Raw genomic sequence first — 121896 nt, 5'->3', positions numbered from 1 at the left:
TTTTAGTGTTTTCTATATACATGATCATGCCATCTGCAGCAGGAAAAATTTAACTTCTTCCTTTCCTATATGGATGCCTTTTCTTTCTGTATTTTTTTCTGATTGTTCTAGACACATTTTCTTTCTTTTTTGATTCTTCAGGCTAGGACTTTGAGTACAACATTGAACAGTAATGGTGAGAGTGGGCATACTTATTTTGTTTCTGATTCTAGAAAATATGCTTTCAACTTTTTACCTTTGAATATAATGTTAGCTATGGGCTTTATTGTGCCAAGGTACATTCATTGTATACTTAATATGTTGAGAGTTTTTATCATGAAAGGATATGCATTTTATCATGTTTTTTCTTCATCTATTGAAATTATCATATAGTTTTGTTCTTTGTTCAATTAATTTGGTAGATCACATTTATTCATTTGTGTATGTGAACCATCCTTGTATCCCTACGATAAATCACACTTGATCATGGTGAATGATCCTTTTAATTTGTTGTTGATCTTGGTTTGTTAGTATTTTGCTGAGGACTTTTGTGTCAACGTTTGTTACGGATACTGGCCTGTAACTTTTTCTTGTAAAGTCTTCATTCTGGCTTCGATATCAGAGTAATGCTGGCCTAATAAGTTTGGAAGTATTATTTCTTCTTAATATTTTTGGAAGAGTGTGACAATGATTTGTATTAGTTACTTAAATGTTTGGTTGAATTCAGCAGTGAAGCCATCAGATTTTTTTCTGGGATTTTTTTTTTTTTTTTTTTTTTTGATGGGAGACTTTTTATTACCAACCCAATGTATTTACTCATTACTGATCTGTGCAGATTTTCTATTTCCTCATGATTCAGTCTTGGTAGGTTGTTTGAATTTAGAAATTTATTAGTTTTTTCCAGGTTATCCAATTTGTTGATATACAGTTGCTTGTAGTGGTCTCATGATCAATTGTATTTCCGTGGTATCAATGATAATTTCTTCTATTACATTCTTTCTGACTTTGTCTTCTCACTTTTTATCTTAGTCAAGCTAACGTTTCGTGGATTTTTCTTACCTTTTCAAAAAAACAAGTCCTACTTACATTGTTCTTTTCTATTGTTTTTCTAGTCTCTATTTCATTTAATCTGCTATGATCTTTATTATTTATTTCCTGTAAGGAACTTTGGGCTTAGTTTGCATTTGTTTTTCTAGTTTCTTGAGATTTAATAGATTTTTTTCTTTGAGACAGAGTTTCAATCTTGTTGCCCAGGCTGGAGTGCAATGGTGCGATCTTGGCTCACCTCAACCTCTGCCTCCCAGGTTTAAGCAATTCTCTTGCCTCAGCCTCCCAATTAGCTGGGATTACAGGCATGCACCACCACATCTGGCTAATTTTGTATTTTTGGTAGAGATGGGGTTTCTCCATGTTGATCAGGCTGGTCTCAAATTCCTGACCTCAGGTGATCTGCCCATCTCAGCCTCCCAAAGTGTTGGGGTTACAGGTGTGAACCACCATGCCTGGCCTTTTTTTTTTTAATATAGACATTTATTGGTACAGACTTGCCCCTTAGAACTACTTTTGCTGTATTCCATAAATTTTGGTACATCATGTGTTCATTTTCATTTGTTTCCAGATATTCTTATATTTCTCTTTTAATTTCTACTTTGGTCTATTAGTTGTTTAGGAAACATATTGTTTAATTTTCATATATTTGTGAATTTTATGAAATTACTTATTATTGATTTCTATTTTCATACCATTGTGGTTGGAGAAGATACATAATATGACTTGATCTTAAATTTGTTAATTGTTTGTGGCCTATCACATGACATATCCTGGAGAATGTTTGGTTTGCACCTGAGAAGTATGTGTATTCTGCTGCTGGATGAAATGTCCTGTATATGCTTGTTAGATTCACTTGGTCTATAGTTTCATTTAAGTCTTATGCCTCCCTATTGATTTTCTGTTTGTATGATCTTTTCATTGTTGAAAATGCAGTATTGAAATCACCTACTATTATTGTATTACAGCTGATCTCTCTCTTCAGATCTATTAATATTTGCTTTATAATTTTAGCTGCTCTGATGTTTGGTACAGACATATTTAAAATTATTATATCCTTTTGATGAATTGTTCCCTTTATCATTACATAACCAGCTTCATCTCATTTTACATTTTGTTTATATATAGTTTATATATGTATATATATGTATTTTTGTTTATATATAAAATATATATTATATGTATTTTATATATATATATATATATATATATATATATATTTGTTGTTGTTATATATAGTGGATAAATAAACAAAATGTTGTGGCAATCCAAAGGAGAAAAAAAGTTATGACTGAAAGCAGAAAAAGAATCCAGAAAACTAAACTAAACAGTTCTGGTGGCATTTGATCCATAGCTTCAGAAATCAGGAGTTAAAATGGCTGGTTGTAGAATAAAGGATTCTAGGCAGACATGTCAGCAACCTCTGAAGTGAAGAAAGTGAAGCATATGTTCATGAATTACTAATGTGGCTGGTACACAAAACTATACAGGGAAAAGTGAACCTGTAAAAGGAAAACAAGCCTAAATAAGTATCAAACTAAGTAATTTAGGTTTTATTCAGAAACTTTATTAAAGCAATGGGTTAGTAAAAAGTTTAGTCATTCTCCTTAGTTAATACCACCATGTCCTGCAGTGTATGCACTGGAACAGAGTCAATTTTAGAGTCAATACATCCAAAGTCTTTTGGGACAAGTAAATGCCAAGACCAGAGGTCATTGTATTATAGCATCCCTGGAGCCATAAAATTGAAATTGGAGACACACTGAAAGACTTTGACTTAAAAAGAAAACCATCATAATTAAAGCAAGTATTAAAGAGAGTAACTAATGGAACATTTGCCAGCTTTGAGTTAATTAAATTCAGCCTTACTTTTTAAAAGTGCTGCTTACAGCAAAATGAAACCATCCTTTTCTAATACAGTGAGACAGTAATGTGATCCCAGTATGATTCATTTCAAATTTGAGCTTTTCTCCACTTTATTCAGTTGGTTAAGAATAAAGTGATAGTTGCAACTAACATCACTAGCAGGAAGACTGCCACCTGGCTCAGTGTAGTCAAATGAAAAACATTGTTCCCATTTTTACCTGCCCTCTATGTCTCAGCTTTAGTATTAAAAAGATTTGAGGTTAATCAATCCTGGAATCAGGAAATTAAACAATACATTATGAAAATCCAACAAACAGTTTTTTATTTCAAGATTTTCCTTCATGCTTGTGCATCTATTTGAATGTGTGGGCATGCATAGGAATGCCTGCTTTTAGTGAAATGGGTGGGTATAAGATGTATTGATTGGATTCTTCCTGCCATTGACTATGTAACTAACCTGTCACTTCTCCAAGTAGTGACTCATGTTGACAGAGTGCATTGTATCTTATAGCTTTCTTTTCTTTTTCTCTTTTTCCTTTATCCAGAGCATTTGTAACTGAAGCACACTTGCCTTTTGCAACTAAGCTCTACTGAATTCCAAAGCCATAGAAATATCCATCTTAACCTGGAAAGTCAGTTTCTTTGCTAGCTCAGAAAGTTTTTTAACATGAACAAGATCCTCTCAAGCACTCTTCGCTTTGGACTCCTAACTTTGTTATCTGTGTTGATCTTTTTACAATCTGTGCATGGACAGCCATATCTTACCCAAGGTACGTACACATCAATTTAAAATCTTACAGGTGGGTAAGTCTTATATTTCTATTTGAATAACTTTGATTTTTCTGCCATTGTTGAAATAATGTTTTAAGAAATAAGTATTAGTTAATGGCCGAATTTCCCTTAAGTAGTTGCTGATCAGAATTAAATATCATCTTCAATACTGTTCCTCTCAAGTAGACTAAATTTACCCAAAATTTTACCCAAATTAATTTTACCCAATATTGCACTAAATTAATTTCAACTATACTTTTTTAAAAATATTGGGGCACTTGTTTCTCACTTGTAGTCCATGACCAAAGATTGGGAATGTGTAAATAGTAATACATTCTTCATATTTCAAAAGTGTATCTTGGGGAAAGGAAAGATTTTCATAAGTTATTTATGAAAAGAGAATACAACAAAGAAAAACAAATCAAGATAGAAACTTGTATTTGCAGAGATTTGAGGAAAATAAAGCATTGGGGGAAATCGTAGCAGTTTCAGGAGGATGATGCCAGCACCTACATTACACATTATTTATCAAGTTTCCAACATACTTAGGATACTTATGTTAAATGAAACAATTCCATCTATGACATCTACAAAATATACACCATGATAAAATTAGTGACAACAAGTTTCTGCTTTTATAATATTGCAATTTATGTAATTGTTCTTTAAAATTTTTGGTGTGTCTATAGAAAAAGTAGCTCTTAAACTGAGACTCAGTAGAGCTAGATTTAGTGATAGTTTATTAGGTAAATAACTTAGGCTTTAACACATCTCTTTATGTTTCCAAAATAGTGACTTAAAGTAATGCTCTCTAATATCTTTTTCAGCTTAAAATTATTGCTGTTTCTTTCATCAAACTTGCTTCCTAGTCAGGAAGAGGGAGATAACCTTTTATTCTCAGCTTACTTAGGGAGAACCAAGACAGAATGTAATAAATTTTGTTTACATGGCACTAGATTGAGAAAAGGGATCAAGTTTCCCATTTCTGATTCTAATTCATTTTTACTAGACCTCGTCACTTCAGTCAATAAAAATTAGAGTAGTTCTGTTGGCAGTGGAAATAAAATTGCATAATTTCTAATTGTTTATTATGAGGATTTTTTCCCATTGAAAAACAAGTAGTCTTGGAGACCTAAATACAAGCCTGGGAATCAAAAATTCTGGATTTTATCCATAACACTCACATTTTGACTTTGGCCAGCCACAATCATTGCATTTGGCAGGTCTCCATCGCTCTTTCTATGAAATAATGAGATTTCCAATGTTTCTAACATAATGTAAATATGAGAGGAAATACGTAATTATTTTTGAAGACTTTGCAAAATTAACATTAGGTAACTGTAGCTTTTAATTTCATGTGTATTTGAAATAGAGAAAAATCTGCCTCTAAAGCATTTGCTAGATTGCATTTAAATAACACCTCTGACCTCAGAATGCCACACAGAGATAATGCATGTATCATTGACAGCATAGTGGAATTATTTCTCTCAGAGACCTCTTTGATGTCAGTTTTATTATATGTAAATAAGAAAGATTATATTATTAGGAAGTTCATTTTCTATCTAAATAGTCCAAAATTACAGTGAGGTCTTCTCTATGTATATATATTTTAAATCATCTATGTTACTTCTTTTAGTCTTTTAATATAATTTTAAAATAAACATTTATCTGCTGACACAGACTGCAAATTTGGGGTTATCAGCTTTTTTCTATGTGTCAGAACTATCCAAGACAAATGACACAATCCTCCTAGCTTACATTTGGTAGGGACCATATAAAAGTGTGCCTCAGGGACTAGGCCTGAAATTGGGCAAACTGCCTAATACAAAGGAGGAAGAAAGAATATCATGACAAAGAAGATTATGAAAAATTTATTTTGCAGAATATTATCGTTGTGGGAGTTTCCAGATTTCTTTTTCGTAAAATTTCTAGTCTCTATGCAGTAAAAACCTTCCCATGTAAATGGAAGGCAAAGAGACAACTGAACATTTTAAGATTGAGTATCTCAAATAGTAATGAATCAGTATTTTCTGTGTAATATTTGCAAAAACACTCTCTCATGTCGAAGAAGCTTTGCCATCTTTTGTGCCAAATGCGCATCTACACTCAGATATTTTGTATTCAAATATTTCCTTTTAATATTAACTCTGCTCAAAGATAGAAACATTAAGGGTATATATATATATATATATATATATATATATATATATATATATGTATATATACAATATATATTCTTTTAAAGCTATATCTGTTTTAAAACTAAGTATGAAAACAAGAAATGACTGATTTTCTATTTTTTTTAGCCAATATTTCACTTAACTTTGGAAGTCAACTTTCTAAAATTTCTTGAGAAAACTTTTTTTTTTTTTTTTTCAGAGACTCCTGTAAAAGAGTTTTTTTTTTAAGAGATAGTGATAAGGAATTTCTGAAGACAAGTAGTTACGGAGGTATAATTACTGGAAGCAAGACTAATATAGAAAGGCAAAATATATCAGTTTTGTTTTTTGAAAAATGTTTCACTTTATGCAAAGGAATGGACTATGAATTAAGGGGAAAAAACCTTTATATTCATTCTCTTCTAGTTAGATTACTCTCAGTCATATACATTTTTTAAGTTGAAGGTAATGATTGTTTCTCTTATAATTGTCTTTCTGAAACAAGTAGTTATTATTATGTCTCTAAAATATCCCTTCTTTTTTTCAATGAAAATATTTTAAAGACTATAATTTAACATTTTTAACGAGTGATTAAAATAAAAATTACATTATTTCATAATAATATATTTCTTTTAAACTAAACTCTCTCTGAGGGTCTTTGTATAATTGATGCTGAGCAAAATTTGATATTCTGTTGGTATTTTAAATACTCAAAAGAGAATTTTACAGATAATATTTATGTTTATGAAGCAAAGAAAATTGAAGAATTGAACAACAATTAAGTACCTTTGGTTAAGGTAGAAAGCTGTGATCTTGTCACCTTCCCCAAACTATTCATTTTCTTCTTTTAATTAGCCATTTAATTGTTTGAATTTATCAACTAATATTTTGTAGACACAGGAAAGACAGATGATTTTAAGAAATATTCTAATGAACTTATAAGCCATTTCTCCAGCTGAAATCACAGTACTCACTCCTAAATGTAAACCTCATTAATATTGCTTCTACTCACACTCTATCAGTCAGTACAAGGAGATTGGGAGAAGAAAAAACTATTTTACAGAAATTATGTGATAAAGGTTTGACTTTTCAGACTATCTCACAAAAGTTCATTGTAATATACTAATTAGTATTTCAACTGAATTATTTGTTAATGGATATTTTGTTGAATCTTCATGTTTTATAGCTTGTTAGAAATCTGTTGTCTCAATTTCTACTCCAGAGTAAAGATAATTATAGTACTGAGACAGGCACCTGAGGAATGAATGGCTGTGATGTAAATTGACAAAGATGAAAAGCTGTCAATATGAAAGAGGTAGACACCATCCTAGCTCTGCCACAGTCTTTTTTGGATGCTATAAAGGAAATACTTGGAACACAAACTGGCTTATATATAAATGTGTATATTAGATAAAAATCACAAAATAGAATGTTATTTTTTCTTTTGAAAACTACTTTTAGTTTATACTTATGTTAAATAAAATAGTAGAAAATTCCAGAAACACTGATTAAAGGAAAGTTAAACTCCAGTTGTACTACTCAGAAGCAATCACAGGTAAAACTTTAGGGTACAACCCTCCAGGTATACACATATATTCTCTCCCTCTCTGTTTCTGTCTCTATTTGACTGTTCATACACATTCAATATATATTTAGCAATTTTTTAAATGACCCATCCCTTTGGATTACACACTCTCTCTACATTTCTTTAGTTGGTAAATATACAAATTGATAGTTTCCTGTAAGACCAATTTAATTGGAAATATTTTCAGTTATGCAGATTGAAAATCATGATTTTTGATCATTACACAAAATGAAATATTTCCAGATAAAAATATACAAATCGTGAGGAACTATTGCTGGCTCTACAGAATAAAAATTTTGATCTTCAAAGACCTTTCAACACTGGTGAGTTAAGAATAAAGCCAAGCTCAATTTATTAAAAAATAACAGAATCTATTTTGTCTTGGGACTTGCTTTTTCTAAATGTTCATTTACATTAAATGAAATAATTACTCTTTTATATACTACACTAAATATTTAAGTTTTTTTGTTTTATATTTATGTTAAATCCATGGAGTTATTAACAAATATTAAAAGGCTATTTTGGTCAATTTGAAGGTCCTAACCATGTTTTAACAAATGTTTCAAAAGTATCATATTTATAGGTTTCTTTCTAGAAACTTCAAAAATTAACTGAAGTTTTTTGTAGTTATTTTAACATTATTTTTAATCAAATTCTTTCAATTTTAGGAATGGTTGGAGTACAGATGATGAATAAAAAATTTAGGCTATACCAATTGAGATTATTTTTATTTGAAGAACAGGAGAATCTGACTTACAAATATCCCTCAGTTTGCCCTCCAAGAAATGATTGAGATTTTGTCAGAAATTTAGAAGTCTAGTCTATAGAGAAAATGTGACAATATGATACTGTGGTACTCTTCCATACAACATCTATTCTAAAATGTCTGTATTTATAGAACTCTCTTTTTTCTTCCTTTGCTTTCATTCCCTTCCTTTTTCTTTCTTTCTTTCTTCCTTTCTTCTTTTCTTTCTTCCTTCCTTTCTTTCTTCCATTTTTTCTCTTTTATTTCTTTCTTTTATCCTTCTTCAACAAAGAAAAGCACGGTTTTTAAAGAAGACAAATTACTTATCATTTTACAATTTTAACAGCTGGAAAAGCTAAAAGAAGAGCTAATGGAGGTGATGGATTCTGAGACATCCTATGCTGTAGATGGTCTATTCTCTTCTTATCCCAGCAAGCGAGGCAAGCTTTTGTTTCAGGGTTTTAAGACTGACTTCCAAAAGATTATTTTTGCAGTTATTTCTGAGAGGAAGAAGATTGAGCTGGCATTTCTTAATCTTGTGGTGGTGATCAATATAAAGGCTCACAGTTTTAAAAATGTATTCCAATAAAAGTGTTATCATATAAACATATTTGAGCTTTCTGGTATTTACAACAGGGGGTGGCAAGGGCACACTTCTCAGATTTAAATAACATAGGTCCTTATTGTTTCATATAAACTCTGGTTTACCCTTGCTATTTTGGTTTAAACACTGAAGCCGCAAAGAGCACAAACAGAAATAATCAATTTTAAGTTTCACAGAATCTATTCTGACATAAGGAGAAAATTCACTGGTATAACACTTGTACCTTGGAAACTTGTTCCAAGGTTTGATTCATAGTATTTAATTTTAGAAAGCTTACTTTTCTGGATTACGCTTTTGGATAATTTTTTTTTAAGAAATTCTTGTTTCTTACTTTGTTTTTATTTTTGAAAAAAAATTGTATTACTGTTTCTTTGTTCATGTAATGATGAGAGTTTTCCTAAGGCTTATTTATTTTTACTTGTCCCTATCCCAGATTTGTCTTTAACTTCTGTGAAATCATACTTTAACAATATTACTTGTGGGGAACACTCCCGTGTGAGACCCCTAAAAGGCGTGAGTCTCACTATACGGTGAGTTTGATCCCAAACACAGTTTCCTACTGGAGGCAGTCGAGCTATCCGGAAATATAGGAAGAAAGATGAATGATCAGTTTCTAATATCAACCACAATATCATTTGGGCCTAAAACTATGCGTTGCTGCTAGACCTAGTGACCCCCTACCGGCAACCAGTTCCTGCTTTTAACCTTTTTATGACTTTAAAAATAATCCTTAAACCTTACTTACCAGACTGCCTTGTACCCTAGATAATGGTTTAACTGTCAATATTTGCAAAGCAAAATGCCACCATAAGGGATGGCTTTGATTCCTGACTCAGAGATTCCTGAATGGGGAAATTGAGTTAAGTTGAGTCAGGAGTAGACAAAGGAGAATCCGGTTAAGAGATATTCTGATGAGCAAAACCAGAAAACCTTTTCACGTCTCAGTTCTAAAACAAGATCAAACCGGAGATACCTGCAGCCAGGAGGAATAATGTCTGGATGCAAACAAGCTTTGTGATTACAGGAAATTCTGTTACTTTTTACAACCACTGATTGTATATCTGACTTCTCTATCGTATAGGCCATGTGAGGCATACATTTACATTCCTCTTACTATGACGTAAACCAGAGCCAAGAAAGTGTATTTATTCCTGGCCTTTGAAAAATAAAATTTGCTGTTTAGGCACAGCCTATCAGCCCTCCAGACGCCTCGCTTTCTCTCTCTCTGTCTTTATTATTTTCCCAGGCGCACTCCCTCTTCCAGGTATTGGGACCCTCTTGCAGGTCGAGAGACCCCCGGGCAGACGTGCCTACCCATCCCGGACGGTCCACGACAATTACTGAGAAAAGAAGATGAACCAGTGTTAGGTCCTGGGCATATACCAGACATTTTACATTTTAATGTCTCGAAATATAGTTATTAAGTATTCAGATGCTAGAACTAGACTGCCTGGATTCAAGTTTTTAACTTTGACTACCTACGCAACCTTGGAGAGTTATCTAATATCCTCTGCCTCATTTTCTTTGCCTAAAAATGCAGATAATGGTAATAATCTTTGTGGGATTGTTGGGAGGAGTAAACGAGTTAATTTAATTTAAAATAATTCCTGGTATGTGGTAAGTACTATGTAAACTTAAAAATCATTTTCATCATTATTACAATAATTATTTTATTTTATACACAAATGCCATAAAATAGCTATTAATATGACATTTTTTATAGATAAGAAAACTGCATCTCAGAAGGGTTAAATTACATGCTGAAAATAATCCAACTGCTAAGTGACTTAGCTGGTAAGGCTGAAGGAGAGTGGCAGAAGATGAAGTAGAGGGTAGGAGGGAGGGAATTTAGTGGCTTTTTCTTCTTTTTGAGGCAGAGTTTGGCTGCCCAGGCTGGAATGCAAAGGTGCAATCTCAGCTCACTGCAACCTCTGCCTCCTGGGTTCAGGCAATTCTGCCTCAGCCTCCCAAGTAGCTGGGATTACAGGCATGCACCATCATGCCCTGCTAATTTTTGTATTTTTAGTAGAGACAGGTCTCACCATGTTCGTCAGGCTGGTCTGATTCCGGACATATTTCGAATAAAAGTCAACAAAATTTGCTGTAGAATTACACATGAAGTGTAAAAAATAGGCAGGTGTCAAAAACTACCCCAAGATTTTTGTTTTAAACAACTATGAACAAAGGACATTTTCTGTCTTTTGAGCAAAGAATAACTAAAGGAGAAGAAAATTTACAAGAGAAAGGTTGAAGAGAGATTTGGTGGTCCTTTTCTGAATCAGTATAGCTTAGGCTATCATGTGTAAACAGTTATAATTGAAATCTCAGAGGCTTGGTGTAATAAAGTCGGGAATCAAGTCCAGTGCATGCAGCACAGCCCCACTCTATTCGGTAGCTCTATCATCTAGAATGTGGATACAGTTTAACTGCCTCCAACATTGCCAAAACAGAAGAGAATAGAGGATACATTCCAGCTTTCAAGTGCCTCAGTTCAGAAGGGACAAGCAGCATTTCTACGGAAGTCCATTGGCCAGGAGTAGTCACTCAGACTACCATCAACATATGGCAAGGCAGGTTGGTAAATGTAAGGAAGTGTCTATAGTACTTGGGCACTGCCTCTCTCATAGTCAATCCTTCGATCTCTTCTTAAAAACATAGGCTATACTCATTCCCATTAGAGACAACCCCGAATCTCTTCTGACAGCATGCAACACAAAGAATTGGCTTTCCAGGATACATTTACTAGTCTTCATAAGATATAATGTGGCTACTCTTTTTTTTTGAGACAGAGTCTCACTCAGTCGCCCAGGCTGGAGTGCAGTGGCTCCATCTCAGCTCCCTGCAATCTCCACCTACCGGGTTCCAGCTATTCTTCTGCCTCAGCCTCCCAGGTAGTTATGACTACAGGCATGCACCACCATGCCCAGTGTAAAATTTGGTACATCAGCTAGAATGATTTGAAATACACATTTTTTTTTGTATTTCTTATTTCAATTTTTTTTTTTTTTGGATTTTTAGTAGAGATGGGGTTTCACCATGTTAGCCAGGCTGGTTTTGAACTCCTGACCTCGTGATCTGCCCACCTTGGCTTCCTAAAGTGCTGGGATTACAGGTGTAAACCACCATGCTCACACACCCCCCACCTGTTTTGTGAGACCGGAGTTTTGCTTTTGCTGCCCAGACTGGAGTGCAATGGCATGTGACCTAAGCTCATTGCAACCTTTGCCTCCCAGGTTCAAGTGATTCTCCTGCCTCAGCCTCCTGAGTAGCTGGGATTATAGTCTCCTGTCTTTTATTTTTAGTAGAGATGGGGTTTCACCATGTTGGCCAGGCTGGTCTCAAAAGTCCTCACCCCAAGTGATCCAACTGCTTTGGCCTCCCAAAGTGCTGGGATTACAGGCATGAGCCACCATGTCAAGCCAAGCTACTCTTCATTCACAGACCTATTCACTAAAAAAATGAGTTATTCACCCAAAACAAATCCAATAATTAGCAGAGGAACAGGGAAAGGATAATCACAATCAACAGCAACCTGAGCATATTGTCTGCCAATTTACTATTTTCCAATCTTTCTTCTAGGAGCTCTAGGCACATAGTCTGAATCCTCAGCTGTTGCAGATGCCACTTTTACCACTTTATTTTGCCATTTAATAAAATGGCTCTTAATTTTTCCAACCTATGATATCAGTGTCCTTGTCTGCCATTAATGAGTTGCTGATACTGGCACATTTTAGGTACATTTTAGAGCAGCGCCCTCACTTCACATTATCAAAGTGTATACTGGGATATGCTAGGCAAGCTAACAAACAACCTTTAAATCTCAGTGATGCAACTTTCTGTAACTGTGCTCTTGAGTTTACATGAAGTCTTATGTATGTTGATCATTTTCCTTCACTGCATGCCTACACTGTGTGGAACACACAGTCTCCAGCGTACCTACAGTAGGATGGGACACAGATGAAGCAGGTAAATATGCTTTTCACTGCCAGAGCTACGCATATGGTCCCAATTTAAGTTAATGAGGATGTGGGATCCTTAGGAAATATAGAGAAGTCTTAGGAATAGTTGAAGAGTTGTATTCATACCACATATTTTGGGTTTGTTATGCTATGTATAATGAAGATAAAATGTATGAATTTCAAGTTGGAGAATATTAATTTATATCCCCAATCAGCCCAAATTAGAGTATACATTTGACAGTTACCAGCATATACATATTGTTTGGTATTGGGATGAGACTGAGAGGGGAGAACCCCTCCCCATCTCCCTCCTCGCAGGCCTCCACTTCCTCCCTTCCGATGATAAGGAGGGTAAAGAAAGATAAAATACCAAAGAACTGGAATCCGTGGTCATGCAACTTGCTGACGCCACTGACCAGGCCATAATGAGGACCAAGGACTGGGAAGATAACTCCCTTTTCGGTTCCCAGCATTTATGCTATCTATAAACCTTGAAGTGCTGCAAAGAATGTTATCCCTACCGGACAGAGCCCAGCACGGGTCACAGCCTCCACATTTACATGACCAAGACCCCCGTCTGAAAATACCTTTACTGCATTTGTCTCGTCTCCGTCTCCGTAAGCCCCCTCTCCTGCCTATTCCCGCACGTGCTGCATATGAATTAGCAAATCAATGAAAGTCAAAGACTGTGAGGTCAGCTGCTCAGCCAATGGGCAATAACACAGTTTCACCTCTGCTCCCCGTTTATAGAGTTTTAAGTCCTTAAAAAGGGAAAGAAGCTGCTTCTCAGAGAGCTCACTCCTGAAGGCATTAGCCTGCTGAAGCTCCCAACCGAATAAAAAGCCACTTCCTTTCTCAGTTCAGTGTTGGAGAGGTTTTGTCAGCCGCCAGTCCTCGTACAGGACCATCTAGGGAGTGACTCCAAATATAAAGAAAAGATATCTAAAGACTGAGGCCAGGTCATTCCAAGGGTGGAAACTGAGCAGATGAGACAGTGTCAACCAAAGAGTAGGTACCAAGGAAAGAGGCAACAAAGCGACAATCAGAAGTCAAGTCAAGGAAAAAAAACTGTTTCCAGGACAAAGGAGTTCAACTCTATCCAAAGTTATTGTTAACGAAATACCAGGGATTCGGTCTAGGTTCTGCGCTCACTACGCAGAAAGCTGATCAGTGAGACAAGTATTGCCAAGGAAGAAGGCTTTAATCAGGGGCTGTAGCTGAGGAGATGGGAGCTCAGTCTCAAATCCATCTCTCTAATCCACTAAAACTATGGTTTAGGGCTAATATAGCAGAGGAAAAATATAATTATGTGTAAGAAAGGCAAGCATGCAATCATGATGAACAGAGAGGTCCAATATCTCATTGTCTCCATGTGGTGATTTCGTAAGTTTCAGTTCTTTGATACTTTTTTTTGAGAGGCCTAAAGGTCATTTCCTGAGGAAGAAACTCAGCTAAAACAAGAAACTCAGCTAAAAACAAATACAAGCTTTAAGCTTTAACAGCAGAAGGATCTATTTCTGATTATTCAAAAACAACTGTCTATGGGATTATTGGGCCAGTTTGACTGTGATAGATCCGGTAAAATGAGGACTGAGAACTCCAGTTGAATTCAGCAGTGGAAGGGTCATTAATGGCCTTGCCAAGGATTGTTTGGTGAACTTTTTGTTAAAGAAAACATGACTGTAGAACTGGAGCCACTGACAACCACTTTAAGAAATTTCTCTTGAAGAATTTTGTGCTAAGGAATAGAGAAAAATTTGGTACTTCAGCTAGAATGATTTAAAAGTATTAAGAAAAAAACTTTTTTGTTTATTTTTAAGCAAGCATATATTACAACATGTTTATAGGCTGGGTACAGTGGCTCACACCTGCAATCCCACTACTTTGGGAGGCCAAGGCAGAAGAATTGTGCCCAAGTGTTTGAGACCAGCCTGGCCCACATAGGGAGGCTGTGTCTCTACAAAAAAATCTAAAAAATTAGCCTGGTGTGGTGACCCACGCTGGTAGTCCCAGGTGCTCATGAGATTGAGACTGGAGGGTCCCTTAAATGCAGGAGTTCAAGGTTGCAGTGAGCTATGGTTGTGCCACTGTACTCCAGCCTGGGTGACAAAGCTGAACGTAACCCATATTTTGTATGAAGTGTAGTGCTGTTGCCGTAACTAGAGACTAGCCACTATTAATAACAATATATGAAGATGGAATAGACCCAGAAATCCAGTTTAAGACAGTAAAAACTTATGCTTGGGCCGGGTGTGGTGGCTCAAGCCTGTAATCCCAGCACTTTGGGAGGTCGAGAGATCGAGACCATCCTGGTCAACATGGTGAAACCCCGTCTCTACTAAAAAACACAAAAAGTTAGCTGGGTATGGTGGCGCGTGCCTGCAGTCCCAGCTACTCAGGAGGCTGAGGCAGGAGAATTGCCTGAACCCAGGAGGCGGAGGTTGCTGTGAGCTGAGATCGTGCCATTGCACTCCAGCCTGGGTAACAAGAGCGAAACTCCATCTCAAAAACAAAAACAAAAACAAAAACAAAACTTATGCTTACTGTGAAATATTGTACCTTTCTCTAATCTTTTAATATTTTGTTGATAGACATCTGCTACAAATGTAATTGTCCAACTCCTAGTAGCATGTTAAAAATAGAGAATACAGCAGTTAACAAGATAGCCATTAAGTGACACCAGAAAGCTGGCTGGGATTCTACTTTACGTAAATGATAAATGGTGCACACTCTAAACATTGGGGAGTTGGCTCTTCTGGCACTATGACTCATGACAGTTCCCTTTGACCACGTCCAAAAAGTTCTCCAAGCTATATTCCATTGTATATTTAATTGAGCTTTTCATGTGGTACAAGTCTTGGCTAACTGTATGTTTATATTCTTCTGCCAGACACAGATATTCAAAGACATCTGAAAGGACAGAGAGGTCAGTGATGATAACTTTCCAGAGCATGCTATAAAAAGAAGATTGACCAGGCATGGTGGCATTCACCTGTAGTCCCAGCTACTCAGGAGGCTGAAGTTAAAGAATCACTTGAGGCTATAGCGCTCTATGATCATGCCTATGAATAGCCACTGTACTCCAGGCTGAGGAATATAGTGAGAAGCCTTATCTCAAAAAAAAAAAAAAAAAAAAAAAACAAAAAAAAAAAAAAATAAAACACCTGAAAAAAAAAAAAAAAAGAAGAGGGTTAGATTAGTGGGTGAAGCTCCTCAGTTCAATGTCTGAAAATAGACTTCAGCTTTCACAGGGTTTGAATGTGGCTTCTAAGGAAAACTGTGGCTCTTGAAAAAATGAAAAATAGGCTCTGACTGATATCATAACACTCTGTTTATGTGTGATGATAAACATAGGAGCTACAGTGTATTTGGGGAGGAAAGCCTGGGCAAGCAGATGGAATTTTATCATTCATTTCAATGAGGGATTATATGTTCTTCAACTCTTTTTCATTGTAAATACCACTGACCAAAAATGAATCAAAGATCCTTCTCCCAAGGGACTTAGTTTGTGGGGTTTTTGGTTGTTTGTTTTTTGAGATGGAGTCTCACTCTGTTGCCCAGGCTAGAGTGCAGTAGCGCCATCTTGGCTTATGCAACCTCTGCCTCCATGGTTCATGTGATTTCCCTGCCTCAGCTTCCTGAGTAGCTGGGACTGCAAGGTGCCTGCCACCATGCCTAGCTAAATTTTTGTATTTTTAATAGAGACAGGGTTTCACTGTGTTAGCGAGGATGGTCTCAATCTCCTGAACTTGTGATTTGCCCGCTTCAGCAGGACTTAGTTTTTTTATTTTTTTATTTTTTTATGTTTTAGTTTTGTCCTGTTGTGACTATGCTGTTGAACTATGAATTAAAACATTTTGAAAAGCATCTTGGAAAGTTAAAATAAATTATATACTCTTGAGTTACATGGAATATATGTATTATTGTTCTAATTTTAATGATTGCATTGGCCACCTCTCTTTTCCATTAACTTGAACAATGGTCATTAAGACTACCCCAACAAATGAGTACATTACAAAAACAGAAACAGATTTATTAAACTCTGGGGGAAAAGCACGATATGTCTCAAAGATGAAATGTTAAGAAAACTTTCTTAAAATAATGATTTGCCTTTGGTTTTCTCAGTTTCTCACATCTGCCTCCTCCACAACATGAGAAACTATTTGAGACTCTTAGTATGCTTGTAAGAGTTTAGGCACAGTGTGGTGAAAAAAACCCCAAAACTCATTGGCTTTCACTTGCTTGATTAGCTTTTCTTGTCTTTTCTTTCTTTCTTTCTTTTTTTTTTCTTTGAGACAGAGTCTCATTCTGTTGCCATGCACCAGGCTGGAGTACAGTGGTGTGATCTCAGCTCACTGCAACCTCCACCTCCTGGGTCCAAGCAATTCTCCTGCCTCAGCCTCCCTGGTAGCTGGGACTACAGGCGCACGCCACCACGCCCAGCTATTTTTTTTGTATTTTTAGTAGAGATGGGGTTTCACCATGTTGGCCAGGATGGTCTCGATCTCTTGATCTCATGATCCACCCACTTGGGCCTCCCAAAGTGCTGGGATTACAGGCTTGAGCCACTGTGCCCGGCCTGATTAGTTTTTCTTTCACATCTATACAACATACTCCCCTTGCTTACATCTAAACAAATTTATTTAGTCAATTCAATGTTGGAAGTTCAACCTCAATTTTGTTTACAATCTGTGCTGGCACAGATATATTGTCAAAGTAACCTTACAATGAAAGAATATTAATGGCTAGCTTACCCTGTGATAGTTAACCAGATCAATCTACATACCACCCTTTACAATATGGGGAGGAGAAGATAAAGTTTAATCTACATAATATTGAATGGTGCTCCAGATAAAGCTATCTTATAAGATAAAATGAACAATATTGCAATATCTATTAAAAAAAAAAATTAAAGCCCAGGCCCAGTACTCACACCTGTAATATTACCACTTTGGAAGGCCGAGGTTGGGGGTGATTCAGGGTTGAGCCCAGGAGTTTGACACCAGCTTGGGCAACATGGTGTAAACCCATCCCTACAAAAAAAAAAAAAAAAAAAAAAAAAAAAAAGAATAGCCGGGAGTAGTGGCGTGTGTTTGGAGTTCCAGCTACCTGGGAGGCTGAGGTGGGAAGATTGCTTGAGCCAGGGAAATCAGGGCTTCAGTTAGCTGTGACTGCACCACTGCACTCCACCCTGTCACAGAAAAACAATAAACAAAAAAACCCAAATCCCCCAAAACGGAAACAAAACTAAACAAGCAAAGTATTAAGAAAAATTTTAGGCCTGATGTGGTGGCTCACACCTGTAATCCCAGCACTGTGGGAGGCCGAGGTGGGAGGATCACGAGGTCAGGAGTTTGAGACCAGCCTGACCAACAGATGAAACCCCAACTCTACTAAAAATACAAAAATTAGCCAGGGATGGTGGTGGCGCGCCTGTAATCCCAGCTACTCTGGAGGCTGAGGCAGGAGAATCGTTTGAACCCGGGAGGCAGATGTCGTGGTGAGCGGAGACAGCACCACTGCACTCCAGCCTAGGTGACAGAGCGAGACTCCATCTCAAAAAATAAAAAATAAAAAATAAACCTACACAAAACAGACCAAGTTGAGCTATATTTCTGCAACACTAAGCTTGCTAAGGAGTAACTCAAATGTATATAAGTAAATATTAGTTACATGGTAATGTCTGAAGATGTTTCCATGTATTTACAACAGTTATGAACACAAATGTGTTATCATAAAGATTAAAACTCCTGCTTTCATCATCTCATGTTTATTAACTTTGAAAAAGTTATTCAAGCATCTGAGCCTTTAAGCATAGGGGTAATATCATTCAGAAAGCTTTGTATACTTTTTCCTTTTAGAAGATTCCATTGTTATTTTTTCATAATTTGGTTTAAGAAATTAATTCCCTAAAGCTATGCACAAATTAAAGGTATAACTTGATAGACATGTTGTAGTGTGAGTAAATTTTAAGACAACACAGCCAGGAACTAACATTCTCTTATGAAATTTGGTTATGTAATTGACACTAGAGCCCAGAACTCCATATACATATATTCATTAGCCCTAAAAAGCTTCACACAGAAACAAAGAAAAAAAGTAATGCATTATTATGAAACTAAACAAAAAAATCATCCCTTTAAGTTTAAATATGGTTGGATTAGTAATACCTAATGCATTGGATAAATGAATGAGATGACTTGTCATATTCTTAACAGAAATTATGTCTTAATTTACTGCTATATTAAAAGAATAGCCCTATTATTTAATATATTGCTGACTTATTTTCTACTCTGAATGAAGTAATGGTGAAAATTATTATGTGAAATAAAATAGAGTTATAAGTGGAGAAAATATTTTCTTTCCTTAATGGAAATTGTGTATCTATTAGGAGAAAACACATTACACATTAAACTATAGCATAAATCAATATCTTGTGACTTCTTATTTTAACTAAGTTGAATGCTATAGTGTAATTTTGAATTAAAAAAATAAAGAATGCAGGAAATCAATTTGTTTAATCCAACTTCAAATATTTACCATGAGAAAGTTTTAGGCTAACGTAGGTTTTAATACCTTTTGTCAAAGCATGAAGCAGAACGCAGTTGGATTAGAAGCTTACAAATATCCAAATATGAATACAAGGAAAGAAAGCGCTTCTAAGCAACAAGAAACATTTTTATAGTTTGTCACAACGTTGGGGAAAGGAAGACAAAAGATGTCACAACTTCTTAATTAATTATTTCAAACCACGAGGCCTCCAGGATACTTCCCTATGTATTATTGCTAGCTTTCTAACACAAATTTATGAAAAAGAGAATTGGTTAGCTTTCCCAAAATTCACTTCTCTTTGCTACAGCCCTCTATTACAATTTTAAAAAATCCATTTGTTTACGATTTTTTCCTAAATTAATTTTGAAGACTTTCAGTTGGAAAAATGTCCAGAAAAACTAAGAAGTTACATACAAAACCAATATATATTCTAAGTACACATGTTCATTTCTTTCACCTCTTTTTGGCTCTTTTAAACTTTGCCTTTAAAAAGCACATTGGGTAACTGAAAAATTAGTCCTTATAAAGGTCAATTTCTTCGTTTAACTTTTTTTCTAATGTATTTTCATTATGTTTCCTTGAGTTTATTTTATTCTTTGGATCATACAAGTCCATTAAGTTTTAGTTAAGATCAGCAATTGCCCATTTTTCTCTTTGTTTTAATACGAAAACAACTTCTCACAACACTCTCTTTTTATGCTAAAATAAGACTTTGCTCTACTAGCCAAATTCTTTTTCCTCCCACGTATCAGACAGTGATTTTTAGTTTACAGAGGAAGTGTTTTTCAGATGCTTTATAAACTTCTGCTAAGTACGTTATGATGAATCTCTGTTCCACAGAATGTTTTTTGTGTGTTTTGAAAGTATACTCAATGCACAATGGCCTATGCATCCAAGCCACAGTAACATCATAGTTATTGCTGAGATCTAAGCTTTCTAGAATACCAAAATGTATGTTGTAATAAGTCATTGAAAAATAATCTGAATCATTTTAAAGAAATCATTCTCAAAATCATTATGATCTTCAATTGGCTTATTAAGGGTAGTAAGACAATTGAAACCAAATAAGCCAATATATGAAACAGAGTAAACAGTTTCCTAGATGATTCCACAGTATCAAAAAGATCACCTTGTACTATGCTGAAATGTACTGAGCTAAAATGATGTGTACTTCACTGGCCCTAACTTGTTTTAGTGGCTTACTACTTGGTGGTAATTCTTCGACTTCCTTCCTACTTTCATCTTTACTTCTGCATGTACTTATTCCCCTCCTAATGAGCCGCTGCTGCTCTTAACTATCAGTTAAAATTTAGAAAAATGGACAATTTTTAGGGGACAAGGGATATCCAACTTTAACAAATGAGTAATGTCCTTCACTTTCTTAATTCTAAGACAATATGCTCACTAGGGCTGTGTTTTATTTTGCTGAACATGATTGAAACGAATATGATAAGAGAAGCCTAACTTCATAATTATTACCAGTCTCTTGGAAAAAGGGAATATAGAGACGTGAAAGTACATAAGAGAAAATACACAGCATTGCCTTTCCTTATTCTCTAATAATGATGAACAAACAAATCATACCTAAATTTTACAGAAGCAAATCTGTCTTTTGTTATTATTTTTTGACTACAAACGTGACTGGCTAAATGCATATAAAAGGCACTTCACTGTATTGTGTTTTTAAATTATTATTTTGAAAAGTAAGGTTTGAGGAGAAGTTAACCATTCCTGAAAAATGTATATAATTTTAAAATATATGTGCATCAAAATGATTTACACAATTTAATTGAAGCTGTAACAATGCTGTAATGTGATGGACTGAAGTTCAAGCTTTAGAAAAAATTTGCAGAAGGTCAGTTCCCTAAAAGTTTGCTCATTAAGAAGCATGAAGAAGTTTACTGAAGCATCTTCCATATTTCTGTGGCATTTCACCCAAGGAAGTCGCATTCTGCAAAAGTGAAAGTTGAGATTGTTAAAGCTAAAGAGTACTCTGTAGATCAGGTGCAAGTCCCCCAACTTCACTTGAGAAGAATTAAATCTTTAATTACATACTGTTTCGTTACAGTTTTTATTTACATGGCAAATTTTTATTTTGAAGACAACAATTCAAAATGACAATTTCAGTTCAAAATGCATTAAAAAGAATATTTTAAACATATAACCTAAGTGCTTATGCTCAAGTTTTTTTTGTTTTTTTTTTTTTGTTTTTTTTTTTTTGAGACGGAGTTTTGCTCTTGTTACCCAGGCTGGAGTGCAATGGCGCGATCTCGGCTCACCGCAACCTCCGCCTCCTGGTCTCAGGCAATTCTCCTGCCTCAGCCTCCTCAGTAGCTGGGATTACAGGCAAGCGCCACCATGCCCAGCTAGTTTTATTGTATTTTTAGTAGAGACGGTTTCACCATGTTGACCAGGATGGTCTCGATCTCTCGACCTTGTGATCCACCCGCCTCGGCCTCCCAAAGTGCTGGGATTACAGGCTTGAGCCACCGCGCCCGGCGCTCAAGTTTTAATACAAATTATAAAAGGGCTTTTTCACAACTCCTTTCTTCAAGTACCAACTATATTCTATTTTGCTTGAGTTTTTAATCTCTGTTCAAAGGATATTGCCACGACAAACAAAAGAAGGATAAATAAACCTGAATACTACTTTCTGTGTTATTATGATAACACATTGAAAATTGTACATTTTGCACATTCTACCAAAAATCCAAACATATACTGCCATTTTAACAAGATTTCTGTTGTATTTGAGAGTTATGTTAACTTATTTGAATGATGGTGTGTCAATATATGTCAATATTAATCTAAAATAAAAATTTTCAGTATAATTCAGCAACATGTGTTTCACATTATTGGAAGAAAAGTCTTAATGGATGTGGCAGCAAGTGGTAGCAGAAATTAATGGTCACATTTCTTTTCCTTTTTTTTTTTTTAAGATGTAGTTTGCCCAGGCTGGAGTGCACTGGCATGAATGCAGCTCACTGAAATATCCACCTCCTGGGTTCAAGTGATTCTACTGTCTCAGTCTCCTGAGTAGCTGGGATTACAGTCATGCACTACCACGCCAGGCTAATTTTTTGTATTTTGTAGAGATGGGGTTTCTCCCTGTTCTCCAGGCTGGTCTCAAATCCCTGACCTCAGGCGATCAGCGGCCTCAGCCTCTCAAAGTGCTGGGATTGCAGGTGTGAGCCACGGTGCCTGGCCAATGGTCACATTTCTAATTTTATCAGGCTGACATTCTGATTTCAATGGCACAGACCTAGAACTTGCTAATTTCATCTAGAAAAGCTAGGAAAACTTAGACAAAATACTTCTTTGAATTTGAGTTGCTTAGAGCTAAAGCTTACTAAAAACTCAAAGCTTTGGTGTGATATATTAATGATTTGAGAAAGCCATTGCATAAGTAGCAAATTATCATCCTTTTCATAATATGTATCAGAGAAGAAATTAGTGTTTGGCCTGGGAACTAGTGACAAAATTCAAAATGTTTTACCCAAAATATACTTCTTTGACATATTCTGAAGTGGCTCCACAAAGCTGTCTTTTGTGGGTGGATATTTGTGTCTGTGAAGAATTTGCATGAATGCAGCCAGCCCTCCTCTTGTCTAGATCTAGGGAAGATTAACTGAGATTCTAATGCTTTTAGAGGTCTGAAAATAAACATTTGCCATCTATTCTCTCTGAAGACTACGTAACAAGACTGCCTTTGCTAGCCAAGCCTCTTTCCTTTCTTCCATAATCTCTCGTTTAAAAAATAAAAAAAGTTTTAGTCCACTTAAAAACAATTTCCAAAAACAGGATCCCTTCTTTTCTTAAAAATTGTTCTCCCAGGCTGGGCACCGTGGCTCATGCCTATAAATCCCAGCACTTCGGCATGCCAATGTCGGTGGATCACCTGAGGTCAGGAGTTGGAGATCAGCCTGACCAACTTAGTGTAACTCTGTCTTTAATAAATGCAACAGATTAGCCAGGTGTGATGATGCATGCCTGTAATTCTAGCTACTTGAGAGGCTGAGGCAGGAGAATCTCTTGAAACTGGGAGGGAGAGGTTGCAGTGAGCTGAGATTGCACCATCCTTGAGCCGGGGCAACAAGAGTGAAACTCCGTCTCCAGAAAAAAAAAAGATTGTTCTCCTATTTACTTTTACTTCTCCTTCCTTCCTCTTTGTCATTTTTGGTACCACAGGAAAAGATCTAGAGAAGACTTCTAACAACTCACACTCCTTAAGGAACTCAGAAGAAGGTTACTCTGAGTACTCTCACTCCTTCCTGGGAGTCTCCTATCCTTGCAGTTTCAAGGATCATAGGCAACCTCCTCTCAAGTCTAAAACTCTGCTCTCTTTTGTGTTGTGTTACCTGATCTCTTTGGCTTTTGACCAGAAATTGTTTGGTATTGTTAGAGAACCTGACCTTGGTGTACGAAATGGCTAGGCAAGAGTAACAGTGTTAGAGGTGGCCAACTACAGCTGTTCCCAATAAATGGTGGTTACTGCAGGGAGCTACTCGTTGATTTGCACATTAGATAAGAAATGGTGCCGTTTAAACATTGAGAAAAATGTCTTTGCAGTAAAGTGCCCTGTGAAAGTGTTGTGTGGCCAGGACTCCATGGAGTTTTCCTGTTTTGGGAAGACCTGGGGATTCAGTGAAATCCTTGATTGTTTGTTTTATTTTGAGTTCTGGGATACGCATGCAGAATGTGCAAGCTTGTTACATAGGTATGCATGTGCCATGGTTGTTTGCTGCACCCATCAACCCATCATCTAGGTTTTATGCCTGGAATGCATTAGGTATTTCTCCTAATGCTCTCCCTCCCCTTTCCCTCCATGCCACAACAGGCCCGGGTGTGGGATATGCCCCTCCCTATGTCCATGTGTTCTCATCGTTCAACTCTCAGAAACCCTTGATTTTTAAACATCTAAATGCTTTGCCTTTTAACTACACCCACTTTTCACATATTTAAATTATTAGGCCCTATAAACTAAAAATACTTAGTTAGGCTTGTTCCTTAATGAGTTCTGCTCCGAGCTCAGTGGTCCACTTGAAAAACACCGACTGAATCAAAGGCTACCTATCTGAATGAGATTGCTCTCCTTATGCAATCTTATGGTTAATTCCTATGGAATCTTGGCATTCATTTTAAATCTTCCTTTGCCATACACAAGCTTCCTGAAAAATCAAAATTTCTCTGTGCTTTGAGATAGAAATTTGCTACCTGTTTTCTCTGAAACTCAGAAGGGCTTCTCCAGATAAACTTTAAATTTTTCCATTTACAAAGGCATAGTTTAGATCGAACTGTTTTTTGTTTAGTCTAGTGAGTTTTACCTGTCTTATGGCTAAAATTCTAAAATCAAAACAATAAACTCTCAGTGTACAGATGTGTGTACTATACTTTGTGTCTCTCTATACATACATACCTGTATGCGTATAAATGTATTTATAGCTATATGTGTTTAATATTGTCTACACATGGTACCTCATTAATTTAAAAATAAATGAGTAGTCATAAATTAAGAAAGGCCAGATGCTTTTCAAGCTCATGTGATTTTAGCAATCTTTGAGAAATAAAGATAGTTTTAAAATTATTGGTGAAATAAGATTGAAATGTCTTTGGAATTTTAATTTAGACATTTTTTTGTCTGAGTCTATTGATCAGGCAGGTTTATGGCCACAAATACGTTGCTTGATATTTTTGATACTTGATTAACTTGTTTCCAAGTCTGTATATTTTGATTTGAGTTTTTCGATTCAGAGGTCTAGATAAATGCCCATGATAAGGCTGGGGGATAACACCTGGTCCATCTCTCCTATCCCATTGTGCCTCCCCTGCTGGGAGATGCTGAGAGAGATTAGATTCTCCAGGCATTGTCTTTTTTCCTGGGCTCTGCATCTGACATGTAATTAAAATTACCTACTTCTTTGTTTTTTTACTAAAATAAGAGTTACTAATTGTTAGCATTGTAATAAGTATATATAGTCAAAACTACTAGATATAAGGAAAAAATATGCAAAGTGTGTAAGGAAAGTAAAGTATGTTTTTGGTAAGAAAGATTATAAAAAACCATGTCTGTGTGTGTGTGTGTGTGTGTGTGTGTGTGTGTGTCTGTTTGCTAACCCAACATCAAGCAGAACAAGATTTAATTACATTGGCCAAAAGTAATAGAAAACTGCAATCATTTTAATGACTTTTTTGTTTGAAACATTGCTGTTTATTTGTTTTTTTTTTTTTTTTTCAGAGTTAAAACACTTTTTTTTAGCTACTTATATCTTACAACAGATTGGGTAACATATACTTTTGTGAACAAAATTTGAAGCATATTTCTTTCTATCTGCCTTCTTCAGAATTTAGAAACTATTTGTGAGCATTTTTAGTTTATAGGATTAGTATTTTGCATAAGTTCAGCAAGAATATGTTTTCTTTTTTAACAGTACACAGTTGCAGACACTGGTTATTTCATCAAGGCTTTGACTGGAATGGTATATTTTCAGAAATGTCCAGACTACTTTGAGTAACTGAGAGAGCCAGTATAAAGCCTCTTAGAAAGACTTGCCTCATATCTCGCCTATGTCATTTCTTTACGAAGTTCCTGACCTGTGGTAAGTAAAGCACCATTCTCATCCTCCTGGTTGCAGAGCAGTACATGTCTGTGGCCTGTTAGGAACTGGGCCACACAGCAGGAAGTGAGCAGCGGGCATTACCACCTGAGTTCCACCTTCTGTCAGATCAGCAGTGGCATTAGATTCTCACAAGAGCACAAATCCTATTGTTAACTGTTCATGCAAGGGATCTAGGTTGTGTGTTCCTTATGAGAATCTAACTAATGCCTGCCTGAGTTGAAACAGCTTCATCCCAAAACCATCTCCTCTCCTGCCCCCTGGTCCTTGGAAAAATTCTCTTCCATGAAACTGGTTCCTGGTGCCAAAAATGTTGGGGACTGATGAAAGAATGCTACTTTCCAACAGACCCAGGAATCTCAAGTTATTTTGAGATCCTGAGAAGAGAGAAATTCACCCAATTCCTACAGGTATTTACAAGCACAGATCAATCTTTGATTCGTTTAAGCTCAAGAAACTTTTGAAAGTCTAACCTGAGATTCCTTATAAGGAAAATCTCAGTATAGCCACTTAAAAAAGACCCTATATGGCCAATCACATACTTCATGCAAATAATCAAACCAAGTATAATATAACTAAAACTTATTTCACAAATAAATTGGTTCTACTATGATTTGTCTTTGGTAGAAACGGGGAATTGGAGAGATGAAAATTAGGTGTCAAAAGAAAACTATGCAGACACCTGTTATTAGATTCTAGCCTTATTCATTGCTTTTGAGTTTTTCTTATTTGCTTATAGTTTGGACTGAATCTTGAATTCTTTCTTGGCTACAAGTCTCCAAACTAAGGTTTTTTTCTTCCATTTTTTTCTGACCTGAAATCTTTAGAAATTAAAACTGTGCTTTTTATAAAGCCCTGCAGATTGAAGTTAGACAACTTAAACTTTGAGAGAAATAATAGCCGCTTAATATGTAAGCAACCTGCGTGCCTGCTGATGTGGACTTCTCAGAAAGTTCACCTGAACCCCTATTTTGTAACACAATTCAGAATAATCTGTGAGCTTGCCATTGCATTCTGAAGATGCCTCAGAGACTCTAGAAAAACTAGTCTATAAACTGCTCTAGACAGTTTTTAACCTTTGTTTAATCGTTTCTTTTTTCTGTTTCCTTAGAAATACTTCTTATTAAAGATCTGTTTGTATCACGTATGGAGGCCACTTGCAATGTCACTTTCTGGAATGGGACACAGCTATTTAACGGAACCAATCTATTCTCAAGACTAACAGACTGACTAAACAAGACATGAGATAATATATTTAAATTTACTTTTTTCTGTTTATCCCAATTTATCTATCTTTTGTCTATTTCTAACAACCTCTAATCCAAATCTCTCCAAAGCCATTAGTTTGGCTTTTAAAATGTAAAATGCTTTTAAAGTTTTAAAGTGGGGATTGAAGTAAACAGAAAATATTTTACTCCAAAATATATTTCTTTAACATATTCTGAAGTGATCTTGAAAATCCGTCTTTTGCGGGGGAAATTTGCATCTGTAGATCTGTAAAGGACTTGCATTCATGCAGCCAGCCCTTTCCTTGTCCAGATCTAGGAAAGATTAGCTGAGCGTTTGATACCTTTAAAGTACTGAAAATAAACATTCAGCATCTAAATTATCTTAGGGCTGTACCAATGAGGTTTCATCTACATAATAAGTCCACCTTGCTAGCCAAGCGTCTTCCATTTTCTCTCCCATAACCTGTCTTAGAACTATTAATAAAACCTGGTTGTGGCCATGCTCTGAGTCTGCATTCTTTCCGTAACCTTAAATGTTATATAAGCATTTATACCCCAATGGGGAGTTGAGTCTTTATTCTGAAGGCTCCCATGCATAAATGTTAAATAAATTTGTATGACTTTTCTCTTATTTATCAATCTATCTTATGTCAGTGATTGTTAGCAAAACCTCAGGGGGCATTTGGTCCCTAAACTGGGTATCATAGAGCAGCTGTATCTAGACTTGACCTCAAATCAAGCAGAACTTCCATAATTAGGTACCAGTTTTACTTTTAATGTGAAGTGTTGAAGTGAAACCCAGAAAGTGAAAACCCACAAAGAAATCTGCTCCAAAAGTAAATCCATCAACCTGCACAGAAGTGAGACAAATATTTTTGTAAAGTCTGAGATACTATTTCTGTTTTTCTTAGAAATGTATAACCAGTGAATTGAGCATTCAACAATGAAAACTCAGCACCAAGAAGACCTTTTGGGTCATGAAGAGAATGTTGGCCTTTAAGTCCAAAGACCTGGGCACCAGATTTTACTCTGCCCAAGAATCTATAAAACTTGGAACACATTAATTTCCTCTCACAACTCCATTTTCTTGAATTGTTTTTAAAAATGGGGTTGGATTCAAGGAAACTTTTGGTTTTTTAATGTCTTAGCTGTTTGACTGTGTGAACAGTATTTAATGACGTCTAAGTTGTTATCTATTAAATGATACACATAGTACAGCCCCTGTTTAATTCAAAGGAATATTGTGACAGTAGATAAAAATATCAAAAAAGCTTTGAAAATTTGATTGGATATTAGAACTATATTATGATTCCATGTCTTTTGCTATTCATAAACTACATAACATGAGACTTAATATCAGGAAGTAAAAAAGTGAGAGAAATCTTGGTGACAGTGAAGAGAAATACATAGAGACATAATGGTTGAGCAGGTGAACCTACAATAATTGATGAACAGAAAAGAGAAAATATATGATAAGTTCTTTTCTAAATCTATTCTTTTGTGATATTATCACCTTGAGATTTTAATGTAAGGACAGTGATTGTCAAGATGGTATGCCCTTCCTTCTCTTAGCAAACTTTGTTAAATTTTATTCTCTTAGCAAACTTTGTTAAGCAAACTGATCAATTAACAAAGTTTGCTAAGAGAAGGAAGGACACAACATGCATACTTGGATTTCAGCCAACAGTGATTCAGGAAGCACTGTATTAATTAAACTTTCTTTATAGTTTACCAGCTAGCTGAAATTTCTATGGTCCCAGTCTTCATACAAAAATTCATACAAAAATGAGATCTCTGTATAATTTGTTTATCATAACTGTGGTTGAACTCAACAATGTTGAAAAGGCGGATAATGAAGGGTGGTAAAGGTATATGTGGAAACCAATCACAATCACACTTAATTAATTTAATCTCAGCATCATAATGTTCTGAAAACATCAAGAAACTGGAGAACTGCAATCTTGATTCAAAGAATTACTTGGTTTTTAAATAGCAATTAGCTAGTTTCTATTCAAATATAATGTGGCAATTTTGAACAACCTTGAAGAGGGACCATACTTGGCATGTTTCTAGATAGGAAGAAATAACGTCCAATCTGTTTTGGAGATGATGCTGATTAAAAGGCAGTGTTCTTGGCAGTGTTCAATAAGTTCTCTTATATCTATAGGCATTCATTAACTTCAGAAGTTCATTAAACAACTCCATAATAATGAAATTTATTTTGAATGAGTGATTTTTGAGAATGAGGGAGTTGAGATGAAATATTGACTACTTATTGTGGTTTTAAAGCATGAGGAAAAGGAAAAAATGGGGTGATTTAAATTAAGAGAAGATCAGGACTATCACAATAGTTTTGGGGCTTCTAAATTATTGGTCTAAGGATCATCTTGAGAGAAGCAGAAGGCGGAATTCCCTCTTCTCTAGCCTCAAATTATTAAAGCAGTTCTAATTTGTCTTATTTCTTTGGTAGTGGGTATGTACCTTCTATAAGCCCTATTGGAAGAAAACATACTGCTAAGATTTCACATTCAAAAAAACACTTATTTAGTGTTTAAAGGATTTGTATGATTAAATGCTGTGTTTAACATCTCTACTCAAGATGTAATCTTTCTGAATTTTAATTCTCTGTGTACCATTTACGCTCTAGGTGGCAGTTTAAATCAATATTTCTAATCCTTCCATTTATTTGTATAATAATAATAATGTTAACTAATAATTATTAAGAAGTTAATATTTCAGGTACTCTTCTAAGTACTTAATATGTATCTATTTAATACTCAGGACAATGCTATATGGTAGAAATTATCATTATAATTTAATGAAGGAGTCTTTCAGAATTTAAATAAACTCCCCTAGCTAAGAATATTAATAGATGACCTGAGATTTGAATCCACAAAGCCTGATCCCTCTAGCAGGCACACCTTTAACCCTTATATATCACTGCTTCACAAGATATTGGAGAGAGTGATAGTATTGCTTTATGAAATAAAATCATTAAGTGAAGCAATGCACATAAAGTGCTAAGTATAAGGCCTGGAACAGAGTAAATTTTCAGAACTGTAATATAAACTATCACTTGCATGTATTGTGTATCCAGTATATTGTAGGCCTACTACAAACAACTAATTTAATCTTCATGCTACCACTACCTTATTATTTAAATGTACAAGCTGTAGAAAAATAAAGTATCTTAACAGAAACAAGATAATGAATGAATGGAAGAATCAGGACTTTGATAAGGTGTTTTGATTCTTTCTGCTGTGACATTTTCTCTCCTATATTCCTTGTTATAATTCTAGTAACGTACTTATTGAAAGCAAAATAATGTGCATCAGTTGAATGTGTCTTCTTCATAATACAAAGATTGTTATATATTTATGAAGGTGATTTAATATGTTGACTAGAATTTTAACCCTTATCTGCATATTAGTATTCATTCGTTAATTACAGAAGTCTGGAAACAACTAAATCATTAATTTCGGAGAGTGAAGCAGAACTAGGAAATTCTTTTGCTTTTAAAATATCACTTAAGTAATTTAACATTAATAAACTATACTAATTCAACACATAAATGATTGAAAAAGTAAATGGATAAGCTAAGAAATCAAAAGGGGGATTTATAAGTAAGAATGGATTGATTAGTCCATTGTGAAATGTTAATCAAATGCCTGCACACATTGTTACTTACTCAAATTGTACTCACATTTGGAATCAATTAGCCTCTGGAGTTTGAAAGCCGGTTTCTACCAATCCGATCCATGGGGATACCTAATCGCCTTTTTGGATGATCGACTGCTTTTCTGAAACAAACCAAGGAGGATATTTTTAAGCTAAAGTGCAAGTTAATGATTATTATTTTTGTTCTTTTATTTTATGCAGATATGGAGGATTTCCTTGGGAGTTGTAAAAAACGTGATAGTTCCCACTCGCCAGTACCCACTACGTGCCAGACACTAGCTCATATTTTCCACATCTGTGGAAGCAGATACTATTGGAAATTATTATCTCCATTTTACATATGAGGAAACTGAGGCTTAGAGAAGTTAACTTATCCAAATTCAAAAAGACAAAACCAAAAGCCAGTTCTTATCAGCATGCTAATCTGCCAATTTAGTGCTTTAGTTTGGGAAAATCCTTTCCCCCATCAAATTTTATTTTTCTGGGCCAGGCATCGTGGCTCATGCTTGTAATCTCAGCACTTTGGTGGGCCAATCTAGTCACCAGAGTCTATAGAAGTAGCCAATGACTGATGAAGAGTGAGTCTGAGAACAGTAATCTGAGAACTTAACCATTATGGCTGGCTTTGAATGGAGCCATGAATCAAGGCTTGGATGATGAATCAAGGAAAGCTGTGGCTCTAGGTGGCTATTTTTTATTTTTTTTAGACAGGGTCTTGTTCTGTTGCCCAGGCTTACTGCAACTGCAACCTCTGCCTCCTGGGCTCAAGCGATTCTGCTGCTTCAGCCTCCTGAGCAGCTGGGATCACTGAGTGGCTGGGATTACAGGTGCCCACCATCACTAACAATTTTTGTATTTTTAGTAGAGACGGGGTTTCACTATGTTGGGCAGGCTGGTCTCAAACTCCTGACCTCAAGCAATCCACCCGCCTCAGCCTCCCAAAGTGCCGGGATTACCAGCATGAGCCACCACCACCGGCCTACTAGTTCTTGAAAGCAAATGGGGATCTTGGTCCTGCCGTTGTAAGGAACTGAATTCTGCCAACAATGTGAATGAAGGGAAGTGAAAAACCAACCCTTCCAGGTGTTTGCAGGACTTGTGAAAAAGGGAAGGAAATAGCAGCTGGGGAAAGCAGTCACATGATACCTGCACTGAGTCTTCAAAGCCCCTTCAGAAATAGATGTCAGGAAAACAAAATCCTTCCCCTTTTTAAAAGATAAGTACGATTAAAACAGAACATTCACTGGGCCTTTCTTACCAAAATTTGTTTTCTCAAAAATGGAAGTAAATAAATGAAAATGCGTTCTTCTTTTTTGCTTTTACTACAGTTGATCTTTCCCTGCTCGAGCAAATAAGCAGCAGCTGCAGTATCGTGGCGAGCAAAATAAATTCTGCTTTTCTGTCCTTTCCTTCCCTTTTTCCCATTCTCTCCTCGCCTTCTTTCCCCCAGACTTGATCCAAAATGTATTAGAAACCAGGAAACGGAGGATTTGGGTTCTACTTGATTCTTTTACTTATTGATAGCATGACCATCTGCAAGTCTTTTATTCTAAGCTACTCTTTCCTTTTGATAAAATTGAGATAATACTTGCTATGCCCATCTTCTGGAGCCGTTTATTCACTTAACATACTTATTTGTTAAGTAATACTTGATCGTTTCATCCATAGCCATGTGTTATCCGGACTTAACCAAGTGTTATGTGTTGTTCTCTGCACTGGGGATACAGTGGTGAATAAGACCTAGGTTACTGCTCAGTATTCACATTTTACATTGAAAAGAACTAATGAGGTAATACATGGAAAAACACTTCATGTATTTCAACTGGTACTAGTTTTTCCTACCAGTCTAGTCCAGTGGTTTTTTTTTTTTTTTCCTTTCTTTCTTTTCTTTTCTTTTCTTTTTTTTTTTTTTTTTTTTTTTTTTTGAGACAGAGTGCAGTGGCGCGATCTCTGCTCACTGCAACCTCCACCTCCCGGGTTCAAGCAATTCTCCTGCCTCGGCCTCCCGAGTAGCTGGGACTACAGGCATGCACCACCACACCCAGTTAATTTTTGTATTTTTAGTAGAGACGGGGTTTCACCATGTTGGCCAAGATGGTCTCGATCTCTTGACCTCATGATCCGCCAGCCTCGGCCTCCCAAAGTGCTGGGATTACAGGCGTGAGCCACCACGCCCGGCCAGGCCAGGGGTTTTTCAAACAATTTGTAGCTATTTTTTTTATAAACAAAAGCTTTATAAAAGAGAGCAATATCTGAAAAGTTCAGAATTATCCCAGTAAAAATGTATCCCTCCAACTCCATAGACTGCGGCCCCAGACAGACTTTCCAGAAACACACCAGGTTCCTCATAGCAGAGTTTAAGTGAAAAGTATTGGTCAAGTGGATAAAATAGTAACTCATGATTTTACTCTAGCAATAAATTCATAATTACTTTGATTCATCTTATGAAATTGAAGATTGGTTGCAAATGCTTACAGATATCTGGAAATCAAAGAAGAAAAATAAAACAAATATATATTTATATAAATCAATTCAATATTTTAAATTTTTACTACAAATACAAAATCAAAAGAATTTTCATAAAGCACATAATCAGAAACCATAGTAGCTCAGTTAAATACTTTCTATACAATCTATATCTATTCAGAAGTGAAACAGCAAGCTAGCAATTGTTTTAACATGTTTTTGAATATGAAATATATATACATATATATAATGGTACTACATTCTAAAACACCTGCACTGACATGAATATATTGTATACAAATGAATGTTGGATAGAAAATAGAATCTTAAAATTAAAAGGCAAAGCTGTATTTTTTGACTTTCTAGTCCCTCTTGTGACACAATAATGGTATGACATGGTTTATATTATATTGTATTTACATGGAAAATAAGCCACCATTTCCATTCCATAAGTAGTTTAAGGATATAGAATATCTATCAAACTAACATAATGACAATGATTAGATTGTTTATCTATCAAACTAATATAATGACAATGATTAGATTGTTTATTTTAAATGCAATTTTAATTTAACACTAAAATCTAAACTTCCTATGTGAAACAGGATTTTCTTGAACATTTATAATCTTGGATAATTCCATTTCTAAAGGCTTTTACATTAAAAAAAAAAAAGCAGTTAGAAAAAATGTATTTGGCCGGATTCGGTGGCTCATGCCTGTAATCCCAGCACTTTGGGAGGCCAAGGTGGGTAGATCTTGAGGTCAGGAGATCAAGACCATCCTGGCCGACATGGTGAAACTCCATCTCTACTAAAATTCAAAAATTAGATGGGCATGGTGGTGTGCACCTTAAACCCCAACAATTCAGGAGGCTGAGACAGGAGAATCCCCTGAACCCAGGAGGCAGAGGTTGCAGTGAGCCGAGATTGCACCACTGTACTCCAGCCTGACAACACACAAAGAGTCAATCTCAAAAAAAAGAAAAAAAAGTTATAAATTTCAAATATCTTCTCCCATCTGTGATTCAACTTCTTTATTGTGTTTTTATAAAAATCTTTGATGTTTTAAAACATCGATATTTTTGCATCTCATGAATAAATCATCTCTACCCTAATATTATGATGATATTTTCCTATGTCATAAAATATTTTTATAGTTTTGCCTTTCACATTTCAGTTTTTAATACGTTGGAATTAATTTTTGCAAGGCACAGTGGCTCGCATCTGTACTCTAGCTACTTGGGAGATTGAGGAGGGAATATCCTTTGAATCCAGGAGTTCAGACCAGACTGTGAAATACAGTGAGACCTCATCTCAAAACAAAATAAACAAGAAAAAAATTTAATTTTTATTTATGGGGTGAGTAAAAAATCATGTTTCTTTTTAAAAATCTACATTTATGCCTAATCATTTAGAAATTTTAGATTCAGCTTATCAAATTCTGTAGAAAGTCCTATTGCAATTCTCACTAGAATAGTGTTGAATCTCGGCAGAATTCAATTAGGAGAGAATTGAAATCTTTATAATATTGAGTCTTACTAACCAAGATCATTTATTTAGGTTATTTTTAACCTCTTTAAATAAATTGTAAAATTTTTCTCCATAAAGACCTTTTCGTTGTTGTAAGCGGCATCATTTAAGAATATGTGTTGCAAGCAGTTTTTTTTTTTTTTTTTTTGAGATGGAGTTTCACACTTGTTGCCCAGGCTGGAGTGCAATGGCGCGATCTTGGCTTACTGCAACCTCCACCTCCTGGGTTCAGCAATTCTCCTGCCTCAGCCTCCTGAATAGATGGGATTACAGACTTGCACCACCACGCCTGGCTAATTTTGTATTTTTAGTAGAGACGGAGTTTCACCACGTTGGTCAGGCTGGTCTCAAACTCCAGACCTCAAGTGATTTGCCCACCTTGGCCTCCCAAAGTGCTGGGATTACAGGTGTAAGCCACTTTGCCTGGCTGCAGGCATTTTTAACAGTGTTCCTTACTTGGTTAACAAACGTTTTCTTCTATTAACAATTTACTAGTGATTTCAAAGATGGGGGTTTAGCTTTATTGAATGCTTTTGTTGCATCTATAGAGATGATATGATTTATCCTCAATTTGTTAACTCATTTAATTGATTTTCAAAGTAAATTAAGCTTATATTATATATTTGTGTTAAACAACATGATAATGGTATTTTTAAAATACGTTGCTGGATTTGTTTTGCTCATTTTTTTTTTTTTGGTAGGAATTTTTTATCTGTAGTCCTGAAGTTTTCTTTTCTTGTTTTCTCCATATGTGATTTTGATGTTTAAATAATGTTATTCTCACTAAATGAGTTGAGAATTGTATCTTCTTCTTCTTCTTTTTTTTTAAATAAAGATGGGGTTTCACCACGATGGCCAGGCTGGTCTTGAACTCCTGACCTCAGGTGATCCACCCACCTCGGCCTCCCAAAGTGCTGGGATTACAGGCGTGAGCCACCACACCTGGCCGAGAATTGTACCTTCTTTTTGGTTATTCCTTGTTATTTATCTAATCACACTGTAGGTTGAGAACATGTTTTGTATGATAACTCTACCTTTAAAATTCGTAAGGCTTATTTTACAGGCTAGCACTTTATTTAAAAATTGCTTAACAGGTGTTTCAGGTGTCATTAAAACTTCCAATCCTTCCATTTGTTGGATATGACAATTTTTACTGATCCTGATTATGGTCTTGAGTTCTAAAGAAAGAAACTTAGAATCAGAGTATGGAAAATGTTCCTTAAAATTAATAGTCTGATTTTACTGCTACATCTTAAAGAGGCACTAAAATGCTAGGCCTCCTTTAAGGAAGACACAGAATTCCACCAACACTGAGCAGGATCCAAAATGGGAGAAAACAGTCATAGCTAAAAAAGAATGTTCTTTCAAATAGTTAAGTAATTTAGTAAAACAGGGAAATTATTTATGATAGTATAAAGCTTACATAAGTGTACTAGCCAGGCTCCAAGATAGCCCCCAATAATTCTATCATTGTGTAATCTCCTTCCACATTGAATAGGGCTGACTTCTCCAATCAATAGGCTATTGTGGAAATGACCACTATTGGAAGCAACGAAGGTTATTGCAGCTTCTGCCTCACTTTGTTGGATCACTCAAATCTGGGGGAAGCCGGCTGCATGCTAACAGCCCGGCAGAGAGGTTTACATGGCAAAGAGCTAAGGCCTCTTGCCAACAGCCCGTGAGGAACTGAGACTTCTTGCCTTTAGCCAAGTGAGTGGGCCATTTTGGAAGTGAATACTCCAGCCTCAGTATAACTTTCAGATGACTGAAACCCTGGCCAACATTTCACTGTAACCTTGGGAGAGACCCTGAGCCAGAAAAAAAACCAGTCAAGCTTTTCCTGGATTTCCAATGCACAGAAACTGCGAAAACAAAAAATGTTTACTGCTGTCAATTTTAGGTAATTTGTTGCATAGCAATCGATGTCTAATACCATGAGATTCACAGTGCTCTGAGATTCCATGAGAGAAGAAACCACACCAAATTTGAGGGTTCTAGGGAAAACTTTAAAAACTTAGGAAAAACTTAAGGAGCATGTAGAAAAAAATAATACAAACGATCATCCATAAATCTTGCAATCTTGGCTACTGCAATTTAAAATTAAAATGCAAAACTAAGAAATGTTTACACTAGGATAGACATCACTATGAACAACCTTGGAAGGACTGACACATGAGAACAGACCAAGATGAAGGACTTGGCAAGAAGCTGTGAAGGATGAGAAGGAAGTGCACAGGGCCATGTTAATAGTTAAAGTGATTTGCCTTTTAAATTCAAATTCTGAAATGACAGGATGAAGGAACACATTAAATCTGAATGGTGATATGGTTTTAAGGAACCAAAACATAATGCCTCTTTTTCTCAAGTTCACATTCAGAAACAGTAGAGAAATAAACTATGACTGATCAATGCATAGTAAACAAAATGTCATTTTTATTACTGATCAAGCTGAATATAAAATGCGGCTTTATATCTGCACTTCATAGGGCTCCCTGTTGTTTTCTCTCTGTATTAGACAGACCTCTATTACTAGTCATTGCTTTCCAATAAAAAGAGGAAGGAAGCACATAAGCTCAACATGCTCAACTACTCCTCCCAAACTGACCAATCGGAGAAGTGGCCATTCCTCCCCCTGGGGAGGACTGAATAAATGACAGGTGAAAGCCAGTTGATTTCCTAACAAGAGTCTCATCATGTTGAGGATAGGAACAATTGGTTCCCACCTAGTAAATAGGGTACTTTCCAATAACAAAAGAAACTGTTAATTCACTTAGCAGAAAGTTTACTTTTGACTTCTGGAATTCTGTCTCAAAAGTAATAATTCACTATTATGATGATGGTGCTGACTAGGCATAATGTCAGCTTCTGATGTATTCTTTCAAGGAATCGGCCACATGGACAGGCATTCAGACTGAAGCCATGAGTACTGGAATCACATAATTTTAAATGACTGTATTGGCATGCTTAATTTGGAAACGGCTGTAGATGAGGCAGGACAATAAGAGTCTGCAGGCAAGGAACCTAAGGCCAATTCACACTTCTGCTGTGACAGAAAATATCCTCTCCGTAGGGTGTGCCCAGTAAATGACTTTGTATCTTTACTTCATCCCTTCATTTACATAGGGCATACAGCAAGTAACTGAAGGAATCCTTTAGAGGGCATTTAACCCCCCCTCCCAAATTCTATAATGGGACCCTTGAGCGCCTGTGCTTAGACTTGCTTCCACACTGTGGAGTGTACTTTCATTTTCAATACATTTCTGTTTTTGTTGCTTCATTCTTTCCTTGCTTTGTTTGTGGGTTTTGTTTAATTCTTTGTTGAAGATGCCAAGAACCTGGACACCTCCACCAGTAACACAGAGTTATCATATAAGGCAGAGAGGGTCTCTGTTTGCTTGGCTCATGAACCTTGAGGAGCTATGAAACTTATAAACTTCTATTCAGCAAAAGACTTAAACAAAAATATCCTGTAGAGTGTTCTTTTAGGGGTTAGGGTGTGTAATGTACATTGCAAAGCCTATCTATGGAATTGAGTATTATCCCTTTTCGGAGAAAGTTTTAAAGCTTCATACGTAAACTGGGTTGGGAGAAAAGGTAAAAGGACTGTCTGTGGTATTAAGCTGAGCTGAGAAGAGGCATGGCTGACCACAGTCACTGGCAAGAATGGCCCAAGATCATTCTGGTCAAAGGCATTTCCATTGTCTAAGAAGGCGGTGCGTAAAACGGCGGCACAGTCTTGTGAAAGAACACAGAATCTCCTCAAACTCACTTAGGCCACAAGGGAAAAGTTAAGTCCGGGAACTGGGTCAATACTACTGCCTTCCTTTGGTTTCTAAACTGACAGCTCTAATTCCACAACCCCTTATCGCAGCCTCATTTCCTCTACTCCCTCTCTTCACATGTTTACTTTACTTATGTAAAATGTAGATTTACGGAGCCTGAGAGAATGCACAACTGACTTTTCCTTCTACTTCCTCTTTTCATATGTAAAATGTAGATTTACTGAGGCTAATCAGAGCCTCACAGAGTGGAGGCATCTGCCTTACTGCCTGCCCTCCCTGACTTCCCCCAACCCCCGCATGCTCTTTCCAGTTTGGAAAAAGCACAGGTCACAGGTACTCCTGGGACTTGGATTTTTTTCCGGGTCAGTATCTTCAGCTTTGGCCAAATCTACCTCTATTGATTGAGAAATGCCTCAGTCACATTTTGGTTAACACTGAATCCCTTTTCTGTGTTTCTCACACCTGAAATGAAGCCCATTTTCAACTACTTCCTCTGGAGATGACCAAATGAGAGCTAAAAAGAAAAGCATAAACCTTGAGATGCCTCGATTGGCCTAGTTCTATGGCATTTCTTCACAACAAATTAGAAAGAAAATAAAATGTTAGAATTTTTAATCTTAATCTTCGGGATTTTTGTCAAGAAGAGCAATCATATCTGACAAATTGAATTGGGCACTGCTATTCTCAACTTTAGCCTGAACCTGTTGTTACAGTGCATAGCTGTACTGGGGGTATGAATAAGACCAGGGCAAAAGAGGGCCCCCACACCCCACCAGGAAAGTCAGGTGACCATCAAGCTATGGTCAGGCATTTGTCACACTGCCTCTCTAAAATAATAATTGGTCACAGCTAGCACCAGGAAAAGGCAGTTTATAGATAGGAAATATCTGAAACTGATGATCAGCAACTTCCTGATAAGATCTCAGGAGTTAGGGGAGTGGGCTTAAGTATACACATTAAGAGGTAAAATGGTGGCGTTTAACTGGTACATGACCTTCTAGGGGCATTCCATTGAAAAAGGGATGTAAGATGCCAGAAGTGGGCCAGCATATAAAACCCTAAGTCCAAGAACAAACAAGGCACATGACCTCCAGTATGCCCACTTGGCTTTCTTCCAAGTGTACTTGACTTTTCATTCCTGCTCTAAAGCTTTTTGTTTGTTTGTTTTTTTGAGATGGAGTCTCACTCTATAGCCCAGGCTGGAGTGCAGTGGTGCGATCTTGGCTCACTGCAACCTCTGCCTCCCAGGTTCAATCGATTCTCCTGCCTCAGCCTCCAGTAGCTGGGACTACAGACACGTGCCAAAACGCTGGGCTAATTTTTGTATTTCTAGTAGAGACAGGTTTTCACTGTGTTGGTCAGGCTGATCTACTGACCTTGTGATCCACCCGCCTCGGCCTTCCAAAGTGTTGGGATTACAGGCTTGAGCCACTGTGCTCAGCTGCTCTAAAGTTTTTAAATAAACTTCCACTCCTGCTCTAAAACCTGACGAGGTCTCTTCTGCTTTATGACCCTCGATGGAAGTCTTTCTTCTGAGGAGGCAAGAAGTGAGGTTGCTGCAGACTCCTTAGGATAAAAATCCACATATGATGGATACAATAATTCTTTTTTTTTTTTTTTTTTTTTTTTTTTTTTTAAATTGAGACCAAGTCTCACTCTGTTGCCAGGCTGGAGTGCAGTGTTGCAATCTCAGTTCATCGTAACCTCCACCTTCTGGGTTCAAGGGATTCTCTTGCCTCAGCCTCCCTAGTAGCTGGGACTACAGGCATGCAACACCAAGCCTGGCTAATTTTTTGTATTTTAGTACAGACGGGGTTTCACCATGTTGGCCAGGATGGTTTCAATCTCCTGACCTTGTGATCTGCCCGCCTGGGCCTCCCAAAGTGCTGGGATTACAGGTGTGAGCCATTGCACCCGGCCGGTTGCAAGAATTCTAAAAGTATTCATTTAATGCATATATATTCTACGTGAATCTCACTGTTCCTGGCCTTTGACAAATATCTTATTCACACAGAGCTTTAATTTATTTGTCGAATGTAGCTTAAGACAAATTGACTTTTCCCTCTACTTCCTCATTTCACATGTAAAAGGTAGATTTACTTAGGCTAACCAGAGCCTCACTGCCTGCCCTCCCTGCCATTTTTCCCCTCCTGCCCGCTCTAGTAGCTTTGTAGAAAGCTAATTTTTACAAAGAAATTAAGTATAAAGTCATAGCCTTGGAGTTAAACAATCCGGCACAGAATTTATAACTACATAATCTCAGGGAAATCATTTTATCTCTCTGAAAACATAATAAAATGTGGATCATAATGTCAGATGCATTTGAACCAGTGACTCCACCTTGAATAGGGGCTGGGTAAAACGAGGCTAAGACTTGCTGGACTGCATTTCCAGAAGGTTAGGCATTTTAGTCAGAGGATGTTGACAGTTAAGAAAACAAGTTAATAATGTTTATGGCACAGACCCAGCACTTAGCAAGCCCAGGAAATTTCCTGATGTTGAAGGACTGTGTTAACTTCTCTTACCGGGTCCACAAGGGACGTGGTTTCTAAGGCAAGAACTTCCCAGCGCCACCTCCCCATCCAGGAACCTAACGGTCTGGTGGGCTAGGTAAAATTCCAGGTAAGCTTCCTTTGCTCAGAAAGCCCGCCAAAAGCCCTGGAAGGAGGGGTTCTGTTGTGGGCCCAAGCAACCAATGTGGAATCAGAATCGAAGATCAATCACTCCAGAGGAAGTCTGAAAGAACTCCTCTCATTGGACAAAAACATGAATGGGGCGGGAATAACTTCAAAGCCGTCTCTGCCTCTCTGCCTTTGCGGCTTTCCCACTCTGGGATGCCCTCCCACAACAGGGCATCCTCTGGGAGCTCTCTCTGCTTCTCTCTCTTTCTCTGCCTAATAAATTCTGTCTGCAAGACGCTTTGGGTCCCATATTTACTTGTCCGTAAGCTCACCTCTCTGCCAGGGCCTCTTTCCCGTTCCTGGGGCCAGGGAGCCCAGGACCCTCAGGCACATCAGCTGGGTGGGGGTGCTGAGCTCCGTCCTGCGACCCGGTTACAACATCACTACATCTTAAAAACAAAAACATTCTTAGTTTAAAAATAAGTTTCACTTTGAAGATAATAATATAAACTATTGAGTAAGACAATAGTTACACAAAGATTAACAATCCTTTGTCACAAGCCCTTGTAGTATTGCACATCTCCCCAAGGATATATATATATTTTTTGCTTTATTATCTTATATATAAACAAGCATTATACCTAAAGAGGACGCATTCCTCCTCTTGCTTTTGAGCCTTACTCTGTCTATGGAGTAGCCATTTTTTTGTTCCTTTTCTTCTCTAATAAACTTGCTTTCACTACCCTGTGGACTCCCCCCAAATTCATTCTTGTGTGAGATCCAAGAACTCTCTCTTGGCGTCTGGTTCGGGACCCCTTTCTGGTAACAATAATACCTCCTTCTTAGCGTGTGATAGAGATAGAGATTTTTTTTAAAAAATGTACCAGAATGTTAAAATGGGATTCTTTATATCTCAGTTTTTGGCCGTGGCTTAAAAAGAGTAACTATGTGGGTAGTATTTCCTTTTGCATTCCAAAGTGAGGTGCTAGACTTATGTAGTATTTCCAAAGGAAGTGGCTACAAGCTGATTTTTTCCAACTTCAATCCAATAAAAGGATTCATACTTAATAGTTCAGGAAGGGAGAATTTCTTGGGAGCAAGTTATTAAAAACAATAGCATTTCCCCTCTTTCTTCATATAGGGAAAGGGCTTTGAGGAAAACACAGAGTTTCAAATTCACCCATGGTGAACCTAATAAAATAGTGTCTATGAGATCTAAAGGGCAAGAAGCTGTGAGAATTGGCTTGATATCAGAGTGAAGAGATGACTGCACCAAGAACAGCTTCATTTTCAGTTATCAGACTCAAGGATGTGGGTTTTCTGAGGGCAGATGTAGAGCATGTGAATAGAGTCAGCTTGGGTCAGTTACAAACGGGACATTGCCCCCAGGGCTTTCCGCCAGGGCTAATGGGTGAAGCAAACTCAGCAGGATGCTGACGGTGGTATCCAATGCAGACTAGAGAGCAGGATGAGGATGAAGGACTTAACCAACCTGCCAGAAGAGGTAAGGACGTCTGAGAGTTGTGTGACTCCCAAAAACATTCCATGATGAGTCAGCTTTGAGCATTCACCAAAGCCAGAGGGCACTAAGACAGATCATGATATTATCAGTCAAGTAAGACTTTGTTTTACTTCTCTGCATGCAACTCCATCCCCAGTTCTGAAGGAAACACAAGGCAGCCTACTGTGGTGGGGGAAAATGTGAATATGAACTAGCCACAGGCTGCTTTCCACGGTAGCGTTCCAGCTGGAATCGGGTCCAAGCTAAAGAAAAGAGAAGCTTTGCCGGGCACAGTGGCTCACGCCTGTAATCTTAGCACTTTGGGAGGCCAAGGCAAGCGGATCACGAAGTCAAAAGTTTGAGACCAGCCCAATCGACATGGTGAAACCCCATTCCTACTAAAAATACAAAAATTTGCTGGGCATGGTGGCATGAACCTGTAATCATGGCTACTCAGGAGGCTGAGGCGGGAGAATCACTTAAACCTGGGAGGCAGAGGTTGCAGTGAGCTGAGATTGTGCCACTGCACTCCATCCTGGGCAGCAGAGCCAGACTCCGTCTCAAAAAAAAAAAAAAAAAAAAAAAAAAAAGAGAAGCTTTATTAATATTCATGGTTTAGGGTCACATATAAGAACGATTATTTGAATTACTGTTATATAGTTATTTTTCTAATAAAAGTTACCAGAGGGATGCTTATTATTTCCATTCGACCAGTAGAGCCATTATCACCTGCCTTTGGGTTTATTCAAGGGATGGGGAACAACAACTCCTACTGAGTGGGTTGGAATGCCTGGGGATAGGAGGAAAAGCTGTTTTTTCTGATTATGTCCTATGGAGTTTTTCTCTTTCAATTAGGTGTTATAATAACAATATTCTGAAGCAAAGTGTCTCTTGATCTAAACTGAGAGGATGTATATAATTTTGCTGGCTGTCTTCCCTCTGCTCTCGGATTTATGCTGCCTTTTCTTACCCGACTTTCAGCCCTAGGAGACTGATCTTTTTGGAACACATAAATGTTCCTGTGCTCTCTGGCTTTGGTATGAATTAAGCAGTAGATGATTTGGAGAAGAGAGAATAGAGGAAGAGCAGGAGAGAGGTCAGGATAATCTTTCTCCTGGCTACTCCTTGCAAGACCTCTTCCAGTGAGGTATGCAAAATAGAAATTTTCTAATTTTATCATTTTTTTTTCATTTTTTAGCCGAAATAATTTTATGAAGAGAAATTTCTACCTCATTTACTAACTCTACAATTTCTTGATTGTTTTAGATGCAAACATTCTATAAAGAGAAAATTCTGCCTCCTCTACTATTAGTGGTGAAGGTCACATAAGAAAGATAGGTCTAATGTTCTCTTCATTTATACATTTTCAAGAACAATGAACTGATAACTATCATTTTCTAAAGATTTTTAAGTCATAGATTTAAACAGACTTAATGCAGTGTAGTTAATGATTTTACTGATGCTCAGATCATCATACTTTAGTTATTCCAAATGTCCTCAGATTGGCTCTTGAGTTCTTTTGACCTGAAATTAAAAATAGCAAGCTTCCTTGCTATCAGGTATGACAAGATATTCGAGCTCACTTTGTGCATTTTCTGCTCCAAGTCTTTGTCTGAGGAGGCTTTCTAGATCCTTTAACTGAAAAGTGGTATTGAAAGATGACCATCTGGGCATTAGAGTTGCTAATTTCTTTTGGATTAGTGATTGTTTTTAGGAATTTTAGTGCACAGACTGAATCATAAGTACATGCTGATATTAATTCAGAAATATAAATTTATATTAATATGAGTGTTTTGTGGACGTTTTGAAATCACGCCTTATCAGTTGTTGTGATTTTATTTAAGATGTTCAACTAATAACTTTATTTCATTTTTTCCATGACGTGAATCCTAGTTCTTATTTGCATCGAGAATGACAGAATTGGATTATCAAATAAATACATATTTGCTTTATTTCACAGTACAAACTCAACAACCTCAGAATAGCAATACCCATATTATCACCAGTAATATGATTTTTCAAAATAGTTTCAGGTTTTTTTTTTTCAGGCTTCATCTCATATATTTCACTAGGGATATACATTCAAATGATTTTATTTTGTCACTTGGTATAAATCTTTTTTGTGCAATAATGCTATTAACTGGAATACATTTTTATGCTAATTTGTTTCAACTCATGTAATGTCTATTGATATTTTAAAGTATTTAGGTACCACATATTAATATTTATTTTTGTTATCACATTATCTAATATACACATATCTAATGTACTTAAATGGCTCCAAAGTTAAAGCATGGTACAGCAGGCGTTCAAATAATACTGTTTCATTCAACTTCATTTAGCTATAATGTTGTTGTATAAAAAATGTGATTCCTAGTAGGGCTACCGTCTATGTGGAGTTAGCAACTTCTTCTCATCTCTGTGGGTTTTCTCTAGGTACCATGGTTTCTTCCCACATCCTAAAGACATGCATGTTTGATATGTGTGTTCATTTCTGTGGCCTGTCTAAATTGTCCCAATATGAGTGAATGTAGGTGTATATGCCAGTGTGCCCTGAGATAAAATATGTACTGTCCGGGATTGGTTCCCACCTTGGTCTCTGAGCTGCTGAGATAGACTCTGGCCACCTGTGATCCTGAACTGGAATAAGCAGGCTGGAAAATGAATAAATGAATGAAAACAAATTAGTGTTAAATAAAAATTTGTAAAGTATAGGATAAACGTACAAATGCACAACGGTACATGACACAGTATGAACGTGCTCAGTGGCCTACTGTGTTTGTTAACACTTGTTTTGGAATTATGAGTGATCAGAGGTGACTTTTACAATTTTCACTCTGCAAACATTTATTTCTTGATTTAATCCACTACCACTGTGACTGCTGTCACTCGCTGATTCACCAAGTATTTGGATAATGATCTTACTTATTTTTATTAGTTTTTTTTTTTTTTTTTTTTTTTTTTTTTTGAGATGGAGTCTTACTCTGTCTCCCTGGGCTGGAGTGCAGTGGCACAATCTCGACTCACTGCAACCTCCACCTCCCAGGTTCAGTGATTCTCCTGCCTCAGCCTCTCGAGTAGCTGGGATTACAGGTGGCCGCCACTATACCCAGCTAGTTTTTTGTATTTTTAGTAGAGGCAGGGTTTCACCATGTTGGCCAGGTTGGTCTCAGACTCCTGACCTCGTGATTCACCTGCCTTGGCCTCCCAAAGTGCTGGGATTACAGGCGTGAGCCACAGCACCTGGCCAAGTCTTTCTTAAGCGTATGTACAGCTTATATTTATTTACAAGTGGGTCCTTATTTAGAAGTTTGGTGATGTTTTTGTGATCAGAACTACGCCATAAGAACTTAACTCTTCTTCATATGAATTAGCTTATGACAAAACTGGTTTTGTTAGATATTGTTTCATTTAATGTCACAGTTTCCAAGAAACTTTGATGACATTAAATGAGGACTTACTGTATATTCAAATAAGTTAATCTTTTATGTTTATTCTGTTATCCTTTTATCTACTTTTTTCTATTGGAAGTCATTTAAAAATACTTTGTGTTTTATTGCTTTGTTTTTTAAATATAAACATACATGTAAGTATACTATATTCATATATTTATCTTGCTACTACTAATTAACAATGTCCTAAATCTTATTCTATAGTAGAATATAGAGGTAACTCTCATGCTTTTTTTTTTTTGAGATGGAGTGTCTCTCTGTCGCCCAGGCTGGAGTGCAGTGGTGTAATCTTGGCTCACTGCAGCCTCCGTCTCCTGGGTTCAAGCAATTCTGCCTCAGCCTCCCAAGTAGCTGGGTCTGCAGGTGGGTGCCACCATGCCCGGGTAATATTTTTGTATTTTGAGTAGAGACGGGTTTTCACCATGTTGGCCAGGATGATCTGGATCTCCTGACCTCGTGATCCACCTGCCGTGGCCTCCCAAAGTACTGAGATGACAGGCATGAGCCACTGCACCCAATCTCTCATGCCTTTTTATAGCCATATAGCTGCATAGAATATAGGGACTACAATTCAAGATGAGATTTGGATGGGTACACACCAAACCATATCATACAATGAAACTTCAACGTAAATTTTATAGTATTTATGCAATATATATTTAGTATACTCTGTTTAGTATTTATGCTCTAATAAATTTATATGTATTTATGAATAGCCTTTATATATTGATTTACAGATTATTTAGTTGACCATGTTGCAATATCCATGAGTCAAAGAAGTAACATTTATTAGAAAACACCATATTTTCTTTTCTAAAAGCTCAACTATCCTTCGGATGCTGATGTTCTTTTTAAATTAGTCCTTTTTGATATACATACTCAGCAGTGGTGATGCTGGATCATATGGTAGCTCAATTTTTAGTTTTCTGAGGACCCTCTAAGCTCTTCTCCATAATTGTTATACTAATTTACATTTCCACCAACAGTGTACTAATGTTCCTTTTTCTCTTCGTCATTTCTTGTATTACAATTTGTTATAAATAATACTATATTTTATATAAGCATGTGATTTTTTTTGAGGTACATAAACTATATTTTTCTCCTCTTTTTCACCAGAACCAAACACATTATCTAGAACATAGTGGAACTAATTTCTATTTCTCTAGTTAAAGTAGGATCTAAATTTAAAAATATAGGATAGGATTGTTTTTAACATATATGTAGTATAAATTATAGTCTTTAAGTGATGATTTTATTTTCTATTGCAGCTTTGAGAATCCTTCAGAACAGAGGTATATCAAATTGCAACAAGCATCCTGACAATCATTTAGCATAGAAAAATTATGGAACCAGGAACAAGAATAAAAAGTCCCAAACCTCTAAGAATCAAGAAAGATGGAAGCAAAGGATGTGAAAATAAGTACCAGAAGAAAAGCGGTTTCAGATTATGAAATTCTTTGTAGGACTTGCAAAGGAGTTTGACTTTTGTACTGTAAGCAATGAATAACATTTCACACAGATTTTTGTTCTAGATGATCATCCTGGTAGCCAAGTCCACGATACGTTGGTGATAAAGGGATGGTGATGGTGGTGGGGTGGAGATGAGGAAAGAGTAGAGAAAGAACAAATGTGAAAAAATTAATAATTTCGGCCAGAATTAGGAAAGCCTTAATGAATGGTGATATTCTGGAGTTACATAATATATAAAGCAAACTGTATTTAGAGAATTTAGTGAGAAATTTTAAGGGTGAACAAAAGAAATCTTGGTAAGTTTTTCAGATACCTGTCTATGGTACTTGGGTGGTCTTTGCTGTCACTGCTATATGAAATGTATAGCACGAGGAACAGATATTGAGGGTAGAAAATGAATTAAGTCTGAAATGATTACTTTAAATTACTGACAGTTTCTTAGTGTCTATAGGGATATTTCACTGCTCTAAGTTTATTATAATAATTAGCATTCTATGAAGCATTTACATTTAATTATCTTACTTGAATTTTATGGAAGGAAGTAATTATCCTCACTTTATGGATAAATAATCTGAGGATCAGAGACGATAAGATACTTATACAAGTCACATGGAAAGAAGTAAACATATATTTGACAGAAACACGTGTGTTTTGACCCCAATTTCTGAGAGCTTTTCATTCAGTTTCATTGACACAATTTGGAAAGCATTTCACCTCTATGAAATGGAAAACTCAATTGATCAGAATATTAATATGACTGCACATACATTTCTCATCACCTCTAAATGCAGTAATTTCTTATAATAACTGTTTTATATCTGCATAAGGCAGAATCTTTCTTAGGAAATATTATGACAAAAAAACTAATGCACACTATTGAACCCATTTTGCGTCCTAAAGAGTTATTTTGAAAACCATACTATTAAAGCCACAGATTAGCTAATGTGCTGTCAAATCTATCTATATACAAGGTTTTCACTGTATTTTTTATGTGGAATTATTTCTGTTTTAGAACCCAGAAAGAAATAATAATAGAAAACAAAAACTTCCTTTTTCTAAGAGTTCACTTACCTCTGTTTACCTTTGTGATCTACAGAGCCAGCTGAGAGTCTGTCAAGGGGAGACCCAAAACCAGAGAAACTCCTTTTCTTCTTTGTCTCAATTGCATCATTTTCTAGGGACACCAGTTCATCGAGAAGCAAGAGTTTTGCTGTCAGGTCAGTGGCTGACTTCTCTTCTGTGACTGTGGGTGGTGACTGCGCATTTATGACTCCAGAATCAAAGTCCTATCAGGCAGAAAAAGGTGATTCCATTAATTTAGACAAAGAAACTCAAAGTATGTACAAGTGCATTTGGCTTTTGCTACTGTTAGCTGACATACTCATTATGTAACATTTTATAATTTCTTTCTTTTTCTTTTTTTTTTTTTGAGATTTGATTTCAAGACTTCAAGACCGTTGAAGCATAATCCCAGCCAGAGGCCAATGCTCAGAGAAGTACTTGAACACCCCTGGATCACAGCAAATTCATCCAAAACCATCAAATCGCTAAAACAAAGAATCAACTAGCAAACAGTCTTAGAATCATTTATGGGGAGAAATCCTTGAACCAGGGCTGCTGTACAACCTGTCAGGAACATGCTACTGACATTTACCTTACTGTTGTCTGCTGCTCTCAATTTAGAAGGCTAGGAGGAATATTTGTCTTACTGAGCAGTTCACTCATTTTATAATTTCTTTCTTTTCTTTTATTTCTTTTTTTTTTTGAGATGGAGTTTCACTCTTGTTGCCCAGGTTGGAGTGCAATGGCGCGATCTCGGCTCACCGCAACCTCCGCCTCCTGTGTTCAGGCAATTCTCCTGCCACAGCCTCCTAAGTAGCTGGGATTACAGGCACGTGCCACCATGCCCAGCTAATTTTTTTGTATTTTTAGTAGAGACGGGGTTTCACCATGTTGACCAGGATGGTCTTGATCTCTTGACCTCGTGATCCACCCGCCTCGGCCTCCCAAAGTGCTGGGATTACTGGCTTGAGCCACCGCACCCGGCCTTTCTTTTCTTTTTTTTTTTTAAGATGGAGTTTCACTCTTCTTGCCCATGCTGGAGTGCAATGACATGATCCCGGCTCACTGCCACCTCTGCCTCCCATGTTCAAGTGATTCTCCTGCTTCAGCCTCCCAAGTAGCTGGAATTAAAGGTGCCCATCACCATGCCTGGCTAATTTTTTTGTATTTTTAGTAGAGATGGGGTTTCCTCATGTTGGCCAGGCTGGTCTTGAACTCCATAGTCATGCAGAACTGTAAGTCAATTAAACCTCTTTCCTTTGTAAATTACTCAAAATTGAGCAGTTTTTGTTTGTTTGTTTGTTTGTTGGTGTGTTTTGAGATGGAGCCTCACTCTGTTCCTTAGGCTGGATGCAGTGGCATGATCTCAGCTCACTGCAACCTCTGCTTCCCAGGTTCAAGTGATTCTCCTGCTTCAGCCTCCTGAGTAGCTAGGATTACAGGTGCCCATCACCATGCCCAGGTAATTTTTGCATTTTTAGTAGTGATATGGTTTCACCATGTTGGACAGGCTTATCTTGAACTCCTGACCTCAAGGGATCTGCCCATCTTCGCCTCCCAAAGTGCTGAGATTACAGGTATGAGCCACTGCACCTGGCCAAGTAGTTCTTTACAACAGTATGAAATGGACTAATAAATGTTTTCTGTTCTCTTCATTTTCTCTAGTAAAATGAAAGAGTAGAATTATCAAGCCCTTTCATCATTGATTCAAGCAAGTCTCTTTTAAAACACTTATAGCCTGATGTACAAACTGAAAGCTGTTAAGCCTCCTCTTTCCTTATCCAGTCATACATGCACAAAGTCTGGTCAGTCTGGTCAGTTCTTGCAGAAAAATCTTTTTGTTGCTGTTTTTGATTCCCATCAGGGGTGTTCTTCTTCTTCTTCTTCTTTTTTTTTTCCCCTGAGATGGAGTCTTGCTCTTGTTGCTCAGGCTGGAATGCAGTGGTGCAATCTTGGCTCATGCAACCTCTGCCTCCCAGGTTCAAGTGATTCTTCTGCCTCAGCCTCCAAGTAGCTAGGATTACAGATGCACACCAGCTGGCTAATTTTTTTGTATTTTTGGTAGATATTGGGTTCACCATGTTGGCCAGGCTCTTCTCCAACTCCTGACTCAAGTGATCCAAGTGGTGACTTTAAATCAAGTACTCTTTACTGCTTAGCATACTCCCTTAATCACCTTATAATTTGCTTCCATACCTCTCATCTCCCTCATCTATGCTTCATCCATAATACTGTCATAGTTTCCCCCAATACAACTTTTGTCTTATAAAAAGAAAATTAAAAATCTCTTGCAGTCCTTTGTTACTTATAGTACAAAGCCCACAGTATGGTTTCCAACTATTCCACAGATCTTAGCTTCTGTCACTTCCTTATATAAACCTGACAAAATAGAAACTGGAGATGGGAAGGATGCAGAAATGGCTAGAAAGAAAACTTAAAGGAGATAAGCCTTCAAAGGCAAAGATTTTTTATCTTTCAAACCATCCTCCAAAAATACGCTTTCATTTTTTGAACTAACACACATAAAAAATCATTTTTAAAGAAATATCCTTAATCTTCAGAAAAAAAATCATAAAACGTTTATAAAACTTGTCCTTTAATATAATGCATTTCAGACTCTCAACTTTATGCTATTTAAGAAACACAAAAAATGTTTCTAATAAGATCAAATAAACTAAAAAAAAAGATTTTAAAAAGATCAAATAAACTAATTTTTCTCCTTGTGATGCCCTCATATTTCCTTTTCTTTGTACTTTAGCCACAGCACCAAGAAAACATTTGTACTGTAATTAAAAATTTGAAGAAAACTACTCAAATTGTGGCATGCAAACCACTTCAAATTTGACATAAAAGCATTTCTGATTCTGGCATAACTGATTTAATTAAATGTGGCTATAATAATGGATCTTAAGCTTTTTTGTTCAAGAAAAACAAATCTTTGTTCTTAAATTTCTTTTCACATTGAGATAACTGGCTTGCTCTGACTCCTCTGTGGGGAGAAAATCATGATTACTGCTCTTTTCACTTAAAGTTCACAACCTTGAATGTCACGTTGGCAACAAAAATAAGACAATAAAAAATACTGATTTTCTTGATTTGGTGCTATTTCTCTATTTTATTTTGTGTACCTTTTCTTATTAGTAGCTGCACCGGCTTCTTACTCTAGTAGAAATGATATGGTAATAAAAGAATATATATGTAATATATAAGTATATATATTACATTTATAAAATATACATTCTATATAAAAACATAATACATGATATACAAATATATAAAAATTATATTTATGTATATAAAATATATTTTAATACATATGCGTTTATATATAAACATGTCATTTATAAAACATGTCAAACATATGTATATATATATATATATATACACACACATATATATATTTATATTTTTGTAAGCTAGTTTCCATTACCTCTGTTGTTACATCTATTGAGAGGACTTGTCCTGAGCTCCACAGCATCAGAGTCACAGCCAGGATGAAACACACACTTGCCGATCTCCAGTCCAGCATCTGAGGGTCGCATATGTCATAGTGAGCATTGAATTCATTTGAAATGTAAAGATGAAAAACAAAAGCTCCTAAAAGGCCTGTTAGCGGTAAATGGTAAACCAGATTATTTCATTTCAGTATATTGGAGTGCATCTCTACAAAACTTAAATTATACTTAATAGAAGCTATTCATCTCCCAGAATGAATTCTATCAAGGTTTCTTTTCCATGGCAACTTAGATTAGGGCTGTTTGGCTATAATACTAATTTAATTCAAACTAACCCACAATCTGTGAAATATGGTTAATGTAACTTTATTTTTTGACTGTCAGATCTAGAGATTACAATTTTATATGTGTACCTGAGGAGAAATTCATAACAGTGGCAAGGCATTAGAGAATAAGTTCTTATTGGTTTGTGGTGAACCAGAGAGGCTGTGGTGTCTAAAACTATTTAAATCCAAAATTCAAAACACCCACTATCAGTAGGAGAATTTCTTTATGTCCTTGTGTTATGTCAGGATTTCATAAGCAAGATTCAAAATTGTTATTAAATCTATCAGATATTACTATATCAAAATTTAAAAATTACATATGTTACAGTAAAATATCAAAAGACAAATTACTTAATAGAAGATATTTTCAATATATACATAAATAAAAGATTAGCATTTAGAAAATGTAAATAAATGCTTTAAATACAACTTTAAAGATTGACACACAATTAAATAAAAATGGGCCAAAGTTATGAACACTCATTTCATAGAAAATGAACAGACAAAATTTTTCGTAACACATACAATTTCTTCAACGCTAATAAAAAGAGAAGTGAAATACCGTTTTATACACTTAGTTTGGTAAAATATTGGTCGAACTTGCAATGTAGTGGTTTCAGGAAACAAAAACACAAAAAATTCTGGTGGAGTTGAAAATGAATCCAATTATTTGGAGAAAATTGAGCAATTTACAAAAAGGTTGAAAATGCTTATCTCCTATCTAGGACATATTTATTTCACTTCTAGGTATATATTCCTGAGAGAAACTGTCAATGTTTATATGAAGACATGTATCTGGAAGTTCATCGCCTCATTGTTTATAATAGTCAAAAAATGGAGTCAACTCAGGTGCCCCACTCGAGGGAAAATAGATTTATTAATTGAGATGTATTCAAACTACTGACTTAAAATAAATGACTTAAATACATATTTACCTTGAAAACAAATAACTTAAATATATGTTTATTTATATGTATGGATTTATAAAAAAACAGTTTTGGAGAGAAACGGGAAGTGTAGAACAATACATGACATTTATACCATTTACTGAAAATGTTAATGCCCAAAGCAATATACATTTTGGAACTTGATTCATGATTATGATTACCTCTGCAGAGAAGAAAAAATGAGTAAAATTATAGAGAAAAACATAAGGGACTGAGTTTTTAATCTATATATATTTTAAAGGAAATACATAAAAATATTACCCTTGTTAATTGTGGATAATGAGCACAAAGATGTGTTATTTATATGTGTCTGACTTTTTAGATTAAAAAGCTACTATCCAGTCAACTAAAGCTCATCTATAGTCTACATCAGGCTGACCTGCTGCCAGTTTGACTACTGTAAGTTACGAAACTGTAGGTGAAATGGGGCATTGCACTGCTGAGGAAAGATCATGCAGCACGAGGTAGAACAAAATAGGCATGATTCCAAGCTTTGCCTAGTGGTGTATGGCAGTGGGAAAGCCTTCCAAGTTCATCCTTTAGGAATGAAAAGTCTCAGGAAACTCTATTGGCTTAAAAAAATCATTTGGAAAACCTACTGGAGATAAAGAGAAAATGGAAGCTAGAATGGAATCTGAAAGATTGGATTTGAGTCATGTTTTTGCTTTGATATCTCTGTAACCTTGAATATGTCATCATTTACCCTACTCAAGGTTCATTTTACTTGTTTGTGAAATGAGAAGTAATTCCTATCTCAAATGAGCTTTGAGAGGATTGAATTGATTCATGCATCCCCTTTCTATCTCATTTACTATTTATAACCTGTATGTGAAAGAATATGAGACAGCATTAAATATTTCCTTAATAACTGCATTTGTTTTGGCATGACCCAAGATTTTTTTTTTTTTTGACATTTTCTTGAAGAATTGTTACTGTGGCTCTTTCCTTGAGCTCACTGAGTTCCCACAGAGGTAGAGGCTTGGGTGAGTGCCACTGGTAACCCACTGCTGTGAGTTGCCTCTAGTGTTGGAGGCGGGGCCTGGAGAGAGGCAACTGGATAATGGGGACAGGTTTCCCTTTGGTGCTGTTCTCTCATGATAATTATCGAGATATCTGGTTATTTAAAAGTGTATAGCACCTCTCCTCTCTTTTTCCTCCTGCTCTGGTCATATGAAGAATTGCCTGCTTCTCCTTTGCCTTCCACCAACATCGTAAGTTTCATGAGGCCTCCCCAGCCATGTTTCCTGTACAGCCTACATAACTGTGAGCCAATTAAACCTTTTTTCTTTATAAATCAACCATTCTCAGCTGTGTCTTTATAGCAGCGTGAGCCTAGACTCACACAGGTAGCCCCTGTAAAACTAACAAGAGAGGCAAGACCCTGACAAGTGATTGATTGCAGTTGTGTAGCAGTTAAGGACTATGGCAAAGAATTTTAAGCCTAGGACGTTATCAAAGAGTATTTCCAATGCAAGAAAAGACAAAAAAAAAAAAAAAAAAAAAAAAACCCCAAAGAAACACACACACACACAAAAACAAAACAACTTTGGCTCACATTCCTAAAAACAACAACAAAAAACAACTTGTAACTGTGAAACTGTGTAGATTTTAGTAACAAATGTTACATGCTGGTGTGAACAAATGTTTTATATAAACAAAATGACATCTGAATGAACTATGTCAGTTAAGACTTAACATGGAGATAAAATATTTTAGCAATTTTGGCACTGTCCATAACATTTATTTATCAAATATAATTTGGATTTTTATGTAATGTTTAAAATAGTTGTTCACTATGACACCAATGAGTTTATTTCAGAGTCTTGTCACATAATGCTAGTTCTTTTCTTTTCTGAAAGGGAGCAGTAAATTCTCTCTGTGTTCTCTTTTTCCTAAACTTGATATTTGGACTGAGATTTTCAGTAAGGATATTAAAAAATCAAAAACAAAAAAACAGTAAATCATGACTATGTTTCTAAATTGAGAAAATAACCAATAAGAATGCAATAGTTATCTGATGAAAATACCAACCAAATCCTACCTTAGCAATTGCTTTAGAAACCAGCCACTTAATTGTGTTTTCTCCTGATTTTCCTGATGTCTCTTTAACTTTACATAAAGGAGGATATACTAAGAACATAACTGTATTTACAAAATTATTTCATATTTCCAATGTATCTTTTATTTATTTTTATTTTTTTGAGATAGAGTTTCGCTCTGTTGCCCAGGCTGGAGTGCAATGGCTCAATCTCGGTTCAGTGCAACAGCCGCCTCCCAAGTTCACGCGATTCTCCTGCCTCTTCCCGAGTAGCTGGGATTACAGGTGCCTGCCATCATGCACAGCTAATTTTTTGTATTTTTAGTAGAAATGGGATTTCACTATGTTGGCCAGGCTGGTTCTAGAACTCTTGACCTCAGGTGATCCACTTGCCTTGGCCTCCCAAAGTGCTGGGATTACAGGCGTGAGCCACTGCACTGGCTTATATATCTTTTTTAAAAGAAACTGTTGTCCCATTTAATCAAAGACAAACTCCAATTGTTTGTTTCCTTTCTTCCTTTTTATCATAAAACTAGGTTTCAAATGTGAAAACTGCCCAATTTTATATGTCTTTCTATGTGGATTTCCTTTAACTATTTTTATGCACATTTTGCTAACCAGGTTTTACCTCGTCTCTGTAATCTTATAAATGGCACAGAATGATGAGTGTTTATAGTATTGATGATTATGTCTGAGGTATGTATTTTTGGGCTTGGGTGTATATAGGAAAAAATCATGATGTATCATCTTACAGATAACCACATCCTGATTATTTGGTTAAGAAGTTGTAAAAATAAACACTGAGTTTAAATACACACATTTAATGGTTTAAAGCCATACTTGTAGCCAGTTAACCCAAAGGCCAAGTTCCTAAATATGGCATTTGGTATTCTAATGAAAACAAACACCCTGGCACCTGCCACACAAAAGACATTTGATTAACTTGTTGAAACTTGATTGCTACAAAATTAGAAACAGAGGAAATTATAGGGAGGAAAGGAAAAGCCTAGGCTCAGCCCCATTTTCCTATTTTGTTAATAGTGGATAAATATAGCCCATGATTTAAAATCTCCTGGGCACCATGTATTCTCCAGATCACAGAAAGTTCAATGAAAGATGTTCATTGACTGCATAAATAAACCAAAGTAAAGGTGTTTCCATGTTTTTAGCACATCAATTTTTTTTAGTAGATTAAAAATTTTTATTTAATGTTGGTAACTAACAAAAGGTTGATAAGTACTGTGACAGGATGGGGGCTGAACAAAAATGAACTGAAAGATACATAGCAACAGAAAAATCACATTAGGAAATGCTTTCCCCAATAGAGACCATATGAAATTTGGTTAGAGTTTAATTAGATAAATATTAATACTTTGACTTTTAAATCATACTAGTGTGACATCTATATTTTTGCCAGTATAAATCTTCAGTGGCTCAAATTACTTGTGGTAATCATGGAATCTCCCTGGCACCTTTTAGTTGAAAAACTGTACAACAGATAGCCGATAGCTGTTTTTCTTGGATACTTATTGTTTGGGTACACATTGTTTTTTTTTTTTTTTTTTTTTTTTGAGACGGAGTTTCGCTCTTGTTACCCAGGCTGGAGTGCAATGGCGCGATCTCGGCTCACCACAACCTCCGCCTCCTGGGTTCAGGCAATTCTCCTGCCTCAGCCTCCTGAGTAGCTGGGATTACAGGCACACGCCACCATGCCCAGCTAATATTTTGTATTTTTAGTAGAGACGGGGTTTCACAATGTTGACCAGGATAGTCTCGATCTCTTGACCTCGTGATCCGCCCACCTGGGCCTCCCAAAGTGCTGGGATTACAGGTGTGAGCCACCGCGCCCGGCCCCACATTGATTTTTTTAAATCAATTTTTGAATAATATTTCTTTGGATAGTGAGGAGTTTTGAAAGAAACAGCGACCATGGAATCTGCCTTATAAGAAGATTATCTGTGTACTTCCTTCATATTTTAGTCAATTGGACTATTATGTATTTTGACTTTTTAAACAATTCTGCTGAATAAACAAATATCTTATATTGTATAACATCTTAAGCTTTATTTTAAAGACTTTCCACATGTAAGAATTGATTATATTCTGAAAGGATCTTTCAAACTGGCTAGAGTGATGGTAGATGGAGTAAGGCGGTTAGGTACAAAGTTTTGTCAGGAGTTATAACATTTTCTTACCTTTGTTTAGGATATATTGTACATTTTTAAAGAGGTGTTAGAGTTCTGATTCACAGTAAAGGCTCTGAAATTCCAGCAATAAAGAAAAACTGGGAGAGAGATCCAAGATGGCTGATCACTAACAGCTCGGGATTGTAGCTCCCAGTGAAAGCGCAAAGAATGAGAGGACGCCACACCTTCACATGAATTCTTGTTGCTCACGCACCAGGAGATTCCCAGCGGAGGAGCCCCACGGGTCGCCAGCGCGACTCTTGTGACCGGCGAGGCGGTTTTGCCGGCGCCTCAGAGCGACGGTTCTTGGTGCAGAGTTGGAAAAGCACCATCAATCTTAACGCCGCTGATTTAGTCGGCGCAGTGGGTTGCTCAGATTTCGGCGCTGAGAATCAGTAAGTTGGACGTCCACTCAGAAACCTAATTACAAAGACGGTGAATTTAAAGACCACAGATGGATAAATTTATAACGAAGGGAGGAAAACGGCCAAAAAAGGCTGAGAATGCCCAAGATCAGAACGCCTCTCCCTCAGCGGGGGATCACAGTTCCTCATCAGCAACGGAACAAGGCTTGATGGAGAACGAGTGTGTTCCAATTACAGAAGCAGGCTTCAAAATGTGGATAATGAGAAACTTCTGTGAATTAAAAGAACTTGTTTTAACCCAATCTAAAGCAACTAAGAACTTTGAAAAAAGATTTGACGAAATGTCAACAAGAATACACAATTTAGAGAGGAAAATAAGTGAATTGATGGAGCTGAAAAACACAATAGGAGAACTTCGTGAAGTATGCACAAGTTTTAACAGCCGAATTGATCAAGCAGAAGAAAGGATATCAGAGGTCGAAGACCAACTCAATGAAATAAAACAAGAAGACAAGATTAGAGAAAAAAGGATAAAAAGGAACGAGCAAAGTCTCCAAGAAATATGGGACTATGTGAAAAGACCTAATCTACGCTTGATAGGTGTACCTGAATGTGACGAAGAGAATGAATCCAAGCTGGAAAATATGCTTCAGGACATTATTCAGGAAAATTTTCCCAACTTAGTAAGGCAGGATAATATTCAATTCCAGGTAATACAGAGAACACCACAGAGATATTCCTCAAGAAGAGCAACTCCAAGGCACATAATCGTAAGATTCACCAGGGTTGAAATGAAGGAGAAAATACTAAGAGCAGCCAGAGAGAAAGGTCAGGTTACCCACAAAGGGAAGCCTATCAGACTTACAGCAGATCTCTCAGCAGAAACCCTACAAGCCAGAAGAGAGTGGGGGCCAATATTCAACATCCTTAAAGAAAAGAACTTTCAACCTAGAATTTCACATCCAGCCAAACTAAGCTTCACAAGTGAAGGAAAAATAAAGTTTTTTGTGAATAAGGAAGCACTCAGAGATTTCATCACCACCAGGCCTGCTTTACAAGAGCTTCTGAAAGAACCACTACACATATGAAAGGAACAAACAGTATCAGCCTTTCTAAAAAAATTATCAAAAAGAGCATCAATATAATGAAGAACTTACATCAACTAATGGACAAAATAGCCAGCTAATGGCAGTATTAAACTCACATATATTACTATTAATTCTAAATTTAAATTGACTAAATCCCCCAATCCAAAGACAGGCAATTTGAATAAAAAACTAAAACCCATCAGTATGCTGCATCCAGATCCATCTCACATTCAAGGATACACAAAGACTCCAAACAAGGGATGGAGAAAGATTTACCAACCAAACAGAGAGCTAAAATAAATAAATAAAAAGCAGAAGTTACAATTAAGCAACAAAGATCAAAAGAAGCAAAGAAGGACATTATATAATGATAAAAGGATCAATGCAACAACAAGAAGAGCTAAAGATCCTAAATATATACGCAGCCAATACAGGAATATGCAGACATACAAGACTTATAAAGAGACTTAGACTCCCACATAATAATAGTGGGAGACTTCAACATTAATATTAGACAGATCAATGAGACAGAAAATTAACAACGATATTCAGGACTTGAACTCAGATCTGGAACAAGTAAATGTAATTAACATTTATAGAACTCTCCACTTTAAATATACAAAATATACACTCTTATCAGTACCACATCATATCAACTTAGAAGTTTAAAAGAAATCTTGGTTGGCTCCTTGTTTGCTATTCTCTTCCCTCATTTTCTTTCATGTCTCTATTATTAAGGACAATTATAGGCATACCCATATTTAGACTGCATTCTAGCCTGGGCAATAAAGCAATACCCCCATCCTCTCTCCCTCTTTCTCTTTCTCTTTCTTCCTCTTCTTTATTCTAAAATAAATAAATAAATAAATAAATAAAATAAAAACTATTAATAATTAAAAAAAAAGAAAAACTGGTTTAATTATATTTAAACTAGAGTTTAATGAGACGCCTGTTAAAACGAAGATGTTTTTATTAGTAGGAGTAAGTGTTGCAATAAGCCATTGTTATTGTGAAAAGTATCTCTCAAGTGGGCTGGGGTAGAAGAAAAGAGATTGAAAAATCATTGATCTACAAAAGAAAGAGCAAACTGCTATGAGAGGTGTAAGTTAGAGATAGTTAAGCTCAAAAAGAGAAGCAATGTGAGCCAGCATCTGATCTAATGCACTTTTTAATCAGTAAGACTTTTAAACTAACTGCATTTGAAGAAAACGGTGTTGAAGAAAAAAAAAAAAAAAACTCAGGTGTTAAGGACATTTCTCTTCAACCTGTGACTTTATGATTACCGTCTGACTTATTGATAGTTGATCCAATAATTTGAAATTCACAAAGGTACTAGGTTTGTGGGTAAATATTGATATTGTCTAGGAATTTTTAATTATTTACCCTAACATCTTGATTGTAAATACTCAAAATAGACTCCACTCTCATTTAACAAAAATTTAAAATAAAGGACTTAATTAAAGACAAAGGGATTACAAAGTAATTTAATGGCTACATTGTTTTTACTTTCTTTTCTCACTGTGACAGAGCACGTTTAAGAGATTTAATCCAGGATATTTTATAAAAGGGCCTTAGTTCTGACAACATGAAATGACCATGTGTGCCTGCGGACAACACTGCCTAAAATCTTCCCTCTTTGAAATAATTGGTAAGTCATGAGTCAGCTTGGCCCATAAGTAAATCTGTAAAACATAGTAACTTCTTGAGGTTACCCTTTATCCCACTCTATTAAGTTACAATCACTATGGAATAATAAATGACAGAATGACAATAATTTTTATTTTAGAAAAATGCCTAAAACAAACAGTGCTTAACACAAAGTCTGCATAGCTTGCTGCAATGGAAAAAAGATCTGATGCGTGAGTTGTGAGACTCAGGCTCTACATTACTTCTGTTGCTATTTAATGATGTGATGTTGGGCAAACACTTTCCTCTCCAGGTCAAGTAAAATGGAGTTGGTCTAACTGACCTCTAATGTTGCTTCTGGCTTTTAAAGTTCACTGGTGAAGTTGGCTATTTTCTGGTAAAAGTGCAGACACTTAACATGTAGGTAATGATAATAGTCGGAACAGATTTAGCTGGGAAAACTGACTTGATGACTTCCTCAAATTAGCCAAAGTTTATGCAAAAAAATTGCATCCAGGCTTTGACGTAAATATTTGCCTCTTTCATTTCAGTATTTTTAAATTAAATATTTCTAGCTGAAAAGAAAGAACCTCCAAATCTTTGATTTTTGGATGTAACGTATGGTAAGACATTCCATTTTTAAGACCATATTAGGAAAAAAAACAATGCTACCAATTAAATTGATATGCTTATCAAAAGTAAGACTAATTTCAATTTCAGAGATGTTAAATAGGAGGCAGAATTGATGACATATGACAATATATTTACTTGCTTACTTAGGATTTTTTTTTTCTTTTTTTTTTTGCAACTGAGTCTCACTCAGTCACCCAGGTTGGTGTGCAGTGGCGCAATCTCGGCTCACTGGAACCTCCACCTCCCGGTTCAAGCAATTCTCCTGTCCCAGCCTCTGGAGTAGCTGGGATTACAGGTGCATGCCACCATGTCTGGCTAATTATTTGTATATTTAGTGGAGACGGTGTTTCACCATGCTGGCTAAGCTGGTCTTGAACTCCTGACCTTGTGATCTTCCCACCTTGGCCTCCCAAACCTCCCGAAGTGCTGGAATTACAGGCCTGAGACACCCCGCCGGCCCATTTTTTTTTTTTTTTTTTTTTTTTTTTTGAGATGGAGTTTCACTCCTGTCGCCCAGGCTGGAGTGCAGTGGCGAAATATTGGCTCACCAAAACCTCTGCTTCCGGGTTCAAACAATTCTTCTGCCTCAGCTTCCCAAGTAGATGGATTAAAGGAGCCTGCCACTGCCCCGGGCTAATTTTTATATTTTTAGTAGAGATGAGGTTTCACCATGTTGGCCAGGATGGTCTCGAACTCCTGACTTCAGGTGAGCTGCCCTCATCAGTCTTCCAAAGTGTTGGGATTACAGGTCTGAGCCATTACGCCCAACCTTACTTAGGATTTTTTTTCCTCACTTTTCTTTTTTTCCTATCATGCATAAGTCAGTATGCTAATTTCTCTACCCTTTCAAAACAAAAATTGTTAGAACAGAGATTCTAGATGCCATAGAATGCAGCTATATTCTCTTTTTTAAGCTGAGAGAAAGAAAGACTGGTATGATATTTAATTTGGCTATCAGAAATATTTTAAATCACATAAATAATATTAATAATTTAAAAATATTTGAGTACTACTCTCCTGCATTTGGCATTAATAGACTATCAAGATAAAATAATCATTTGAATATTTTCTCAGTAATCATGATCTTAATTTAGTAGATATAAAATTGGTGAAGACAAAATAGGAATTTGATAATGAGAATTTTCAGATCTCTAAAACCTCCACCAATATCATAAACATATATATCAGATTGAAAATCATTGATCTATGTGATACATGTGTGTGATATATATGGGTGTGTATATATTTATATATGTGTGTGTGACATATGTGTGACATATATAATATATATTATGATTATAATATATATTTATACAATATAATTATACATTATATGATTATAATATATAATGTATATATATCTCACTTATATATGTGTGTATATTGCACACACATATATCACATAAATCAATGATTTTCAATCTCATATATATGTGTGTGATATTGGTGGAGGTTTTATATATATATGTATTTTTTTCACATGTTGTGACTCCCAAAATCTTCTTTCAATGAAAGAATAAATATTCAAAAATAAAATTCTTTCAGACAATATATAGATGTTCAACAGCATTAGAAAAATACTTCTGTGATGCTGGGGAATGACAGACTCAGGCTCAGACTTGAACGACAGGGATAAGACTTTTTAGCTGTGCTCCTTAATGGGCTGGTGATATTGAACAAGACTCTAAAATTGTCAAAACTGTCTAATGAAACTGGTTTTCTTCAAAGAATGTAAGTTAATTAATTTTAGTCAATTTTAAATTATGAATTTACAAACAGCACAAATTATGGAATTGGCTTAGAGTTCAAATAAAAGAAATAAGCCTTTAAATTTTATATTTGATATTGTTTGCTAAAAATATATAAGGATATACATTTATCTATGAAAAAACTACATCATTTTTATTTTTATAAGTAAAAACTTTGCAATGGAAACTAAAATAGTAGAAACATTTTTTAAACTATAATTTGAAAATATTAATTACATGTTTCAAAATATGATTAAAAATTATTGTTATGAAGTGATTGTTGAAAAGTGATTGCTATGAAGCTGAAGGCAGATGTTTGAAGCCAAGTTTTTCCTACATACACAAAATTTACACTCAACAGTCACTTAGGGAACTTGGAGCCATTCATAGAGACAATGTGCAAAACTTATATTTTAAAAATCAAAAGGATAAATGTTTAAATTATAGTTTGTCATTATATAGGTAATCTTGATATTTCAATAAGTGACAATACTTTGAACAAAGTTTTAAGAAAGGCTTTTCTGGCTTTCTTTGCGGAGAGAAGCACCCAGATGATTGAGACACTTACCTGCTGGAAAGCAAAGGCTGGGACCTCCTGTCCTTGGGGTCTCTTTTTTACTGAAACTGTGATTCCAGTCTTTGATGAATTTTGCCTCACAAACAAGACAACTGAGGGTGGCTGCGGCACTTAGAAGCTTAGAAATGGGGAAGTAGTTTGGGATCATCATAAACTCAAATTAGAGATTTAAACTCATTCAGGATTTTCACCCAAGAGCAATTGAAAACTGCTTGTGGCTTGTAGCTTCTGTCACTGACCCATACATCATCTATATTATCCTCATAAAAAAAAACATTTGAGAAATACTCATGGTGCTCAGCCATTTATTTCAAAATGTGCTTATGAAATTTGCTCTTTTAAATAAATTGTGTAATGGGAATTTATGTTTTGGATTCCTGAAAAAAGGGAGCAAGTTGAGATTGAGAAATTTTAATATCCCGTTTAAAAATTTAAGTATCAGCTGGGCACGGTGGCTCACACCTGTAATTCCAGCACTTTGGGAGGCTGAGGTGGGTGGATCACCTGAGGTGGGGAGTTGGAGACCAGCCTGGCTAACATGTGAAACGCTGTTTCTACTAAAAACACAAAAAATTAGCCAAACGGGTGGCACACACCCGTAATCCCAGCTAGTTGGGAGGCTGAGGCAGGAGAATCACTTGAACCCAGAGGTGGAGGTTGCAGTGAGCCGAGATGGTGCCATTGCACTCCAGCTTGCGCAACAAAAGCAAAACTCCATCTCAAAAAAAAAAAATTAAATAAAAGTTAAATTATCAGGAATATGTTCCCAATTCTCAGTGCTCTTCAATTGGCAGTAGCAAATTTTCCAAAGTCAAAAAGCCAGTTAGAAGAAGAGCCAGAACAACAACTTTGATTTTCAGACTCAGTTTCATGCTCCTTCAAGTATAACCTATTTGTATAAAACCTTTTTCCATCTCCCAATTTTTTATAAAGTAATATTTTTATGGATGCAGTATTAATGTGGCAGACACCTACATTTTAAAATTACTTTCCCTCAAGGCAACAAATTAGTAAGAATGATACATTACTAGTACATGTGTTAACTGATTTTATTCTATTTGGCACCATTTTCACTTTTTTACACACTTTGCCTTCCAAAATCTTAAAATTTTATTTTTAAGTATCTCTGTTTTCTTCTTCTATTTGGATCTGTGATTAATACCAGTAGTCTCTTTCTTGCAAAAAATTAAGAAGCAAGAAACCTATAATGCCACTTTAAAGAAAGATCACACTATTATTTTTAAAAACCCAGATCTGGATGTTTAGTGAAGTGTTTCATTGCTATAACATTATTTAAGGCAGAGACCATGTCATGTTCACCCTTGCATCTAAGCATCTAACAGAATGCCTGGCGTAGAGTCAAATGTATGTGTTGAATGAAAGCATGAAGCAGCCTTATGTGGAAGATAAACAGAAATACAGGACAGATATTAATATCCAGCTTTCTTGATGTGAAAACCAAGGTAGAGGGAAGATAAGAGATTACCCTAGATTTCTACACCTGTAGTAATATGTGATGAAGTTCCTGCTAGAATCCTGATACATCCATTAGTATTTCACACGACAGATTCTCATTCTAATAAAAGTTACATGCAGCACTATCCTCCAATAATCATCCGTCTGAACTGTAGGATTTCTTATCAAACATTAATCTGTACCTAAATCCCCAAAAAACTAAATTTTTCTTGATTTAAATCTATGTTACTTAAAGAGAGAAAATAACGTTAGTATATTATTGTAGGCAATTCTGCTATGGAAATTTGTTGTTTAATTCTAATGTTCACTAATGGGAAAATGCTTTGAAACTGTAGATAGGGAAAAGCTAAGAGAGTTGCACATACTGGCTGGCCATTCTGTATATAGGCTTTTTAAAATTCAGCATTCAAAGACTTTCAGAGGGTAAAATTGGATAAATTAAGTTAAATATAGCATACTTAGATCTGAAGTTAATGTGGAATACCGCTACCCCCTTCACCCCTTACCCCACTTTGTACTTAAATAAAATATTTAATCAAAATCTTACATCATAATTATGTTAAGCTAGCCAACATACTAGATGAAAAAGTACCTCTAATGTGTAAACAGAGGGGCAAGCATATAATTTTTTTTTTTTTTTTATTTTTGAGCCGGAGTTTCGCTGTTGTTACCCAGACTGGAGTGCAATGGCGCGATCTCAGCTCACCGCAACCTCCGCCTCCTGGGTTCAGGCAATTCTCCTGCCTCAAACTCCTGAGTAGCTGGAATTACAGGCGTGCACCACCATGCCCAGCTAATTTTTGTATTTTTAGTAGAGGCGGGGTTTCACCATGTTGACCAGGATGGTCTCGATCTCTTGACCTCGTGATCCACCCGCCTCGGCCTCCCAAAGTGCTGGGATTATAGGCGTGAGCCACCGCACCTGGCCATATAAATTTTATAATATTCAACAACAGGATGCATTTATTGGCCATACACTGCATGCCAGATACTGGGGATATAAAAATAAAAAATTAAAAAATGCTTTCTCTGTCTTCCTGTTGCTCACAGCCTGGTTCAGGTGGAAACTCCTCAACCACTTGACCTGCAAGAACTGAGCCTTTCTGGAATGCTTCCACTTCCTTCAAATGGAATTGTCCCATATAACCTTTTAAAAAATATCATTTGCATAGCGGTGCTTTATTATCTTGAAATTAATCTCCTGTCATCCTTATAACAGTCAAGTTAGATTTATGTAGAAAATATGATAATTCTATTTTCTAAAAATCTGTGAACTGTAACACGCTGAGTTACTTTAGAAATCTGATCTCCTAACGCCTGGTATTGTATGCACACTTTCTAATACAATAAAGTGAATTAGTCGAAGTAGACCTGGATGGATCTGAATCTTGATTAGGCATGTCATTTAGCCTTTTTGTTTTAACATCTTCTTTGGAAAAATAGGGCAAAGACCTAATTTGTAGGCTTAGCATGAAGATCAGAAGTAATCTGGGTAAAGTGACGGGCTTAAATTAGTTACTCAAGGCCGGGCGCGGTAGCTCATGTCTGTAATCCCAGCACTTTGGGAAGCTGAAGCAGGTGGATTACGAGGTCAGGAGTTTGAGACCAGTCTGAAGACATGGTGAAACCCCGTCTCTACTAAAAATACAAAAAATTAGTCGATATGGTGGCACGTCTGTAATTTCAGCTGCCGAGGCAGGAGAATCGCTTGAACTTGGGAAGCGGAGGTTGCAGTGAGCCGAGATCGTACCATTGCACTCTATCCTGGGTGACAGAGTGAGACTCCATTAAAAAAAAAAAAAAATAGTTACTCAATAAATAACAGTTATCAGCATCCTGATATTGCCTTCGAAATACAGCAACTTGACAAAATAATTACTTTTAATTTTTTTTTTTATTATACTTTAAGTTCTGGGGTACATGTGCAGATCTTGCAGGATTGTTACACAGGTATACACATGCCACGGTGGTTTACTGCCTCCATCCCCCAGTGTTATCCCTCCCCAATCTCCCCACCCCCTGCTATCCCTCCCCTAGCTCCCTACCCCGCAACAGACCCCAGTGTGTGATGTTCCCCTCCCTGCGTCCATATGTTCTCATTTTCAACACCCACTTATGAGTGAGAACATGAGGTGTTTGGTTTTCTGTTCCTGTGTCAGATTGCTACTACTTTTTAGTTTTTATGAAAAAATATTTTTATCATTCAGTTTAAGAAACAAAATTAGTCTTCAAAATCTAGAATTATGGCAGAGTGATAGAAAATAAAATATAGTAAGAAAAGTAATATTGAATGGGGGAGGGAATTTCACTATAGAGAGTTATAAATAGAAGTCACTCTAACATTTGGTGTGTTATTATTTTGAGTCATAATATTTCTATAAAAATTCCTTCCAACTATAGAAAATGTAATCCTGGGAAAGAAACAAAAGAAAGTTCAGTTGTACTGAAGACATCACTATTCTTCTAGCTCTAATTGTGCCAACTAAAGTGAATTTTAATACCATTTTATATAATATTTTTAAAGTGGAATTTTTACATGTTTATAGCCTTAGGGATCATAGGAATATAGACTTTTAGAAAGAGAGGAAGCAATCATTAGAAATTATCAAATTTAATACTCTCTAATAGATGGAGAAAGTGAGTGATGATCAGAGAAAATGCTCAAGGGAGAGGAGAGAAGATAAGAATACAGAAATGATTGAAGAGGAAGAGGGAGCAGAAAGTGATGGCAAAGGCACTGTTACTAGAGGGAGGATATGGTTTGTATTAAGGCCTGAGCTAATGAAGTGGCAATAAAGAAGGGGTCACTGCTCCAGGGGTGTACCATGACACTTACTTGAAGAAAGAAGAGAAAGCACTCAGCTAAAAAATGACTTTAATCTGAGAAATCTTGAGACATTTGGAGAGTAGGTTCATTTAAGTGAGATACCCAGAATTAGCACCTTGTTGTAGCTTACCCATTGTACCTTCACAAACTCCAGTTTTACTGAGGGGAGAATAAAGCTTCGGGGAAGCTGAACGATTTGTCCATAAAGCTGTTGAAGTCAAAACTAGGATTAAAAGTCTAGTTTTCTGCCTACAAATCTTGTATTGCTCTGACTGAACTGTTGAATCTAAGCAAAAGTTGTCTGGTAGGTAAGAGTCATAGTAAATGAAGTATTGGCAAAACAGTTAAATTAGCTCGAGTCTAAAGATTAGTCCTACGATTCTGTGATACTGAGGTTTTATTCTCTGATGTAGAGAACACTGACTGACACTGGGGCTTCCTCAAATATTTTTATACTCAGTATCCCTAGCACTTCTATTTCTTTTGTCCTTTTCATAAGGACAAAATACAACATTATCGAGCTTTAATTTGCGCTTAAGGCTTGTGTGAAGTTGTATAGGTAGATTATAATAGAGCTAGAACAATATATTAGGATTTCTTTGAGTTCTTTATTTTTTGAGACAAGTACAATTAATCTGATTTTATTAATCAAACATTTAAATCATTGAGAGTATTTGTAAAAGAAGTTAAAATAATAGCCCTGAGGTTCCTGCACCTAATCAGCTAAAGATATCTGCTTCTCTACTGCTCATTATTCATGATATAAGAATCAGTTAAAATCCTGGGAAGTAAGGGGGAGAAAGCTACTGTCGACCTTAAACACTCTAAATAATTTTTTAGTGAAGCCATAGTAGAATTCATTTATATGGAGGAGACTTGAACTGTTATCAACAGAAAGTGCTCTTTAGAAAAGTTCTGTAAGAGGGCTGAAGAGTAATATCAAAGAGAAGACACAAAATGTCCCTGATGTTTTTGGGTAGACTATTAGGTATAATACTATCAATTCTATAACTTTTATAGGCATTAAAATTACTATGATTCATTCTCAAAAATGCTAAATTTTTAGGAGAAAAACTCATGAACAAACAATAATCACATTCCTAAAACTATAGAGTCTGTTATTCAAAGAAACAGCATTTGAATTGTTAGAACTGAATTCATTGAGTGCACACTAAACCTGAAATAAAATGTTACATTTCTTCTCAAAGAGAACTCAAATGTATGCTTCACATTAACTCTCAATTCAATCATTGAATAGCACTGCAAATACTGAAGAACAGACATAATCAAAGTGTATTCCAACTGTTATCAATATCATATTTGCAGGTTTGATATATAAGGAGAAAAACAAGATGCTTTAGGTTTTAAGAACAAAGAATTTCATTAGTTTAGGGATGTTTCTGAAGCTTCAAGGTTGTTTAGACCACTCTTCTATATGAAACATTTTTTGAGGAAAGCAAAATAATGCTATTAACATACCTATAGAATTATTATCTTGCATCCACCTTCTCTTTGTTTTGAAATGAAAGAAATGCAAAAAGCAATGTAATAAATATGAAATATCTGAATAAGCAATTAGTTCCACCTTAAATTTGCATTGCAAAAATATCTTTGCTTTTCTACTCATTTTAGAGAGGGAAATATTACCAAAAATGTTTCTAATTAGAAAAGATCCAGATATAATCAAAACACTTAAAGAGTCTGTGGAAGTAAAAATAATAGTTAAAAGAAAAAAGCACTAAATATTTGTCAATTTTTACATGTAACTTACCTTGTGAAAAATCAGGAGATTCGAACTTTAGAGTACTGTCTGTGCAGTTTCTCCAAAACTCAGCCCTATGGTGAGTTTTCTCTCTGAGTTTTTATAGTCTCAGTTATACACCCCTTACTCCAATCCCTGCCTTTGCTTTGTGTTACATCATTTCTGCAGATTTTCCACTGAGCATTTTCCCAAGCCTCTCTTCAATCTCTTTCTCTCCCTCCCTCTCCCTCCCTCCTTTCCCTCCATATTTAATCTATCTCTTGCTTTGATCATGGCATTTAAGTAGCAATGGAAGCATAGGCTCTGGAAAATTTAAGTGTAGATTGTGTTCAGCTTCACACCCATCACCTCTTCCTGAGGTTTTAGTCAAGCTCTGGCTATTACAAATCATGTTTGAGAAATAAAATACACTAAGATTTGTTGAAAAGTCACCAGGGAATTTCAAAGTACAATTTAGGGAGATTATAATCAGACACAGACTGATTTATTGGTGTAATTTTTGGATCTTTAAATGATCAGCTGTGGAAATAATGAATCGTTTCAGCCTCAGTCAGGTGCACAGTGCTGTGTCAGTGAAACACAATGACAGCTAGTTCGTAATTAACATTGCTATACTGGGAAGACTGTCACTAACAAACCTATAAATACTGAGCTGTGACATGTGAGCTATAAATGAAGATGTTGTAATCATTTTTATCTTGCTGTTGTCCTCCAGTACTTTAATTACCTTTTAACCAAAATATTTCTGCCTCTGTCTGAAGGTTTCTTTTATTCTTATCTCTTACTAAGCACATTTGCATCTCTGTGAATTATTAAGTTATAAAGGCAACATATTATCTTATTAGATCATTAATGGCTCATTTGATTCACCAGAGGGTCCCCATTTGACAGATAAAGAGGCCAAGGCTCAGGTAAGTCAAGTGACTTTATGAGGTCACACAGCTAGGAAGTAGTCTCAGAGCTGGATTTCAAATGCAGATCTTCTTAATTCCATATCCAGTTCTTTTCCTACGACTGCCTTCTGTCTCACTACTTTAAAAGCTAGAAAAGAGAATCCAAACCAGATTATATTTTTGCACAAAAAAAATAAATTTATTCTTTTTGGTTTTCCTAAAAAGGCCATTTAAAATACTAGTCACTAGTATAGGAACTATTACATGGTTAATTTGGATCTAGATGAGGGAACTGACCAGAGCACGCAGAATTGGTGGGATCGTAAAATGCTTCATTTTTATGAAGGGTTTCCAGGGATAACATTTGTCTCAACAAGCTTGAAATTTGAGTAGTTGGCAGAGACAGTTCACAAGTCAAGATAAAAATACAGCCTAATTGTGGACCCTTGTTTAGACATTACTGCCATAAATCAGTTATGTTAGCTTGAATCCACATGATGGAAAACTCTCAATATAGATTAATGGATGCATCATAATGCTACCAGAAGCCAATATTATTGACATACCTTTTATCCTTATTTGAAATGCCTCTCTTAGCATGCCGACAAGTGATATCTGTGGCTGATTTATTCCAGATCTGTCACTGCTTAGACAGTCCAAAGATTCCACCCTATTTGTGGATTTTGTTGACCTAATTCAAAAGTTTGACTTAACTGTTCTGCAGCAGTAGAAATAGCAACAGTTTATTCCAGGAACATCCATGGTACATTTAAGCCACTTACACAGCCTTCTGTATATTATTCACCTCTATGTCATTTACTTATGCATTTATACATGATAGAAAAGTTCTATTACCTTCAAAGAAAGAGGAAAAATTGGAGCATGCAAAGAAATAAAAGTTAAAGAGAATATTCCGGCTGAGATGGGGAGACACTAAGATGAGAAAGGGAAAAAATATTAATGAACACTTTTTCAACCAGCATGTCATAATTTAATTTCCATAACTACCATGCCAAGGAAGTATAAGTTTTCAAATATAATAGATGAGAAGCCTAAAGCTCAGTTAGGTGTAGAAACCTAAATCTGTAAAATGAATAGCCCAAATTTTCTTAGCTTAGAGGCGATGGGACAAAGGGTTGAACCTTACTGTCTCTATCAGAATGTGGCAGGAAAGAGATGGCACATTCAAGTTGAGTAATTTGAAGAGAACCTGATGTGAACATCATGTAGAAGAACCAGAAGGGATCATATAGTATAGTGAACCTGAGCCCAGAAGACTTAAGGATAGTTACAGGGACCCAGAGACAAAGGGATCTTGAGTAGACAAAGTTGTCTGGCAGAAGTGTGATATTTCACCAAGGGACACTGTAAGTCAAGAGCAAACTACAGGGCATGGAACCTATGAAATAAGCACAAGACCTCACTCTCCTTCTTTTCTTCAGTCTCCTGTGGTGTTTCCCTTTGGTGAAACCAAACTGGAAAAGAGACTGAAAGAGGGGAGATAAAAGGGACCCAATACTGTGCTCAGAGAAACACAAATTGGGTCCTTTGTAAAGACCAACATGACTGCAAATGCCACTGTTATTCATATTATTATCTAGTATTTCCTGCTCTTTTTTTCAAGTCTCAAGTCAAGTTTGTTGAGGTATAATTTACACACACAACATTTACTCTTTTAAACTGTACGGTTGGATGAGTTTTGACAAATGCAGATGCTATGTATCTTCCACTACAGTTAATATACAAAACATTTCTATTATTCCCCAAATTTCTCTAATGCCTGTTTGCAGTCAATTCCTTACCCCACCTCCAGGTCCTGGCATCCACTGATTTGATTTCTGTCCCTATTTATGTCTTTCCTAGAGTCTGTAGGAATAAAGCATATAGTATGTAGCATCTGGAATCTGTTTTTGAGTCTTATCCATGTTGTTAAATGTATGAGCATTTTTTTTTTTTTTTGAGACTGAGTCTTGCTCTGGCACCCATGCTGAAGTGAAGTGGCGTGACCTTGGCTCACTTCCTGGGTTTAAGAGATTCTCCCACCTCACCCTCCTGAGTGGTGGAGACACATGCCACCACACCTGGCTAATCTTTTTTTTTTTTTTTTTTTTTGGTATGTTTGGTAGAGAAAGGATTTCACCATGCTGGCCAGGCTGGTCTCAAACTCCTAACCTCAAGTGATCTGTCTGCCTTGCCCTCCCAAAGTGCTTACAGATGAGAGCCACTGTGCCTGGGCAGGTATGATCATATTTAAAAGGATGGCTGTTCTATTGGATGAACATACTGTAATTTGTATATTCATTCACCAATTGGTGAAAATGTGGGTTGTTTCCAGTTTTGAAAAAATTTGAATAAAGCAACCATAAATATTAATACAGAGTTATTTGAGCGAGTAAATGTTTTCATGTCACCTGAGTACATACATAAATGTGGGATTCCTATATCATGTGTTAAGTGTATGCTTAACTTAATAAGAAATAACTAAACTGATTTCCAAATGGTTCTACCATTTTGCCTTCCCATCAGCAATTTAGGAGAGTTCTGTTTGCTCAGCATGCTGGTGAGCATTTGATATTGCCATTAAAATATTAAGTTCTAAAAATTATATAGGAGTAAAACATGACATTGTATTTTAATTTGTATTTCCCTCAAAAGTAATGATGCTGAGAATCTTGTCATGTACTTATGTATCTTCTTTGGTAACCTGTCTGTTCAAATATTTTTAAATATTGAGTTGGGAAAGTTCTTTATATATTCTGGATACAAGATTTTTTACTCTGGCTTTTTTTTTTTTCATTTTTATAACAGTTTATTTCACAGAGCAGGCATTTTTAAACTGAAATTCTATTTATTAGCCCTTTTTAAATGGATAATGTTTTTGTGCCCTAAGAAATAATTCCCTCATTCAAGTTTGCAAAAATTTTCTCTTAAATTAACTTCTAGAAGATTTTCAAATTCCTTTGGCTATTTTAAGCCCTTTCATTTCCGTATAAAGTTTAGGATCAGCCTACCAATTTATAAAAAAAGAGTCTGCTAGGATTTTGATTGGGATCTCATGGAACTTATAGGTAAACTTGGGGAGAATTGACATCTTATTGGTATTGAATAATCTTATTCATAAACATATATATTACTTTTTTTTTTGAGACGGAGTCTTATTCTGTCCACCAGGCTAGAGTGCAGTGATATGCGCTCAGCTCACTTTAGCCTCTGCCTCTCAGGTTCAAGTGATTCTCCTGCCTCAGCCTCCCAAGTAGCTAGGATTGCAGGCATCTGCCACCACAGCCAGGTAATTTTTCTACTTTAAGTGGAGATGGGGTTTTGTCATGTTGGCAGGCTGATCTTGAACTCCTGACAGGAAATGATCTGCCAGCCTCAGCCTCCCAAAATGCTGGGATTACAGGTGTGAGCCATGGAGCCTGGCCGATGTATTGGTCTTTTGTTTAAATATTTAATTTCCCTTTACAATTTTTTTATTTTAGCGTAAAAATATTGTACATATTTTGTTAAACTTTTCCCTAATTATTAATTATTTTATGTTTTGATGCTGTTATAAATAATTTTAAAATTTAAATTTTGAAATGGACACTCCTAGTATATAAAATATAATTACTATATTTCTTTTATTCTGTAGTCTTGCTAAACTTATTTTTTAGTTCTAGTAAGTTTCTTTAGATTGTACAGGATTTTCCATGTGTAAAAATATCATCTTGTTTGGAAATAGAAAGCATTTATATCTCCCTTTTGGCTCTGTAAGTCTCTTACTTCTTCTTATTATATGTTGCCTCAGTCAGTTCCTCCAGTGCAATATGGAACATATGTGGAATGAGCGAACATTCTTGCCTTGCTCGTTATCAATTGATGGTGTTGAGGGGAGAAATTCTTCCACCATTAATAATAACAGTAAGTTTTTTGCAGATGTCTTTTTTCAGGTTGATAATGGTTCCTCCTGTTAATAGTTTTCTGAAAATTTTTTTTTTTTTTGAAGGAGGGTCATAAATGAAGATTCAGTTTTGTCAGTTAAAAAAGTTGTTTTCAATTCTTGACACTATTTTGCTTTTTGTGTAAATATAATGAATTATAACTTCACTTTGCTGAGACGAACTCCACTTGATCATGATGTATTACTTTTTCTTTATTACTGAATGTAAGTGCTAATACATTTTTAACAATATTTATTCATAAGGGATATATGTCTTTTGTTTTTAAAAAGCTCATCTCTTATGCTTAGTATCAGGGTTATGCTTACCTTATAAAATGATTGAAGAGAATTATGCCCTCATCTATTTTTGGACAAGTGTTTGTGGAGTTTGCATTCTTTCTTTCTTAAATATTTGGAGAATTCACTAGTGAAGCCATCTATGTCATTACTTGTCCTTGTAGAAAGGTTTCTAGTTAAAGTTTTAAATTATTTAATAGATATAGGGCTAATCACTTTAGCTATTTTTTTCTGAACACACTCTTATAGCTATGACTTTTAAATATGTCTGTTTCATTAATTATTAAAGTATATTCATACTACAGTATTTTTATTTTGTTCTTCTGATAGCTATCAGATCTGTAGTGATGTCCCTATTTTATGCTTAATTCAGTATTCTTTTTTTTTTTTTGAGATAGAGTCTCACACTGTCACCCAGGCTACAGTGCAATGGTGCAATCTTGGCTCACTGTGGTCTCTGCCTCCTGGGTTCAAGAAATTCTCCTGCCTCAGTGTCCTGAGTAGCTGGGACTACAGGTGTGCGCCACCACACCCAACTAATTTTTTTGTACTTTTAGTGGAGACGGGGTTTCACCATGTTGGCCAGGATGATCTCGATCTCCTGACCTCATGATCCACCCACCTCCGTCTCTCAAAGTGCTGGGATTACAGGTGTGAGCCTCCATGCCCAGCCACAGTACTATTTTTTTAAATTTACTTTTAATTATTATGAGTACATGATAGTTGTACATACAGTATTTTTCTTTGTTGTCTTTTGATTATTAATTATTGCATTTTATCAATTTTATTTGTTCTAGAAATCAGTATTTACTTTAATTAACTTTCTATATTATTTTTATTATTTCATTTTGTTGATTTCACTTTATATTATTTCTTTCCTTTTGTTTCATTTGGGTTTAGTTTTTTCATATGTTTTTGTTTTCTTAAGGTAGGTTCTTAAATTGCTGATTATAGCCATTTCTTGTATTCTAGTATAGGGATTTAGTGCTATGATATGGTTTAGATTCATGTCCCCACCCAAATCTCATGTTGAATTGTAATCCCCAGTGTTGGAGGAGGGGCCTGGTAGGATGTAACTGGATCATGGAGACAGGTTTCCCCCTTGCTATTATTGTGATAGTGAATGAGTTCTCAGAAGATCTATTTGTTCAAAAGTGTGTGGCACCTCTCCTCTCTTTTTCCTCCTGCTCTGGTCATGTGAAGATGTGCCTGCTTCCCCTTTGCCTTCTGCCATGATTATAAGTCTTCTGAGGTCTCCCTAGTCATGCTTCCTGTACAGCTGCTGAAACCACAAGCCAATTAAACCTCTTTTCTTTATAAATTATGTAGTCTCATGTAGTTCTTTATAGCAATGCAAAAACAGATTAATATATACTATAATTTTTTTTCTAAGTACCATTTGGCTATATCCTATATATTTTTATATTTTCTCTTTCATTTTATTTAATTTGAAAGATTTTCTTTTCTTTTCTTTTTCTTCTTTGTTTTGTGATAGTGTCTTGCTCTGTTGCCAAGGCTGGAGTGCAGTGGCATGATCTCGCCTCACTGCAACCTCTTCCTCTTGTGTTCAAATGATTCTCCTGTCTCAGCCTCTCGAGTAGCTGGGATTAAAGATGTCTGCCACCATGCCCAGCTAATTTTTGTATTTTTAGTAGAGATGGGGTTTTACCGTGTTGACCAGGCTGGTCTCAAACTCCTGACCTCAGGTGATCCACCCACCTCTGTTTCCCAAAGTGCTGGGATTACAGGTGTGAGCCACCATGCCTGGCCAAATTTGAAATATTTTTCTTTTCTTTTCTTTTCTTTCTTTTTTTTTTTTTTTAACATGGAGTCTTGCTCTGTTGCTAGGCCGGAGTGCAATGGCGTGATCTTGGCTCACTGCAACCTCTAACTCCCGGGTTCAAATGATTCTCCTGCCTCAGCCTCCCAAGTAGCTGGGACTACAGGCTTGTACCACCATGCCCAACTAATTTTGGTATTTTTAGTAGAGATGGGGTTTCACTATGTTGGCCAGGATTGTCTTAATCTCCTGACCTTGTGATCCACCCACCTTGGCCTCCCAAAGTGTTGGGATTACAGGTGTGAGCCACTGTGACCAGCTAATATTTTCTAATTTAAAAATTTACTATAGATTATTAAATATATGTCATATATTTCCAAAATGATTATTTTCCATATCTTTTTCTGTTACTGACTTTCAGTTTAATTGTTTTATTATCAGTAAACCTAATTTGTATTTTGTCAATTCTTTTAAATTTGTCAACATTTGTTTTATGGTAAAAAATATACCATATACTGGTGAAGTTTTATGTGGACTTTAGAAAGAATTTTCATTATTAAGTGAATTTTTCTATAAATATTAACAGTTCCATTGGTTCAAATATTTAAATCCATATTTTAACGACCTTTGTCTACTTGCTCTCCCAATTGCTGAGGAAGGATTGCTTATGTCTCTAAGTACAATTGTAAATTTCTCTATTTGTTTTTAGTTTGATCAGCTTTTGTGATATGAATTTTAAGCTCTCTATTGGGTGTATATCGCATTATCATTATGTAATTTATCATTCTATCCCTAATAAAATTATTATTTTGATATTAATTTGTTCACTACAGCTTTCTTTTGATTATTGTTGACATGGTATTCCTTCTCCCCTCTCTTTTTACTTTTAGTTAATCTTCACATTTTTCAAAACTGAGTTCTCATAGAGAGCACAGAACTGGATTATGCTTTCATTCCCCCATCTGACAATCACTAAATTTTAATAGTATATTTTGACTATTTACATTTAGTGTAATTATTGATATACTTAAACACTATTATTTTGTAAGCTTTTTTCCCTATCTATTCTTTGTTCCCTGTTTCCTCTCATTCTGTCTTATTTTGGATTGTTACTTGTACCTCTTTTATTTTTATTTTAAGTTGCTGCTATAGATTTACAATATGCATCATTACATTGCTACAATCTTCCTTCAAATCAAAATTTTCCACTTAATGGATCAGGAAGTAAGACTGGATCTCTTTTGTCCTGTGCTGGTCTTGGAAAAGTCTTAACATTTCTAGGCTTCAGCTTCCTCATCTGTCAAATAAAAAGCTTATCCAGGTGATCCCTAAGCCCTTTTCCAGTTTTCACATCTCTGATTTCCTGTCAGACAACTGCCATTTGAGAATGTGTCCACACTGACTACATTATTGTGTGTTTCACTTCCGCAAATATATTCCCAGAGTCTTTGTGTAGCTGGTTTTGACAAAGTCACTGTACAGAATAGTTTGTAAGGAATTTTTTTGCTGTATCTTTAAGTAACTCGAGGTATCCCAGAGTTTTAATTTTAAAAATAATGGAACTTTGATATGATTGGTGCTATACAAATGGTACGATTTTTTTTTTATGGAAGCATATTTTAAACTTGATTTGAAAGATTTACCTTTTGTCATAATATTTTTGTTGCCAGGGTGCCTGAAGAGTGGCTGACAGATCTCCCGCTGACATTAAGTATGTGCACACATGTTTTTTGAATAAGGATGCATCTTACCTCTTACAAACTAAAACCAGAAGAAGGCTTTAAGGCCCACAACATTGAAATTGTAAATGGATGAAAGTAGTATTTTTTTTAACATCTGAGACTCACATTCTCTTTCCGCTTTCATGAATGTTAAAAAAATAATTTGAAGCTATAAATCAAAGTCCAGGCTTAAAATGATCTTGCCTACAATTATCACCATGAACTATTTCCTTGAATAGAAATCACATATGCTTAGCCTGTTCCTCTATATTTCTTAGAATATAAAAGACTTCTGTTTCCTACTCTTCACATTGAGCCTTTGTTTCAGCATTTGTGCTGATCTCGCTCATTACCTGAAATAAACTCTCACTCATACGTCTGCCAAGTTACTAGAATTCCTTGACCTGCCAAAGTGAAGAATAACCATATACCTCTAATTAAAATGCAACTTTTAGCCCTAAACCTAATTATAAATGTGGATATGGTAGCATAAAATTAAACGTAAAGTTAGAGCTTAACCTTGTACATGTTTGCCAAACGGAAAGATACATGAGTGTATGAAAAGCCATCCTCTTCTCATTTCCTCCCGCAATACTTTCTAATTTTATCCATCCTTTCTGAGCAGCACTGGAGTGCTATCAAAACTTATTCAAGTTTTGCTTATATTTCTTTCACATACCTAAAATCGAACATAAAATAACAACAAAAATATATTAAATTATTGGAAGAAAAGTTAATTTCATTATAGACATAAAACAGAATGAAGTGAAAAAGCACTCAGAAGAATACACATTGAAGTGTATTGTGTATAAAATTACTTAATTGCTTAACGACAAACTAAAAAGGATAGAGCTAGCTAGTTCTTCATTTGTTAAAACTTTTTAAATACTTTCAAATATTCTGAGTTCATTAAATAACCAAAGTCCCAAGAAAATGTTTCCATGACATATTGTATTCAAGCATCCTTTGACACACTATTAAATAATTATGGCTTATTAAATCTTGTATCATTGAAAAAATGTATCAGTTTTATTTGGTTATGATAATCTGATCTAAACAACCTCATGAGTGTTTATTCCTGTGAACTGGAGAGCGATTTTTGGGTTAAGGTAAAGGAAACTGAAACACAGAATGATACATTTACTTCCATATTACAAAAACATGAAGTCGAGTAATAATAATGGTAGTTATTATCATTTACTCAGTGTTCACTCAGAGCCAACTCTCCATTTTCACTATTCATTCATTATCTTCTTTAACCCTCGCAGTAATTGTACAAGCTGAGTATAACTATTAAGTGTAAGTTTAAAGCAAGGTAACCATGGCATAATGTGCTTGAGTGATTTGTTAGAGATCATCCAGCTGGAAAGCGGCCGAGGTGAACTGAAGCTTGATGTCTTAAGAATCCACATTTCTGATCATTTCTAATTGTTTCTCATTAGATATCATATGCCTTCTCAATATAATTAATTTCTACTCACCCTTTTTTAATTAGAAGAAGTTACCTGGAATTTTATTTCACTCCTATGTTTTTCTTTCATTCTTTATATTTTTCCAGAAACCATCTGCTGGGGTGAAAAAATATTTGGAAAAATTCAGAGAAAATATGCAGAAGAGAATATGCTGACACATACACGTGTAAAAAATCTCTCTTTGGAAGCAAGGCTGGCCAGATGAAGGAGGAAGAGCAAAGACAGAATCTGGCTCAGTATCTATTGCCTTAATACAAAAAATTCAAAATCCCAGGGAGAAGGCTCTTTACAGAATTGGGGATTTAAAGTGGAGGAGTTACTGACTTATTGGACTATCCTGAAATAACTGTCTGCTGGAAATACTTTTCTATATCAAATGTCTTAAAAATTCAAGCTTTATTCATTTATAAAAGCAAGCAAAATTGATTTCTTTTTTTTAGATGACTTAAAATATTGATTCTGGATATAAAATGTAAATTTATATGCTTAAGTCAAAGAACATTAAAAGTAGTTTTAAACATGAAAAGCCATACAATTCTTTTGTTAGCACCTTGATTAGGTTACTTTCCAAAATTATCTTACACTTTCTCAAAAGCACTATCTTCTATATTAGAAAGAAAATGTTAATTTATTAAACGCTTCTCTTCCTATAGGTTTGTATCTTCTGCAAGAAGAGATTTGCTTCTGTTATGAAGACAGAGTAGGTAGATTTAAACTAATATATAGACACTGAAATTCAAAAACGTGTGGCTTCATTTCTGGCATATATTGTTCATATTTTCAGTTAGAAAGGGATGAGTACTCTTTCTGTTTTGCTTAGTCTCTGTCAAGGGTTCCTGACCTACATGATCCATATACGGCTCGGGTTTAGCTTCTGGAGTCATCCTTACGCCGCTTCAGGAAATTCCAGATCACTTTTTTTGTTGTTGTTTTTCCTTACACTCCTTATACTCTTAATTTTTCTGCTTTCTTAAATCACTAGTTGGTTTTATTACTGACTCCCACGGGCACTTTACTACTTGGTTTGACTTTTTAAATAAGTGATTGCCATTGGATTTTAATTTTTTGTCAATGAATGTTGGCATTTGTTCTCTATTATCAAGTTATCAGGATAAAAGCTTCCCCCTCTGAGCTCAGTTTCAGCCCTATGAAACATGTCCTAACTGGCATTGCCTGTCTTGCATCTTACAACAAAAGAGAAATTATGATTTTCCTTTTCCAAGATGGAGAAGATGAGTGAGGATGCAGGGAACGGTGGTTGGAGAGAGAAGCATCTCTGGAATCGGTGTGAAAACAATGGTTTCATTAAATATTAAATCAGAATTCTGGAATTTAGTTAGATATTAAATTAGAATTATGGAATTTCACTTAATTTCATAACTAATTTGTTTTCAAAGATAGTATTTGCATTTCTTACGTTTTATGGAAAAAAGGGAGTGATTTTCCACTGCTGGTGGGAACGTAATTAGTTCAGCCATTGTGGAAAGCAGCTTGGCAATTTCTCAAAGAACTTAAATTACTACTCGATCAGCAATCCCATTATTTGGTATATATCCAAAGGAGTATGAATCATTCTGCCATAAAGACACATACCTGTGTATGTAAATCACAGTACCATTCACAAGAGGCAAGGCATAGAATCAGCCTAAATGTCCATCAATGGTAGACTGAGTAAAGAAAATACGGTAAATATACACCACGGACTACTATGCAGCCATGAACTAGAATGAGATCCTGTCCTTTGCAGTGTGACATGGATGGATCTGAAGGCCACTATTCTAAGCAAAATAACACAGGAACAAAAAAGCAAGCATGCATGTTCTTACTAATAAGTGGGAGCTAAACGTTGAGTAAATGTAAGAACATGGGCATAAAGAGGGTAACACCAAATGGCAAAGCTAACTTGAGGCTGGAGGATAGGAGGAGGGTGAAGATCGAAAACCTGCCTATCGGTTATTATGCTTCTTACCTGGGTGATGAAATAATCTGTACACCAACCCTCCGGGAAAAGCAGTTAACCTTTGTAATAAACCTACACGTGTACTTCTGCACCTAAAATAAAATATAAGAAAAAGAAAAAAGAAAGGAAGTATAGTTATTTTATATTTCAAATTTGGCTGAATTTCAGGAGGAAATGCAAAACGTGATCTAAATCTTTTTATAGCTTTGGTGCTGCTGGGGGATATACTTTTGAAATTAATGATGAAGTAACATATCTCACTGCTAAAATTCTGATGATTAAAATGTTTTGATTACATAATGACAGTACTTAAAATGTGTCTAGAATTTAGATTCCATTTTTGGTACACATGTCTTTTGGATACCCATTAGCTAGAATATAGTATCTCAATATTTTTCAAATAGACTAGATCCTGAAGGTGTTATTTTAAAAGTAGTACATTACAATATTATTTTTAATGTTCCCTATTCCCCCTCTATCAACTACTCAGTTTCCAAAGACCACATAAATGTTGCTGCTGTTATGAGTTCTTTCCCAATCTTTCCAGTTGGAGTTAGTTATTTCCTATTCAAATTCTATCATCCCATATCACAAGTATTTTCATTTCATTCTGTTTATTAATTTTAAATTTCCATTGTATTTCTGACTCATCTATTACATTATTTGATGCTTCACAGCAACAGCAGCATCAAATCATCTTTGTTTTCATTTCCACAGTGTAGCTGGATACCTGGCTTGTATTAAGGTAATGGTAAGTCTTCCCTCATTTGAATAAATAATTTGTTTTAGCTTCACCAGGATTACACGGCCTGTTTTAAGATTCCATCTCATGAGTCCTTTTTAGTTATTTGCTAAAATTAGCTTTGTAATTATTTTGTAATATAGAAGCTCCTATAAAAGTTCATTGCTGGTTTATTCCTTTAACAACCTTAGTATTATGCTTGACTAAAATCCAAATAACGGAGTGGTCCTATCTCCGTATTACATTCCAGGTGTTCATTTATCTTATTTCAACTAACTGGCCAGATTGCTGTATTAGTTATATTTTCCCTAATCCTCTTCCCCAGTGCACACATACAACCATTACTTTGGGTAAATTTTCTGTACAAGGTAGATACCAATATATATTCTGTAAGGCTATCGGGATGATTAATATTAATATTGTATGGAATGCAAAAGTAAATGCATAAGATACGGTGACTATCATCACAGTTCCACATCCAATTAAACTCTATAAGATAGATAGCTATGTTTTTCGATGGTTGTTATCATTATCATACTTTTCTTTTGAGGGCTGAGACAAAGTGATGTGACTGGCTTCGAATCACATATCCAATAAAGTATAGAGATCATCTTGAAGTTTGACTAAATTATTATCTTAGTCTCAGATAATATGTGCATTCAGACACATGAACACAAGGAGAAGCAAATGTTTAGTTTTACCAGATTTGAAAGTTAAAATAGGACTGGGTTGTGATGTAAATGAAGATACTCTGGTAGATGTTCAGGCAGCTGAGGAAGTTCTCAGGAGTATTTAAAAATACAACAGAGAACAACTCTTCCACATTATAAACTATGAATAGCTTCAGTCTAATCCAGGAGACGAGCAATGCAGGCTGATACAAATCTTTCAGCAAAACTACTGTTAACTAAAAATGTAAAGGGCTTGTTTTTAAGTGATGAATAGTTCTCTATGTCTGATGCATAAAAAATGCATATATGGTCCTGGAGTGAGTTTGTTCTTAAGTGGTGAATAGTTCTCTATGTCTGTTGCATAATAAAGTGCATGTATGGTCCTGGAGTGAGGCATTATGGGAGGCAAGATATAGAAGGCAGGTTGGCTCATTTAACAAATCACTATTCTTCTCAGCTCTTTTCCAGGATCGTGCTAAACATTAGAGCCCTAAAAAGAGCAAGCCACGTTACTCTTGCTTCTAAGAAATGCATTCTGAGACAAGAGGTAGAAAAATAAACATTTTATAGCACTCACAAAGGCTTCTGTTAATTCAGTGAGCACATGAAGAAAGTAGCCTAACTTCCTCTATCTGGGAGAGTGAAGAAAGACTTCATAAAAAAGGAATATTTGAGTTAAGACTTGAAGAGTGTGTAGAAATATTAAGGGATGAGTAAATACTGTGTGCAAAGGCATTCCTGGATAAAATTGCATGTTCTAGAAGTAAGTGTTATAGTTAAGCAGAATGTAAATATAATTGGGGACATAATCTTTCAATCTTGAAATCAGAAAAATTAAAGAAATACTATCTCAATAAGTAACAAGATTGATGTAGCATATTTAAGATTAAAATAATGCAGCCCTCCTATCACATTCAGATTTAACTCACACTCACTTCATGCCTATTATTAAAACATTTTAAAATAGACCTAGGCTGTTACACCAACAAGTTAACCATATTAGAGTTAATAATCACAACTTGCTTATTCGCTTTGAGCTATTAAATACACCCCATTCTGAAATATGGAGATTAGAGAAGCGTGAGCTATATATAGTCAAAAAGACTAAAAACCTCAGTAACTAGAGCAGACATTTGCTTATTGGCATAGGTACACTGAAGGATGTGCTCTCCTCACATTACTAGCATGTCAGGATTTTTAACAGATGTTATTAAGATACCACAGTAATGCAGAGATGTATGTAAGCTGAGAGTATAATCACTATGAGGATTGAAGGCTGATGATTTAACTGTGTTGAAATTACTCTGGTGTCCCTCTAATTTGTCACATGACTTAATGTTTAACTTACTTCTATGGTTTTAAAATCTGAGTCCTTGATGATTTCTTTTTCTTTTCATAAAGTACATGATGATTTGTAAACTGACTCTTCGTGTTCCCAAACCACTGAGCATTTTAAAAATTAGTTTCCATGAAATAGAAGTGGTTTCAAAGGAAGTCTTGGCTCAAGTAGCTTCTGTTTGGGGACTTTGATTGCCAGCATATCCATTCAAAGAAAGATGGTGATTTCTAGATCATTCTATTTTTACTTTGATATCCTCCCTGTAACTCTACAGTTTTCTCCGTGCTGCTTCCCAGGATCTCCCTCTTATTTGTCTTCAAGATATGTTACCATTAGCAACTGCTATTACTGGCCCTGTGTGTTCCATCAGCTACAAAATCTTAGTGTAGAAGTGGAAAACCTTGCAAATATAGCAGTTTAAGGAAATATTTCCACACAGATTACAGGAGTGATCTTTAGGATTCTTTTTTTACATGTTAATACACGAAAGGCAGATGAGGATCAAGAAAATTATCTTAATTATTTAGTATAAACTAGAACAAAACGATTAGCCTTCATCATTAATTAACGTAACATTTTATTTACCTATACATTATTTGACTTGACTCGTTACTCCACTTCATTTTCATGCAAATTTGAACAACAAACAGTAACTAAATGCTTATTTGCACTAGGCACTAACTCTGAATGAAAATTCTACTCTTCAGAAATCTACCAGTTAGAGGAAGAAACACATAAAAAGATGGTTTTTATAAGGCGACTAGAAGAATTCACATGATGCAATGTTAAATTTCCACTTTTTGGTAGAAAAACAAACTTGATTTTTATATATTAGGGGCTCAAAGATTTTGGCATTAATGTTCCCTAGAGAATTTAGATGTTTGAACATGCCTGGAGGCTCCACATTGGAGAATCATCTGGAATTTCTGTGTATGAGAGACTTAAGAGCTTTCTGGGAATTAATTCCAAGTCGTAGAGTACGTTGAGATGTATTACAAAGTAGTCCAATTTCTTTGGAAGAGAGAACGTTTATTGGCCCTCCTTTTGCAGACATGTACTTAGGTTCTATGGAGAGAAAAACAATAAGAAAGAAAGATCTGAGTCTTAAATCTCTGTTGAAGACATATGACGTACAGCATATGTGCAATTTGTGATTGTGGTAAACATAGTAACTCAAGTAGGCAACAACATCCAGCAAATGGGGCAAGATAAAAGCAGAGGAATATGTCATGCTTTAGCATTTATGGACAACTCTGTCAACACATGGGTGTCATGTCATCTTCTGCATGGGTACCAGCAAGTTTGGTCCGAGCACTGGGGGTAGTGGCTGCTTTGGTATCATTCCTATGGTTCAGTGGTGATTTTGGCATTCCCAGAAGTAATCTTTTTTTCCATTTGCCTGGATCAATAGAGGATAAAAATGTCAGATAATACATGATCACTGAGAAAAATTATATTATTGAGAGTACATGTATGACACCTTTGCATATACTAAGCACTAGGTTGGTAGAGTTTGAAGAGGCCTGGAAATATTTACAACACTAAACAAAGTGGAACAGAGAGCATTATTTAATACTTTTATCATAACACCAACTGTCCCTTTCAGGGGATCAATTTCTTCTTTCAGAAGATTATTTTTTCTGAGAAAAGTAAACTATAATAAAAATATTTTATTCTAAACAACATACATCTCATTCTTCTATATTTCTAAACACTATCCTATTAACTTAGATTAGGAAAAAGCAGATAGCCTGCTCCTCAAAAATTTAGCCTTCTGCCAGAAACTCCTATGCCATCACTGAATCTAATCTAACCTTATGACATAAATGTTAATTGAGTCCATTAAAAAAAGTTAGAGAAGGCTGAGGCAGGAGAATCATTTGAACCCGGAAGGTAGAGGCTACAGTGAACCAATATTGCACCATTGCACTCCAGGCTGGGTGACAAGAGTGAAACTCCATCTGAAAAAAAAAAAAAAGTTATAGAAGACATTCACGTATGCTCTGTTAACTTGTTGTTCCACAGATATGCCAGGTTTCAATTGATTGTTGCTCACATTCGCATCCACCCATCTTTGCCCCACTTAATGATTCTGAAGTTGAATATTGTAGCTCTTGCCAGCAGGCAGAATGAAGTCTTCATCAATAAAGAGCATAGGAAAGAAGCTGCAAGCTGATGGAAGAAGGAACCATGATTATTATTCAGCAAGGGAACTTCACTTTTATCCTCAGACCATATTTCCCTAGAAAATACCACTTCGCAGCAGCTCAGTCAGTGCTTAAACACACCAGCTCTGGCCTATCCCCACTCTGCACTGGCAGTCTCTTTCCTTAGACCAGCTCTAGGCTGAACTCTCTGTCAAGTTTCTTTGCCATGGGCAGACTTTTCTGTTCATGTGGTAGCCATGCCAGGACACTGAGGTCTGAATTTCAGCGTTGAGGCCAGGGACCTTCTTCCAATTCTTCATTCCTTTATTGCGTGTGCTTCTCAGGCTGGAGGTGGTAGCTGCTTTTTTGCATCTTTCACTTCTGGACCTCACAAAAATTCTCATTTACTTCTTCTAGTAGTTAACAGTTCTTTATGTTAAATTTTCTTTGTTCAAATGCCTGATATATTTTTAATTTTCTGATTGGACTCTGATGAATATATCCCTCTTTATTTTATGCTATTAAAAATAACATATAAATATCCAAATGACAAATTTAGCATCATGAATAAAAAGTAGTCTTTTACCTGTATTATAAAATGAAAATTCAGTTTTATTTTTTATTTTGGTATCTAGGAAACTGAGTACACACTATGTATTATCGAAAAATATTGGAATCCTTATATTAGGTTTCCTACACTTTTTCTGTAAAGAGCCAGATAATAAATGGTTTAGGTTTTGTGGGTCATGCAGTCTCTTTTGCAACTATACAACTCTGTTAAAGCAACCACAGATAATAAAAAATGAATAAGAGCGGCTATGCTCCCGTAAAATTTCATTTACAAAAATGAAAATCTGACTAGATTTGGCCTTACGGCTGTACTTTGCTGATCTCTGCTTTAGATAATAATCTCATTACACATATGTGCAATAAAATTATCATATTTAAATTATAATTTTAAAATGCACTGCTCTTTTTATAAAGCTATGAAATCATATAATACATAGAGTCTAATGAACCGTCCGGTTAATATAAAATAATGTTTTTATTTAGGGAAGGTGCAGAGCTTGGTAGGTGGGGCCTTAGTTTTGAAATCAGACTTTATTTAAATACTAACTCTCATTTCCTATCTTTGTGCCTGTGAGTAGTTTAAGTTATTTAATTTTCTTTTCTTTTCCTGCAAAATGAAGATATTACTAGGTTGGTGCAAAGGTTGTTGCGATTTTGGGCATTTAAAAATAATGATTTTGCCATTTAAAAGTAATGTCCAAAACTGCAATTAGTTTTGCACGAACTTATTTTGCCTTAATAGCATATAACTATGGGTAGTAGTGACAAAAATTTAGTGAATACCCGGTTTATGGAGTATATTATTTTAGAGAGTAGAAACAACACAAATTAAGAGTTAGATATAAAGCTTGCCTTTAAGGGAAATAATGCTAATTTGGGGAAATAAAACAGATATATATGAATAGCTGATGTAATGGAACAACTCAGTTATTTAAGTGTATTATGAAGCTTACACTTTTAACACTGGTTCGACATTATATCCTTGAAATTTTTGTTCGATGTTAATTTAGAGGAGATTCTGAATGCTGTGTTGAGGGGGCATCAAAGCCAAAGGACAGCTGGTGCTATATCCAGTCTATCCAAAATAGACTTCTTTTAAAAAGAAGAGAATGAAATACGTTTATTTGTGAAGCTCAAGTGCTGTCTATTATTAGTTGTCAGAGGGACTCCATCGTATGTTGCTTTCAACTACAGAAATAAAGTTATAATTTTTCATACTTCAATATCTGATTATATACAAGTTGAGTATCCCTTACCTGAAATGTTTGTGGCCAGAAGTGTTTCAGATTTTTTTTTTTTGATTTTGGAATATCTTGGGGGTAGGATCAAAATCTAAACATAAAATTCATGTATGTTTCATATACACCTTATAAACATAGCCTGAAGGTAATTTTTTTTCCCTCGGAACGCTGAACAAACTGTGTGCTGTGCATTTGCATTTTGACTATGACTGGTCACATGAGGCCAAGGTCAAGTGTGGAGTTTCCCACTGTAGCTTCATCTTGGTGCTCAAAAAGTGTAGAATTTTTGAGTATTTAGGACTTCGGATTTTTGGATTAGGGATTCTCAATCTGTATATGTTTTTTCATACTCTAATTTCTGACTGCACCACACACACGTGCATGCGTGCGTGTGCACACACACACACAGACACACACACACACACACACACACACGAACCTTGACTTGCAATAATTTAACTTAATGATTTTTCAGTTTTACAGTGGTGCAAAAGCAATATATATTCAGTGAAACCATACTTTGAATATCCATGCAGCTGTTCTATTTTTCATGTTAAGTATATTATTCAATAAATTAAATGAGATAGTGAACATTTTATTATAAAATGGGATTTGTGTTAGATGATTTTCCCCAAATGTAGGCTAATGTAAGTTTTCTGAGCACGTTTAATGTAGGCAAGGCTAAGATATCATTAATGGTAGCTTAAGTGTATTAAATGCATTTTTGACTTAGAATATTTTTAACTTAACACTTTATTGGGAAGTAACTCCATCATATGTTGAGGAGGATCTATAAACATAATGTTTACATATATATATATATATATATATATATATATATATGTATTTGTATGTGTATGTATACATATACAATTATACATTCCCATATATAAATCTAATTTATAGCCCAAAGATGGAAAAGAACAGAGAAAACATATTTGCCGAGGTCCATTAACTATCACAAAGAACACCTATGTAATCATCACTCAGTTCCAGAAATGGAATACTGCCAACATCTATTTTCACGACTTCTCAGTGTCCCTTCCCTTTCAACAAACATAATAATATTAATTTATAATATTATTCTTTACTTTTGCCTTCATTACTCTTTATTTTTTAAAATTTCTTATGCATGGAAACATACAGTATGTATTTGACTCAGTTGATTAGCATTAGCTGAGTGATATCCTGATATATTGGTACATTTAGCTGTGGTTTGTTTTCATTACCATGTAGTATTCCATTGTATAAATACTCTGTCAGTTAAACATAAATACACTGTCAGTTAAACATTAAACTGATGAACAGTTGGGATTTTCCCAGTTCTTGGCCATTATGAATACTGCTGCTATGAACAATTTTGCGTGTTTTTTGGTGCATATACATATATGTATATTTTGATATATGAGGGTGGAATTAATTTATTATAAAATATTTATTTCTTCAACTTTAGTAGAATATGCCAGACATGTACACTAAATTATTATGGTTAGTCATTGTCTATGAATATTGGGTCAAGTTTGTTAGTCATAATTCAAATTTCTCTGTCCTTACTGATTTTTTTCTGCATGTTCTATTAGTACACAATTAAGCTGCATTGAGATATCCCTCCATATAGACTTATCTATTTTTTTGGTGCTTTTGTCATTTTTTTCTCACATATTTTGTGACAACGGCATTAGGTATATACAAATGTGTCTTTTATATTTTTATTCTATACAAGCTGGATTGATTATGTTTTACCATTTGATGTGTCTGTCTGTATTTCTGATAATAATGTTCTATATTAAAGTTTACTTCAATACTGGTAGACTTAAAACTTTCTTACAGATATTTTTCATATTCTACCTGTTTTTCCAGAATTTAACCTCATCTTTATTGTATTCTTATAGTTTAGACATTTTTGTAAGTCACATATTATTTTTAAAATTCAGTTATGTCTTTCTTTTAATTGGTCCAGTTGTAAGTAATATATTCATATATTTATATTTAAATGTATTATGTTTCTATTTTGATTTCTATTATTTGATTTCTATTTATCCAAGCTTTCTCTTTACTTATTCCTCATATTCATAATCTTTTGTGTAGATAATTGTTTATTTGGTTCTATTTTCTCCCCTCTTAAGTATTTTTTATTATATAATAAAAATTTATTACATAATTTACTAATAAATTAATAAATTTTTATTATATAAAAATAATAATTTTATAATAAAATCATTATTTTAAAAATAATGATTTTTTATTATTTGTATTTTGTTGGGAGTACAGTATTCCTGACTAATGCAATATTAATTGGTGTTTTTCATTATGTTTAAAAAATCCAAGGGATTTACAACACTTTAAATCCTTTTACATCTACATTTCTAGCTATTGTTTTGATTGTTGTAATATATTTTAATTCTCTCTTTCTACACGTATTATATATGTACTGTCTATCATATGTTATACCTAAGACAGTGTAATTATTTTGTATGTCAATGTTCATTTATATTCACCATGATATTGATTGCTTTCTTATTGTTAATTTCTCATACATCTCTGATCTTTCCTCGGAGATTCTTTTCCTTCTTGAAAAATTGTAATTCATTTTGTCTGGTGGGAAAAAGCCTCAATTTTTATTAATATGAAGATAAATTTTTTCACATATATTATCTGAGGTCCTTATTATTTTTCTTAGTATAGAATTCTTGACTTGTATTTATTTTATTTCAGCATTATAAAGATAACATTTAAAAAATGTATTATTTCTTTTGAGCATTTAGCTTTCTGTCAAATTCTTGCCCTTTTGATTTTTTTGTGTGTATTTTTAGCTTCTTTCACTTACTGATATTGTCTCATGTTTACAGGATTATTAAGATATGAATATAAAACAGCTTGCTTGAATCTCAAATGATTTCTTGAATCTTTTTGTCTTTCATCATTTGATAATTTTCATCTTTTTTCTCTTTACATATTGCTGCTGCTTCTTTCTCTCTTTTTCTTAAGATTCCAATTATACTTATGTAAGACTGTCTCACTACATATTACATATGTTTTACTCAATTGTTTTGTCTTTTCCATTCCTTTCCCTCCACGACTATTTAGGACGTTTTCTTCTGACCCATCTTCAAGATCTCTGATTGTTTCTCCAGCTATGTCTAAACTGTTAAATCTTATCATTAATTAACAATTTCAGTTTTTATATCTTTCAGTTATAGATTTTTTTCTCTGTCATACAGAGTGGGGCTGGTAACTCTAATATTTACAGTTCCTCTGAATAAGCTTCTATTATATTTTATTTCTGCTACATTTCCTTCATGTAGTCTTATATTTATTTGTTCCTGGCTGTTTTGGGTTATGTTTATTTAAAACTTTTTGAGATGACTTGAAGTTGATCTGTAGTCCCTGAAAGCACCAGTCCATATTTGTCCTGTTCACACCTTCTTCCAGGATACATTGCTTCCAAATTTGAACCAAAAATATTCAGAGCCTTTCCAGTAACCCGACATGTTAGCAGGTCCTCAGTTCTAATTTTTTTCCATCCAGCTGTATAACGTTGTCATAAGCGTGACTCAGATTATCTTTCTCTTAGTAGCTTTTGGCAGATACCCCCATAGGTGAAGTGTTTCAAATGTTGGGATCATTGTCCACAGCCTCATTTTCCTTTTTTCTTACATTGAACAGGCAATTTTTCATTATTTTGTTAGCTTGTCAAGAACTCTCCAATGGATCTATCTGTGTATCATCTGTCTATCTATCTATCTGTCTGCATATCTACCTCGCTACCTATTCTAGCTGCTCTAGTTATTTTTAGTAGAAAGATTTGTCTAAATTAACGAATATGCCTTAATCAGAAACGGGCTATTCATTGGGAAGATGCTGTTCCTTATCATACTACTCTGAGAGGTCAATGTATAGGGATATTGCATCATGCTATTGTACAATTTTGCTGAAAAATTCCTTACAAAAAGCATGATGTGGCTGGATGTGGTGGCTCATGCCTGTAATCCCAACATTTTGGGAGGCTGAGGTGGGCAGATCACTTGAAGTCAAGAGTTTGAGACCAGCCTGGCCAACATAATGAAACCCCATCACTCCTAAAAATACAAAAATTAGCTGGGCGTGGGGGTGGTTTATGCCTGTAATAATCCCAGTTACTCAGGGGGCTGAGGCAGGAGAGTCACTTGAACCTGGGAGGCAGAGGTGGCAGTGAGCTGAGATCATACAATTGCACTCCAGCTTGGGCAACAAAGTGAGACTCCCTCTAAAAAAAAAATAAGCATGATGCTTGCTAAATTTTTTAATTCTAAGAACTACCATGTAATTGCAAGTATAGTTTACACTGTTAAATTTGAAAAGAAATATATCTGAATGAATTTTAGATTTTTTAGAAGATAAATTATTAAACTTGATTTTTATTCTTTATTAGTATATGTTTCCCCCTTGAAAGGATTTGTTTTAAGTACATTTGGATAATGAGAATCTCCTATAATTTGAAGTCAACAGTGTATTTTAGCATAAAATTTACACAGAACTTGTTTAAATATTACTTTAAATATGTGACTAAAATCTGTAAATTAAAATTCTTTGATCATTAAAATATTACTAAATTAAAATTACTGGACTATCTTACTAAGAACTACCTCAGTGCTAGGTAATATTAGGTAGCATAATGACCACTGAAAGATGCTGATACCATAATTTCATGAAACTTGAAAACATTTATTTTACATGTCAAAAGGTATTTTGCAAACCTGATTGAGAGCAAAGACCGTAATTACCCTGGATCATCTGGGAAGGTCTAAATTAAGCATGAGTTGTTAAAACCAATCTTTCCCAGATGTGACTAGTCAGAGAGATGCAATGTAAGAATGAATTAATATGATTGTGTTGCCAGCTTTGAGGGTAGAAAGGGCCTATGAGCCAAATACTGTACATGGCCTGTGGAAATTTGAAATGGCAAGGAAACATCCTAGAACTTCTAGAAAGAAATATGGCTCCGACAAATACCTTCATTTTTAGCTTAATGTGACTTATGTCTGATTTCTGACCTATAGAACTAAAGAATGATGAATTTGTATTGTTTTAAGCCATTAAGTTTCATAGGGCAGTAGTAGAAAAGCAATATATTCTCAAAATGAGTTCACTGTTCTACTTTCTTTCATAGCACTATTTCTGCATATTATTCTGGTGTGATCTTTTAATTATGGTTATTGAGGAAGATGTAAAATTATAAGTCTTTACAATGTAAAAATATCATTCAGTCAACCTGGTGCAGTAGATAATATATCGAAGTACAAACAGAAGTCTACCTGAGGACACACTGTTATAAGCAATTATTTTAAATCAGGTTAATTTTCATGCAGAATAAAGAAAAGCTTAAAAACAATATTATCAAATTAGGATGGAAATATTATTGCACTATACTTACCAATGATTCGGAAATGTTGACATATTCTCCTATATCAACTTAGACAATTACTTTAGATGAGACTCATACATTCAATCAACAAATTTATTAACATTTATTAACATATGCCTAATACTGGACCAAGTTATTCTGTCTTTATGAGACTTTATTTAGCAAGCAATTTGTACAAATTAAAATAATAGTGGTAGAAAATTGTAAAACATTTTTATAACAGGAAAGTTCTTTTTTCCTTTTTTTTAGGAAATTTTTATGATGGAGGAAATAAAGATAAAAGATAAGTGATGTATATAACCAACATTTAGAGTCTCACGGGAGGCAGGTATTCCCAGAGGATAGTTTGAGGGGAGATAAGTCGTTTTAGGTGTTAAGAAGAAGCATGCAGAAAAAAGATCTTTAGAGCTTTACTGGTCACAATAAGGAACTGATGTTTTATGATAACAACAATAGGAGTTTATTGAAAATTTTTAAGCAGAGAGAGATAGTTCAATAAGTGATTTATAAAGATTACACAGCTAGGCAGAAAATAAATTACAAGCGAAGTATACTGGATGCAGAGAAACCCTTTATAAGGTTGGCATTATGGGAAAGATATTAATGATTTGGACTAGGATAGCAGAAGTAGGGGTACAAAGTAGTGGATTGACTTGAAGGCAATTGAAAAAATGGAATGATAGGATAAGGTGATTTATTGCCACAGTGGATGCTGTATCAATAAAATTCACACTTTATGGAATGTTGCTCCTAAGAGGCCTTACCTTTAGCTGGAAAAATCTATTTCCTGAGATTGCATACCTTCCTGAAGTGGCACATATTGTATTATTAATCAGTATGAACTTCTGTCTTTTCAGGAACGACCATGGGGTTAGCTGAGGCTTCCAATGAGACTGCAACTCAACTCAACTTTTCCCTCTACTCAATACTGCTTATTTTTCCCCCTTCCACAGCTGCTGACCCCAAGACTATTTCCTAGTAAATTTCTGTGTCCTAATTTGTGCTTCAGAGTTTTCTTCTTAGGAAACCCAATCTATGGCAATTGCATATGGGGTTGGATGTGTAATGAATAGTGGTAATTTAATAAACTCCCAGATTTCTGCTTTGGAAACTGGATGATAGATATGCCATTTAATGACACAGAAAAGCTCAGAGAAAAGGAATATTTGAAGAAGAAATAAAAAATTTTAGGTATCAATGTGACATCTAAGTGGAGCTACTCAGGCATCTCTTAACTCTTCAGGTAGGCATCTTGGAGATAAGTCATGGATTCTGAGAATAACAAGGTAAGTATGGGAGTTAGAGGATTGAACATGTGAAATCATGATTGTGTAAGTGGGAAAATTAATTGACTAAAATGTAAAAACATATTATAAACCCCAACTTTGCTGTGAAAAACCATTATCTGGGAAGTTTTATGTGGACTTTATAAAAACAAAAGAGGGTATATAAAAATGAAAGAAATTATAAAAATATATCATGGCATGTTACCTCCTTTTAACTTGATATCTAAAGTTCAATTCATTGATAAGTTATCATCTATGCTATGCTATCTTAAGACCAGTTTACAGAGCTCAAATTGAATCAGCTAAGAGAGACTAAGAAAGCATTTCAATTTTCTTGACAGATATGTAACAGAAAGAATGCACCCCAAAATCATGTCTTTGGTTGAAAAAAAGCATTTTAGTACAAAAAATAACTGGGCATGGTCTGTATGCCTGTAGTCCCAGCTATTTGGGAAGCTGAGGCAGGAGAATTGCTTGAACTCAGGAGACTGAGGTTGCAGCAAGCTGGGGTCCTGTCACTGCACTCCAGCCTGGCAACAGAGCTAGATTCCAGAAAAAAAAAAATGGATTATAGTAAAGTGGAGTTCGATCCTATCTTTTAAGGTCAAGAGCATATTTTGGCTTTTGTGTGATCCACAATTCAAAACATCTGTCCTTATTAATGATGTGGTAAAAAGGATCATATAGTATTTGGCACCAAAGGTCTGGCTTCTCCAGTAGCTAACAGAGAAAACATTCTTCAGGTGTATCTTTGGCTGTGCTTTGCAGATAAATAAATTCATCTTTGCTACACTGAGAATTGCATGGTCAGAAAATTGTTGTAGAATAGAAAACCCAGTTACTCATGACTTATTTTTTATTGACCAGAAACTGGATTATAGACCCAATTTTCTAACCCAGGAAAAACAAAATAAGACCTGTGACTGAGAATCCTTTATCTGAGTGTGGAGAATGTCATTTTTCAGTTTTATTTGAAAAGGTATTAGATCTAAAGAAGACAGAAGCTGTAAGTATGGGTCAAACAGAAGCTGAGAATCAACACATTGCATTTATTAATACAACACATTTTTATCTGAATACTATGGGAAAAGTGGACATAAACCTTATCTTCTGAGTTATAAGAAGTGTAAGTCTTTGTGCAGAAATCTTCTACTTTTCCTTCCAGAATCTCTACCCATTTTTTCTGCCTGCTCTTTGCTCAAAGAGGTTCACCTTGTAAACTGCATCAATTGACTCCTTCCTTTGTCTTCTAGCAGTCAGTTGTTTACCAATGCAAGGCACTTCCTAGAGATTCGGTGAGTGTAAAGGAAGGGAAGTCAGTTTTATTCTCCTATTTCTGTCTTTCTGGAGCATTGTTACATGCTGACTTTCTGGATGGAAGGTCACAGTTTCACCAGGTAGACTTCTCTCTCTTTGCAAAACGATTTCCTCACTTCACTCTCAGGAGACTCAGGATGGTAGCAATGCTTCATTGTTAGTAGTCCTAGGATAGTCAGAAATTTATTACAGTTTTCCTACACAGAAACACAGTATTGCCAAGAAAAAGGCTTTATAAAACCCTCCTCTAATTTCCAGTTTGAGAGTGTCTTTGTGTGTTTGTGTGTGTGTTTTCTGAGACTCTAAACTGAATTTCTCAGGTAAAGCTTAATGCATTATTTTTAACTGTTCTTCAAACCTCCTCAAAATCATGTCATCATAAAAAGTAGAATCAATCAACTTTGAATGGTATTTAAAAAGTCCTTCACTTTCCTTTACCTCGGCTTCTAAATATATATGAGGTGTCTTCAAACGTTCATTAAAAATGCATAGTATGAAAACACTATGCATGTATTTCATTTTTTTGCAGCAAAATAAACTTGCACTACTCGTTTTAACATGTCTGAACAGGATCTCATTTGAGGCACTAAGGATAAGACCATCAACTTAAAAAGAGCCCCTATCAGAGAGCAATACAAATTCCGCTAAGTGAAGCAAGAACATACATCAAATTTATGGAGAAGATTGAGTAGAGGAATGTATGCAGAAGTTTGAGTAGAGGAATGGTGAAATCATTAATTCTTTACAAAAAGTTTATCGAGACAATGCCCTAAAGAAATCAGCAGTTAACAGACAGACAACTCATTTTAAGAAGGAATGAGATGATGTTGAAGATGAAGCTCACAGTAGCAGACCATCAAAATCACTTTGCAAGAAAAAATTAATCTTCTTCATGTCCTAATTGAAGAGGACTAATGATTAACAGTACAAACAATAGGCAACACCATAGATATCTCAGTTGGTTCAGTTTACACAATTCTCACTGGGCTGATTTGGTTCCTTCTGACTTCATCTTGTTTCCCAATCTTAAAAATCTTAAAAAAAAATCTTTAGAAGGTGCCCATTTTTCTCCAGTTAATAATGTAAAATAGACTGTATTGACATGCTTACATTCCCAGGGTCCTCAGTTCTTTAGGGGTGAACTAAATGGCTGGGATGATCACTTACAAAAGTATGTTGACTTAGATGGAGTTTATGTTGAGAAGTAAAGTTTTTCTTTTTAAATTTTTAATCTGTTAATTACATTTTACATGATCTTTTTGTAAGTTTTCTTATATATTCATTATAAATTGAGTATTTATTTTTTATTTCTTAATGACTACTATATAGATGGAACTGGATACAAAGATCAGTCAAATATTAAACCACCTCTTGAGAGAAGAAAACAAAAGTATGTCACAGACAGAGGATCCAAGCTAGAAAGTATATTAAAAATACAAATGGTGGGCTTTGGAAATCCAGCACATTTTCTATATTTATAACTAATAATTTTGTATTTGACTTTGTTTTCAGTGCTTCTTTTGATCTCCTTTATACATTGCATTTGTTTTGCATAGCATGCTTTGGTGGTAATTCTTTTTTTGGTAATTTATATAGTTGTATTCTGATTGCATTTATAAAACTATTTCTTAATTTATAAGCTTTGAACTTTATTATCTCTCCATTTGAAGGAATAAGGAAGGTGTATACATATGTCTTCCTATATTCTACGCTTACTTTTATCATCTTTGTTCTTAAGGAGTGGTATTTATTTATTGTAAAGATATATCACTTTATATCTTCTTCAATAACCCTAATTATTTGAATGACAAAAGCAAAGTGGTGGAATAACAATTTCCTACTGCCATCTCCAACAGAAGCATAAATTTTGACAACCACCTACAGATGAGAGTACCTTTGTAAAAGTCCAGGAATTCAGCAGAAAAGTTGAGTACATAGTTGGAACAACAACAAAAAAATCCAAGAATAGACATATTGAAAAAGACAAGAAAAACATTTTCACTTCATTTGCGTCACCTTCTCCCCATAGCAGCACAATACAATACAAATGAAAGACTTTGTAGCCCATGATTTCACCCATGTGGAAAAGTGAGAGAATAGTGAAGAAGCACTTAGCTTCCACAGATATGTGGAGTGCTGCCCCAAAGGCCCACTTTTTTCTCACCCTACTCAGAACACTGAGGTGATTGGCACAGTAGAGTGGTGAGGAGACACTGGATTCAGAGAAGAGAGATAGGCAATTATAAAAATGAGGGCTAGGAACCCAAAAAAGAATTTTGTATTCTAACTACTTCAGACACCCTAACAGTCTCTTGAAATTCTTCACCTGTGGACTGACTCAGGTGGCCCATGAACAACCTAGTGCTTCATGTGCCATATCCATCCTACACTGTAGCTAACTCCCTGTGTAAGCGCCCCTAAAATGTTAGTGCAAGCCTCTGCAGATGGCTCATAGACATGTGCAGACACCTGGCTCTACTCTGCAGAATTGTGGGAAGGCAAACAAACTCGGGCATTTCATGAGACCATCTAATCCCTGAACAGACCTGAAGCAGTAATAATTAGTGTATCAAACAAAAAAATCCCAGAACCAGATGGATTTACAGTGGAATTGTACCAGATATAGACAGAAGAGCTGGTATCATTCATACTGAAACTTTTCCAAAAAATGGAGGAGGAAGGACTCCTTCCTAATCCATTCTATGAAGCCAGCATCATCCTGACACTGAAACCTGGCAGAGATACAACAACAAAAACAAACCAAGAAACACTTCAGGCCAGTATCCTTGCTGAACATTGATGCAGAGCTCTCAATCATATACTAGCAAACCGAATCCAGCAGCACATCAAAGAGCTTATCGACCATGATCAAGTAAGCTTTATCTCTGGGATGCAATTGGTTCAATATACACATATCAATAAATCTGATTCATCACATAAACAGAGCTAAAGGCGAAAATTGCATAATTTTCTCAATAGATGCCTAAATGGCTTTTGATAAAATTTGGCATGCATTCACTATGAAAACTCTCAATAAACTAGGTACTAAAGAAACATATCTGAAAACAATAAGAGCTATGTATGACAAACCAACCACTAACATCACATTGAAAGAACAAAAGCTGAAAGCATTCCCTTTGAAAACCAGCACAAGGCAAAGAGCCCCTCTGTCACCACTCATATTCAACATAGTTTTGGAAGTCCTGATCAGGACAATCAGGCAAGAGAAAGAAATCAAGTCATCCAAATAGGAAGAGAGAAAGTGTAACTCTCTGTTTGCAGATGAAATGATTCTATTTAAGAAACCCCAATAAGGTGGAGGTTGCAGTGAGCTGAGGTTCTGCTGCTGCACTCTAGTCTGGGCAACAGAGCGAGACCCTGTTTCAAAAACAAAACCAAACAAAAACAACCCAATAGTCGCAGCCTCGAATTTTCCTAAGCTGATGACTCGACTTTGGCAAAGTCTCAGGTTACAAAATCAGTGTGCAAAAATCACTAGCATTCTTATACACCAACAGCAGTTAAGCTGACAGCCAAATTATGAATGAATTCCTATTAACTATTGCCACAAAAAGAAGAAAATACTTAGGAATACAGCTAACTAGGGAGGTGAAAAATCTCTGTAAGAAGAACTATAAAACATTGCTTAAAGAAATCAAAGGTGATACAAACAGATGGAAAAACATTATATATTCATGCATGGGGAAAAATCAATATTGTGAAAATGGCATACAACCCAAAGCAATTTATAGATTCAGTGTTATTCTTTTTTTTTTTTCTTTTTTTTTTTGAGATGGAGTTTCACCGCTTTTGTCAATCAGTCTGAAGTGTAATGCCTGATTTTGGCTCACTGCAATCTCCATCTCCTGGGTTCAAGCCATTCTCTTGCCTCAGCCTCCCGAGTAGCTTGTTCTACAGGCACCTGCCAGCATGCCCAGCTAATTTTTGTGTTTTTAGTAGAGATGGGGTTTCACCACGTTGGTCAGACTGGTCTGGAACTCCTGACCTCAGGTGATCCACCTCAGTCTCCCAAATTGCTGATATTACAGATGTGAGCCACCGGGCTTGGTCCTAATCTTATTCTTATGAAACTACCATTAAGATTTTTCACAGAACTAAAAAAATGTTTTAAAAATTCATATGGAACCAAAAAAGAGCCAGAATAGCAAAGACAATCCTATGCAAACAAACAAACAAAACAAAGTTGAAGGCATCATGCTACCATTCTTCAAACTATACTACAGGGCTACTATAACTAAAAAGCATGGTCCAGGTACAAAAACAGACACATAGACCAACGGAAAACAATAGGGAACCCAGAAATTAGACTGCACAGCCATAACGATCTGATCTTTAACAAACCTGGCAAAAACAATCAATGGGGAAAGCATTCTCTATTCAATAAATGGTGATTGCAGAACTTAGCCGTATGTAGAAGATTAAAACTGGCCCCTTTCTTACATGATATACAAAAATTAACTCAAGATGAATTAAAGACTTAAATTAAAACCAAATTAAAGACTTAAATTAAAAACCAAAACAGCAAAAATCCCTGAAGACAATGTTGGCAATACCAAGCAGGAAATAGGCATGGGCAAAGATTTCATGAAGAAGATCTCAAAAGCAATTGCAATGAAAGCAAAAATTGACAAATGGGATCTAATTAAACTTTAGGGCTTCTGCATAGCAAAAGAAACTATCAACAGGGTAAACAAACAACCTAAGAATGGGAGAAAATTGTTGCAAACTATGCATCTGACAACAGTCTAATATCCAGCATCTATAAGGAACTATGCAAATTTACAAGAAAAAAACAACCCAACTGAAAAGTGGGCATAGGACACAAACAGACAATTTTCAAAAGAAGACATACATGTGGCCAACAACCACATGAAAAAAAAAAACTCAGCTTCAATGATCATTAGAGAAATGCAAATCAAAATCACAATGAAATACCACCTTACACCAGTCAGAATGACTGTTACTTAGCATCAAAAAATAACAGATGCTGATGAGGTTGTGGAGAAAAAGGAATGCTATACACTTTTGATGGCAGTGTAAATTGATTCAACCATTGTTAAAGACAGTGTGGCAATTCCTCAAAGACCTAGAAACAAAAATGCCATTTGATCTAGCAATCCTACTACTGAGTGTATACCCAAAGAAATAGAAATCATTCTGTTACAAAGGTATATGCACATGGATGGTCACTGCATCACTATTCACAATAGCAAAGACATGGAATTAACCTAAATGCCCATCAATGATAGACTGGTTAAAGAAAATATGGTACATATACACCATGGAATATTACGAAGCCACAGAAAAGAATGGGATCATATCCTTTGCAGGGACATGAGGGAGCTAGAGTTCATTATACTTAGCAAACTAAAGCAGGAACAGAAAACCAAAGACCACATGTTCTTAACTTGAAGTTAACTGATGAGAACACATAGACACATAGATGAGGACAACACCCCAAGGAGGCCTATTGAAGGATAGTTGCTGGAAGGAGGAAGAGGGTTAGGAAAAATAACTGATAGGTACTAGACATAATACCTAGGTGTGGAAATAATCTGTAAAACAAACTCTGATGACACAAGTTTACCTATGTGACAAACCTACACATGTATCACTGAACTTAAAATAAAAGTTAAAAAAACTATAAGCTATAATGCAAGATAATATGAGCTAAAAAACCAAAAAACTCAATAAGGAGTTTTTCTTTGTAGTGTTTTTGCTATCATTTCTTGTTTTAACTTGAAAGATGTTAAAATGTTAATAAAACATTTTATTAACATAGTTACCATTTAAAAATGGTGCCTGGCTAGATTTGATTACATAGTATCCCTAGAGAACTACTCAGTCTTTTTTCTTTCAGGTTATTTTCCTTGTTACTTGAAATGCATCATTTAAAAATTCCAATTTTATTAGGATTTCAGTGATAAATTATTTTTTCTGTAACCAGTAAGAGATTATTAATGATTCAATATGTATTTTGGGAATTGTTTTCCATCAGAACTTTCTTTGCTCTAACTTTGAGTGAAAAAATAATTTGTCTCACTCTAGTATTTGATATGCCAGAATTACAGGTTGAAACTTTATAACCCATGACATAAACACTTTTATGTATAGTTAAACTTGGCGTGATCTGAGATGCAATTAAAAGAGCATTGGGTAAAGGAAGTCATGTTTTATTCTTAGGTCTGTAATAAATGACTGTGTATTCATATTAACCACTTTCCCCTTCCTAGCCTAAGTTTTCTTATATGAAAAATCCGAGAGTGGATCGGAGTGTTTCTGTGCTATTTTGCTCTTAATTCTTTGGATCTATGAGCTTAGGGTACAAATACACTGATTTCAATAAGAAAATAAAAACTGCCATATTTTTCCTTGAAAATTTAGTGGCCATGATTTTTATATTGACTGTACACTGTTTCAAGTTAGCAGGCAATTGCCTGGAACATTTAGCACACTGTTTTAGCTATGAAACGTACTTGATGAGATTTTCCTGGAATAAAGTCCCCCTAAATGAATTTCCAAAGCACTCTATGTGATTCTAATCTGATGTCTATAATTTATTATACAGACCTCAGTGTTTAAGAGTCCAAGTTATTTTTACAAGTTGAGTTGACATTCAAATATGCCATGCTGTCAAACCAGTCAGCTCAATGGACAGTGGCATGCACAGGATTCTTATTAACCCCTTTTATTCTCTGTTCAGAACACCAAAACATTGGCATCCTTATACACTTGACATTGTAGGGCAATTTAGAAATCTTTTATTAGTATAAATAATGACTGCACAAGTGAAAACATAAAAGTTAAATTGAGCCTCCTCATAAAATTGCCTTCTGGGGTTGACATGCTCTTCTGGCATCCAGAGACCTAGCATATAAACTGATAGGCAAAACTAACTAGGCATGAGGGACTGTTCCAAGTAGATCTCCAGCCCCAAACATTATAGCTGATCAAAGAACAAGAACAGGGTAACTTTTCAGCTGTTTCTAAAATTACATCTATTGTTTGGAAACGTATGCATGATCTGTAACCTGTGTCTGGTGCAATCATTTTGAAGTCACCTGATGGGAACAGGATAAAGTGAATGCTACACCAGGTACTTTTTTGGTTTCTCAAATATAAGATAAAGTGATAGTAAGGTAAAACAAACCTAATGTAGTCTAATTAGCGGCTCCTTTCCAAAGGAATTTCCAGTTAATGTTGCCTTAGGTGATAAACAAAGATACCATGGGCTGAAAAAAAAGTTTGGTCAGGAATTTAAGCTTTTAGAGTTTCTAGATTATTAAAGAATCTTTAAGATTATCACTTTGAACCAGGGGTCCCCAAACTACGGCCCGTGGGCCGCATGCGGCCCCCTGAGGCTATTTATCCAGCCCCCGCCGCACTTCAAGAAGGGGCACCTCTTTTATTGGTGGTCAGTGAGAGGAGCACAGTATGTGGCGGCACTGCAAAGCACAGCATAGCTCACGTACAGTACTACTTCCGGTGATGCAGGACGCATGCATCATGGCTCCAGAAGCATGTCATACGATGCACATCCGGTCTGCGGCTGCGGTGCCCCATATCACCGGAAGCAGTGTGAAATAACAGCAGAAGTAGAAAGAAAGGCAAAGCACTATAACCATTACTACACAGTACAATGGCCCCCATACTCCCCTAAATGTACAACAACATAATGGCCCCTATAACCTCCCTTTGCCCAAAAGTCTCCCCCAACATTACTACACACCATGTTTCCCCTATTATAAGACTCTGTCTTATATTAATTTTACCCCCAAAAGACGGGGGCTGTCTTATTTTTAGGAGGTGTCTTATACTAGGGGAAACATGCAGCAGTGGGCTTCCCACAGAAGAGGCCCACTGCTGCTGCAGATGTCCAGGATGCTGTATACACAGTGTCACAGGCTGATCACCGCCATCCCTGTATACAGCACTGGAGGCGGTGCTGGGCCTGTGACACTGTGTACCGCTGTCTGGGATAGTGGAGGCAGCAGCGCTGGCTGTGAAGGGTGTCACACCTTGCATAGTCCGGCCCTCCAATGGTCTGAGGGACAGTGAACTGGCCTCCTGTGTAAAAAGTTTGGGGACTCCTGCTTTAAATGATGAGCTGTGTAAGGATAAAATCATGTACTTAAGGTCAAACACTAAGTTTAATAACCCTATTATTCCTTCCATCTCATTGTCATGGTGCTTGCAGGTCACTGGCTGATCTCTGAATCGCTCCTTAAATGGGACCCTGGTATCCAAATTTGAGATCCAGTACTCTTTCTATGTCTTTCCTTAAATCTGTTCCAGGTTCACCCCTTCTCATTTAGTTTATTACAGAAAAAAACAGAGGTATTTTATTTTCTGCCATCAGGAGAGGACTCAGCTGTTAACATTTCCTAAAAACAATTTGCCTTTATTCTGAATTAATAAGGCCTTGGTCCTTAGAAACACAACAGCTTGTATTTTTCCTATGGAGAAGAGGAAAGTATTTTGTTTCCTGAGCTCATCATTTTTCATGTAAGATTGCCCTGAGATATATTGCTGAGAAGAATTTAGAAGAAACTAGCAAACAATAAGGAATAGGAAAGGGATTTCCAGGCACAGAACATAATACATGTAAAGACTCTAAGAAAGAAAAGGAGTTGAGTAGATAAGGAAGAGAGAGAAATCTGTAATGTCGGGAACATGGAAAGTGAGAAGTTAGTTGGAAGAAAATAGGATTGGAGGAACAGTATACAGGACTGGCATTCATGGTGCTGTAAAAGAGGGTAATTTTTTTTCTTTAGCCTAAATGACATGAAAAGAATATTGATGACTTCATGAATACGGATAGATCACTTATAATTTTAATAAATAACCCTAATGTGGTAGAAAATTGATGAAGATGATGAAACAGTAGAAGAGGAAAAAATCTAAAGAGATTATTGTAGGAATTTTAGTGAAAAAGGGGAGTGGATTGGATTAGGGTGACAGCAGAAGAGATAAAGAATACTGTATATTTTACATATTTAGGGCCAGTGGAGGTAAAGTCAACAGGATCTGTTGGCAAATTGATATATTTTAGAAAATTTGATTGTTGGTGCTGGGGATTATATTTGAAAATAACATATAAATCTGAGATGCTCATGAGATATTTGATTAGAGATGTTAAGACAATCACATTTATTATTATTTTCTAAGTGTTATAGAATTGCCAGAATGCAAACCTCTCAAAGAAAATATCATTTTATCATTTTTATATTTTCAGAACTGAGTATGGTAAATAGACATTCGGTAATCAGTATATGTTACAGTTTGTTCTATGAACTGTCTTAGTATAGGATCCAGGTACAATGTATTCTGATTCCTTATTCAGAGAATATTAGTGACGATAACTAATGGGAATGGTATCCAAAAACAATTATAAATTTAGAGAATGGAAAGAAGAGGGGTGAGAAACAAATTTAGTGAAGTAGTTATCTTTGATCTTGAAGGCCTCATATGTGACTTCTTCTCAATGTTGGTGGTATTATTACCTTAAATCTTGATAACCTTGACTATTGCTAACTTTGATGTTAACTTTAATCTGCTGATTTATTGAAGGATTACATATTGAAGCCAATTATCCTTAGGGGAAGTCGGGAAATCAAACAGTCACTTAGGAGCTATTTATAAGTGTTTGAGCTGAATGCTGAATACATCCCAACATGACTCCCAGGATGTGAGTAAGAAGGCTGACTCATTTAGTCATATTTGGGTGCCATTTAGGTGTTCTTATTGTATGCCATGTCCTGTAAGACACTGAAGTTTTTTAAGAAAAAAAATATTTACCCTTATTTTAGAATCCATTACAAATTACAACCTTAAAAGGAATTTATCACCATTATAGAGAAGAGATTGATGAGATGGTGGTAGAATCTTGGCCTGGGAAACTGAAACAAATAGCAATGATGCTAATGTTGGTCTTACAGCTGGGTTCCCAATCTTAGTTATATGCAGGTGACTGTAGGCAAATTATTTTGCTTTTTTGAGTTTTAGTTATTATAGGTTTATGTAATATATGATATATATGTATATGTGTATATAAGAATATATATGTAATGACTATATATTATTTTCTTAGTTTCTCTATATGAATATATATGAATATACATATGTGTATATATATTCATTATTAAGACATTTTAGATGACCAGATTATTTTGTTTTCTATGTCATTACTTGATTCCAAGAAGTGAGTAGACATTATTTGAAATCTTATGTCCAAGGGGTAGTAAAATTTATCTTCTTATTCTACCCTGGTTGAATAGGTGATAAGAGAAAAACAGAAAATTCAGGGTTTTTAGTATCACATGTCACAGTCTAAATGTTTGTATTTTCTTCAAATTCATATGATAAAACCTAACCCCCAATGAGATAATATTAGAAGATAGGGATTTGGCAGGTGAGTAGATCATGAGGGCAGAATTGTCATGAATGAGATTTATGCCCTTAAAAAAGAAATTCCAGAGAGCTAGCTAGTCTCTTTTGCTATGTGAAGATACAGCAAGTGAACATCATTTATGAGGAATAAACCCTCACCAGACAGCAACATGCTGGTTTCTTGACCTTGGACATCCCAATCTCCAGAACTGTGAGAAATAAGTCTTAACTGTTAACGGGCCCCACAATTTATGACATTTTTGTTAAAGAAGTCCAAATGATATATAATGCCACAATAATACAAATAGTTTATAGTGCATTTGTAGAAAACCTGTCAAACCGAAGTGCTAGTTTCAGATCTTGGTACCAGTTCAAAAGACGTGGAGGTAGGGCTGCTTCTTCCCATATTTCTGGGCATGTGAAAAAAAAGTACCATTGTAGAGAACAGATTGTGGCATTCAAGAAATATTGCTCACATTTTTGGATTTTTAATGGGTAGCTTCCTTAATATTCAACACAGGATTACATTGTCTACATATTGGATATTTACAAACAGATAGTTAAGATAAAGATTGGATTGTGTTATAAAGTTTTAAGAATTTAAAGAAATAAAAAATCTCAAATAAGCTATGTGGCTTTTCCAAGTCTTTGAATCTCTGACACATATTTTGCCCATTTATAAAATGAGGAGTTTCAGCACTTTGGGAGGCTGAGATGAGAGGATCACGAGGTCACGAGTTCCAGACCAGCCTGGCCAACATAGTGAAACCCTGTCTCAACTAAAACTACAAAAAATTACCCTGGCGTGGTGACAGGTGCCTATAATCCCAGCTATTTGGGAGGCTGAGGCAGGAGAATTGCTTGAACCCGGGAGGCAGAGGTTGCAGTGAGTTGAGATTGCACCATTGCACTCCAGCGGGGGCGACAGTGCGAGACTCCATCTCAAAAGAAAAAAAAAAATGAGGGGACTAGATGATCATTAGATAATCTACAGAAAAGAGTGACAAATTGTGCCTATTTATAAAATGAGGGAATTAGACAATCATCAGGTAATCTACAGAAAAGAGTGTGGTATGCATGGAAAGTGTTATACCATAACTGAGCTTGAGCTGGATAATTGATGAAGAGGAGTAATGAAACTGATGAGAGAAAAAAGAGTACTTTAACGAGGGGATATAAAAGAAGCAGAATGTCAAAGTGGATACAGGCATGGTGTTTATACAACAGTGAAAATACTTCAGCATGATTGATCATCAGGCTTCGTGAGTTTGGTCAACAGTTGACACAGTTTCCTCTGAAATCTATACACATTTCACCCAAATCTCTAGACAATTTAATCCTTTACTGGTCTTGGATTAAACCCTAATTCCCAATGAAGACAAATTTCATTCAGATCTTTGCTGATCCTTGAAACACATCATTTTGGTGCTTTGCAAAGATGAAGGCATTGAACAGCGGTTTTGTTTTGGTTTTGTAATATGTCATTTGGTAACTTTACCACTTCTCACATCTGGTTCCAGTTTGAGATCAACCACTTAAACCTCCATGCACCCACTGAAAACTATGGTTTTGTCACAACATTTTGTCACAAAAATTGTATAAACATAAGCGCGAATAACATGCTGGCTTTCTTTTAAAGCATTCGCTTATTCCTCTGAATTCAAATGAAATATATTCAGGAAGAACTGAACATTAACAAAATTATGCTAATCAGACCAGCCAGCAATGTTCCATGCTGCCCTTAAAAATCTGTTTAGATGTACTAGCATTCAATATGATTGTTTACCCCATAGATGTTGACATACTAGTGTTTTCACCACTTTCTCATCCAAAAAACTAGATTTTACCTTTTATTCCTGAGTTAGAAAAAAGAGGAATAGCCACTTTTAGTTTCGGATATGTGTGTGTTCACAAAAAAATGTTAGTTATAGTTTCCTCCTTTCCCTCTTTACACAGACCTCACAGTTTTAGACATGAAAAGAAATGTAGAGTTCTTTGAACTGGGTTCAAAGTTCTACCTCTGTACAACATTGAGGTTGACAGACTTGATAACTCTACATTTCTTTTCATGTCTAAAACTATCCCCAAATAATATGGGCTCTCTGGTTTTGCTTCCAGCACATAGAAGCAAATGAAGATGTTGATCGTCTTCATTTGTTAAAATGTAATTGTGATGAGGTCAATGTTTCCTATTGGATAACTGTAAAGGATGGCTAGTTTTACTCCATTCAGTGGTAAATTATTGGAACTCCAAACCAGATTTATGCTGCCACTAATTTTGTGAGAGATAAAAATGTGATGAAATAAGCACAGACTCATTCATACACAAAAAATCATGCATAGTTTTAAACAGCTGTGTGTACACATGCCCACTACAGAAAATACACACATACACACATATACACATGAAACCTCTCAAACTGCTCGATTAACACAGTGAATCCTCATCTACAGAAAAAAAAGTCTAAATTTCATAGTTTGGCATTTAGAGTCCTTTTTAACTGGTTACAATTTCAAAGTATTACCTTATTTCTGAACATATTCCCTCTAGCACCCCTGGTTAGTTTAATCCAAAACATCATTATATATTTGCTATGCCATGCTATTTATGGCTCTTTGATTTTAAGCTTATGCTTCTTTCTACGTAGAATTCCCAATTACAACCTACTCAATGTGGAAAATTACTACTCATCTTTCAGCTAAAATATATATGTCTTCAATTGAGTTATTTCGTGCCCTTGCCCTGTCTTTGCTTGTAGCAGAATCATCAGAATTATTTCATTCTCTCCATCTCTGTGTGTCTACATAAAGTTTTATGAACATCTGTGGGATAGCATAGCTGTGTTAGTTAGTTCCCACACTACTATGAAGAAATACCTGAAACTGGGTAATTTATAAGAAAAGAGGTTTTACTGGCTCACAGTTCCATAGGCTGTATGGGAAGCGTTGCTGGGGAGGCCTCAGGAAACTTTCAATCATGGTGGAAGGTGAAGGGGGAGCAGGTACATCTTACATGGCCAGAGAAGGAGGAAGAGAGCCAAGCGGGAGGTGTTAAACACTTTTAAACAACCAGATTTTGTGAGAAACTTACTATCATAAGAACTGCAAAGGGGGAATCTGTCTCCATGATTGCATCACCTCCCATCAGGTGCCTCCTCAACATTGGGGATTATAATTTGACATGAGACTTAAGTGGGTACACAAATCCAAATCAGATCAATAGTGTTTATCACTTTTGATCAAAACTGTTTATTTACATGTCTGTCTCCCCTGTTTGAATGCCAAATCCTGGGAAGAACGCATCTCATTTATATATTTCTTTGTGCTCAAACTCTATGCTTCTCCTCAGTATTTTGCCTTCATTGCTTTTGCTCTGAGTTATGCCAGCAAACTGATAATGTTTTTCTTCCACCTTCAGTCTCTACTTACTTCTATTTATCCTCTATGCTCCTCTCCATTAATCTTTTTTATAGTGATCATGCCACTTTCATCCTGAAAAGTTTTAGAGCATCTTGGCTACTCTAAGATTAAGTCTGTGGTCTTTGTTTCTTATGCTGGCATGTAATCATTTTATCCTAATTTCTTTATTTCCTCATCTAGATGATACTGCTTTCTATCCTACTTTCATGATAGCTAGACTTTATTAATATCAATAATTTGAACATCTTCACAGCCTCGAGTTCACTGAATTTATGTTCCATCTTGACGCTCCCCAGCTTAGAGTCCATCCATGCATCATACTGCCCTTCTCATCCTCCTAATCTTACAGAACTGAAAATTGATTAAACTCAGTGCTCCTCCTATATTGACCCTAAAGTTATGCTGGAACAAAACATACACACATTACTTAATGATACTGCTTAAAATGTGTGTCTACTAATCTCAAGTAGACATTTTGTTCTGAACCAGGGTCCATTTTGGGAAAAGTACTTCATTCTTTATCTTTTTTTCTCCTTTAGAGGACTCCTAAACTTCTCTCTCCTCAAACTATCACAATCACTTCCTTCCCAGCCCAACTCTCAGCTAATAAAATTGTTTTCTCTTTCCAAGAGAAGAAAAAAGCAAATGGAAAAGAATTTCTACAAGCTTCTATTAGCATATCTACTTACCTGTAAATGTGAGTACCAACATATTCTGCTTTCCCTCTTTAAGTACGAATAAACCAACTTTTACACATAACCTTTGTACTAAACACATCACTTCTGCAATTCTCCTTGCCTCCTTTCATCAATTTCTCTCAACTGGGCCATTGCCAACAGCCTACAATTAGACTAACCTATCTCCGGTCGCAGACAAATCTTTTATTGTCCTTTTCTTCTTTTCCAGCCAGTCGCTCATTTCTTTGCCACCTGTTATGGCCCCAAAGGAGTTAATCTTCACTAATCCTTCTTGAACTTTCCTTTCTTGACTCTATTTTGCTGAACTTTTAATTTTTACCCATTTATTCTGACTCCTCTTGTCAAGGTCACTAGTTACTTCTCCACTGCCAAATTTAATGATCACTTTTCAGTTCTCAAATTACTTAAGAGTACTTGCCATAGTTGATTACTTTCTCTTTGCTTCACTTAGTGTTTGGGATTGTAATTCTTTTGACTCTCCTATTACATTCCTCTTCACTGGTATTCTTTTTCTCCTTTGCTGATTGTTTGCGGATTCTCTAAATTTTGCAGTGACACAGGGCTCAATTTTAGGCTGCCTTCCCTTCTCTATGTACACTTTCCCCATTGTTCATATAATCCAGCGACAAGGCATTAAACACTATGTATCTCCTGATGATTTTCCCATTTTATTTTGGCCCAGCCATTATTCTTGAACTCTAGACTCACGTATCACTCATATATCCAGCTGCCTATTCAAAATCTCCACTTAGTTATAAATAGGCATCTCAAACTTACTATGTCTTTTATGAACTGAATGTTGATATCCCTCCAGAATTGAAGGGACAATTCTAATTGAAATTCTAATTCCCAATGTCATGGCATTTGGAGATTGGGCCTTTTGTAGGTAATTAGGGTTAGATTAGGTCATGAGAATGGAGCCTTCATGATAAGATTAATGCCCTTATTAAAAGACAAAGTTACCTTTTTCTCTGCCTTCAGCCATGTGAGAATACAGTGAAAATATTGACATTTACAAACCAGGAAGAATGACCTAACCAGAAACCAAAACCAATAATTCTTTGATCTTGGACTTCCCAGCTGGTAGAACTGTGAAATATAAATGTCTGTTGTTTCAGCTATCCATAGTAACTTATTTTAGGTGCCCAAACTAAGACAATGTCTAAAACTGACATCTAGTTTGTCTAACAAATACTTGTTCTCTCTCATCCAAAAGAATAGCGACTCTGTTCTTCTAGTTGCTTTGGCCAAAAAACTTGGTGTCAGTCTGATTCCTTTCTTGTGCATCGTTTGATCCATTATGAAAGCCAGTCAGTTTACATCCGGTATTTTAGCCATTCTCCTCTCTTCCTCCGTAAACTCTCAGCTCTGTCGCAAGTACCTCACACCTAGAAACCTTCAGCAGCCCACTGTTTGGTCTTTCTGCTTTTGTCCTGGTCCCAATTTCTTTGACTCTTCTCGACTCCATAGTCATAGTGTCCCTTGACAATAAAAGTCAGATATTTCTACTATTTTGCTCATTATTGTCCAATGGCTTCCCATTTTGCTTTTTACTTACGAGGTACTGGGTGTCTATATATCCTCCTCCCACTCCACCTCTCTAACCTCATCTCCTATTACTTTTTTGCTCACTCTTAATATTTTAGTTTTTATGTTTCTTTATACTTTTTATTAAACATTCCAGGTATTTTCCTACTTCAGGGCACGAACACCTACTGTTTCCTCTGCTTTGATGACTTTTCCCCAGATGTTCACATGCATCCCTGTTATGTCCTTCAGGTCTCTGCTCTAACGTCACTTATTAGAAAGACCTTTGTTGACCACCATTTGCAAAAGTGTAACCACCTACAATCCACCCTCCCTTAGACTCTGCTTCATTTCTCTCCATAGCATTTATCACTCCTTTGTATTCTGTACTCATTTGTTTATTGTCTGTCTCCCCCTACTGGACTGCTCCATTAAGAACACAGATTTTAATCTCATTCAATACAGATCACTAGCAGCTGTGATGGTTCTTCCCATAGTACTTGCTCAGTAAATATTCACTTAGTGAATGAATACATTTTCCTTCACTACCTCACATACATGGAAAGTATTATCAACACATGGATAAATGAAACTCCCTGAATTCCATAAAAGACCCTACATTTTTCTTTCTGTCTTTATTTTTAGAACCCCACACATTCCATTTCAACATACTCAAATAATACCTGTATTTCAAGGCTCATTACATGACATATCATATACCAAGATCTTACACAATGGAAGTTATGTCAGTTCTTAGAATATCCGTAATACTGAATAAATGTGATGTCCTTAGGGAATATAGCAGTTTCTTTTCTATCACTCTATACATCCTTAAAGGACAAACACCAAGTCTATTCCTCTCTATCTTCTCCCTCAACTTCAGACTCTGACACATAGGAGTTCCTTAATCATTGCTTTTTGAATAAATACAAAAATGAAGTTTTGTTTCATTAATGTACGATGAGGGTATACAGAAATCCTTATCATGGCTTCAAATCAGTCTTTCTAGAATCCTGTTTATATACGCTATGCAAACTTAAATTATCTTCCTTACGTGATCTCGCCAATTCTTACAATTTTATTTTGCAGCACCCCCATTTTAGTCACCATGCCTCTGTTATACAGACCTTCTTGCTTTTTCTAGAACACTCCAAGCTGATTTCCACCTTGAGGTCTTTGTCTTTGCTGCTTTACTTCTTGGATTTTTATATGACTTGCCGTTTGTAAGTTGATAACTTAGGAATCAGGTCAAACATCACTTCCTTATTTTCCCTCTCTTCCTTGCTCATTATCTTGGTCAGCTCAGTCTGCTATAAGGAAGTACCATGGTCTAGGTAACTTATAAATAATAGAAACTTATTACTCATAGTTTTGGAGACTGAGAAGTCTCAGATCAAGGTGCCCACCTTTTTCCTGGTTCATAGCTTTCTAGCTGTGTCTTCACATGGTAGAAGGGTGAACAAGCTCTGTTGGGCCTCTTTTTTTTCCTAACATATATTTTATTGCACTTTGGGTTCTAGGGTACATGTGTGAAACATGATTGTCGCATAAGTACATACATGGCAATGTGGTTTGCTGCCTCCAACCCCCCTGTCACCTATATCTGGCATTTCTCCCCATGTTATCCCTCCCCAACCTCCCTACCCCTGCAGTCCCTCCCCTATTGCTTCCCAACAGACCCCAGTGTGTGATGCTTCCCTCCCTGTGTCCATGTGTTCTCACTGTTCAACACCTGCCTATGCGTGAGAACATGCAGTGTTTTTCTGTTAATCCCATTCATGAGACCAGAGCCCAAATCACTTCCCCAAAGCCCTCACCTCTTAATATCATTGTGTTGGGAGTTAGGATTTCAACATACAAATTTATGGGGCAAACTCTTAGACTATAGCGCCCACCTAATCTGAGATCCGTACCAATTTCATTTTTATCAGCTCACCTTAAGTTATTGTCTTCATGGCACTTATCACTATTTGAAATTGTTTTAAAATTTGTTTCCTTGTTAATTATTTTATCTCCTCTTTTCTCCTACCTTCTGCCTCCTCTCTCCCTACAGTCCATATCACATACATCCAGAACATGAGATATATAGAGAATGTGGACGTTGTTTGCCACTTTCATTTCTTTGTCTACCATGCCTAAAAGTGTCACACCTTGGAGAAATTAAATAAAAATTTGTTAAATTATATTAAAATCCATCATTTTATTTGGCTTTTCATATAACTACTATTTTGCTTCATGTATCCTTCATTAATAGCAACACTCCAGAGTTAATTAATTGAAAAGGATTTGTTTGTTGCTTCTCCCTTCCTCACAGGAATCCACAGATTCATTTAAAAAGGAAAGCACACTTGCTGGAGTATGTCTTTCCAGAGATATACTAAGGGCAAAAGCAGTTCTGAAATGAAATGAGCAAGCATTAATTCATAAAGTTGCCATTAGCAGTTCAAGTTTGTGAAATACACAACTGAGTTCCTGAAATAGACGCTGCTATTAATACTCATGAAACTCTTTACTGTTGATGAAGTCATACAGCATTGATTGTTTCTAAGAAGAAAATAGTCTGAAAACAAATTTCCAAATCTCTCTCTCTAAAAAAAAAAAAGGGGGAGCTAGTCCATGGTGGGAATATACACAGTAATTCCAAATAACTGATATTTAAGAACCTTGGTGTTTTGTGGCAAATGTGGTTTTCAGTGCTTTTGTGTGTGTAGATTTATTGACGTCTTCATAAGATCAAGGAAAAAATCTACATAAACATATAGAATTGACACCATGGAAACAGATCCATGTTGAAGAGTTTTGTATTTAATTGTCTTAATGCATTTCCATTGTGGTTGACATTTGCTGAAGACAAATGGAAACATCTTGTTTTAACATGAAGCTTTCTGGGATTTTCCCAAGCAGGGGGAATCTCTTCCTTTTAACTCCAAAGCCAAATAGATTTTTGTTTGTTTTAATGTTGCCTTCTACCTTGTCTTATAGTTATGCTTCATTACTCTTAAAGAATGAAAATTCTTATTAACCTCTGTATTTTTCCATCACTTTCAAAGGCCTCCTATACTTGAAAGTACATGGAAGTTATTCAATAAATGTTCATGGGATATATAAACAGGAGTATTTATACATATTATTTTTTCTTACCCTTTGAGATTAAAATTTCTAGAAGAGGCTGGGCACAGTGGCTCATGTCTGTAATCCAAGCACTTTAGGAGGCCGAGGTGGGAGGATTCCTTGAGCTCAGGAGTTCAAGACCAGCCAAAGCACCACAGCAAAACCTTGTCTCTACTAAAGATAAGAAAAATCAGCTGGATGTGGTTGCATGCACCTGTGATCTCAACTACTTGGGAGGCTAGGATGGGAGGATTGCTTGAGCTTGGGCAGTCAAGGCTACAGTGAGCTGTGGTCAAACCACTGTACTCCAGCATAAGGCACAGTATGAGACTCTGTCTCAAAAAAGAAAAAAAAAATAAATCCTAGAAAGAAATAAAATGACAGTGATTTTTTTCCATTAAACTTCTTATTTTCAGAAAAATTAAAACATTAATAGAATCATGCAGATATTTCTAGATTCCTAGGAATCTGAAATGATGGTCTACCACTATTTGTAAGCTCTTAAAAAATACCTTGAAATATTTGGTATTAATCTATAAATACTAGGAAGTCCATCAAAGTATGTACATCGTTTTCATATAACTAGTACAATGCTGAGCAAGATGGTAACAGTACATTTACATGTTGAAGAATAAAATTTGTATAGAGTTGCATTATAGTCAGGAAGAATGGCATAGAAATTGGTCTAAAGATTGGAAATTTTAGGGTTTGTTTAGAAGCGGCAAGTTTTTTTTTGTTTTATATAGAGATGAAAATTTAAAAGCAATTCAGAGAAAGAAGTTGCAGACTTAAATGGGTCCTGGACTATTTGAGTGAGGTTTTTGGAAGTCAGTAGGAACTCTTGACAGTTTCTGTATAGGGCAGTAACATGGTCAAAGGTGTGTTTCAGAAAGAATAATTAGGAAGTGTATGTTTGATAGGTTGGCTAGAGATATCTGAGGAGGAATCAATCTTTTTATTAGAGGCTTTTTCTAGGTAAGTTTTCTCTATGGGAAAATACATAAACTAAAATTGTATTGCCTCTTAACACCTTAGGGGAAAATAGATCAGAGAATGAATGGAACATATATATGGAATTTTCTCTGTGTATTCACATACATATCTATGTACATTATATGTATATTTCTCAGACATGTCATTGATTATTTAGATTTACTAAAGAACTTGATAGTGTGTCAGTTTGGTCCTTTAGATCCAGATATAAATGTAGGAATGTCTTGTTTTATTATATCATAAGCTTCAGAGCTCTGATCACAAAATCAATTTTAAATTCCATCTGATTTTCTTACAGGAACTTCTATTAAAAGGTACTAATAGCAATTGATTGAGAATAATTTAGCTTAGCATTATATGACCATGTCACATGTGATGACCACCCTCAGAATAAAGGATTTTCACATGATGTGGAGGGAAATTTGAAAGAAAACAGAGGACAGGCAAGCAGATTTAGCTCACCTTGAATCGTCAGCTCTCACCTTGAATTGTTACTGTTTTTGGCCCCATCAATGTATATATCAATCATCGTGAGGGCATGTAGGCCTTGTAAATTGTCCTTTGTGCCCTAATCCTGACTTTAAACTTAAAAAATATTTTTATTTATAGTAAAATATATATAGTACAAAATTTACCATTTAAGGCCAGGTGCAGTGGCTCATGCCTATAATCCCAGCACTTTGGGAGATCAAGGCAAGCAGATCATGGGATCAGGAGATCAAGACTATCCTGGCCAAATATGTGAAACCCCATCTCTACTAAAAATACCAAAATTAGCTGGGAGTGGTAGCAGGTAACTGTAGTGCCAGCTCCTCAGGAGGCTGAAGCAGGAGAATCGTTCAAACCCAGGAGGTGGAGGTTGCAGTGAGCCGAAATCCCGCCACTACTCCAGTTTCGGTGAGGCTCTTCATAGAGTTTGAGGTGAATTAGTTAGTTATAAGTTTTGGTGTTGGTAACTTTCAAGTTGATAGTTCAGTCAAGCAGTATTACAAAAGTTAAACTGATTTAAAAAAAGGAAAGTATGTATTAATACTGTCATTATCCAATACCTAGCACAGTACTATTATGCTAAGTATAAAAGAGACATCCATAATTGTTTGTAGAGTTTTAATTAAACCGAAATAAAGCAGGTCAAAGAAATAGTACTTTGGGAACAAAACCAAACAACAGTTCCCAATAAATCCGGTTAGCACGAAATCACAGAACTCAAAAGATGATGAAATTATTTGCTGAAAGTACGTATGTATCAATGAGAGCAGAATGTATTTATGAGCCTTAACTAATTTTCTTACATCCAATATCGTTCCTCTCAAATCTCTTCTTCTTAAAGTTCTAGAATAAGCTAACACGCACTTTCGATCACTTCAGTCCCTAACTCATTATCTACAATAATGAAACGTAAGCTTTTCAGTGCATTGTTGAGGCCCCTGTACCCCCACTCAACCTCAGCTTTCATTACTTTTTGCCTCACAATTTGTGCTTTAGCAATATTAATTGTTGGGATTCTCATTTATACTTTTACATCTTTTTTGTATCATTTTCACTTTTCTCAAGATACTTTTCTTGCTCCCATTTCTTCATTGTCAGTAAGCAATTACTATTTGCTTCTTGGTTAAGCCTTGGTCTGAATATTTTCCTTCCTTCTGACCACCATATTGTATTAGGTATGTTTGTTAATTCGACATGGTCCTTACAACTGTTTTGCCAAAGAAAATATCCCAATAAAACTTTCTGCATACAAATCTGTTTCAGTGTCCACATTAAGGAAATCTAGAATAGGGCAACTGTCCTAGGAAAAAAAATCTAAATGAGATTTTGGAGCCGTATCCCCTCCTGGCCTGGTGTCATTTAGGACCGCATCACTGTTGGTAACTAAAATGGGAATAGCCCCCAGATATAGCAAAGACACATTTGCTAAAACTTTCCTGGTGATGAACTGGGATGGAATATTGGTAGAAGAGAATGCATTAGTTAGTGTAAATCTCGGACTTTCAGAGTTACATTAAAATCAGTAAATATTCACTGACACTGAATGGCTGTTGCCAGATGCTATCAATGCATTTAATAAATACAATGAAAAGCTGAGGGTAATCATGATCAATTTAAGGTTATGTGTAAAAATCAAAGTACCGCCACGGAAGTTAATGAAGAGGCTTAGCCATTGTAGAAACAGAGAAGACTTACCAACATCTGAGTCCCAATTCCAATCAGAGAGGAATGAGAACCTGAGAAGTTAGATGGTGACATCTGGGTTGATGCATTCGAAAATTTTGAAATACAATATCTGTGGATTTTTGGGACATGTAAAATTTGCCTTCTTATTCATTCGAATGGCTCATTACTTATTTGAAGTCGATACAGAGGTTACTGTTTGATACAAAGTTGCCATGTACCATTGCCCTAAGGATTTAGCCACACCTCCCCTCTTGGTCATCAGATAACTAAGGTAGAATAACAAAATAATCCAGTTAAGTAAGTTTTAGGCTGCTAAGGGAGTAACATGATGTGTACTGAAGGAGCTACTGACCACTTGAACTGGCAAAAAAAAGAATGTGTATGGAACTGGATCCTGAGGGTGTTAGGTAAAGGGAGTTGCAAAAACATACATTTAGATGAAGAAAACATATAAATATGGAACTACTTTGCTGAAGTAGAGAACTAAACATTTTGGGCAAAAATTCAGGGGATAATGCTTCGTACCTCTTGGATGATACTTGCAAGCTTCCAAAAAGTGATAGCTCACACTAAATTAAATGAAAATGCCAGAACTACTATGGAAGATGAAAGAGGAATTTATTAGGAGGCTCAGAGAGGTCAACATATTAGAGTATATTGCTGTATGTAAAATATATACAAATATTTTTCACACATATATCTAGTTGGCTATACATATATTCCATATATATCCCATATACACAGCCAACTATATTTCATAGGAAGATAGAAAATCTGGAGGACATGCTATTCATTCTAGTAAGGAGCTGTTACCAAAAATACACTATTTAGTGATGGCTGTCCTTTGTAGGCAAGGGTCGATAGCAGAGAGTATTCCTGGAGACCTGGAAAATGTAAATTACAAGATCCGAAAACCATAGAGGCCAATTGATGTTAACCATCAGAAGCATGTTGGAATAATTGTCATAAGGAACAGCAAGATCGAAGGGATCTGGAGGGAGATTGTTCCACAGAGAGCTATTAGAGATAGTCTTAGGAGGAACGTATACTGGCAACCAATAAGAATATTCCTTAATTTATTCAATAAAAAGAAATCAAGTTTAGATAATTGAGAGGTTAAGGGCAGTTCCCCAAGAAAGAGTTACAATCCCTTGCTCAGATCACACACACACACCAATTCTCATACCTGGCACACATTCACTGAAGGATAAGTTGCATCCTCATGATGAAGGCCCTGCAGTACCATTGCAAATGTATATGGGGTAGTGATTTACCTAATTTTTTAGGAAATAATTTACTTGGTAACTGAACCCTAGGGAGAGAGAAGTATCAAGACATTTCAAGGATTGCTGATGTTGACAACTACAGATTGATACCAATGTTTATACTGATATTCAAATATCTGAAATATTATCATGGCCCCTTGTAAGACTGTTGGTACATAGGATAAGGTAAGAACGGAATCCTTGCCTAACCTAGTTCTAGCTCACAGCAGCACCACTGTGCTTCAGACTTAACCTGTAGTCATGCCCTTGATTCTCATATGTATATTTAGAAATGGATCTATTCTCCTATTGGTTCATTGGCTTGTCAGGTAAACTTAATCACAGAGGGAAGGACAAGTAGAAATCTTAGACAGAGTTCCCTCAGCCTAGATAGTAAATAAAAAACAATAACACATGCTGGGGAAATTGCCAACGAGAGTGACAAATTTGAAGAAGGAGGCAAGGTAGTTTGTCCCATCACATCTGTATCTACTTTTCCAGTTTGGAAAATCCAGATGGATTCTAGTAATGCCAGCGGACCTGTGCAAACTTGACAAAGAAACACCAATTGTAGCCATTGTACAGGATACAGCATCTTTCCTAGAGCAGATGAACCCAGCCTCAGGAAGATGACATGCAGACATTGATCTGATGAATACATTATCTTCCATCCTGAGCAAGAAGAAGGATCAGATGTAGCTTACATTCACATGGGACTGAGAACAACATACATCTGTGGTCTTGTCACACTGTCTCATTCTCTTATATAGTAAGCAGTCTGAAAAGACTGGGCCAATAACAATTCTATGCTCTGTAGAATATCCAGGGGCCCAGTCTTCATAATATGATGTTACTCAGACCATTTGAATAAGAATTGACAAGTACATTGGAGATCTTGACCACTAATACATGCTACACCGAGTTTTAGATACAACATAAAAAGACTCAGGGACATGGCTGAAGTTTTTAGGGATCCTTTGGTCTTGCTTATACTGATGTGTCTTCTCCAAAGTAAAGAAAAAAGTTATTAAATCTCACCCCTCCAATCACCAAGAATGGAACACAAAACTTCGTAGGCCTTTTCAGGTTTTAGAGGGAGCATAGTGCAGTTTGGAATACTGTTCTTTGGAATACTCTTCACTTCCTGGGTGAAACAGGAAGATTGTCAGGTATGAGTGTTACCTAAAGAAGGAAAGGAGCTTTTAGCTGAGGCTTGATAAAGATGGTCTTGCTACTTGGTTCATATAATCTGGAAGACCCCATGGCACCAGAAGTATCTGTGAGTAGAAAAAGTGTCATGCATGGTATCATCAGTAAGTGGCACCATTTGCTGGCCAGTCCACCAAGGCATCCACCACATGGCACCAGCATTCTCCTTCAACTCATGCCAATAAACACATCAAAGGGAAGGGGCCCTTATGATAAAAATTTTGGTTTCTGATAGGAACTTTAAGTACATGAGTGTAAGCTAAGTACAATTGCTACTGAACTGTAATTCCACTCAGGGGTACCTTGGAAAAACGATAGTAGGAAAAATCCTTTTGATAGGCAACATTTTCAGGAGGGTACCTGCTAATCTACTTGGTGTGAAAAGAGAAACTTACCTTACACAGAAATAAACATAGAGCTATGGGAAGTTGCAAGTTGCTTGACTGATTGTTAGGGATCTACAAGGAAAAAATATGTGGCAGAGATGAAAACTGCTCACGACCCCAAAATTCTGGGTTTTCACTCATCAAGTCTGATCCTGCTGTTGCTGAATTCCCAAACTGCCAACAACAGAGACCAACTCTGAGCCTCAACCATGCTC

General features: G+C 35.7%; 2 protein-coding genes across 4 annotated transcripts; one reads left to right on the top strand and one right to left on the bottom strand.

The window, feature by feature from the left end:
- The first annotated feature begins 3382 nt into the window (after positions 1 to 3382).
- UTS2B (urotensin 2B) lies at positions 3383 to 8741 on the top strand. The gene is given in 4 exon segments (XM_010337888.3): positions 3383 to 3666; positions 5247 to 5261; positions 7651 to 7730; positions 8467 to 8741. Coding segments are annotated over 4 exon segments (477 nt in total). The 5' UTR covers positions 3383 to 3559.
- A 9571-nt stretch (positions 8742 to 18312) lies between these two features.
- Positions 18313 to 69796, bottom strand: OSTN (osteocrin). Of its 3 annotated transcripts, none has more exons than XM_010337728.2 (6): positions 69735 to 69796; positions 52102 to 52200; positions 48681 to 48895; positions 41519 to 41635; positions 30814 to 30910; positions 18313 to 21218 (listed from the first exon to the last, which is right to left on the bottom strand). In XM_010337728.2, exons 2-5 carry the CDS (start codon positions 52198 to 52200, stop codon positions 30826 to 30828), a joined length of 516 nt encoding a protein of 171 aa, XP_010336030.1. In that variant the 5' UTR covers positions 69735 to 69796; the 3' UTR covers positions 18313 to 21218; positions 30814 to 30825. The 3 variants fall into 3 exon arrangements, with proteins under 3 accessions (XP_010336030.1, XP_074259606.1, XP_003927067.1); XM_074403505.1 differs by having other exon boundaries at positions 52102 to 52277; positions 69735 to 69785; XM_003927018.3 differs by lacking the exon at positions 41519 to 41635.
- Between the last annotated feature and the right edge of the window lie 52100 nt (positions 69797 to 121896).

Source organism: Saimiri boliviensis, chromosome 8 (assembly GCF_048565385.1).
Source record: "Saimiri boliviensis isolate mSaiBol1 chromosome 8, mSaiBol1.pri, whole genome shotgun sequence".
NCBI classification, from domain to species: domain Eukaryota; kingdom Metazoa; phylum Chordata; class Mammalia; order Primates; family Cebidae; genus Saimiri; species Saimiri boliviensis.
This window is presented reverse-complemented; position numbering and strand designations above follow the sequence as displayed.

What these genes read in the sequence shown, in the direction of transcription:
- OSTN (XM_010337728.2), bottom strand. Translation starts at nt 52,200, where the DNA reads ATGCTGGACTGGAGATCGGCAAGTGTGTGTTTCATCCTGGCTGTGACT. An exon ending in CAATAGATGTAACAACAGAG is followed by an intron (nt 48,896 to 52,101) that starts GTAATGGAAACT and finishes TCTGCCTGATAG; the next exon opens with GACTTTGATTCTGGAGTCAT. An exon ending in AAAGAGGCCCTGGCAGAGAG is followed by an intron (nt 30,911 to 41,518) that starts GTGAGCTTACGG and finishes GGTTTGTTTCAG; the next exon opens with AAAAGCAGTCGATCATCCAA.